The sequence below is a fragment of the Schistocerca gregaria genome, chromosome 3, assembly GCF_023897955.1.
Source record: "Schistocerca gregaria isolate iqSchGreg1 chromosome 3, iqSchGreg1.2, whole genome shotgun sequence".
Taxonomy (NCBI): domain Eukaryota; kingdom Metazoa; phylum Arthropoda; class Insecta; order Orthoptera; family Acrididae; genus Schistocerca; species Schistocerca gregaria.
In genome coordinates, this window is record NC_064922.1 from 533222586 (window position 1) to 533366764 (window position 144179).

Consider the following 144179-nt stretch of genomic DNA (forward strand, 5'->3'; position numbering starts at 1 on the left):
AAATATCTCTATCTTAGTTTGTTTATGTTAACCAATAGGGGCAGATTTCTCGTCAATGAATATTGTTTTCCAATAAAGTTAGAACGTTCAGAGTTCTCCCACAACTTCAAAGGTATAGGACCAAGCGTTCTCTATACATACTGAGATATTTACGCTACTGGCCATTAAAATTGCTACACCACGAAGATGACGTGCTACAGAGGCGAAATTTAACCGACAGGAAGAAGATGCTGTGATATGCAAATGATTTGCTTTTCAGAGCAATCACACAAGGTTGGCGACACCTACAACGTGCTGACATGAGGAAAGTTTCCTACCGATTTCTAATACACAAACAGCAGTTGCCTGGTGAAACGTTGTTGTGATACCTTGTGTAAGGAAGAGGAATGCGTACCATCACGTTTCCAACTATGATAAAGGTCGGATTGTTGCCTATAGTGATTGCGGTTTATCGTATCGTGACATTGCTGCTCCCGTTGGTCGAGATCCAATGATTGTTAGAAGAAAATGGAATCGGTGGGTTCAGGAGGGTAATGCGGAACCCCGTGCTGGATCCCAACGGCCTCGTATCACTAGCAGTCGACATGACAGGCATCTTATCCGCGTGGCTGTAACGTATCGTGCAGCCACGTCTCGATCCCTGAGTCAACATATGGGGACGTTTGCAAGACAACAACCATCTGCACGAACAGTTCGACGACGTTTGCAGCAGCATGGACTATCATTTCGGATATCATGGCTCCGGTTACCCTTGACGGTGCATCACAGACAGGAGCGCCTGCAATGGTGTACTCAACGGCGAACCTGGGTGCACGAATGGCAAAACATTTTTTCGGGTGAATCCAGGTTCTGTTTACAGCATCATGATGGTCGAATCCGTGTTTGGCGACATCGCGGTGAACGCACATTGGAAGCGTGTATTCGTCATCGCCATACTGGCGTATTACCCGGCGTGATGGTATGGAGTGCCATTGGTTACACGTCTCTGTCACCTCTTGACCGCATTGACGGCACTTTGAACAGTGGACGTTACATTTCAGGTGTATTACGACCCGTGGCTCTATCCTTTATTCGATCCCTGCGAACCCTACATTTCAGCAGGATAATGCACGACCGCATGTTGCAGGCCCTGTACGGGCCTTTCTGCATACAGAAAATGTTCGACTGCTGCCCTGGCCCGCACATTCTCCAGATCTCTCACCAATTGAAAACGTCTGGTCAATGGTTGCCGAGAAACTGGCTCGTCACAATACGCCAGTCACTACTGTTGATGAACTTTGGTATCGTGTTGAAGCTGCATGAGCAGCTGTACCTGTACACGGCATTCAAGCTCTGTTTGACTCTATGCCCAGGCGTATCAAGGCCGTTATTACGCCCACAGGTGGTTGTTCTGGGAACTGATTTCTGTGGATCTATGCACCCAAACTGCGTGAAAATGTAATCACATGTCAGTTCTAGTATAATATATTTGTCCAATGAATACCAGTTTGTCATCTGCATTTCTTCTTGGCGTATCAATTTTAATGGTCAGTAGTGTATGTTTGGTTTTCTGTGCTTCTGTTGGGATATGGCCGGCTGTTTGTTCCAGCTGAAGAAAGTGAGTTCTCACTTCATTCCTGGTTGCAAGACGTTTTCACCAGCCGTTTGCTACAGAAGATGCTGTCTACATTTGTGTACAATCGAAGGTCTTACTGTGACACCTCTGCAAGACAATAGTCTCTGTCCAGTGGTCAGGGACCCCTTCGGCCTTTCCAAGAACTTGACTCTGGGGTGCCACTCTTTGATTGTTTCAGCCAGTGAGTGTTTCTGCCCATCGCCTTGTGGTGCTTTCAACATTCCCCGCTGCTTCATGACACGCAAATGCGAATTAAAAGTAAGAGAACAGCGAGACTGCATTAGTTACCAGCTTAAAATCACTAGAACTGTACTATTTCAATTTTATCTCTGCAAGTAAAGTATTCCGATTAAATGAGGTTTTATTACTGATCTGCATATATGGCGAGACTGTTTAAGAAAAACTGCTCCATTACAGGTCGTAGCATCGACTTCTACAGGATGTTCCTGTAACGATGAAGTAAATTTCAGAAGTGGATAAAGGCGGGATGGTTCATCTGAAAGTGCATGGTCGATTTCCTGCGCTGTCCTCGAAACATTCCGGGCTCGAGCTCCATCCCTGATGAGCTCGATACTATGACACATTAAACCCTAATCCTCCTTCCTTCCTCCTGCTCAACAGTGAGTATATCAGATATTGGATAAAAAGAGTGAAATATTATCCATTTATCATAGTTTTCTTGACGTTTTGGAAGTAATGGGAATCGCCAAGATAAAGTTTCTTTGGTTTTATTTCGTACGTTCCGAAGCCATTTCAGTTTTTACAGCTGGAATGTTCATCGCTGAAGTAACGCCATTTATTTTTTTCCATGAATTATTATGGCTCTAGTTACATCCTGGCACACTGGGGAAAATCTATAAAAAGTAATTGTGTGCTACTTAAAAGGATAAAATACATAAAATCGGAGAAACCAAGTAACAGCAGCTCACCCTGTAGAGCGAAATATTTATACTTTCTGTAGATACACAGTATGAATTAAGAAGGTAATTAATTATCCATGTTACGTACACAGAGTGGCGCAGAGGAGAACCATGTGTTTTAAATCTCTAGTATGCAGCGAGATATTGACATTGAGCGACCGTTGGCAAACAGCTCTGACAATCACGTTTCAGCCACTACGGAGCCTTGGAGCGTAGATTATCGTGTGTTTGCGGTGGAGCAGTTCTTTAGATTCGATGATTCTCTGGTCACGGTTCAAAGTTCCTTCCGCCGAAAGTTTAATGTCGGACGACGATTTGCAGTACCACATTAGAACACTATACTTTGACGGGTTGCAACGTTTAGAAGTACTGGTTCTGTGATGAAAAAGAAATCACCTGGTCTTCCACGTTCAGTTCCAACTCCGGAAATCGTAGCCAGAGTGAGAACGGCAGCTCTTGTTGTCCGAAATGATCCGCCAGACAACAGGCTGTGTGGCTGGGTATGAAAAATCTTACGCTTAATAGAACCTTACATGCTGATTTCAAATTTCACCCGTACAAAATAATGATTGTCGAGCAGTTAAGTGAAACAGATTTTCTGCAGCGCAGAGAATTTTGGGCCGTAATGGACGCTATTCATGCGGAAGATGCAGATGTTCCAGTGTTCATGGGTGATGAAGCCCACTTTCGTCAGGATGGTTACGTAAATAAAGAGAACTGGCGGTAATGGTGTCAGAGAACCCACATGAATACAGCAAAAACGTCTTCATAGCGTACAAGTATCAATATGGAGCGGTATCTCCGACGCAGGGATTGTTGGAGCTTGTTTTTGTTGTTGTCTTCAGTCCTGAGACTGGTTTGATGCAGCTCTCCATGCCATTCTATCCTGTGCATCCTGCTTCATCTCCCAGTACTTACTGCAACCTACATCCTTCTGAATCTGCTTAATGTATTCATCTCTTTTACCCTTCACGCTGCCCTTCAATACTAAATTTGTGATCCCTTGATGCCTCAGAACATATTCTACCAACCGGTCCCTTCTCCATTTCAAGTTGCGCCTTTTCAAGTTGCGCCTTTTCAAGTTGCGCCTTTTCAAGTTGCGCCTTTTCAAGTTGCGCCTTTTCAAGTTGCGCCTTTTCAAGTTGCGCCTTTTCAAGTTGCGCCTTTTCAAGTTGCGCCTTTTCAAGTTGCGCCTTTTCAAGTTGCGCCTTTTCAAGTTGCGCCTTTTCAAGTTGCGCCTTTTCAAGTTGCGCCTTTTCAAGTTGCGCCTTTTCAAGTTGCGCCTTTTCAAGTTGCGCCTTTTCAAGTTGCGCCTTTTCAAGTTTCGCCTTTTCAAGTTGTGCCTTTTCAAGTTGTGCCTTTTCAAGTTGTGCCTTTTCAAGTTGTGCCTTTTCAAGTTGTGCCTTTTCAAGTTGTGCCTTTTCAAGTTGTGCCTCAAACTCCTCTTGGAGGTTGGACCTTACTTTTTTGAATATGGAGTCACAATATTTACAGTGATATCAGTGCAACACGTCGATGTGTTAAACAACCTTCTTCTACATCTACATTTATACTCCGCAAGCCACCCAACGGTGTGTGGCGGAGGGCACTTTACGTGCCACTGTCATTACCTCCCTTTTCTGTTCCAGTCGCGTATGGTTCGCGGGATGAACGACTGTCTGAAAGCCTCCGTGCATGCTGTAATCTCTCTAATCTTAAATTCGTGATCTCCTCGGGAGGTATAAGTAGGGGGAAGCAATATATTCGACACCTCATCCAGAAACGCACCCTCTCGAAACCTGGCGAGCAAGGTACACCGCGATGCAGAGCGCCTCTCTTGCAGAGTCTGCCACTTGAGTTTGTTAAACATCTCTGTAACTCTACCACGGTTACCAAATAACCCTGTGACGAAACACGCCGCTCTTCTTTGAATCTTCTCTATATCCTCTGTCAACCCGATCTGGTACGGATCCCACACTGATGAGCAATACTCAAGTATAGGTCGAACGAGTGTTTTGTAAGCCACCTCCTTTGTTGATGAACTACATTTTCTAAGGACTGTCCCAATGAATCTCAACCTGGTACCCGCCTTACCAACAATTAATCTTATATGATCATTCCACTTCAAATCGTTCTGCACGCATACTCCCAGATATTTTACAGAAGTAACTGCTACCAGTGTTTGTTCCGCTATCATATAATCATACAATAAAGGATCCTTCTTTCTATGTATTCGCAATACATTGCATTTGTCTATGTTAAGGGTCAGTTGCCACTCCCTACACCAAGTGCCTATCCGCTGCTGATCTTCCTGCATTTCGCTACAATCTTCTAATGCTGCAACTTCTCTGTATACAACAGCATCATCCGCGAAAAGCTGCATAGAACTTCCGACACTATCTACTAGGTCATTTATATATATATTTGTCTGAGAGGTTTTGGCTGGTTTAAACTTGGAGTGAAGCTCTCTTTGTTTTCGCAGTAGTTTCCTAACTTTGTTGTTGTACCACGTTGGGTTTTTCCCGTCCCTCAGAGTTTTACTCTTCACGTACCTGTCTAAAACGCATTTTACGATTGCCTTGAACTTTTTCCATAAACACTCAACATTGTTAGTGTCGGAACAGAAATTTTCGTTTTGATCTGTTAGGTAGTCAAAAATCTGCCTTCTATTACTCTTGCTGAACAGATAAACCTTCCTCCCTTTTTTTATATTCCTATTAACTTCCATATTCAGGGATGCTGCAATTGCCTTATGATCACTGATTCCCTGTTCTGCACATACAGAGTCGAAAAGTTCGGGTCTGTTTGTTATCACTAGGTCCAAGATATTATCTCCACGAGTCGGCTCTCTGTTTAATTGCTCGAGGTAATTTTCGGATAGTGCACTCAGTAGAATGTCACTCGATGCTCTGTCCCTACCACCCATCCTAAACATCTGAGTGTCCCACTCTATATCTGGTAAATTGGAATCTCCACCGAAGACTATAACATGATGAGAAAATTTATTTGAATTGTATTCCAAATTTTCTCTCAGTTGTTGTGTCATTAATGCTGCTGAGTCGGGAGGTCGGTAAAAGGAGCCAATTATTAACCTAGCTCGGGTGTTGAGTGTAACCTCCACCCGTAATAGTTCACAGGAACTATCCACTTCTACTTCACTACAGGATAAATTACTACTAACAGTGACGAACACTCCACCACCGGTTGCATGCAATCTATCCTTTCTAAACACCGTCTGTACTTTTGCAAAAATTTCGGCAGAATTTATCTCTGGCTTCAGCCAGCTTTCTGTACCTATAATGATTTCAGCTTCGGTGCTTTCTATCAGCGCTTCAAGTTTCGGTACTTTACCAACGCAGCTTCGACAGTTTACAATTACAATACCGATTGCTGCATGATCCCCGCATGTCCTGACTTTGCCACGCACCCGTTGAGGCTGTTGGCCTTTCTGTACTTGCCCAAGGCCATCTAACCTAAAAAACCGCCAAGCCCACGCCACACAACCCCTGCTACCCGTGTAACTGCTTGTTGCGTATAGTGGACTCCTGACCTATCCAGCGGATCCCGAAAACCCACCGCCCTATGGCGCAAGTCGAGGAATCTGCAGCCCACACGGTCGCAGAACCGTCTCTTCCTCTGATTCAGACCCTCCACTCGGCTCTGTACCAAAGGTCCGCAGACAGTCCTGTCGACAATGCTGCAAGATGGTGAGCTCTGCTTTCATCCCGCTAGCGAGGCTGGCAGTCTTCACCAAATCAGATAGCCGCCGGAAGCCAGAGAGTATTTCCTCTGATCCATAGCGTTCTTCGTCCAGAACTTGAAAGGCGTCGAGTAAACATAAGAGAAATGTGGTTCCAGTGCCATGGTACCACAGCTCACACAGCTAGAGCATCATTGGAAGTTGTTCAGCAAATGTTTCTGGGACATATCATTTCACGATACGGAGAGGTTCGTTAGCCCCAAAGCTCACCCGACCGATCGATCGATCGGTGGCTTCTTTTTGTGGTGCTACTCGAAATGGAGATTGTTCATGAAAAAGCCCAGCACGATGAGCTCAAGATTTATTCACCACGAAACTGAAACTGTGCCAAATGAAATGTTGCAGACAGCCATGTGTAAGTTTCAGAAGAGGATTCAAACTTTTTTCCGACAACAAGGACATCATCTCAACGATATTATTTACCGAACCTAATTAAGGTATACCGATTTCAAAATTGCAATAAGTCATTACTGCATGCAAGATTTTTTAAAAAAATGGGGAAACGTCTAGTAGAAAGTACACGTAGAATTACATTTATTCACAGCTTGAGTTACAAATATTTCAAATGGCTCTAAGCACTATGGGACTTAACATCTGAGGTCATCTGTCCCCTAGAACATAGAACTACTTAAACCTAACTACCCTAAGGACATCACACACATCCATGCCCGAGGCAGGATTCGAACCGGCGACCGTAGCGGTCGCGTGACTCCAGACTGAAGCGCCTAGAACCGCACGGCCACACCGGCCAGCAATTATGGATTCCGCCTGTTGTTCTTCATACGTGGTTCACATGTCATACCAGAAAACGGCAAGCTGACTTTCGCACGAGCAATGCCTTCTAAAATCGTAGTCATTTGTGGACAGAAGCTTTTCCCTCTAAAGGGAATTTGTTATATTCGAACTGAGATTATGTTCAATGATTCTGCAACAAACCTATATTGACGATATTGGTCTAATTTTGTAGGTCCGTTCTTTTACCCTTCTTATATACAGGAGTCATCGGCACTTTCTTCCAGTCGTTTGGGACTTCGTGCTGGGTGAGAGATTCGCGATAAGTGTAAACTACGTCGGGGGCCAATCCTGTAGAGTACTCTATGTAAAACCGAACTGTGATTCCAACATAGCATCGACTTCTTTGCTTTCTAGTCTTTCAGTTGTTTTTCTACACCAGCGATGCTTATTACTATGTCCTGCATAAGGGAGTATGTGCGATAGTCTAACGACGGAATGTTTATACGATTCTCCTGCGTAAACGATTTCTTAAATCCGAAGTTTAAAATTTCAGCTTTACTTTTTCTTGTTTTTGAGTATACACCAGAGCTGCAGTCATTTAAGCGTGGCTACAGATGTACCCTGTAAGGAAAAATTGGTTCGACAAAGTATTCTGAAGATAGCCAAGTAGTGTACTGAACTATACGATCGTGTACTGGGTGAATACTAGATAGTTATTTGCGAGTATGGAATGTAGTCTAAGATTGAAGGATACATGAAAGTTCAAGTTTTATTAAAATCTCGTAGCATGACTAGTACTACGACTCAACTTTCGACAAGGAATAGAATAAATTAATATCAGCATCTCCATTCTTTATGCTTAATGAGTTCCAATAAACCGATTATCAGATATTACTAATGATGAGTAAGTCCATCATCAGCGAAAATTGGATAATTACCAGTGAAATTCTCAACGAAGAAGTACGTCATACACTGTACTACGATATTTGTTAACTCGAACATAACTTTTCAGCCCGTTGTTGGCAGTCACAGACGTACTTTCCTCATTCTTCGAACAGCTGCGTATTATTTGACACGCTGCCGTACGTCTGTCATCAGTACCCAGCAATTCCGATGTGAAATAATTAATGAACAGAAATACAAATTCGGCTCCTCCTGCCGGAGGTTAGAGTCCTCCCCCGGGCATGGGTGTATGTATTGTTCTTAGCTTAAGTTAGTGTAAGCAGTGTGTAAGTCTAGGGACCGATGAGCTTAGCAGTTTGGTCCCTTAGGAATTCACACACATTTGAACATTTGAAATACACAATTAACGGCCGATATATGTATTATGTGTAAAATTCCGTGGCCCTTACAAGCTGCAAATGATCCTGTGATTTGCACATTGACTGTAAATTGATGCAAGAGGATGTAATGGAACTGGTCAGTACATCACTTTTCTCGTCGTATACTACAGAATATGGTGCATTGTAGTTCCTAACACGATCCAATGAGATCAGACTTATGACTCTGCATTTGCTATAACTTTGATGTTATTACCAAAATAATATGATGTATGTACAGAAATTAATGATGAAGCTAACATATAAGAAACAATTATTTCGGTACTTTTGATGTGCTTCATTTATGTTCACATTTGATCGTAAATATTTAAGATAAGCATTCTAATCATACCTTTTGCTTTTATAATTATTCCAAACGATAAAATTAATAGAACAATGGTGTTGTCCATGAAATATTGAACTACTGTGTCTCTTTGGTTACAAATATCAGTTATATTGACTGTACATACATATCTGTTGTACTAAAATTGTCATATTTCTGTAACTGTCAACAACCGTGTGTGTGACGTTTCGGCGTCGAGTAGTGGCGCTCGGGAATCTGTTGAAGGCAGTTTTAAAGTTGTCATGGACTTGGACTCGTTGTTTGTTAGTCGGCTGTTGTAGCAGATTGTGTGAAGGACTGTGTTAAGTTGAAAGTATAACACGGCAGTATAAGTGTTTTGAAAAGATGTACAATTACGCATCGAATTATTATTTACTACCGTATGGAATCGAAAAAACCTGGAGACCTCTTTGAAGCTTTTTAATAAAGGGAATCATCGACTTAGATTAGTGCGCCACGAACGTAAATGAGAAGGATTTACAGGGTTGATCGACAAACAACCTAAGCCGACAAAATTTCATTAAAAATCACAAAAGACAATTTAATAACTTTTTCCTTCTCATGATCATCCTTTACATAGCTGAAAACAGTTTTTGATTCCGACGAAATCCCAGTAAACGCTAAGTTCGGAAGAATAGTCATCTAATTTTCGAAGATTATTTTTAACTGTTGAGGAGAGTAGATGGGTCAGAAGGAGCAGCTCCAGCTTTGACTCTTGCGCAGCCGCAGCACTGATGTTGAGGCCTGATGTGCTCTCACACCTGACATACAAGGGGATTGTTCGACCATGTAGTTGCACATCCGGAGGTTACAGACTTGCGACAAAAATGGGGAAACGTCTAGTAGAAAGTACACGTAGAATTACATTTATTCACAGCTTGAGTTACAAATATTTCAAATGGCTCTAAGCACTATGGGACTTAACATCTGAGGTCATCTGTCCCCTAGAGCTTAGAACTACTTAAACCTAAGTAACCTAAGGACATCACACACATCCATGCCGGAGGCAGGATTCGAACCTGCGACCGTGGCAGCAGCGCGGTTCCGGACTGAAGCGCCTAGAACCGCCGAACTGATAACTGAAATGAATAATAATGACAATGGGCTCTTGTAACCTGCTCACACTCTCTAATAATCAGATGACTCGTGTAACAAACATTATTTAATTTTCGAAAAAGACATGTTCTGAACAATTTTAAGCTAACAGAATGGTAAGTGTACTCTTACTACCATACCACCGAAATAAGTTGCGTTAGTAATTATGTAAATTACGTAATATGGCCTTGTGTTAATTTATTTAGAATACTTACTGATGTTATTAATTTTAACTGAAGTTAAGCATAATTTTTGTTGCCCATGTTTGAGCATCATGATGTTGAGTGAAAAATATGAGTATAGGTTCGAAAATGTTCAAATGTGTGTGAATTCCTAAAGGACAAAACTGCTGAGCTCATCGGTCCCTAGCCGGCCGGAGTGGCCGTGCGGTTCTAGGCGCTACAGTCTGGAACCGAGCGACTGCTACCGTCGCAGGTTCGAATCCTGCCTCTGGCATGGATGTGTGTGATGTCCTTAGGTTAGTTAGGTTTAATTAGTTCTAAGTTCTAGGCGACTGATGGCTTCAGAAGTTAAGTAGCATAGTGCTCACAGCCATTTGAATCATCATCGGTCCCTAGACTTACACACTACCTAAACTAACTGAAACTAACTTATGCTAAGAACAACACACACCCATGCCCGAGGGAGGACTCGAACCTCCGGCGGGAGGGCCGCGCAATCCGTGACACGGCACCTCCAACCCCGCGGCCACTCGGCACGGCTGACTATAGGTAATAATTGTTGAAAATTGTGTAGGCAGTTACGGCCAGCGCATGAGTGAGAGCTCTGCTGAAAATGAGATACGTTATAAGACATTTGTAAATTATAGTGACACTGAACACCTGACGATAATTCTAAATCAAAAGACATTAAATAGTGACACTAGCTTCTTAATGACTGAGAAACGTTATTTCATTAAAACATTTACTATCTTTAAGTTTTACTGATTATATCCATTTAATAAACAAAGCTCATTACCAGAACGTGATAAATGAACACTGAGTACGTCACAATTAGCAGTGATGGAAACAGGTAACGCCGAAGACAAAGTCAAAAAGCACACAGTATGCAGGTATAAACATAAAATTATATAGCACTGTTGAATTATGTACTACAATTTTGTCTACTGTTGGCAGAGATGACTTGGGATAGTTATTAACACTGAATATATTTGAAGTTACAAAAATATCTAATGTTCATTTGCTGATTCTAAAACTCTGGCAAATCTTTCCGATTTCTAAATATTTTGAATTGTACAATCGTACTTTGAGGTGGAGTTGTTGTAGGTGTGCCTTGATGCTTTGACGGCAACAGTCATTAAGCAAAAAGGGTTCTTGTTCTTCTTACGAAACAAATGAAATACATGTGTCCACACAGCACCCTCCTTCAATGCACTCTTCAAACCCCACACAAACAACAGCCGTACTGTGGCCGTACTACTGCTCGTCGCCTAACATTTTATTACCAAGAAGTTCACGAAGTTTTATGCATCTACATGGATACTCTGCAAATCACAATTAACTGCCTGGCAGAGGGACCATCGTACAACCTTCACAATAGCTCCACAACAACCCGTTTACTCCGCAGTTACTCATGTCCGGCCTCACTCTCTTCTCAACTTTTAACACTGCTTGTGCGCTCTTGCCTACACGTAGTAGAAGTATCTTTGGATGAGTATTCAGATGCGCAGAATTGATTTTGTGCTGTCAAAATACTTTGCCACCGTGATCACGAGATCTCGGGATGGCGTAGGTTTGTCCTGAAAGGGGCCTCCTAATTATGAAAGTCACTATATCGATAGTACAGTCGGATTCCCTTCGTAGGTGGTGTGTATTTGGTATAGTCGTTTTGCAGTTACTATATCAATGTACTTGATACATGGAGTAAAGTGGGTTCTTAACTTTGAAAAGCAAAATGAACGTTCATCACGTTCGCGTGGCTTTATTCTGTCCGTCACATCACGTCACGTCAGTTAGCTTAGTCTAGTACTGAACGGCGAAAGTGAGGTTAATAATCACCATCCGAAATATAAAAAGACATAATACACTATTGGAATTGGGGAACTAACAACAGCGACGATTATTAACGGTCAAAACAAACTTCGTAACCTATGTTCTTGATCATTTTTCTTCGTTAAAGTTTTGGTAAGCGAAACGACATTCCAAAACATTGGCATTTATTCACTAGGGAAACTATAGACATTCACATACAAAACATTAGCTGTACAGGAATAAATGGAGCCTGTTTACCTTATATTTCTTTTATAGAACTGATAACGTCATAAACATTGTGTTTTCCTCCTTTACAGCTGATCTTTTCACTTAAAAGGTTATTTAATGGAAACTGCATCGTTATATTATGTTCGTATTTGTATAAATTGCGGGACTTAGTTCTGTTCTGTTACTGTGAAATGTAAACAATTTTTCGCTTTCAGAGATGTGACCTCGCTTCTCTAAGAACTCTGAATGGAAAAAATATTAGTGTCGTCTTGGAACATTTACAATTTGCCACGAAAACAAAACATAATAACAAAATGAGTATTAAGCAAACACTACCATAACATTAGTGACAGCGGAAAAAATAGGTTAACTTACGTTGCTAGCAGACGGCGATACAGTCGAAACTTCCATTCCGAGAAACCTCAACGTGCCGTGCTGTGCGAATCCCGTCATTGAAAAAGTATTGTGAAATATTTTGACGTGACGTGAATTAACGTGGTTTGATGTGATGTGAGGTGACAGCGAATGTGCGTTGGCCTTAAACAAACAACGTGATAATGCCAGCTTAATGTTGACAACATTCACAGAACGCAATGCTCACTCCAGAGATATTTTTACTCTATGTCGCGTACCACCGGTATTAGTGCTTTGCCGGTGTTATCTTTGTTTAGAGATTGTTATTATACATAGAAAAAACAACGTAGGTAAAAATAAGAGGAGATGACACTAGATACTTACGCCACTGTGCTTACGCTGCACGTTGTTTTGAAGCACAGGAAAGCCTGGCAGTACCTTATACAATATCACAAGTGTCACTGAAGCCACGAGTTTAGGATATTACTACGGTAGCGAGCGCTAAGGACGTGTAAACAACTATTTATTTACTGATAAAACAGTTGTAAGGACCGGCAAATAAACTGATACAACTACGTTATTGACGTAATGGACGATACATCTGTCGTGTTTGGCTGAACTGTTGGTACAGAAAACTGCAGATACAAAGAAAGAAACATATCTCAATGCCAGCATTGCTAGAAACATCTTATGTATTTTTGCTTTTGTACTTTATGTAAGTCTAAATAATTAATTCAAGTTTGTCTTATTGGAAGACCGGCAGTATTTAAATACAGTGTATACATAAAGTACAGGAACACTTTATATTATATTTTGCACAAGGGACCAAACATTGTACAGATATCATATATATGTCATTTTGAAGAGAAACCCTGGATGTTTTTTCATGTATACCGCCAAAGCGTAGTTTGGTAATTTTCCGATAGTTTGCGCTAGTCGTAAATATGGTGAGTTCAGGTGCGGAGCGAGCTGTTTCATAAAATGGCCTCCCCGATCACCAGATCTCACTCCGTGTGACTTTTTTCTGTGTGGACATATTAAAGATCTGGTGTATGTTCCGCCTCCACCACGCGATGTAGCAGAGCTCCGGGAGAGACTGTGGGAAGCGACTGCCACAGTCAACGATGCCATACTGGGACGGGTATGGCAAGAATTAGATTACCGTATTGGCGTCTACCGGGTCAGTCATGGTTCGCATATCAAATGTTTGTAAAGAAAACTTTCGGAGTTTCTCTTCAAAATGCGATATGATGACATCTGTACAATGTTTAGTTCTTGTGCAATAAATAATTGAAAGTGTTCCCAGACTTTATGTACACTCTTCAGTTTATGTATATTTTAAGGGTTTAAAAATTTAGTATAAAAAGACGTTGGTTAATGAAGTGCTTGCAATCGCTTTTGATGAACTCCGGTTTTTCTTCGAATAACACTTACTCGTTATGAAAGTGCTCCTGTAAGTAGAATGTGCTATTTGTTCTTCTTACGGAAACTTCTATCTGCTTTAAACGTGTATACATGTACCTTGATGCTCGTCTTATAATTCTATTCTACACTGTGTGTGCTAAACTCAGCTAGTATGCAAATAATTGCCCAACTGCAGAAATTCTTTAAACCACCTTTTTCACCACTTCGTTTCAGAAAATCGTGTTAGTACCACACACGAACTTCCTTGCACCGCCGTCTTACCTCACCAACCGTCCGGCTTCAGTAAAAGTTACCTATTTGCCAGTCTAGTAATGTGTCTGCGTTTTGAAGCCGGCGACGCCGTGTTAGATGCCACAAAGCATTAGCAGACTATATTGTTCATGTAGAGAATGCTTAAGATAGGTGTTTATTTTTATTTTCTGCCGTGTGCACGCAGAAGTTGTTTTAAATAGTAAAAATTACAATGCTTGCGCTTTAATGTCTTCATTATAACAATAAATCTGATGTAAGCATTCCCCTTGTATCCATCCAGAAATCGTACTGGGGTTCGTCTATACGTGAAACACAAGCCAAATTATCTCGACTACAGTCAAATAAGATAAGGAGACGTTTTAAGCTCTGCTCCACGCGAACATAAATTGAGCGATAGTAAAGGAAAACATGTTTACCGGTGCATTTAATTTTGGCAGCACTGTTCAGCAAGGAGGAGGAGGACGAGGTCATTAGAGACGGAGCACAAGCTGGGACTAGGAAAGGATGGGGAAGGAAATAGGATGTGTCCTTTAAAAGGAATCATCCCTGCATTTGCTTAAAGTGATTTAGGAAAATAACAGAAAACTTAAACCAAGATGGCCGGACGTGTGTTTGAACCGTTGTCCTTCTGAATGCGAGACCAATGTGCTAACCACTGCGCCATGTCGCTCGATCTGTCAAGCGAACTGATCCAACTAACATGCACTGACGTGACCAGCTACCACTAAGAGGTAAAAAGAGAAGAGCATAGAAACCATATAGCTTCAAAAGTCAATTAGTTTTGAAAACGAATGAAATAATATTCAGCAAAACTCCATCAATACCGCACGATTCTTATGGGACCAGACAGAAAATATACAATACAGTCGTTCTTAGTTAACACAGTATTGTAACTAAAAACAAAAGTGATGAAACTTCCTCACTTAAACACAGGGTAATTTTCCTTAGCACGTTATGTGAGACACAGAAAGGTATTGGAGGGATTTCACCTTGCAATTAAATGTTGAAGCCGCTGAAGGTATCACGTACAGTCAGTCATCTTATAATATCTGAACTCCTTCAATACACAAATCCAAGAAATACATTTCAGTACTGGAACTGTCATCAACTACATTGTTCAACTACAGAATACATGAAGATATCCAAGCAACACATTTTCTCAACTTCTTTTGATGAACCATTCTGTATCGCACCTAGAGATACTGTTCTTTTCAGAGATCAGCTCCGAACTGCTGAAGTGAACTAGTTCTTCTTCTTCATGACTCACCACTCACTCACAAAGTAAGTAAAAAGAAGCAACATTGCCCTTTTAATTCAGGTCACTAAACCTGTATTTTTATCGGATTTGGTACCATTTCGAAAGAACATACACACATCAAAAAAGTTTTACATCACCTCAGTGCCGAGAGTTCTGGAACCCGTACAGAAAATTGGAACAGAGATCGACTTAAACATCATTCCCGCCCTTTTTATTTCTCAAGTAAACCACACATTGCATCTTGTACCACCATACAGTTAAACCTTCAGAGGTGGTAGTCCAGATTGCTGTACATACCGATACCTCTAATACCCAGTAACATGCTCTCTTGCATCAATGCATGCCTGTATTTGACGTTGCATACTGTCAACAATTGCGTCAAGGCACTGTTGCTCCGAATTGTCCCACTCCTCAACGGCGATTCGGCGTAGACCCCTCAGAGTGGTTGGTGGGACACGTCGGCCGTAAACAGCCCTTTTCAATCTATCCCAGGCATGTTCGATAGGGTTCATATTTGGAGAACATGCTGGCCACTCTAGTCCAGGTATGTCATTATCCTGAAGGAAGTCATTCACAAGATGTGCACGATAGGGGTGCGAATGGTCGTCCATGAAGACGAAGATGAATGCCTCATCAATATGGTGTCAATATGGTTGCACTATAGGTCGGAGGATGGCAGTCACGTATCTTACAGCCGTTGTGGCGCCTTCCATGACCACCAGATCCGTATGTCTGCCCCACATAATGCCACCCCAAAACAGCAGGGAACCTCCACCTTGCTGCACTCGCTGTACAGTGTGTCTAAGGCGTTCAGCCTGGCCAGGTTGCCGCCATACACGTCTTCGACGATTGTCTGGAGGAAGGGATATGCGACACTCATCGGTGAAGAGAACGTGATGCCTGTCCTGAGCGGTCCATTCGGTATGTTGTCGGGACCATCTGTACCGCGCTGCATGGTATCATGGTTGCAAAGATGAACCTCGCCTTGGACGTTGGGAGTGAAGCTGCGCATCATGCAGCCCGCAGTGCACAGTTTGAGTCATAACATGACGTCCTGTGGCTGCACGAAAAGCATTATTCAACATGGTGGCGTTGCTGCCAAGATTCCTCCTAGCCATAATCCGTAGGTAGCGGTCATCCACTGCAGTAGTAGACCTTGGGCGCTCTGAGCGAGGGATGTCATCGACAGCTCCCGTCTCTCTATATATCCTCCACGTTCGTTCGAACAACATCGCTTTGGTTCACTCCAAGATGCCTGAACACTTGCCTTGTTGAGTGCCCCTTCTGGCACCAAGTAACAATGCGGACGCGATCGAACGGTGGTATTAACCGTCTGGGCATGGTTGAACGATAGACGAGTCGTGTACCTCCTCCTGGTGGAATGACCGGAACCAATCGGCTGTCGGATCCCCTCCGTCTAATAGGCGCTCCTCATGCACGGTTGTTTACATCTCTAGGCAGGTTTAGTGACATCTCTGAACAGTCTAAGGGACTGTGTCTGCGATTCAGTTTCCACAGTCAACGTCTATCTTAAGAAGGTCTGGGAACCGGTGTGTTGTAAAACTTTTTTGATGTGTGTATAGAGAGGCGTAATAATTTTGTGTTACATTCCTAGAACATTTGAGATATAAGAGTTTTAAATATTGTCTGCTGTAAAAATAATAAATATTACAACTAAACCCTAAATATTTTATGAAGTGGAAAAATTATGAGAATGAAGACTGATTCTTGTTATATTTTGATCATTTAATTGGAAAAAATACAATATTAGAAGTATTATGCAATCGTCATTTACAGTCAGTATCACCAAAAAGGAAAAATTAATCAGGATTGTCATTTACGAATAAAATCTGAGACATTTTAGCCTATGTGAGTCTGTTTCTCTTGTCAGTACATATTTGTCCTACTTTAGAAAATATTCGTTCACAGGGCACTGATGTTGCTGAGATACGTAACACTTTTAGAACCAATTTATACAGCGTTGGAAAAACAGTTTTCTTGCTTAAGGGATGACTGTTTCAAGCCAAATATCTCTCCGCTAAATATTTATCCAAGTCGACAGTGTCCGCATTATCCAGGCCGTGACTTAGTTGAAGCTGATCAATAGTTTCATCAAACTCCCCCAAGTTGAAGAAGTCTCGTGTATTACAAGTGGTAACTGACTGTGAAATGAGCTGTGTTTTTTCTTGTTGAACAACCCATGCTTTCATTTCTGCAGTAGCCTTAATGTGGTAATCCTCAAATGGTTTGTCCGCTGAAAATCCTCGCCTTTTCAATCAGGCGTCCACCATTATTGCCTGACCGACCAATTCTTTCCTGAAGGTAACACCAAACCACTCTGATAATCATTTAAGGAAATTATAAACCAATGACTCTATTTCTTGAAGACATTCTTTATATTTGTCTCTAAAAGATTTCAGGAGCCGTTTCATTAATCTTGACAAGATTTTCATTTTTGAATGTGAGACCGTTTTCTCTGAGGACACCCCTTTAATTACGTCATCGAAAACTTTCAGTAACCGTAAAGGCTATTGAATTATCTCCTAGTCTGTATCTTTTAAGTTTAAAGTAATCTGTTTTCCATGTACAACAGCGAGGCAAGAAAATACGGGATCTTTATTTAAGGTAAATCTTTGCACCATTTCGTAAGTAGTGCTGCATCTGAGTAGAACACCTTAGTAGAGTTTCATTTGGTCATTTTTTTAATTCTCTTGCAGTTCATAAAATTTGGTTAAAGCAAACGGCCTCTCCTTAAGAAAACAATTATTTTGACCTCGTCAACAGTTTTCTGTACGACTTCTGAATTGCGTGTTGCAGAGTGAGATTTAAAGAATGTGCTAAGCTCGGATTATGTGGAAGTTTGATAAACATGGGAGTAAATTTCGAATTTGACGCATTGTCTGCTACTATGGAGCTGATTTTAAAGTCTATATTGTATTTGACAATAACAGACTTTACCCAGTTTGAAATGTTTCTGTCTTCGAATTGTGAGCACTGCGAAAGGTATGACTTTAGTTCATTCTTCTCATCTATGAAATGTACAGTGACAGCGTAGAAACTAATGTTATTTACACTAGTCCACGCATCAGATGTAAGGGAGACTGCCTTTGTGGTGGCCAAATCATTGTTAATTTTTCGAATACCTCACGATACAGACTATAAATCAGAGTGGTTGAAAACATTTTGCGACTTGGTAAATTAAAATTTGAGCAAATCATTATATATGGTATTGACTGCAAATCATTTTTATAAGCTGTACACCTAATGCTATATTTTTATATTTAATGTGAGCGATTTTGTAATATAGAAACATTTACTTATTAGTTGCTGTAAATAAAAAACAGCTGTGGGTGAGGGCATCACAAAAGGAAATAAATCAGGACTTGGTCCAGAACCTGACTCCACAGATAGGTTGTATTCAGCTTGAGACTCAATTTTCCTTTCTGTGAGGATACCTTCACTCGAATTGTAAGCAGACTTCAGTGAGAACGGTTCACGAGAAATGATTTCTCGAATTTCTGCATCGACTGATGGCGATCTTGATCGTCTCCAAGACCCACATAGTTCCGGAGTACTTAGGATACTTCGATTTTAGATGTCCCTCCCTCCAGGTCTGAAGATGAGCCAGAAGCCATGGAAATCATCTGCTGACAGTAGTGGAATTTTATAGTTTCTCCCATTTGGTAAAATGGTACTGTGCATCGCTCGTAATTCTAGTCAAAGGCAAATTGGCTGACATTTTGTTGTGCAGCACTGAATAGTACGCTGGAAAAATTAAAATATTTACTGTTAACATAGACATTTTAAATTATGAAAACTTAAAGTGAAAATAAATATACATGCAGCACATTCTATAAGCATACGTTATAGGTTAGAATGTGGAACGATATGATATACGAAACCTAGACCCACAATCGTGAAGTTTGTATCATACACGAAAAGGTCTGAAACATAGTGATTAGTGAAATTCGAAGACAAGTCTGACAATACGTGAGCGTTTCACTGCTGAAGGACAAAAATTTTGAATAATGTGATATCCGAATTTTGGATACATAGCCTGTGAACAAGAGATGACAGGATAATGGTGCGGAAGCCTCGAAAAAAATCGTGCAAATGAGCTCTAAATTTTGTGGTTATAAGCTACGAACTTGCCTACTCATGCAGCCACATGTTCTACCAGTGTGTCTGTATTGTTACTTTTGAACATAGGTGGTCATCACTTTCAACTCATTTCGTCGAACTCCGCCATGTATTTCATAATATAAACATCCACGTCTTTCTTCTAAAGAACGTCGACACCTGGCGCTAGCTAAGATTGCTCTCCAGTTCCATAAATATACATTCAGTTGCCCCTAGACACCATAGAAGCAACAGATGAGGAGGTGGAGTAGCAGTACACAAACGCTTTGACGTATTACCACCGGTGATATTAACATCCAATAGTAATCAAGAAAAACAAGCAAAGAAATTCGTTCCTGGAATCAGTTAATAACATCATATTCATGACTTACTCTCTAAAATATCCAAGGAATAAACTGACAACATACAGATGATACGTGTATCAGTGTACCTGAACTTGCATCGGAGGAGCAAGAGATAATTTGGGAGACGACTTACATTCCATTACTGGACTTGATGGACAAGCTCCATGGATTTACTATCACACTAATTCGATTACACAATAAATAACCTCGCCCAAAGAGCCGAAAACTGCATCTTGGCTAACAGTTTATGAATCTCTGAGACGCTGCACATAGAACTTAACAAACGACCTCCTACTATTGAAAATAAAATTTATTACAAGCAGAAAGCAATCTGAGAGCAACGATAACTGAGGCATGCCCATATAGTATTCTAAAACATGAAGACCAGATGCTCTATAGAAAAGCTTGTGTGATCTAGGGAAGAATAGGCGAAGTAGAAGCTGCAGCTGATCCCTTCGTTCTGACCAATGAACTAGACCAGTGCTTGACTTTAGCGACAGCACTCACTGAACCGTAAACAAAACATAGGCTTACTGATTATTTCACGGAGGTAAGTGACGGTCGACGCGAAAAATTTTGTCCTGAGGTGACAACGCCGTCGAAAAATCCGTCATATCAGCATTTACTAAACTGGACGGCTTCTCAGTCCGAATTCTCAAGCTTATTCTTGACCCCTAGTGCTGACAATAACTATTGCTCCCTAGGCCCTGTAGCTCCTGCCTGGACAACACGGCAGAAACACTCAACAGAATAAAAGCATTAGAGGTCCTATTGCTAAAAAGAGTAGCTGGGCACATTCTTGATAATATTGCTACTCAGTGGGCATAAGATGTTTAGGAAGACTGAGGAAAATCAACAATTTCAACCAAGAGGACGTAATAGCTAAATGCCTAATTCATGCAGAGTGAAGAAGATGATTCATAAAATTAAAATATTATGATACTTTTAAGTATCAGTGATTTTAATAAGTTTTGTAATTACATACAAAACTCTGGTCCAATGTAAGAGAGGTCCTGAAAGCATTAATCTCTCCAGGTTAAACGAATAGTTAAAAAACTAAACATAACATACAGGTTATCCCAGGACGAATGGTCAATATCTGGGCATGACAGGCACGATTATTTATTCAGTACATTTCCATTGTTTACAGAGTACCACAGTAGTAAAGACGATGTCGAGACGAGTAATTTAATGTAGGACACGTGGGCTATCAAGTCGGAAAACTACCTCAAAGTGGATTACAAAACTTACCCACACCCCAAAGCATGTGCGTCACGTGACATTTTCATTATTTCTCGCTCTCTTCACACATACTATAATTCCCAGACAAAAAAATAAATATGACCTTTTTATAGGAAATTTAATGTAGCTTAATTTTGTACTGCAACACGTTTTCGTTACCGGCTGCCAACTACGCATTATACAACAAAAAAGTGTTTGGCATGGGGTGTCTTTGCAGAAGACTAATGGAAGATTTTCGTTATGCTTACTACAGCCATTAGAGACGTATTCTGAAATCAGATTAGCTACCATTCATTTTTTCTGAATTACTCACTTGTTTGAAGGATCTGGCTCTTTGAACCAATTTAGGAGCGGACTGCCCATCTACTCGTATAATCATCGTGCCAGTGTTTGGCAGTTATGTATGACAAAGCTTCTTGCTGTAGTTCCAGTGCATCTGGCAGCTTAAATGTTTTCCTACTTCTCATGACAATTTCCTTCATCTGGCTATGCATCAGTCCTATCTTGTTCATATTGCAATGGTAAGATGGCAGTTCCAAAATTACAGCATTCATGTGATGTGTTCAATACTGAGGAGATATTTGTTTTCAACAGGTCTACGATAGCAAGGACGTACGTTTGGAGGCTTGTGTGCCTTAGCGATACAGATGGCCGTACCATTGGTGCAACCACAATTGAGGGGTATCTGTTGAGAGGTCAGACAAACGATTCGTTCGCGAAGAGGGGCAGCAGCCTTTTCAGTAGTTGCAGGGGCAACAGTCTGGATGATTGACTGATCAAGCCTTGTAACACTAACCAAAACAGCCTTGCTGTGCTGGTACTCGAACAGCTGAAAGCAAGGGGAAATTACAGCCGTAATTTTTCCCGAAGGCATGCAGCGTTACTGTATGCCCCATTTGGATCTCTAGGCGGGAACTACTCCAGAGGAGCGTGGAATGTCAGATCCCTTAATCAGGCAGCTAGGTTAGAAAATTTAAAAAGGGAAAAGGATAGGTTAAAGTTTGATATGGTGAGAATTAGTGAAGTTCGGTGACAGGAAAAACAAGACTTTTTGTCAGGTGAATACAGGGTTATAAATACAAAATCAAATAGGAGTAATGCAGGAGTAGATTTACTAATGAATAAAAAAATTGGAGTGCGGGTAAGCTACTACAAACAGCATAGTGAACGCATTATTGAGGCCAAGATAGACACGAAGCCCATGCCTACTACAGTAGTACAAGTTTGTATGCCAACTAACTCTAGAGATGATGAAGAAATTGATGAAATGTATCATGAGATAAAAGAAATTATTCAGGTAGTGAAGGGAGACGAAAATTTAATATCATGGGTGATTGGAATTCGAGAGTAGGAAAAGGGAGAGAAGGAAACATAGTAGGTGAATATGGATTGGAGGTAAGAAATGAAAGAGGAAGCTGTCTGGTAGGATTTTGCACAGAGCATCACTCAATCATAGCTAACACTTGGTTCAAGAATGATAAAAGAAGGTTGAATAAATGGAAGAATCCTGGAGATACTAGAAGGTATCAGATAGATTATATAATGGTACGACAGAGATTTAAGGAACCAGGTTTTAAATTGTAAGACATTTCCAGGGGCAGATGTGGACTCTGACCACAATCTATTGGTAATGAACTGTAGATTAAAACTGAAGAAACTGCAAAAACGTGGGAATTTAAAGAGATGGGACCTGGATAAACTGACTAAACCAGAGGTTGTATAGAGTTTCAGGGAGAGCATAAGGGAACAACTGACAGGAATGGGGGAAAGAAATACAGTAGAAGAAGCATGGGTAGCTCTGAGGGATAAAGTAGTGAAGGCAGCAGAGGATCAAGTAGGTAAAAAGACGAGGACTAGTAGAAATCCTTGGGTAACAGAAGAAATATTGAATTTAATTGATGAAAGGAGAAAATAAAAAAGTGCAGTAAATGAAGCAGCACAAAGGGATACAAACGTTCAAAAATGAGATCGACAGGAAGTTCAAAATGGCTAAGCAGGGAGAGCTAGAGGACAAATGTAAGGATGTAGAAGCTTATCTCACTAGGTGTAAGACAGATACTGGCTACCGGAAAATTAAAGAGACCTTTGGAGAAAAGAGAGCCTCTTGTATGAATATCAAGAGCTCAGATGGAAACCCAATTCTAACCAAAGAAGGTAAAGGAGAAAGGTGGAACGAGTATATAGAGGGTCTATACAGGGGCGATGTTCTTGAGGACAATATTATGGAAATGGAAGAGTATGTAGATGAAGATGAAATTGGAGATACGATACTGCGTGAAGAGTTTGACAGAGCACTGAAAGACCTGAGTCGAAACAAGGCCCCCGGAGTAGACAACATTCCATTGGAACTACTGACGGCCTTGGGAGAGCCAGTCCTGACAAAACTCTACCATCTGCTGAGCAAGACATGAGACAGGTGAAATACTCTCAGGCTTCAAGAAGAATGTAATAATTCCAATCTCAAAGAAAGCCGGTGCTGACATATGTGAAAATTACCGAACTATCAGTTTCATAAGTCACAGCTGCAAAATACTAACGCGAATTCTTTACAGACGTATGGGAAAACTGGTAGAAGCCGACCTCGGGGAAGATCAATTTGGATTCCGTAGAAATGTTGGAAAACGTGAGGCAATACTGACCTTACGACTTATCTTAAAAGCTAGATTAAGAAAAGGCAAACCTAAATTTCTATTGTTTGTTGACTTAGAGAAAGCTTTTGACAATGTTGACTGGAATATTCTCTTTCAAATTGTAAAGGTTGCAGGGGTAAAATACAGGGAGCGAAAGGCTATTAACCATTTGTACAGAAACCAGATGGCAGTTATAAGAGTCGAGGGGCATGAAAGGGAAGCAGTGGTTGGGAAGGGAGTGAGACAGGGTTGTAGCCTCTCCCCGATGTTATTCAATCTGTATATTGAGCAAGCAGTAGAGGAAACAGAAGAAAAATTCAGAGTAGTCATTAAAATCCATGCAGAGGAAATAAAAACTTTGAGTTTCGCCGATGACATTGTAATTCTCTCAGAGACAGCAAAGGACATGGAAGGGCACTTGAACGGAATGAACAGTATCCTGAAAGGAGGATGTAAGATGAACGTCAACAACAGCAAAACGAGGATAATGAAATGTTGTCGAATTAAGTCGGGTGATGCTGAGGGAATTAGATTAGGAAATGAGACACTTAAAGTAGTAAAGGAGTTTTGCTATTTTGGGAGCAAAATAACTGATGCTGGTCGAAGTAGAGAGGATATAAAATGTAGTCTGTCAATGGCAAGGAAAGCGTTTCTGAAAAAGAGAAATTTTTAACACTGAGTATAGATTTGAGTGTCAGGAAGTCGTTTCTGAAGGTTTTTGCATGGAGTGTAGCTATGTATGGAAGTGAAACATGGACGATAAATAGTTTGGACCAGAAGAGAAGAGAAGCTTTCGAAATGTGGTGCTAGAGAAGAATGCTGAAGATTAGATGGGTAGATCACATAACTAATGATGAAGTATTGAATGGAATTGTGGAGAAGAGGGGACCGGTTGGTAGGACATGTTCTGAGGCATCAAGGGATCACCAGTTTACCATTGGAGGGTAGTGTGGTGGGTAAAAATCGTAGAGGGAGACCAAGAGATGAATACACTAAGCAGATTCAGAAGGATGTAGTTTGCAGTAAGTACTGGGAGATGAAGAAGCTTGCACAGAATAGAGTAGCATGGAGAGCTGCATCAAACCAGTTTCAGGACTGAAGACCACAACAACATGGTTTCTTAATTTAAATAACTTTTACTAACAATCTACATAGATAAAAACCAGTTGCTGCAATATCACCTGAGGATGGATTGACTGATTTGGATGACGTTTTTTCCTCGTTATGGTTAGGACCAGGTTTATATGAAAGGAAATTTTTGGAAAATCTGCCGAAAGAGTTGGAAATTAACGTCAATTGGTGCATATATGAAGCACCATCGATTAAGAACAGCTCGACAGATTTGGTTGATTTTTGAGTTTTTCGTGTTCATAACGGTCAGGACAAGGTTTGTATGAAAGAAAATTTATTGAAAATCCGTCGGAAATGGCCGAAATTAAAATCAGTTGTGTAAGGGCGTCACCGGGGAACAGCTCGACCGACTTTGTTCGTGTGTGTGTGTGTGTATGTCTTGTGTGTGTGTGTGTGTGTGTGTGTGTGTGGATGGTAATGGTATTTTTGGTATGAGAAAGAAACTAAAAAGGAATCTGCGTTCAGTTTGGCAGTTCTGCTGTCACATATTTCTATAACAAAAGCAATGTTCAGCAGTACATAGTACATATATGATATGTAAATATATATGTAGTATATGAAGGGGATACTTTGCAACATAAAATTTTATTCAATTACGTAATACATACAAATAATAAAAATTATTAACAGATGTTTTATTACATTTCGTTTCATCAATCCATGGACTGTACCAGATTACCATTATATAACGTTACCGATTCAGCTATGCATCCCATTTCAAAGAGATGCCTTAACTGTTGTAAATACAGTTAGTCATTTCCACACTTCTTATTAACAGCATAACACTCTAAGAGCATAACAATACAGAGTCTTCGAATACACGCTCTGTCTGAAATAAACATTTCGCAGCTGAAGTATGATTAAGAACCCGGTGATGGTTGTCAGTACATTGGAAATCTTACAGTATCGTTTTCTGTAGTTTAGTAATAATATATCTAACACACAAGTAGGGCTTGCTTCCAAGAGTGTAATACCCCCAGGTTACGTGTGGTGTGGCTGAGGACCAATCATCGCGTTTCTGTTTGTTTGCATCGAGTTCGTATGATGAACAAAGTATAGTAAGAGAGTCAGAAAGGCATTTTCAAACTTCTTTTGTTAAATGCATATCTGATTTAGTGATACCACGCATTTGCTCTCATAAATGTAGCTTTTTTGTTTATAGTTTTCAAAATACCAAAATGAAAAGTTGTGATGTGAAAAGGGTGCTTTCATAAACCACTTCAATCCTCTTTTCTTATTTCTGTGTTGATTTCTGATGATACTAGAGCTCCAGTAACAATGCTTCTTTGCTTAATGCTACTGATTCTTACTTGTTTCATTTTTGACTTTCAAATCATATGCACAACATGTTTAATGTTCGCGTTCGCAAAAACCATACTTACGTTTTATTTTTCAGACTGTAAATATGTGCAACTAGGCAAAGCATGCTATCGTGAGTAGTGGATGTCAACAAAGTGTAGCCAGCCGTAGTGGCCGAGCGGTTCTAGAAGCTGCAGTCAGGAACCGCGAGACCGCTATGGTCGCATGTTCGAATCCTGCCTCGGGCATGGGTGTGTGTGATGTCCTTAGTTTAGTTAGGTTTAACTAGTTCTCAGTTCTAGGGGCTAATAACCTCAGAAATTGAGTCTCGTAGTGCTCAGAGCCATTTTTTTTCAACAAAGTGTAAGATTCTGGAAATGTCGAAGGAACTGAACTGTGTGGAGCTATACTTCCATGCACAACGAAGTTCTTTTTTATTAGACTCTCATTGCGTCAGTGTCACTGTAGTTTACAGATATTCTCGTTTTGAAATGTTACATTTGATGTTTCATTCATTGTGTAGCCAATAATAGCAAAAAACTATAAATTCATTTTTGAAAGCATGTTCCATTAATTTGCAGTTCAGTAAATATTACGAGCAGGATTGTTCTGATGGTGTTAACGAGCATTTAGATTAGTATCTCCAATGTTAGTTAGTGCAAAAGAGCGCATTGTGAGTAAAGGAATGGTCAAAATAGCATAGACCCTGTAAAATGGATATTTTGCTTCAGCAAGAATGAACTCATTCGTTTAGTATTGATTGTCTAACGTCTGTAACAAGTACATGTTTTTAAATGGATGTTTCATATATATAGTACATGAAATATTTAATTAATAGCATGTAGTTTCACACTCGTTTTTCACTCTAGAATATTGTGTCTTTTTTAACAGTAGCCTAATAGCTCTATTTCCCAATATATTTCTTTCCAGGACTTCTCTGTGTCAGGTTTTCAGGAGTAACGGTTTTATTTTATTTTTGAAGTTCATTTTAAGGTTTTCAGGGTACATAACCAAGCACTAAGCTTTGCGATAAACCAATAATAATACTAGGATGCCATGTAACTACTGCTTTGATTTATTTATTTACCCATCATTCATGAGACCACATTTGGTATGATGTACTTGTTAGACACAAACATGAAGATAAGTTTGCATGTTTGTATATCAACATTTTAAATTTAATTCATAATTCCACCTTGTAGAGTGTGAAAGTATTATAATGTGGCAAAGTTTGTCTTTTCTAAAAACTATCAAGGTACTCGAAAATCTGAGCTACAGCTTTGGTGCACTTCAGAGAAACGATCAATATCTCGCGGTGCTGAGGGAGATCAGGATACATTTTCTACTGTTAGGTTGTTTAGTAATAAAGTAAGGACCGATATAAAACTGCTCCAAAATGTGCATCTAAACTAGACTGCAAAATTAAGTTTTCTCAGTAAGTTGAGCAGAAACACTCATGTGTTACTGTTTCAAAGTTTGTACAAAAAGTTTTTCTCGTAGTGAAATGAAGGCTACAGGAATGTCAGAAAATGAAGGTGATCAATTCAGTCATGAGTAGAATACAAGTACAAGGGAAAGAAAAATTTTGGGGCGTATTTCTGATTCTTGGAAAATGTTAGGGGACGTGATTCACTTAGAGGTGACTATTCTAATTTCTTACGATTGAGGTGTTTTCATAATGTTCCATTTAGTGAAAGGAATAGGTTAATGAAGGAACTGAATCATACGGCTGTCTATGATACAGAAAACTCACTTGACAGTACTTGTCAGTGTAAATCCTGTGATACGAAGAAGACCAAAAAAAGTCCAATTGAATTTGTGTATCATGGTTTTCCTATGTCTGTATGGTGCGGGTTAATAGAGGGGAAAAATACAGGGCGTTCAGGTAGGTCAACCAGCACTTGTGGTCTTAGATGGCATCACCAAAAGACGTCTCATTACTCTCAAACAGGCATTAGCCACTATGGGGGAAGCACATGTGGAGACCAGAGGAAAACATAACGCTAAACGAAACAAACTTAAAGGAAGAATAGTCTCTGAAGTGCATAGACATCACAAACACTGAGAGACTGCAAATCTCATTGTAGCATTTGTGATAGCAAACGGTTGTATTCACCAGAAGAACTCAATATTCGAAAGTTAAACCTGTTATATTACGAGAAAAATTCTCCAAACGCCGTGTCATAGGAACAACATCGACTGATTTTTATGACTAACTACAGCATAAGTTTTGGGTAACACAGAGCTGGTACATGCCCAGTGTGTGACAAATTTAGAGCCGACTGTTCTAAACTTGATTTAGAGGTAACAAACAAGAAAGATGGAACTCGGATACAAACGTTGGCAAAGCAGAAACAGCATCTAACGAGTTAAAATGAACTACATAAGAGGAAAGCAGACGTGTTTTACTAGATTAAACGCTCAAAAAGTTTGAAGTCCAGAAAATATGTGTTTAAGGAAGCAGTCAGTATGGATTATCGGAAAAATGTTCCGCTCCCTAATATTTCAACCAAGGAAGCACATTATCAGATGCAGCTATCGTTTTATTCATACAGTGTCCATTTCCTTGCTCCTGTGTCGTCTGCACTTTGAAACGTCCCCTTAGAAAAATTATTACACGACTGTGCTTAAACTGACACACAATATTTTTAGCGCAACGCAATCTGACTTCCAAAAATCCCTACGAAAGAGTGGCCCTGACTAACATTAACCTATACGTTTCACAAATCACTTACCTCACAAAAATCTTCGTTACTCAAGCTACTGCAATACAGCGAGCGCCACTACTGCCAGCTAAATAAAAGATTCAAACTACTGAAGGCACTAACTACTGATAGGCATAGTTACCAAATGAAAGATTTTAATAGAGAACAAACAATGTATTTACCTTAATAGTCACAATTCATGACACCAATTCTTACAAATTTCAAAACTCCGCCATCTCTCTCCCCACGTCCACCACCGCTGGCGGCTCACCTCCAACTGCGCAACGCTACGCGCTGTTAGCATCCAGCTGCCGCTGCCCAACACTACAATGGCAAGTATTACAACAATGCCAACCAGCCACAGACTGCACACGGCACAGCCAGTGATTTTCATACAGAGCGCTACGTGGAGGCGGCGTTACCAATAAAAAAACGTAAACAGCCTACTTACAGCTTCATGCATATGACGAAACACTCTCCAATAATGGACGATAAGAACGAGTAGTACACCCATAAACGATGCAAACTGGCATTTTTGATCCAATAACTTTCAGAACTCGAACTTGTCATCTGCATATAATGTTTTGGGGCAACTAAGATGGCGGACGTCGGCTTCAAATTTTTGACATCATGACAACTACCCTCATTTTTACCTCTGTGGTAAAAACCCGTCTTTACAACGTCTCAACTACATTTCTTTACAACGGAATTTTTAAATGTTTGCATTAGAGTTGCTTTACAATATTTCAAATAATTGCTACGGACAGTAAGATGTCAAGTTACATGAATTTATAATCTTAAATTACTATCAAAATCAAGAAAAATAAGGTGAAGTACCTTGTTGAATAACAATCTAAAATGTGGTAATAATAAAGATTTATGTTTAATAGTGTACACGCTCTGCACCTAGACTCAGTGAGTTACAGAGCTCCAATTGTGGAAATCAGTCAGTGAGTCGCAGACTTTGATTGAGAAGAAGTTTACTACAGTTTTCGCTGCGGGTGCTCTCGTGTGCCAGCCGATTAGTCGGTACAGGTTCATTTGTTTGTTTCATGAGTAGCAGTTGAAAAAGGCATCATGGACTTAATGCGCTACCCACAACGGCGAGAGTAACACCATTAGGGAGACAGAAATACACTTGAGGGTCGTTTTCCAGACTCAGTCTGACCAGCGTGGGTGATCGATTGCTAATCCCCAGAGTGTGCGCGCTAGTTGCGTATAAAACGCGCGTCTCTAGAGCCGACATCGTGTGCTGCACCAGTAAACCGAATTAGTCCCGGTACAGAACACAGCTTTCAAAACAGCGCATATCCGCTGCGGAGTGAAAGATTCTTTGTGGTAAATGTATTGAAGAATTTACCACGTCTTTTGGTATAGGGCTGTAAAAGTAACGACTAAATTTTGTTCCACACACAGGAAGTTCAAAACATATTCCATATTTTGAGGCGTGGTAGTGTGGACCAAAACAAGAAAAAATACCAGTAAACGTGGTCTCTGCTGTGCGTATCTTAAGAGCTGTGGGAACTTGTACACCTCCGCTACTGTGAAACACATCTCTACTGCAAGCCCCGTGCTATTACAGGAGATTCCCTTGTTATCCGCTTTCTATTACATGCTACATGCGTTTTGAGCCATCGTGAAAAGATGCGCTCAATGTATCGTTCATTTGTACTATGTTTACTATTAGCTGTTTCAGATATGATGTAACATGTATTTTGTCACAAACATCCGCTACACGTTGAAAAGCCGAATATAAGAAGTTTAAAATTGTAGGCACCCTACTAAATCTTTATAAATATGTGGTACGAAAGAAGTGAAACATTGAGGTAATTTCGTGAGTGTGAAAAATTTCAATTTATTTGCCTTGTCACAAAATTTGAGGAATACCACACACCTTTTGCTGTAGTTCACTTCTAAAGTTGCAAAGTTTCGTTGGTTGATTGGTTGATTCTGCCTGACGAGATTTAGCGATTTAGGAAAATCACGGAAAACCGAAACCAGGTAACCGGTTTGAACCATCGTCCTCCTGAATTCGAGTCCAGTGAGCTAGCCTCTGCGCCACCTCGCTTGGTGCAAAGTTTAATTGGGACTGTTTTCTCCAAGACACAACGCTTAAGAAACGAACGCTCTATTTTATATGCTGATGAAAAGCACAGAAATGTTTCCATCGAAAAGATGTTATAAACGCTTAATCAGTATAAGAATACTTTTCCGGACACTTAAAACAGTTCTTCCTTCTTCCGTCTATCTCTTCTCTACAGCAGTTCAGCATCGAACGTTTTCTTGCCTGGCCGTATAAAACCACACCTGACGTATTCAATTTCGGAAGAAAAGCTTCCTTCTTTAGAGAATATTTCAATTCAGAAAGAACTTACTGGGCAGTTAATAAAAACTCAGCCATTCTTTGAAGACAGCACCGATAAGTATGCATACTTAAAGGACCGAAGGATTGATTTGGTATAAAAATTCAATTATTAAGATAAGCTCTTGTGACACTGGGTATATGTTTCTTTCCTGCTAGATCTTCGCCTAACTTACCAACCACGAGCCACCATTGGTTCATAGCAAAGCAAGTTTCTATCTGACGTCTTAGGGAACTGCGCACTCTCTTTAAAACTCTAGGTTTATGGTGAATGTGGTTCATGACTCGTTCCTTTTGTGTCTGTACATCAGTAATGGGGCCTTGGACACAAAGATTTGAAGTGTCCTGACAACCACAAATCCAAGGGATTAGGATCGGGGAACAAGGTGGACAGCTTTCTCGTCCTACCTGACCAAACCACTGTCCGCTACACGTCAGTGTTAGGTGTTCTCGGACGTTTCGGAGGAAATGGTTCTCCACCATGCATGAATCAAATTCCCAGCGGCTGTTGCAATAGTACCTCCTCTAGCAGGACATTAAATTCGTTCGATATTAACTGAAAATACTTGTATTAGTGAACCTGTTTAATACTCGTAGTATGTAAGTTCCAAGTAGTTTATAAATTACTTACAAATCGGCACTGATGCCTTGCTTCTTCAGCTGTGTGTGACCTTGCGCCAGACCATGTTGATTATGAAAACTGACAATCCTATCTCACGTGAAACCAGTTTCGCGTGTAAACAGCATCTTTGTTGTGAGAAATGGATTTTTATCACATCTTGACGCTGTATTCTGGCAGGCTGACCCTTTGTCCGAAGGGTTTGGACAAGCTGTTCATTATACGCATATAGGGAATGATCATACAGGGTTACTCAGTCCAGAGTATGACTAAATCCGTTACATGCTGACGTCCTACGTATACTAGTTCCATGATCTTCTTCCACTCATTGCAATAATGGCGCGAATTTGGCGACTATTTGCCGTTGTTGGACCTACGGTACCAGCGGCTGCTACTTGCTGGCAAAGACGACTGAATAATAATTGTGCGTTCTGGATATTTTCAGCGTACGGAACACTGGTTCGATGAGTGCTTCAATTTGACAGATCATAACAGAAAATAATGTTTACATTTCCCACTTGGAATAATAGAGTCTCATTATACTGGTAAGTGTAAAGATAAGACTCTACTGTAAAACCATATCATAAATTTATCAAACTAGTTCCGTACGCGTTGCACTTAACCAGAACTGCACTTATGGTTTACAGCAACACTACTAGATGTTTACTGTGAGCTGTATCGATGGACAACAACAGGGTCGTTCGTAGTAGCAAAGAGCTTGTAGTAGAAGAAATATGTTTCACTGTAGGGATGATAGAACAGTGCTCATAACTATTGAGATTAGCGTTTTACAGCTCACGTTTACTGGACATTTTGTGTAGTTATGGTCCATTCTACCATCCCTCAAAAGATGGTATACATTTTAGTAATACCTTGTATGTTCAGCATTGTCGCGTCATACGGGATGAGAGGTGGAAGGGTACATGCTTTGAGGGGTGGTAGTATTTGTGATTCTGAACAAAAGAACTTCATATGGACAGTGCATTATTCCGAATAGTTTCAGAGACGGAACAGATATACACTGTTGTTTATTTTCCGTATTATTCAAACATTGCCATAGTTTACAACGTACCAAAGTAATGTGGACGGAGTTGAGACGAACAGTTTAATACAAGAAATTTGCGGTCCATTAAGTAGCAAAACTACGTCAGATTGGCCAACAACAACTACCTAGGTTACAACGCATGAGCGTTGAGCAAGATTTTCAATATTCTCGCGCTCTTTTCGAGCAAACAATTACTACCAGAGAAAAAATTACTGGCAACTTTTTTGTGGGAAATTTAACGTAATTTAATTTTGTACTGCGACACGTTTCGGTAGAGGGTGTGGTTTTCGAATAATGCAAGAAAAACTTACAAAAGTGATGTTCTATCTCGGAAACCATTTAAAATGGATTATATGTCCATATGAAGTTCTTTGGGTAAACTAGTGCTACCACCCCTCAGAGCATGTACCTCTCCTCCTGACACAGCTTGTATGCCCGTTAGGAAGTTTTAGTTACTCGCTACTTTGTTACGCTACTGTATGCCATTACGTACAAAGGTTTATGTAATAATTGAGGATCATTGTCGACACAATTCACATTTAACTTTATTTCTTGGCTTTTCTCTAAAAAAGAATGACATCGTTCTCTACATGATTATTGCACTACACGAGAAAATATACTACATTATCGGTAATATGACTATGAATAGTATTACGAGTCGTTGTGGAGCAGAACTGAAGTCTCTGTTCATTTTTGACCACAATTTAATTTTGCTGTCGAACTGAACATTTTGTAAGCATAAGCCGGCCGGAGTGGCCGAGCGGTTCTAGGCCTTACAGTCTGGAACCGCGCAGCAGCTACGGTCGCAGGTTCGAATTCTGCCTCGGGCTTGGATGTGTGTGATGTCCTTACGTTAGTTAGGTTTAAGTAGTTCTAAGTTCTAGGGGACTGATGAGACTGATGACCTCAGATGTTAAGTTCCATAGTGCTCAGAGCCATTTGAACCATTGGAATTTTTTGTAGGCATAATCAAAGGCTAATGGTCAGCAGCCGTTGTATGGTATTTCAAGAAGTTAAATGAAAATTTTCCCAAATTGGGCTCGATCGGAAGTGCAAGATCTAGCCACTAATCCACTTTCCAATGATCCCTCCGACCCGCAAAAACAGCATCTGTTTAAGAATATGGCTCATGGTAAAGGTAATCAGGAGTCTCTCTCTCTCTTCTGAAGTTCATTGTTGAGCAAATACAATATGCTATTCCCTCACCTAATGCTATAGTAAAGAACATTATTAACGTTCACAATCCAGACAGTTACAATTCCTTTTCCGTAATACTGCAAAAGAGAAGATTACTCTTCCATAGCTCATACAATGGCTACAATCTAGAGAGCTTTCTTTTTCTTTTCTTCCTATACTCACGGCATAAAACAAAGGGCGCGGATGTCTGAACTCCTAACACATTGTACGCTCGTAATCTTGATGTACAATTTGCGCATACTCGAAGATTTATTAGAAAGATATATTTCACCGATACCTTCGCGGAAGAATGATCCTGTTGATTCCTCTAGCATTCAATATAGTTCTGACAGTTCCATTTTGCTACATGTATGAGACAGCTTTACTTACCGTCTAATTCGTCAACGATTTGCATATCTATCATTCTCTGATCTTTGCCAGTGCCAGATCTCTTCGCTGATGGCAGAGAGTAAGAATTAATAATAGGTGCTTCATCGGGCTTTTCTTTAGTTTTAATTTGTAAGCACATCACATTAGTCCAGGCGCCCGGCAATTTCTGTTAACTTGCAGCTTGAATATCTGCAGCCGCGTCGTCTACGTCATTCTGCGTTTTCGTGCCGTTATCTCTGTTTCGAAACTGCGGAGTCACAATTCCCGCAGCTCCTTATCTTTTCTTTCTACTTCTTCACGTGGGTTTTACCTGCAAAATCTAATCGCAATATCTTTCTGTAATGTAATCTGCACCGAATATGATTCCAACAGTCAGAAACGAATAGCAAAATCTGAATCATCATAATCTTTTTTTCCAAAATTAAGTATGTCAACAGAACTTCTTCTCTTGATGGCTTTCCTCGTTTATCAAAAAAAAGTAAATAAATAAACAAATAAATAAAAGAAAAGAAAAAAGAAAAAAACAGTTGCAATTCCAAGCCACTTACTACAAATATAGGCATATTTACTCAATCATTGAGCTCTTGAAATAATCTGTTATTGCACTCGCTTCCGTGCCAGGATCGAATGAGATATTAACACCCCCAATGCCCAACGTAATTTCGTAGAGCCTCATGATTCTAAAATATTAACATCATACTTAAACATAATAATTAATCTCAATTTTTTTGAAAACTCTGTAGATTCAAAATGGTTCAAATGGCTCTGAGCACTATGGAACTTAACATCTGAGGTCATCAGTCCCCTAGAACTTGGAACTACTTAAACCTAACTAACCTAAGGACATCACATACATCCATGCCAGAGGCAGGATTCGAACCTGCAACCGTAGCGGTCGCGTGGTTCCAGACTGAAGTGCCTAGAACCTCTCGGGCACACCGGCCGGCTGCAACTGTGAAGGAGCCCCTAACAATATATAATACTGTCTCAACAATATATAATACTGGTTCCTGACGTTGCATTTTTTTTTATTGTGGGTAACCATTTATTGCATTTTCTGTGCCATGCAACGAATATTCTCTAGGTGGATGTGAGGTGAGTCGCTGCTGAGTCCAGGAAGTTCACGACGCAGCAGCGAATAAAGTCAGACATATCACTTTCTTCATCGACTGGCTCGTATCTGTACCAAGGTAATGATACTGTAATTGCTCTTCTAGCGTAAATAGTGGGTACAGATCTTTGGTTATTCTTTATAGTACCACTAGGATTGGGCTCAAATTAAATCTGTAGTGCAAAGCAGCAGAAAAGGTAGTTGGAAGTACTGATTCCAAAAAGAATTTTTGTGTGAGGGATAAATTGCGTTATAATCTGATGGATGACATTATGTTCTTGCCTCAAATTGTTTGCGTTTTATGGTAAAACCCCGTGCCCAATATAAGGCGAAGAAGGAGAATTTTGTTAATTTTCTTTTGGTTGAGAAGGTAGTAGAACCACAAGTATCTAATCTACCAAGTACCGATCTCTTAACCGGAATTCTGCAGCAACTGTGAATTTTACCTGAAAAAAAAACAGAGATGTCTATTACGCAGGGAGAGATGCCCACTAGGCAAGGTCCGACTGCAATGAGCTCGAGAAGAAGGAAGCCAGTGTGCAGGAAATGCCAAAGGAGATAACAGAATTGCACAAAGTTCAAGAGCTAAGCAAGAAATAGCATGCCGGAAAGAGTTAAAATGTGAACAAAGAGTTAAGTGATGTCTGGGTGAGCGGTGCAGATATGCTAACATGAACTACAGAAAAACGAAAGGGCACAGACCTCGAGCCCCAGATAATGCAATTACAATCCTAATGTGTATCAGCCAGTTCAAAATATTTCACCTTCTGCATATGATGCACTGCTGACGACAACACTATACACAACGATGTTGACAGGAGAGAACCTGCTTAAGCACTGACAGTTTCAAATATACTTGCCGGATAAGAAGACGGTAAATAAGTTATGTAGCCAGATACGTACCTGATGATGACTCCCTATGGGCAACTGAATGACTGATACTAGCAAAACCTTTGAAGATTGAGAAGGCGTTTCTTGCTAGAAACTGCTCCCGTTGTGTGTAGGAAAGACTTCTGAAGGAAGTTTTCAGCTTGCAGCCCTCCTGTTTTCGAAATGCGAGCTTGCGCTGACATTTCGGAAAAAACCTTAATACGGCATGCTACTGGGATGAACCCAATTCTCATAGGGGTATTTTAAGAATATTGAAGGCAGAATTGCATGTCGAAATTAGAGAAAAACCTATCCACTTGACGGAAACCAGTCTGAAAGGATTTAAATTTTTGTTGGATTCTGTAGACTTAATTCAAGAAGGCATTAAGTCATGACCAGCACACAGAGGTTATTATTCTCTATTACTCACTACGGCCGAGCACAAGCAATGGTGACTGTAAAGGACAACCACACAAGCTGGTTAGTCATCCCCAACAGAATAACCAGCTGAATGGATATCAATACACCAAAGAAAATGGTAATGGGAATATTTACAACACAAATCGAAACAGCCAAAAATGACATGAAAGGATATGCAGCCCTCGGTATGAGTCCAATAATAATATGTATTGGAATAACATTTCGATTTAAATGCAAGCAAATCCTGCTTGGAGTTCATTACCACCAGTGATAACCAGTCACTGACTGTCATCTGACTGAACAACACCCAATAAACCAACTCCGACCACATCAAGCTCCAGAGTATCGGTCTTGAGACGGGGTCGGGGCTGTGATAGACATGTAAAATTCCATAGCATAATAATGGATCCGACATGAGGGACAAACTCTCCTCTGATATGAATCAATGTAACCAGGAATACTCGTCAGTACCACCATCTGCATTTAGGGCCAGTATTGAGGATATTCCGGTAAGTATTGTTCTAGATACAGTAGCATCTGTTAGTATGATTCCAAGCAGTTTTTTCAGCAAAGTATCTGCACAAACCAAGTCGTCTGTCTTTCCTGTACACAGCTGCAGGGTTATAGGAGAGGCCAGCACACAATACCGAAATGTTAGAATACAGGCACGAATGTCAGCGAAACCAAAAAACGTAGTGCTGCCACGCACATTTCTATTACTTTAAGGTTCGATTGTCAAATGTATCTGTGATAAAGACACGAAGGTTCACCTCTCTACCGGCAATGTTTGCTTTCAGCTCGAAGATGCGAAAGCTCAGTTTGGGCTGTCATGAAATGATGGTAGCCACGGACGGTACTGCCAGGGTTTTCGAATGAATTTCATTGTAAAGGATCATTGCAGTACAAGACACATCTGGGCAAATCGATTCAAGTATTTCTAGTCAGGCCCAAGTACAACAGAAAGTAGAAGAGCTGCGGAACCTTACCAGTAAGTTAAGACAGCAATTATTCAATCTCTTGAATCAATATACAGAGGTATTTGAAGGAAAATCTGCAATTATCTGAAGATATTCATATCACCTTAATGTACCTCCTCATAAAACCTTTTGCCAAAGATTCTATCCTATCCCATGGCGGCAACGGAAAGTAGCAGATGAAGAAATCAGGAGGATGTTTCGAGAACATAATAACATAATATCACTATTGACAAACGACACGGATTGATTCTATAAAATCGTTAGAAGGGATAGTGAATCACATGTATAATTTTTCAACACAGTTCACTCCAGCAGAGCTAATGGTTCGCAGGAAGAAAAGGAATGAATGAGCGGACAAGGTCCCACATGTTCCTGATGACAAATCTGTAGGAAGATAAGGTTCGGAAAGCTTTGATCAGTTTAACAGCAAATCATTCAGGAGAAAGCATAATTAAGACAACAAATTGTTAAAAATCAAAAGGTATCAGATGGGTGAGAAAGTGTTCTTAAAAAGCAGCCCAACATTCATTACAGTTGGACAAAAGGAAGAAAAACTGGCAACTTTTGTCTACTGGACCCTTTGTTAATCCAAGGATCCCAAATCTTGGTACATATTTATTAGGGTGCCGAGATATTTATCGTATTAAAAGACTTTGTTTTCATCAAGATTTTAGGTAATATCATTCTTGGTAGGATTAGTGTGCATTATTTTAGGAACATGGTACAGTTTGATTGTTACAGCTGAATGTTTTAGCTGGTGTAATGCATGATGTTTCGTGTTTATATCTAAGACATATGTTTGGCTTTGTGATTATGCGATATGCATTTTTTTATAATTGTCTATAGAAGTTAAATATTACCTTGTTAAGTATCCACGAGCTCATGAGTTCTTACTGAATTTTAATTAGCCATGCTATGAGAATGCTCATGGTCCTGTTTGATAGTGATAAAATTTGCTTACAAATGAAGCAGCTTATTACAACATAATGTAAGAGGAAGTTCTATATCTATACTAATTTAACAATTCTCACCTGAGATTACTATTCCATCGTCATATAAACGAGATTAATAAACACAGTAAGTCACTCTAAGGTGGAGCGTGTTTGTACTAATATAATTATTGATTTAGAAGTCAGTCCAGCTTGCGTTTAAAGCTGCACCAAAGTTTGTATAAGTGGGCCTTGTCATGGACGTCTGTCTGATGTGTTCTACACTCTTCAGACCCTCTTACTTGGTTTATGAATGTTGGTCTTAGGTATAGTTCTTAATATATTTTCCATTAAAGTAGAGGGAACTAATTGTTCCACGTATTAGATCTCTGAGATGAATTCGTGAGAATTCGAGGGTGGTAGTGTTCCGTTGTTGTTGTTGTCTTCACGTATGGAACATTTAATTCATGAATTCAATTAGAGACAGATTGACCTAAACATGTAGAGCAAAGAGCTCTAAATTAAAATGTTATTGAATTTTGTGTGGTAAAATGTGGATAGAATCACGAGCATGTGCGACTGCAGCGCGTCTGGTATGCATGAGTTGCATCGGGTGACAGCTGATCGTCCAGGCATGCAACTGTACAATCGTTGCGCCTTTTCCGAGTTAATAAGCTTTGAAGTTATCCAGCCAGGTCGTTGCGCTCGCAAATTCAAGCGGTCCGCCACATACAAATACTTTCAGTTGTTCTCATAGCTTCTGGCTCGTGTTCGATCCTTACTACCGTCTCATGTCCAATTTTGTATCGCTCTCTTGTTCGGTTTCAGGAAACCAAACGAAGAATACGTTAGGCGACATTGTCTCTGGTGAGCCGCTTGCATTTGCTCGAAAAATGGGCTAATGCCTAGCTTCAGTGTTGATTAAGTCGGAAACTGCGCAAAGTGTCGTCTTTTTTCTTAACAATTATTTGTCAGCATAGCCTACCCTGCAACACTCTTACTGTCTTGTCAGACTCTTTCTGACCACCCTGTATACTAGGAAAAGGGAATGTTATTCACGATGTGCTTTCACGATTATCCAGAAATCAAGCAGAAATAAATACACAATAACCAATGATTAAAGGAATTTACTTGCACCACGTGACGGTTGTAGCAAGTGTCATACAAATACGAAGTTACTGAGGAGCATTAAGATCGAATAGGATGCACATATGATCTCCAAGGATATAAAAGACAAAGGCAAGTTTGGTGATCACTTAAGAGTGAAGAGATGCATCTATTACAAAGGACGTTCAAAAAGTTTTGCACCGTAGTTTCTAATTTTTTTTTTATTTTTGAAGGAGCAGAATGAATTTTTTTCTGAACATACTTGGAACATTTAGCTATACATTGAGCCTACTCAATGTAATCTCCATCAGCTTTGACGCATCTGGAGCAACTTTCTTTCCATAACGAAAATGCTCTTTGGTAAAATTCTGGGAATTGACTTTCACACCATCGCTTGACACGGGAAATAAGGTCTTTCTCGCTATCAAATGTTTTACCGCGCCGGTAGGTCTTCAGATGGCCAATGAGGTAAAATCAGAAGGAGCCAAGTCCGTACTGTAAGGTGAATGAGGAACAATTTTCTAACCCATGTTCCTGATTTTCTCTTGCGTCATGAAGGTTATATGGGGTTTGGCATTGTAATGGTGTAGTCCGATGAGCTGGCCCTGACGCTGAGGTTTGTGGGTCTTGATGGCACGTCGCAGATTGTCCAATGACAGACAGTAATGGTCCCGGTTAATTGTGGTGCCAGGTTCCAAAAAGTCAATGATAATGACACCACACTGATCTCTGAAGAAGAAGAAGGCCATCACCTTTCAGCCTGATGTTCGTGGAAGTCTTGGTTTCTCCTTCCGAGGGTAACCCGGATGACGCCACTCCATGGACTGGGTTTTGCTCTCAGGTTCGGACAAAAACAGCCATGTTTCATCCTGGGTAATGAGGCCGTCAAAACATTGTTTCCACTCTTCAGGAAAGGTCTTCATGAGACCTTCGCACACATTCTTCCTCATCGTTTTCACTTCTCTTGTCAATAATATAGGCACCCAATGTACAGAGATTTTTCTGTACCCTAGCGACTGTATCAGTGATACCACGCTACCCAATAGCAAACGAGTCATTTCAGCAAGCTGTCGTGCCGTCACACATCTGTCATTTTGGATGATTTGATAAATGGTCTCCTTATTCACATCACTAACTGCCGTCGATAGCCTACAGCATCGTGGATTGTCCAGCAGAGAGAAATCACCTTCTTTAAACCTCTGTAACCACCGCTGGATACAGCTGCGACCCACTGCGTCTTCCTCATAAACAGGGAGCAGCCTCCTGTGAATCGATGTGGTAAAGTCATCGTCGGTCTTGGAGAGGAACTCCATCACCGACCGTTGTCGCAACCTGGCATCTACTTCACGGTCCATTGTGGCTCACCTGTGAATAAAAGAAAATGCTTTTGTACATCAACTTCTAACTAATTATTCCAAGTATGTTCACAAAAAATTTCATTCTCCTCCTGCAAAAATAAAAACATTAGAGACGACTGTGCAAAACTTTTTTAACTCCCTTCGTACTTTAAGCATCACGATATGTACATCTTGAAAATGGTACATACCTACTATTGCAGTAGAGAATGTGATTAAATACAAACGCGGTAGATAAGCTCATTTTGAACCCAAAAAATGTGAAATTGCGAGAACACGCGACTTTTAATAAAATGGTTTTTAGGGTATGTGCAGTGCAGAAAATGTGCTGTCTCTGTCAGAAAATAGAATTCGCAACTACACCCAGGAGGTATTCACGTCTCATAAGACACCTGATAGACCAGGACAGTAAATAGCAATGGATTTTTTTCGAGTCGCTGCCGAAAGCCGAAGGAAACTTTTCACAAGCGCTCGTATTCTAAAAGGTGTTCTCAGAATTCAAGTAGTATCCTTTCCGAAAAGCTACCAGTAATAAAATGATACAGAAATTAACATAGTATTATTTTGTGCTTACTATTTAGCCGAACGGTATCTTCACAGACAATGCCTGACAGTGCCGATTTTTTAAATGGAAGACTTTTTAGAAGAACGTAACATCAAACTAATTAATTCCAGCTTATCGTCCTGGATGCAACCCAACGGGCGTTTAATTCGTGAAATTGTGCGACTTTGTAAAGCACACTGTGGGCTAAAACCGTAGACACTTGGGATGATAATTCACCTGATTTCAAAAACGTAATTAACAAGCAGTGCCATTTTAGCACTGGTTTTCCACCATATACTGCGCTATTTGGAAGCAAAAGAAACAGTATTTTTACGCAACACCTTCAGTTTCCATCAGTAATTGAGCTCTTAGAAATGAACTACATAAAATAGCATTTGGTACTATGAAATGGAAAGGATAGGAACTCCAACGCATCCTCGAACGATAAATTAGTGTAACCTTTTACGTGTGCAACCGCAAATTTTATCGTCGTTAAGTAGCACTGAGTTGTCAACGGACAAGGAAGAAATGTGAAAATTTCGGCATCGTTACGTCTTCCCGCTTGCGGCTAGAGGAGAAGAGTATATTAGAAATGCTGAAGACTATCGAGCGTGTCATGTGAAGAACAATAAACCTATTACACTCATTATTTATTTCACTTGTTCAAGAACTTTCTACATGGCTGTAGTGTAAGTTATGTTTGTTTTTATGTGCGTACGTTGGTTCTGGTAGCTCAAGTGAGCTTAAGTATAGAACCATGCTTTTACATGTGGAGTGCACATAAGGTGTAAAGATTAGAGACCCCTTGCAAAGGGAGTACAGTAATCTCTGCCTAAGCGTAGTGTACAAGTGCTTTGTTTACATGTTACTAATGTTGTCGAAATTGCTCTGGCTGGCACCACATTATGCATGAGTGCAGTGGTTCAGCCATCAGCGTATCCTGCATTGAACTTATCCCACTTAATCTGTCGCCAGTGCGCACTTGTTAGGGCTCCTAAGTTGCTACCACGAAGAGCAGGTTACCCCAGCCCGTGTTCAGAAATACGTGCAGTAGCAAAAGTCTCTGGAACATAGAGCTTAATAAAGAACTCGTCCATCGCTACATCCTAGACATATGGAGGTATCGTAAAAAAAACGCAACTTGGAATAACGAACGAATGAATTCCCAGGAAAACTTTCTTAGCGAATGTGCGTGTCCTTTAAACGTTGAATAAAAATGTTCTTTTCCAACAGTATATGAAAGTTTGGAAATCTCAATTGTATGGAACTAGGCCTACAATCATGAAACTAAGTGTGGAACTTCAGTGTAAGCAACTTAATAATTTATGGAACTTTAAAGCTGATGAACGTACTTCCATTCTCAATCTTACTGTTTGCATTTTAACATATTTACTGTAACCTTGAAATGCATAAAGTAAACAGCTTCTCACACATGTGAAATTTAAAAAAGGATATTTGCCTAACGGAATAGCTGCCCTACCCTAGACCAGTAATAAAATGCTTTTTTAATTGTGTATTTTGCAATGTTTTTGAGGTTCGGGGGGGGGGGGGGCAACCAGTTTCTGCCATTGTGGATAGAACGTGCAGGAAGCGTATTCAGGTGGAGTAAATCATAAAGTTACATGCATTGCGTGGACATGTAGTCCAGTCATCGAAGCAATGACTATTTGGTTAAGGGATCCAACTACATGGAGATTCTCAAGTGTACTCCTTTGTAGTGGAAGGTGGCGTTGAGCACAAAGAACAGAAATCATAAAATCAAAAGAAGGTTACAAATATTGCAACGAATGGCACGTAAGAAGCGTTTATGACTTCAGAGAAAAAGAATGAAGCAAGAACATCTGCCTGTATACGCACGCATGGTGAAATCTATGACTGATCGTTACCAACGATTAAGTGTACGGCATGTGATCAGTATTTAGTCACAAACAAACGGCATCACAAAGAGATTAGAAATCGAATTCAGCTCCTCAGATTTATTACCATGTAAGTATGGTACGCTTGCCCAAGGTGGGCTTACACTAATCCATAATGCAGCCACACATTGTTGCCGTGCAAAATTTGTATGAAACACAAAGTACGAAGCAAAGCGAGGGGGGATTGCACGGAGTGCGAATTGACGTTACATCTACAACAAGCTTCCAAAACTATTAAATTTTAGAGTTGTACGTATTTTTCTGTTAGAATTTCTTTCAAAGAGTGCATTTCTTCTTATAGTTACATGTTTTGTAGACAGCTACGCTTAGGCGTCGTGTTATTATATTCGTTCCGAAGAAGTCACACTTGAAGACATCCACGAAGATTGTAATGTGTTAAAATATTCATTTAAAATATTCATTATCAGTAAAACATGATATTTGTAGTTTGAAGTATTTAGTAGTTCTGTGTTCAGGCTGAGTGGGTCGCAATGGTAAAAGTAAAGTATCAGGCAAAAAATGACATTCCTGCTCATACGACGCGTTTCGTTTAGCCCCCGAAAACCTCAAACCACACACACACACACACACACACACACACACACACACACACACACACACGACGCGTTTCTGAATTAATCCATCACTACAAAAAATATCTGACACAAAAATATTTTATAAAGCATAGTAATGGATGGTTACAGCATTCCACTTTGATATCATCTGGCAGAAACTACAATGCACCTACCCAGGAGCGATCACTGTCAACCTTCCCTCTCCTTCATTAACAAAATAGAATATGAAAATATGAAACCTCCTTGAGCCTAATAGCTATTACGATATTGCAGTGACCGTGTTATTCCGAATTACGATGTTATGTTCCTTCGGATATGCCCGAGGGGCTGCGGCGACCACAGCCGTCATGAAATACATGAAATGTATTCGCGGTTGCTGATATGTACAACCATCAGTTGTATAAAGGAGAGATGGCAATGAAAATTTGTAGTGGACTGGGACTCGAACACGGATCTCGCCCTTATTGCGAAAGGTCGCCTTACAATTTGGCTATCCGACCACGACTCGCATCCAAATCCATACATCCATATGTCATCAAGCATATGCCTACAACCTGAATGACGGCTCTAGTTGCCGCAGTGCCTGTTCATTCGGACATGTGTACATGACGGAAGGAATACTGAATCGTAATTCGAAATAACATAGACAATGCAGTATCGTATTTAGCCACCGACACCGGCCAAGTGACTTTCAAGTAAAATGTCTCCCCTGTACAGGAATATACATAATGGATGAACGAGTGCACGTGGTAGACTCATGTTTGACGGTATGTGGAAGTCTGGGTCCGGCCGCGAGTCGTGCTCGGATAACCAAATGGTAAGACGACTACTTGCGATATGCGGGATATCCGGGTTCGAATCCCAGTCCGGCACAAATTTTCACCGTTGCCATTCCATTATACAGCTGGCGGTTGTCTATATTCGCAACTCTGAATACATTTCGTGTTATATATACTAAATTTCAAAAAAAAAAAATAGATACAGCCCAAGAACATCATCAAAACAAATGAAAGGACAAAATTACCTTCAAACTCAGGAATACACGCGAACATAGAGCGAACAATTTTTAATTTGCAAAACTTTGTTACAGTATTTTACATCAAATAAATAGCTGTTACCAGAAACACTGTTAACTCAAAAACTGTTACAAACGGGCTCCCTCAGGCCCTACATTATACCAACAGCAGCCGCCTTCAGTATCATGAACAGTGAGTACAGGCTGGTATAGGAAGCTTGCACGAGAGCGATTCAAATGAAAACCTTAGAAGTGCTACAATATTTTTAATTGTAAGAGTGAACAAAAAACTTGTACGTCATTTTTCGTCTCCCTGACGTTAGATGCAACGTATTCCACTGTTTCAGAAGGGCACAGATAGCAAGTCGTGCGCCTCGGTTTTCATCTCTTCACCACTTCTGAATGCCTGCCTCCCTTTGCTTCTTTGAGTGCCCCAAACAGATGACAGCATTTAGGGGCAAGGTCTGGTGAATCAACATCTACATAAGGAGGATCTGCCAGACATTCCGGTTTAATTTCCTGAACAGTTTCAACCGTCTTACGGACTGTAGGCAGTTAAGCATTGTCATGCTGAGGCAATCCTCCTGAACTCCTCATCATTTACTCCGAAGTTCATTTGTCAGCAATTAATCGCTCCCCTGTCCAAGTACTGCTCCAAAATTACTTCATATGTATTCCAGGAGGGAATGAGCATCACTTCCAACAGGCAGCTGAGTGCAATTTTTTTGGATTCTTCGATGAGCTGTGACCTTTTCGTTTCTGCTTGGATGCTTCAGTTACACGATAAATCAGTCTAATCTAAAAACCGTAAATTCAACTTAATACCTCAGTATTACAATTACGAACAACTTAAATTGGAAGGAACACATATAAAATGTTATGGGGAAGACCAACCAAATATTGCGTTTTACTGGCAGATCACTTAGAAAATATAACAGACCTACTAAGAAGACTGCCTACACTACGCTTGTCTGTCCTCTTTTAGATTACTGCTGCGCCGTGTGGGATCCTTACCAGACAGGTCTGACGGAGTTCATCGAAAAAATTCAAAGAAAGGCAACACGTTTTGTATTATCGCGAAGTATGGGAGAGAATGTCACAGAAATCATACAGGATTTGGGCTTGAAACCATCAAAAGAAAGGCGTTTTTCATTGCGACGGAATCTTCTCACGAAATTCTAGTCACCAACTTTCTCCTCCGAATGCGAAAATATTTTGTTTACACCAACCTACATAGGGAGGAACGATCACTACGAAAAAATAAGGGAAATCAGAGCTCATACGGAAAGATATACGTGTATATACTTTCCTCGCCCTGTACGAATAAAAATTGTTCAAATGGCTCTGAGCACTATGGGACTTAACAGCCGAGGTCATCAGTCCCCTAGAACTTAGAACTACTTAAACCTAACTAACCTAAGGACATCATACACATCCATGTCCGAGGCAGGATTCGAAGCTGCGACAGTAGCGGTCGCGCGGTTCCAGACTGAAGCGCCTAGAACCGCTCGGCCACCGCGGCCGGCGCGCTATACAAGACCGGAATAATAGAGAATTGTGAAGGTGGTTCGAGGAACCCTCTTCCAGGCACTTAAATGTGATTTGCAGAGTATCCATGTAGATGTAGATGTAGAGTACACCCAAGTCTCATTGTCCGCAACAATTTTTCCCAGAAATGAATAACCTTCGACGTTCACACGATGCAAAAGTTCTTCGCGGGGATCGACCGAACGGTCCTTCAGTTTGGCGTGATACCCATCTCGCAGACGCCTTATTGAAGTGCAGTACATTGTAAATAATATTCTGCCTTAAACCAATACTAATCCTCAGACTTATAGCTATTTTGTTCAGAGTTAAGCGTATTGTCCTTTAAAACCTCCTCCACTAACGCAGTGTTCTCGTCGTTCACTACATGGCGAGCCTGCTCTGGTCTTGTGGCATCCTCCACAGAAGTTACACCGATTTTAATCTTCGTACACTACTCGTACACTTGCTGAAACGACAAACACGAATCATTGTACCGAGTTGTCGTTCTGCTACGATTTTCAAATGTTTTGACACCTTCACTACACAAAATCGAATCACAGATCGCTGCTCAAATGCGGTGCATGTTGACAAAGGGGGGGCCATTTTTTTTATGAACGCTGCTGCTTTCTCCTGGGTTGTAGCATCACTCTGTCACCTGTAGGCCACTTTCTGAACATCAGGGAACACTACTGCCACCTACCAACTCCACATCGCTTTTCGAAATTTTATGGGACTTTCAAAGTTTCCATCTTAGTCACTCTCGTACAACAAAAAAAAAACGAACATACGTGTAGCAACAAATATAATGCTTTCACAAGCCCGCAACATGCTCCGACCTCCGGATAGTAACACAGTGCCAATAACTATAATATGTGCCGGCCGCTGTGACCGTGCGGTTCTAGGCGCTTCAGTCCGGAACCGCGCGACCGCTACGGTCGCAGGCTCGAATCCTGCCTCGGGCATGGATGTGTGTGACGTCCTTAGGTTGGTTAGGTTTAAGTAGTTCTGAATTCTAGGGGACTGATGACCTCAGATGTTAAGTCCCATAGTGCTCAGAGCAATTTGAACCATAAAATATGTTCATAAATAAGAAAAATTTAAAACAGAACTTTAAATGAAATGTATACAGCGTCAATTAATGGCACCGCGTCATTCCTCAGTAGTTTCTTTACATGAAACTGCAACACACAGCCTGGAAATAACTGTTCAATAGCAAACAATTACTGAACGGTTGCTGTGATAAGCTAATGGACCAATGACTGCAAATTTAAGGTTATTAAACACTATTTTATTTTCGATAAAAGTGACCCTGTAAGATAACTCAATAAAATGGAATCACACCAAAGCTTTAAAAGGAGCTTTACATACATATGAAAACTAAACTCCTTTTTGAAAAGGAACCATCACATTGACATACCACATTAACACAAGGCTAATGAAGCTCAGTGCTGTTGGGGGCAGGGAAAAACACACTAAACAATTAAAACTTCGGAAAATAACGATGTTTTACAGACATGTAGATGCTAATCCATATCATTCAGACGCAATGCTTAATTCCATCAGCTCACAACGTCTTCTCACCACCTGAAGGCGCTTAGCATTGATCGTATTCCACATTCAGCGAACCACCAAATACTGCATCTCAGAAAGGCCACAAAGGCCAAATCGACCCCCTGTATTGAGGAACTTCCTCCATGTCGACAGGCGTCTTCTCATGCGAGCCCTTACACGCCACAATGTCCCTCGGCTTCCGTTGCTGCGTACTACAAGTTTTAACGCATACTTCGGCACCACACCACCTCACGCCTGCCGTAAACTCTGCCTCGACGAAAAACTGCAAACCACTCGGTGGTAAACCGCCACATTCACTTGCCAGTGCACAAGTGTCTCCACCGACCCTTTCCGCCTTTACGATACGGTGCTGCCCCCTTGTATCCTCTAGGCGACCAATACATCGCTGTCCGATAGCCACACTCTGCAGTCGACTACGGAACGTCTCACATGGACGCAGATACGGTATTTCAGGTTGTATGTGAAATAAACATTCGCAGACTACTAACACACTTGTTCAGAGTGCAGACCAAATCTGCCGAATTGTGTCTGTAGTCCGTGAATGTTTCATTCACATAAAACCTGAGACGCCTTGTCTACGTGAAGCAATTGCACCTGGATAGGTGTATTATAGTTTGTGCCATTTTATTCCAATCTAAGTGGAATGCTATAGCCATCCATTACTATGTTTTATAAAACCATTTTGTGCATGATTTTTTGTAGTTATCTGATGATGGATGAATTCCTGACTGCTTCATATGAGCAATAAACTCATTCCTTGCCTGATGTTTGACTGTTACCATTGCGACCCAGCCAACCTGAATGGAGAAGTAATGCTGACATCAAAATATAAATACCATTTTTACTCATAAACAGTATTTTAACACAAGTTATAATCTTCGTAGGTGTCTTCAGATGTGACTTCTTCGGAAGAAATGTAACAACACGACGGCTAATGATCGATGTCATAAATAAATGCTGTTACAAAAAGAAACGCTCCCGTTGAACGAATTTCTAATCTAAAGTACCAAATACTCGAAAACTTAGTACAGGAATCAGTAACAACCCTAAAATTCAACCGGGTGCAGCCGTTCCGACAGACGTAAAGCGGCTCGATCTCATAAAGTTAGATGTAAGAAAAGCAGATGGCGCATGGAGAGTGCCTGGAAGAATTCTAAGGTTATGCAATTCTTTGAAGTGTTGACTGTGGCAGGGGGCAGGAACTGTAATGTATTCTTCGGGTAGGAACAAATGAAAAAATAGCAAGATCAGTTGCAATACTCGTATTATAAGGCCTAGACTCGACTTTTCTAAAAATGCCTTTTTTCAGAAGAATCAATCATTAACTCTGTTTACATGATGTGGAAGTACGTTACATATGTAGCCATAAGGCACAAATGAAGATCAAATTGACCGCCATAATAATAAAATTACAAAATTAAAAAGTGCTTCATAAATGCGACTAACGAACTGAGGCCAGTTTTAAAGACGTCGAAAACTAGGTCAGGGAGTATTCAGTAAACCTTGCACTACTGCCACTGATCTCGTTCCTTTTTCTCCTGTTCTTACATGAAATATAAGTCATCCAGAAAAGAAATGGCTTGCGAAACACTTGTTCGGAAAATCGTTAAGTATTGCTCTCGGACACTTACCGTAAACATTTAATAGGAGAGGTAGAGTGGTCCCAAACACGAGAGGCACGTTTCGTCATAGGTTCACTGAGTAAGTGAGGGAGCAATATGGAAATACTCAGCAAATTCCAATACCTGACAATACAAAAAAGTCATTGTGTATTTCAGAGAGGATCACTATTAAAATTTCGAGAGCATACATTCCAAACTGAGTCAAGCAACATACTGTTTTCCTTCTCGTACATTTCGCGAAATAACCACGAAGACAAAATGAGAGGGACTTGGACATTCGCTCTTCTCGAGCACCATTAGCAAATAGGACGAAAAAGGGCGTGAAATGACAATGGTACCGGAATTATTATCCACCGCACACTGTAAGGTAGTTTGAAGAGTATAGATGTACTTGCTCCATTTTCATCGTGCTGTGTGTTCTAGACTTCACCAAAATTCTTCAGATTCGACGTCCAACATTTTAAATAACGGCTCTTGTGATTACATCTTGACTTACGGAGAGCAGTGTGGAGGCTTTTTTGATTATTTCGTCACTGTTAGCAAATATTATGTCCATCAGAGAATTTTTGTCCCATATGTTATGTAGAACAGTAGCGCAAGAGGTAACAGGATACATTAAGGCTACTAAAAGCATCAGAGATTTCATTGGGCAGAGGTGGAGAAGAAATTCTCGTGCCTTCGCAGAGCTAGCGACAGCCGCTGTTGCAAAAGGTCAGGTGAGGCCAGCGCTCATTGTCACATTTCTTACTATTCCTAAGGGGTCTATGGTCGCATCCCTTTTATCTTCATGTTTTAATGACAACTGTAACAAGACACATTGTTTCCATTTTATTGGTATTGTAACTGATGGTTGCTACTACGTGTTCTAGATCATCTTCGCAGTACGGTATAATCAGGAGTACGTGCCGGCCGGGGTGGCCGAGCGGTTCTAGGCGCTACAGTCTGGAACCGCGAGACTGCTACGGTTGCAGGTTCGAATCCTGCCTTGGGCATGGATGTGTGTGATGTCCTTAGGTTAGTTAGGTTTAAGTGGTTCCAAGTTCTAGGGGACTGATGACCTCTGAAGTTAAGTCCCATAGTGCTCAGAGCCATTTGAACCAGGAGTACGTATGATAAAAACAGTTACACTTACAGTTGCAATTATGAGTTCTGACAGGCTACGAACTAGAGTGGCACAAAATATCTCGTCAATTCAAAGAGCAAATTCATATAATTTGGGAAAATAGTCCCACAAAGGAACTATCTGGACACCAGGTGCATCTTAAACTGAACGACCATCCAAAAGACAATCAGTTGCACCCTCTTTGATATATCTATATGCTATACATTTCCAACAGTTATATCGCATGTTCAAATTCTAAATAGCCTTTCGGTCCACCGAGCGAGGTGGCGCAGTGGTTAGCACACTGGACTCACATTCGGGAGGACCACGGTTCAATCCTGTCTCCGGCCATCCTGATTTAGGTTTTCCGTGATTTCCCTAAATCGTTTCAGGCAAATGCCGGGATGGTTCCTTTGAAAGGGCACGGCCGATTTCCTTCCCAATCTTTCCCTAACCCGAGCTTGCGCTCCGTCTCTAATGACCTCATTGCCGACGGGACGTTAAACACTAACCACCACCACCACCACCTTTCGGTCCCTGCATTTTACCCCTGCTATCTTTAGAATTTGAATGAGATAATTCCAGTAAACATTTTTAAAAGCTCCCTATAAGTGTACAAGTGCTACAGATGTAGGTTTGCCTTTGTTTAGCCTGTCTTCTAAGAGAAGTCGTAAGGTCAGTATTGTCTCGCATGTACCTACATTTCCCCGGGGTCAAAACTGTTCTTCCCCGTGGTTGGTTTCTAGCAATTATTCCATTCTTCTGCAAAGAATTCGTGTTAGCAGCTGCAGGCAGGGCTTATTATACTGTCAATTCGGTGATAATCACATCTATCAGCACCTGCTATCTTTCGAATTGGAATTATTATATTGTTCTTGAAGTCTGAGGATATTTATCCTGTCTCATACGTTTTGCACTCCAGATAGTGAGTTTTGTCATGCCTGGCTCTTCCAAGGATCTACGTAGTTCTGACGTCTGTTCGCGGGAACTTGTTTCGATTTATCTCTTTTAGTGCACTGTCAAACTCTTCACGCAGTATCATATCTCCCATTTCATCTTCATCTACGTCTTCTTCCATTTTCATAATATTACACACAAGTGCATCTTCCTTGTATAGACCCTCTATAACTACATCTATCTTTCAGCTTTCTCTTGTTTGCTTAGTACTAGTTCCCCATCTGAGCTCTTAACATCTTGTACAAAATCCAAACGGCAGTTATAAGAGTCTAGGTGCATGGAAATTGAGAAAGGAGCGAGTCAAGCTTGTAGCCTATGCCCAGTGTTATTCATCTGTGCATTGAGCAAGCATTAAAGGAAACCGAAGGGAAATTTGTGTTAGGGATTAAAGTCCACGGGCAAGAAATAAAAACTTTGAGCTTTGCCGATGACATTGTAATTCTATCAGTGACAGCAGAGGAATTTTAATAACAGTTAAACAGAACAGTCGCTATCTCGAATGGAGGACATAAGATAAACACCAACGAAAGCAAAACAAGGATAACTGAATGTAATCGAATTAAATCTAGTGGTGCTGAGAGTATTAGATGAGGAAACGGAAACACTTAGAGTAGTAGCTGAGTTTTGCTATTTTTCAGCAAAAAACACTCATAATAGACGAAATAGATACGATATGAAATATAGACTGGAAATAGCAAGAAATCTTTTCTGGAAAAGAGATATCTGTAGAAGTCTAATTTAGCTTTAAGTCTTAAGAAGTATTTTCTGAAAGTATTTGTATGGATTGTAGCCACGAATAGAAGCGAAACAGAGGATAAAAGTTTACACAAGACGAGAATTGAAGATTTGAAATTTGGTGCTACAGAAGAATGCTGAAGATTAGATGGACGAATCATGTGACTAAAGAGGAGGTACTGAATAGAGCTGGCGAGAAAAGAAGTTTGTGGCACAAAATGACGAGAAGAAGAAATAAGATGGTAAGGCACATTCTGTGACTTCGAGGGATCACCAATCTATTGCTGAAGGGAAGTTTAGGGAATAAAAGTTATAGAGGAAGACCAAGAGATGAACACAATATCCAGATTTAGAAGGATGTAGGTTGAAATAGTTATTCGGAGATAAAGAGGCTTGCACACGATAGAGTATCATCGGGAGCTTCATCAAACCAGTCTTCGTACTTAAGACAGTAACAATAACATCGTATGTTAGATTTAATAGATAATTTTTGGAAAGATAAGACAAGTACGAAAAAATTAATGAAACAACTACAATCTGCAATAAAAAACACATAAGTCTTGTGTGTCATTCCCAAACATTGCGGAGAATCAAACACATTCGCAATTGGTGAGCCAGATGACATGCATTGATTTTCATTGCATTTTAAACTTAAAAATATACAACATAGACGGTGCAAAAGAAGGACTTCTAAAAAGATTTTTGTAATTTTATTTATTTACGGTACGTAGTTCAGAAGCAAACTTTTACTGACCCAAAGTGGTTCGATGTAACCCCGAAAATTTTTTGAGGAAATCGAATTTGATGTTTTCTAGTCGTCTTCGATATCCTGAAGCAAGATCGATTTTTCTCGATAGACTGCGTGCCTGCCGCACAGGGGTTTTAGGTTCCATTCCCGATTGATTCAAATGTTTAAACGGGTGTCCCTGCCTTGCTAGCAGTTCCTTGAAGTTTAACATAAATAAAGTTGGAAAAAAAATTATTAGCGCTGGAGACTGATAATGGCTGGTTCGAGTTTTGTTTCGGTAATTTCGTTTTTCTCCGTCCAGTTCGAATGCCAACGTCTTATAAATATCTGTTCCGTTGGACATGAACAGACACCTATTTTTCTTTTTTTTGGGGGGGGGGGGGGGGAGGTGTGTCCCGTCCTTGCAAACTTTTTCATCTCACGGTAGCACTTGCAGTCTACATCCTCAACTACTTGCTAGATGTACTTGCCGGATGTTTTCCAATCTCTGTCTTCCTCTACAGTTTTTACGCTCTACAGCTCCCTCTAGTAGCATGGAAGCTATTCCCTAGTATCTTAACACATGTCCTACCGTCATGGCCGTCTTTCTTGCAGTGTTTTCAAAGATTCCTTTCCTCTCCGAATCTGCGATGAACCTCCTCATTTCTTACGTTATCAATCCACCTAATTTTCAACATTCGTCTGTAGTATCACGCCTCAAATACTTCGATCCTCTTTTGTTCCCGTTTTCCTAAAGTCTATATTCTCTACGATATAATGCTGTGCTCCAAACGTATATTCTCAGAAATTTCTTCCTCAAATTGAGGGCTGTGTTTGATATCAGTAAAATTCTCTGGCAGTGAATACCCTTTTTGCCAGTGCCAGTCTGCTTTTTACGTCCTTCATTCTCCGCCCATGCTACGTAAGTAGCAGATTTCCTTAAGTTCATCTTCTTCGTTTGTGTTGTACTCATCATCTCATCATTTCGGGAAGTGCCGAGTAAGGAAATGGAAAGATTGGGATCTTGTATTGGCGCTGATGACTACGATGTTGAGTGCCCCACAAACCAACATCATCATCATCTACTTCGTGATCATCAATGCTGATGTTAAGTTTCTCGCTGTTCTCATTTCTCCTACTTCACATTACTTTCGTCTTTCTTCGATTTGCTCTCAGTCTATATTCTGTACTCATTGGGCTGTTCATTCCATTGAACAGCTCCAGAAATTCTTCTTCACTTTGACTGGGGATAGGATTGTAATCAGCGAATCTTATCATTGATATCCTTTCATCCTAAATTTTAATCCCATTTTTCAACCTTTCTTTTATTTCCGGCATTGCTTCTTCGATGTATAGACTGAACAGTAGTTGGGAAAGACTACATCCCTGTCTTACACCCTTCTCAATCCGAGCATTTCGTTCTTCGTCTTCCTTTCTTATTATTTCCTTTTGGATCTTGTACATATGTTGTATTACCCATCTTTCCCTACAGATTACTAATATTTTTCTCAGAATTTCGTTTTATATTGTCAAATGCTTTCTCTATGTCGACAAACACTATGAACATGTATTGATTTTTCTCCATTCTTACTTCCATTATCCACCGCATCGCAAGAACTCCCTCTTGTTTCCTTTACCTTTCCTAAAGCCAAATTGGCCCTCAACTAGCGACCCCCAGTTTTCTTTTCCCATCTTCTGTATATAATATTCTCAGCAACTTGGACCAACAAGCTTTCAAACTAATTGTGCGGTAATTCCCGCACTTGTCGGCTTTTGCTACCTTCGAAATTGTGTGGATGATGTTTTTCCGAATGTTTGGTGGTACATCACAAGTCTCATACTTTCTACACACCAACGTGAATAATGCCACTTCCCAAATGATTTTAGAAATTCAGGTAGAATGTTATCTATCGCTTCTGCATTATTTGATCTTAAGTCGTACAAAGCTCTTTTAAATTCCGATTCTAATACTGGACCCCCTTTCCCATCCACGTCGACTCCTGTTTGCTCTTCTATCACGTCATCAGGAAAGTCCTCCACGTCGTAGAGGCCTTTAATGCACTCCTTCCACCTATCCGCTCTCTGCAATTTTAATGTTACCGCCCTTGTTTTTAATTTCATCGACGATTGGTTTGACTTTATATATATACTGTGTCATTCTTCCCGACAACCATTTCTTTTCAGATTTCTCCACTTTGTCATGCATTCATTTCGCCTTACCTTCCCTGCACTTGCTATTTATTTCATTCTTAAGTAATTTATATTTATGTATTCCTGAATTTCCATGACCATTTTTTACTTACTTCTTTCATCGATTAACTTAAGTATTTCTTCTGTTACCAATGGTTCCTTTGCAGTTACCTCCCTTGAACTGACGGCTTTCTCTCGAGCTTCTGTGATCACCCTTCTTAGAGATGTCCATTCAACTAAACTGCCTACTAAGCTATTCCTCATCGCAGTATCTATAGCCTCAGAGAACTTCAAGCGTGTCTCTTTATTCCTTAGTACTTCCGTATCCCCTTTCTTTGCCCGCTGACTCTCTTTGATTAGTCTTAAACCTCAGTTCATACTTCATCATTTCTAATTGTGATCTGAGTCTATATCTGTTCCTGGGTATGCCTTACAATGCATTATCTGATTTCAGTATCTCTGCCTGACCAAGATGTAATGTAACTGTTATCTTGCCTTATCTCCCGGCCTTTTCCAAGTACACCTCCTCCTCTTCTGATACTAGAATCAAGTATTCGCTATTACTAACTGGTATTTAATGCAGAACTCAATTATTATCTCACGTCTGCCCACGACCAATCCCACATTCCACCGTAACCCTTTCCCCTACTCCTTCCCCTACAACCGCATTCGAATCCCCCATGACTGTTAGATTTTCCCACATACATGTAGTAATGCATGGACGGTTCACAGTAATTTCAGTGCGGATGCGCTCTACGTCCGTACTCTTGCGGGAGCCAGCCAAAAGCTGCGCGCAAAGTAGGTTAATAGACAGTGGACGAAACTAGCGTATGACAACTTTAAAATTTGGATCGGATGTTCCGGATGGCCAAAGTAAAATGTTGTTGACACACAAAAAAATGAAAAAGAAAACGAGGAAAAAGGCGCTTAGCCGACTGCTCGAGAAAAGTGGGTAATTTGGTTTCGAGTCCCGGTCTAGCACTAATTTTCACTTTTCATCGTTGAATTTATTTCAGTGCCCAATTCCTGTTTGCATGAATAATGCACGTCATCTTCTTTACAGTTACATATCAGACACAAAAATTTAGTTTTAATTTCAGCTGTACATCTTAATCATTGATCTTTTATAAGAGATTGTTTGCTTTTAAAATAATTCCATATTAAATTCTTTTTCATCTTTATGTATTTTAGGATTTATGGAAATGTTCATGGATCACACACCTCTGTTTAAAATTTTGGCACGGTAGTGTCTCGAACCTATGCCCCACACTTGGTAGACGAGCATTCCACACTACAGCCACACGACATGACGGGAAAAATTGACCTTTCTTAGAGTATTAAAGACAGTAGGAAAATGTCAGTTCTTCTCGAGAATTTGCATCGAACTGCTTCTAGCGATTTATGTTTGAGTTCTGAGCTTCGTGTGCCACAAACATTTAAAAATACAAAACTCCGACTGCCATGTTACAAAACCCTATTGTTATAAAACAATGCACCGGCCGGAGTGGCCGTGCGTTTCGGCGCTACAGTCTGGAGCCGAGCGACCGCTACGGTCGCAGGTTCGAATCCTGCATCGGGCATGGATGTGTTTGATGTCCTTAGGTTAGTTAGGTTTAATTAGTTCTACGTTCTAGGTGACTTATGACCTCAGAAGTATTGAGCTACTTAATATATTAATAGCTTTAACAATAAAACAATTACATATATTGATGAGCTAAAAGATTCTGACCACTGTCCATCGTGAGATTGAATGTCACCTTATGGCACTGTTGACGCATGATGCGATAAGGAAAGCATTTAAACGAAGCCCAAAGTGAATGTGGACTCCTTCTAGTGAAGATAAGAGTCGGAAATGCGGAAATACATTAACGTAAGAGACTCTGGCAAACGCTCTATTACTATTGCTCGGCGCCTGGGAACGAGTATCTCAAAGACGAAGCTGGGTAGCTGCTGGCATACTACTCTCGTGAGTGCGTATGGAGAGTGGTTGAAGGACGGTGAAAACACGAGTAGGCGATAAGCTGTTCTACGCCAACGCCTCACGACATAATCTCGAGGGCGGACGCTTGTCCACTCTCTAAAGGCTGCGATCTGGGGCAACTCTTACGACAGATTACAATGCTGGTGTGGGCACAATTATTTCGGAGCCCACTGGTCAGTGTACATTGTAGAATATGGGGCTACATAGCAAACAGACGAAACGTGTTCCCGTGTCGACGCAACGACATCGCTTGCTACGATCGCAGTGGACCGTAGAACAATGGAAATGTGTCACCTGGGAGGATGAATCACGTTTGTTGTTACACCACGTCTGTGGTCGTGTTAGGAAGCACCGTCATCCACGCGAACGACTGCTAGCAGCATGCATCGTGCTACGAACGCAGTCCAGCGGAGACGGTATTACGCTACAGGAGGGTTAAGTTCCCCTGGGCTTCCGCGAGGCCTGTGATAGCAGCCTGTGATGGCATCTGCGGCCTAGGTGAACTTTGTTCGGGATCATCTGCATTCCCTCATGCTTGAGATCTTCCCCGACTGTGATGGCATCTTGTAGAAGACAGTGAACTGACGTTTATGTCTTGATTACCAAATTCGACTGACTTGAAGACGATGGAAAACATCTAGCTACTAGCTGGTACCAGCTCCGCGTCTACAACCCACCGGCTGTAATTTATGGGAATTCCGTGGCCTGTGCGTACACATCTAGTGACATTTTTATTTTATTTACTTATTAATTCATACTTTTAGTCATCAGACTTCCCACTCCTTTGACACTACCGGCCACGAATTCCTTTCTTCTGCCAAACTGTTCATCTCAGAATAAAATTTGCACCCTGAGTCCTCAAATATTCGTTGAATGTATCTTGATCTGTCTTCCACTCCAGTTGTTTCCCTCCCTAGCTCCCTCTCTTCTAAGGAGGCTATTTTCTGATGGCTTAACACGTGTCCCTTCTCGTCGTCAGTGTTTTCCTCACTTTTCCTTCTTCGCCGATTCTGCGTATGACCTCATTCCTTACATTATCAATCTACCAAATTTTCAAAATTCTTCTGTAGCACCACATCTCAGATCTTTCGATTCTCGTCTGTTCCAGTTTTCCGACAGTCCATGACTCATTGCCTACAATCCTGTGCTCAAAACGTGTATTCTCAAGGAATCTTCCTCAAATTAACACCTATGTTTGGTACCAGTGGAGTCCTTCTGACCCTGAATGCTCTCTCTGGCCGCGCTGGTCTGCTTTTTATGTCGTCCTTACCTTGTCCATCGAGCGTTATTTTGCATGCATTACAAAAGAATTTCTTAACTTTGTCCAGTGTATTTGTATTTAGAATTAACAAAAAAATTTTAAGCCTCATTATAATATTCAAATCGATAATTTTTGGTTTCACATTAACGAACAATTAGAGAACTGTAGACAGAACATTTTTGTTAGACATGAAAGGAAATTAATAAACTTCAATGCCTTCTATCTGTAAAATCATGTAATCTAGCTAATTTTGTAAAAAAAAAAGTTATCGCATATTTTATGACAGGGTTTTAAATAAGACTGCCATTAATTTTACGAAAGCCGAGATGTCGCTACTAGAGTAAGGTTTAAAGTATGTTGCCATGCCTCAGCTATCCAATCAAAATGTAATGGAAAAATTTCTTGTTGATTTTAAATCAGACCTAGACATTTTAAAAATGGACAGTTCCCGTCAGACTAGAGTAGCACGTGTTGTTTGTAATATTGTCAGCAAAAACCTAACCAATTTTCGTAATATCGTTAATTCTGATAAAAAACGAATAAAAACCATAAATACCAGGCTTGTAGAAAAGGACGCTTTGGTAACGAAGGCTCATAAGGGTAACACCATTGTCACTGCTAGCAAACAATAATATGTTGCAAAAACTCTGCAGTTCTTTCAGGAAAACGATATTTCCGAGCTACACAAGGACCCCACGCCAGCTTTTCAGAAAGAAGTCGGAACCGCTATTAACGGCGCCAAAGCTCTTCTTAAACCTTTCCATAAAAAGCAGCTAATCAATATGAATCCGCAACCACCTAAGTTACGAGCTCCGTTTAAACTCCATATTAAAGACCATCCGATCCGCCCTATTTCCAATAATATGAACAGTGCTTATCAGGACTTGATAAATTTTGTCAAAATATATTGAAAAAATCGTTCGTTTTCGGTAGCAATTATTCTGTTTCCAGTAGTCGAAATTTAGTTAGTAAAATTAAAGACGTTCACTGTGATAGAGTGAAAGGTGGCTGCACTGAGTCACAGCGCCAGAGATTGCGCCAAAGAGTATTATTCAGCCGCCTCCACTGGCAGTGCTTGTTGAGAAGTTGCGGAGAGTAGTCGTAGTTCTGAGGTAGGCGTGATCTGTGCCTGTTGAGACGTCGATAGAGTACTAGTTGTTCTGTTGGGTAAGACACCATATGTTATTCGATTGGGGATGTTGTAATGATCAGAGTGTATTTTTCGTCAATATATATGAAGGTAACGAATTTTTTTATTTTTATTTATTTCAAACATCCTAACTCACAGGTTCAGTCAACAAAGCATCTGGCCTGTGTTCATGTATTAGAGTGTAATTCTGGTTTCCATGTGCAATCATAGGTTTTCTTTTTTTTAATTATTTCATTGCAAATGGCGTTTAAAGCATCTTATCGTATTGAGAAACAACCGTGCCAGATGTGTATGTTGAATCACACTTCCACACACAGAACAGTTACACTTATACTTTGTTGTTTCGTAGCTTTTATAGTTGCTGGAGACTTAATTAATTAATTGTATTAACGGGAATTTCCTTTCATTCTTTGTTGTTATTCTGTGCAGTCAGATTGCGTACTAATATTATTCAGGGCCAACCGGTTACGAGACAGCGTAATTGGACAAACAGCGATTAAAATTAAAATTATTTGCATTCTATTTAATTAAGCCCCCACGCAAGAGATAGGAATTTAATTTCCTTTGACGTTATAATTCTTTACACAAATGTGCCGGTACTTGAAGCCTTAAACATGCTAGAAAATAATTTATGTTCTTTCAAAAAAGATTTATCTGATTAACAAATCACGGACTTCATGAATTTACTTCGTATGGCAGTAAAATACAATTATTTTGAATTTAATGGAAAACTGTAACAGTAATTAGATGGCCTTGCTATGGGGAGCCCCTGTAGGCATTATTTCATACGCTAGATACGTCGATGCCATTTTGATCATATACAAAGGGCCTAATGACGGTATTGATAAACTTTTTAATATGTTCAGTGAGTTTCATGAAAATATTTCTTTCACCTGTGAACGCGCAAATGAGTTCCGGCAATTGAATTTTCTAGATCTCACTCTTACGATAGTAGACAACAAAGTTAGCTTCAATATCTTCCGCAAAGAAACCAGTCATGATTAAATTATTCCAATCACGTCAATACACCAGCATTCTCATAAGATGGCCTTTTCTCATTCAGCTATTCATAGAGCCACCTCCACACCCCCTTTCTTCTGAAAATCTCAATTCTGAAATCAATCTGATTAAAACTGTGGCTGCCAATAATGACTATGATACTTCTATAGTAGATAGTATTTTTAGTAGGAAAACCAATAAGAGAGTCACCAACCTAGGCCTTTCTAACAACAAACCATTTCTCGGTCCAATTTCTTACAGGATACAGCTTTTACTTTAAAATAAATATAACTGTAGAGTAACCTTCTCCACAAATAATTGTTTAAAAAGTAACATTATACATAACTTGAAACCTATGCATAATTCTGGTGTCTATAAAATTATTTGCGGCAACTGTCACGCCTATTACATACGACAAACAGGCCGAGCTATTTCGACAAGATTTAACGAACATCTTCTCGGCAAAAAGGACACCAATATTCACAATTCAACTTTCACTTACGATTTGTTAATCACAGGACATAATCATAAAGACGTAAAAGACGTCCAGATCTTGCACTCGGAGAAAAAAGGCTTTATGCTTAACATCTTAGAGCTAGAGATTTGTAAACACCTTTCTCTGAAGGACAGTTGCAATTACGTAATCAAAGCTTTTTTCAAGGTATAAAGCCGCTATATAAATAAGTGGTTTGAATGGCGATACTCTCCTCAATATAGACTCTTAAAGATTGTTTTCCTTTCCAGTTTTACATTTTTATGTACATTTGAACTATATTTCATTTATAAAATAAGACAGTTACGGTATGTTGTAATTTTCATGCACTAATTCCCCCATGAACCATGGACCTTGCGTTGGTGGGGAGGCTTGCGTGCCTCAGCGATACAGATGGCCGTACCGTAGGTGCAACCACAACGGAGGGGTATCTGTTGAGAGGCCAGACAAACATGTGGTACCTGAAGAGGGGCAGCAGCCTTTTCAGTAGTTGCAGGGGCAACAGTCTGGATGATTGACTGATCTGGACTTGCAACATTAACCAAAACGGCCTTGCTGTGCTGGTACTGCGAACGGCTGAAAGCAAGGGGAAACTACAGCCGTAATTTTTCCCGAGAACATGCAGCTTTACTGTATGATTAAATGATGATGGCGTCCTCTTGGGTAAAATATTCCGGAGGTAAAATACTCCCCCATTCGGATCTCCGGGCGGGGACTACGCAGGAAGACGTCGTTATCAGGAGAAAGAAAACTGGCGTTCTACGGATCGGAGCGTGGAATGTCAGATCCCTTAATTGGGCAGGTAGGTTAGAAAATTTAAAAAGGGAAATGGATAGGTTAAAGTTAGATATAGTGGGAATTAGTGAAGTTCGGTGGCAGGAGGAATAAGACTTTTGGTCAGGTGAATACAGGGTTATAAATACAAAATCAAATAGGGGTAATGCAGGAGTAGGTTTAATAATGAATAAAAAAGTAGAACTGCGGGTAAGCTACTACAAACAGCATAGTGAACGCATTATTGTGGCCAAGATAGACACAAAGCCCATGCCTACTACAGTCGTACAAGTTTATATGCCAACTAGCTCTGCAGATGACGAAGAAATTGATGAAATGTATGATGAGATAAAAGAAATTATTCAGGTAGTGAAGGGAGACGGAAATTTAATAGTCATGGATGACTGGAATTCGACAGTAGGAAAAAGGAGAGAAGGAAACATAGTAGGTGATTATGGGTTGGGGCTAAGAAATGAAAGAGGAAGCCACCTGGTAGAATTTTGCACAGAGCATAACTTAATCATAGCTAACACTTGCTTCAAGAATCATAAAAGAAGGTTGTATACCTGGAAGAATCCTGGAGATACTAAAAGGTATCAGACAGATTATATAATGGTAAGACAGAGATTTAGGAATCAGGTTTCAAATTGTAAGACATTTCCAGGGGCAGATGTGGACACTGACCACAATCTATTGGTTATGACCTGTAGGTTAAAACTGAAGAAACTGCAAAAAGGTGGGAATTTAAGGACATGGGATATGGATAAGCTGAAAGAACCAGAGGTTGTAGAGAGTTTCAAGGAGAGAATAAGGGAACAATTTACAGGAATGGGGGAAAGAAACACAGTTGAAGAAGAATGGGTAGCTCTGAGGGATGAAGTAGTGTAGGCAGCAGAGGATAAAGTAGGTAAAAAGACGAGGGCTGCTAGAAATCCTTGGGTAACAGAAGAAATATTGAATTTAATTGATGAAAGGAGAAAATATAAAAATGCAGTAAATGAAGCAGGCAAAAAGGAATACAAACGTCTCAAAAATGAGATCGACAGGAAGTGCAAAATGGCTAAGCAGAGATGGCTAGAGGACAAATGTAAGGATGTAGAAGCTTATCTCACTAGGGGTAAGATAGATACTGCCTACAGAGAAACACGTGTATGAATATCAAGAGTTCAGATGGTAACCCAGTTCTAAGCAAAGAAGGGAAGGCAGAAAGGTGGAAGGAGTATATAGAAGGTTTATACAAGGGCGATGTACTTGAGGACAGTATTATGGAAATGGAAGAGGATGTAGATGAAGACGAAATGGGAGATAAGATACTGTGTGAAGAGTTTCAAAGAGCACTGAAAGACCTGAGTCGAAACAAGGCGCCCGGAGTAGACAACATTCCATTAGAACTACTGACGGCCTTGGGAGAGCCAGTCATGACAAAACTCTACCAGCTGGTAAGCAAGATGTATGAGACAGGCGAAATACCCTCAGACTTCAAGAAGAATATAATAATTCCAATCCCAAAGAAAGCAGGTGCTGACAGATGTGAAAGTTACCGAACTATCAGTTTAATAAGTCACAGCTGCAAAATACTAACGCGAATTCTTTACAGACGAATGGAAAAACTGGTAGATGCGGACCTCGGGGAGGATCAGTTTGGATTCCGTAGAAATGTTGGAACACGTGAGGCAATACTGACCTTACGAGTTATCTTAGAAGAAAGATTAAGAAAAGGCAAACCTACGTTTCTAGCATTTGTAGACTTAGAGAAAGCTTTTGACAATGTTGACTGGAATACTCTTTTTCAAATTCTAAAGGTGGCAGGGGTAAAATACAGGGAGCGAAAGGCTATTTATAATTTGTACAGAAACCAGATGGCAGTAATAAGAGTCGAGGGGCATGAAAGGGAAGCAGTGGTTGGGAAAGGAGTGAGACAGGGTTGTAGCCTCTCCCCGATGTTATTCAATCTGTATATTGAGCAAGCAGTAAAGGAATCAAAAGAAAAATTTGGAGTAGGTATTAAAAGTCATGGAGAAGAAGTAAAAACTTTGAGGTTTGCCGATGACATTGTAATTCTGTTAGAGACGGCAAAGGACTTGGAAGAGCAGTTGAACGGAATGGACAGTGTCTTGAAAGGAGGATATAAGATGAACATCAACAAAAGCAAAACGAGGATAATGGAATGTAGTCAAATTAAATCGGGTGATGTTGAGGGAATTAGATTAGGAAATGAGACACTTAAAGTAGTAAAGGAGTTTTGCTATTTAGGAAGTAAAATAACTGATGATGTTCGAAGTAGAGAGGATATAAAATGTAGACTGGCAATGGCCAGGAAAGCGTTTCTCAAGAAGAGAAATTTGTTAACATCGAATATAGATTTATGTATCAGGAAGTTGTTTCTGAAAGTATTTGTTTGGAGTGTAGCCATGTATGGAAGTGAAACATGGACGATAACTAGTTTGGACAAGAAGAGAATAGAAGCCTTCGAAATGTGGTGCTACAGAAGAATGCTGAAGATAAGGTGGATAGATCACGTAACTAATGAGGAGGTATTGAGTAGGATTGGGGAGAAGAGAAGTTTGTGGCACAACTTGACTAGAAGAAGGGATCGGTTAGTAGGACATGTTTTGAGGCATCAAGGGATCACAAATTTAGCATTGGAGGGGAGCGTGGAGAGTAAAAATCGTAGAGGGAGACCAAGAGACGAATATACTAAGCAGATTCAGAAGGATGTAGTTTGCAGTAGGTACTGGGAGATGAAGAAGCTTGCACAGGATAGAGTAGCACGGAGAGCTGCATCAAACCAGTCTCAGGACTGAAGACAACAACAACAACAAATTCCTGTTGTTGCCTGTAATGTTAAATTGTCTATACAGTGCCTCATTTTCTTTTGTCTGTATTTCTATCACTTCTTGCTAGATGGCGCTAACCTGCTTTCGTGTCCAACTCGTGGCTGCGTTGGCCTGTTAGCCGTCTAGTGTGACGGTAGCGGCGGTTTGAAATGGTTCAAATGGGTCTAAGCACTATGGGACTTAACATCTGAGGTCATCAGTCCCCTAGACTTAGAACTACTTAAACCTAACTAACCTAAGGGGTTCACACACATCCATGCCCGAGGCAGGATTCGAACCTGCGACCGTAGCAGCAGCGCGGTTCCGGAATGAAACCCCTAGAACCCATGGGCCACAGCAGCCGGCTAGCGGCGGTTTGATGCAGTTGTTTGGCTCTAAGCAACCTCGTAACTGCCATTGTATTTCGATGGAACGTTTTATTCCAAATTGACGAACATGTCATATTTTACAGCTTAACTTTTATTCTTGATATTATTTCAGTTCCACAAGAGCATATTTGCTCAGATGTTTTTCACCTATGATGTGATTACATGTAAGTAAACTGTTTGAACAATATATCGAAGTACTCCTATTAATTATATTGTATTTTTGAGCAATGTCATTATATTTTCTAGGTAATCCTATGTAATTTTTATTCTGATGAAGACTGCCTTAGAGCTGTCGAAACCATGGTCAATTTGACAACAGTTTTATGCACCCGAGGTAGCTATGCGTACATTCTGTAATTAAACAAATATAGTACTTCATCGAAGGCTTCCTTGCCGTTTTTCAACTGAGGGTATTAGTGAGCAACGACGGTGGAGGAAGCAAACAAAAAATCTGAGTGGATATGTAATTTACTTGCCTCTCTGGAAAGGAATTTTGCTGCTCCCAAGTTTTGGCTGGTACTACCTGCTATCTACGATATATAAGAAGGACTTCAAGATAGAGCCTTCTGTGGCTGATGAACTCTGCGATCTGTATTTGTGACTGAGGGACGGAGAGCGTATTCACCGCCCTAAGCTACTATTTCATTACGTTGAATCTCTATTTTTGAAACAACGAGAGGTCACATAAAAGCATCTTACCCTAAATTTATCACAAATTTTGTGATATCTCATTCGTCCAGAAAATCCGATGGTCTAGCGTGGCCCATCCGTGATTGTGAGGGCGAGAACGTGTTAATAATATTACGAGACTTATTAATGGTTTGCCTGTTATAAGTTATAATCTGTTCATATAAGTTGAACCATTGTGTACACAATTATAAGCTCCGCTATTGGTCATCGCCAGCAATGCTCAAGTATTTGCAAGTAGGCTTTAACCAGTAGACTTTAATTTATATAAAATATTTGGTTGTTATTTTATCGAGAATGAAACCCTCACTTACGCTAAAACATAGGAAGTCTTAAGTTTATTTTCTAATTGACGTCTTAAACGTTAGGCCCATGTACACTGCCCAACAGAACTGAAGGGTTACTTTTTCGAAAACCCGTAATTCCCACCCGTTGTGACAGCTTAAGTTTGAAATTTGTCTCAAAGGTGCGTACAGCCTTCCTCTGTAATGGTGAAAAAGTATGGCGTCCTTGGGCGTCATCCTCGGAATCGACGACGCTTCGAATAGCAAGCAGCCGGTCGACACATGCGAGAAAAAGGTCACAGGTGAGAAGTTCGTGTGACGTGTAAAGTGGGTTGATGGCTGATTTCACCACAGTTCGACCCAACGTCACCGCGGCCGTGTCACACCACGGTACATTCGTTACGTCCCTTCTAATCGAAATTTCACACCTGCTTCAGAGGCCGGTTAGAAACGCAACACGTAGCGTTGAAACCATGCACTTTCTTATGTGTGGCGGAGGAAAACATCCCAGATGCACTGCCTCTCAGAATCGACACTAAAATGCCTGAAGGGGTCGCATAAAGGACCTCGATGAAACCACCTTTTCCCTGAGTCGTAGATTCCCACACACTCCTCGATCGAAAATGACATTCGCCAGTGCGAAGAACAATAAGATGACGTTCTTGACAGTCTTTGACACTGCTGATACCCTCTGACGTTTCACCCTTTCTGTAAGGGCACTGTGGTTCTATACCCCATTAAACTTCATCTGATGTCTTTCAGCGTAGCGCGACCTCAAATTTTTCTCTCTTGGACTACGGGAGTTATTAGAGAGACCATTCAACACCATTCGACCAAATTTTAACCTGAACCAAAGGAGCGAAGGGTGCTTATGCTTTTTCATTCCTCGTATTTAACGTCCTCTTGTGGCGAGATCACTGGGCGGGAGGGGATTCTAAAACACCCCTGTTCGGTCAAACCCTCGGTGCAACGCACTCACCTTCGCTGAGCCCATTAAAAATGAACCTGTAAACAAGAATAGCAGGTGCCTACAGCCAGGCTAGGCTGCTTCTCGTTCGCCGCTACATTGCTGCTATTACACAAGATAGCTCGCCATCCAGGATAACACTGGAGAGTGTCGAACAAGTTGCCGGTCTTCAAGCCCCTACAACTGCGTCACAGGTACCGTCTGTACAGGTACATTTTTAAAGATCTCAGTAAATGTGGAAGGGAGCCGTCGAAGGGTGACGCTTTGCCAGTTTGTTCAAGTATGTGTCAGTGTTGCACCTCCCGTAACCTCACATGCACAGGGACACACGTAACATGAGTGCTCAAAAAGCGTAAGTACACTTAGCAGTTTCTGATGATAGGAGAATAAAAAATGTAGTCGCGCGGCGCTCTAAACGTTCTATGGGGACGCAACCCCACAATTTCATCAGAGGAGGGTGTCAGCTGCATCAGTAGTTATGCAGACCATCACACTGCGAACTCTCGTTTCCGATCGTTAAATGTGTGGAAACCAACGCCTCAGGGAGAGGGGTGGTTTCATTGGTGGCCTTTATGACCCCCCCCCCCTCCCCCGAGGCCGTTTCATTCCTACTCTGAGCGGCGGTGAGTGGGAACTTTTTCCTCGACCTCTCATAATAAATGTGTTTCGCTCTTCTGACCCCCAGCACAGAGCCGTCAAAAGAAGGTGTGAAACGTGGTAAGATTAGGAGTGACGATCTGCCGATATGGTGACACGCCCGCGCTGGCACTGGGCACAATTGTGGTGAATTTGGTGCCAATGCGACATTATTAACCCACCTTACAAGTCACATAAACTTCTGAACTGTGGCCTTTGTTTCGCATGTGTTAACACCCACTGAGGTTGTCGCAGGGAGCCACGCTTTTGCGTTGTTACAGAAGAAGGTTTTACGCACCTTTGAGCCAAATTTCAAACTTAAAGTTTTGCAATGGGTGGTAATTACGTTTTTTTAAAAGAGTGATCCCTTAATTCTGTTGCACAGTGTGTTTCTCTACACGATTATTTTTAAATAATGATTCATTTTAGTTAAACCTACTTTCAAAATTATGAAATTTTCTAAATCAACTAAAAATTGCAAAAAGATAGGTTTAAATGGCGGGGGGGGGGAGGGAGGGAATGGAGTGAGAGGAGGTTAGTAGACAGGATCTGGGAGGTCTGCCAGGAGTTGCAGGGTCACTTCTGCACGGTTCTGGGGCAAGCGCCACGCCAGGCAGGACTCGCGCCCGGCCACGGACGCCTGCTGGCTGTAGCGCCGGACCCTCGTCTGAGGCGGCGTTTCCGATAACACGCGCCGGCGGGCAAACAGCTGAGGGCTGAGGGGGTTGCCGGCAAACGCGTGCCGCGCGGCGCCGAACCGCGGCCCGTCCTAATTGGCTGCTGCCCGGCCCCGCGTCGCTCGGAGTGCCATTTCACAGGGGCCGCACCTAACGAGCTTTCCGGTGCAGGATGCCCCCAACACTCGCCGCACCAACTCCGCCACTATTGTCTTCCGTGTCGCGACTGCCAAGTTCGCTCACCGGCGTTAATTACACCCTCGTGCTGCATCTTCAACTCAAAGACACCAATTATATCGACAAGTTCCAGGAATCCTCCTGCTTTCAAATATGCCGTCAAGTCGCGACAAAGGTCTTCGAAACCTTACTATTGTGATGACATTTATTGTTTGAGAAGTCTGCAACAACATTTAGGTAACGTCTTTATTAACAACTTCAAAATCTCGACTATCAGATGAAAGTCAAGAGGCGGACTCTGAGGTCACATTTACATTTCAGTAAAGCATCTTGTAATAAACTCAATATACGGCCACTAAAAAACGAAAATCTAGAGGTATAACTTCCGCATAAATTTAAGAAATTTGCTCACAGTGCCTGGATTACAGTGCCACAAATGGGAGAAATACCCTGAAGATCTCAAGTCTGTGATATCATTTATACACTGAAGGGCCAAAGAAACTGGTGTAAACAGGCAGAATATGGAACTGCGGTCGGCAACGCCTATATAAGACAAGTGTCTCGCGCAGTTGTTAGAACGGCTACTGCTGCTACAGCGGCAGGTTATCAAGATTCACGTGAGTTTGACTGTGGCGTTATAGTCGGCGCACGAGCATCTCTGAGGTAATACTACAATTTTACGGGTGTACCGTGAATATCAGGAATCCGGTAAAACATCAAATCTACGACATCGCTGCGGCTGGAAAAAGACCCTGCAAGAACGAGATCAATGACGACGGAAGAGAAACGTTCAACGTGACAGAAGTGCAGCCCCTCCGCAAATTGATGCAGATTTCAATGTTTGGCCATCGCCAAGTTTTAGCGTGCGTACTATTCAACGAAACATCATCGGTTTGGGGTTTCGGAGCCGAAGGTACACTCCTGTATCCTTGATGACTGCACGACAGAAAGCTTTACGCCACGCCTGGGCTCATCAACGCCGATTTTGGATGTTGATGACTGCAAACATGTTGCCTGGTCGGACGAGTGTCTTTTCAAGTTGTATCTAACGGATGTACGTGTACGGACATGGAGACAACCTCATGAATCCATGGTCCCTGCATATCAGCAGAAGACCGTTCAAGTTGCTGGAGGCTCTGTAAAGGTGTGGGGCGTGGGAAGTTGGAGTAATATGAGACCCCCTGGTAAGTCTAGACACGACTCTGACAGGTGACACGTACGTGGCCATCCTGTCTCATCACCTGCATCCACCCATGTCCATTGTACATTCCGAAGGACTTTGGCAATACCATCAGAACAATGCGACACCCCACACTCCAGAATTGGTACAGAGTGACTGCAGGATCTTTTTTCTGAGTTTGAAAGCTTACTTTGGCCACCAAACTCCCCAGACGTGAACATTACTGAGCATATCTGGGGTGCCTTGCAACACGCTCTTCAGAAGGGGATTTCACCCACCTCGTACTCAAACGGATTTATGAGCAGCCCTGCAGGATTCATGTTGTCAGTTCCCTCCAACACTACTTCACGCATTAATCGAGTTCGTGCCACGCGTGTTACGGCAATTCTGCCTGCTCGCGGGGACCCTACACCATATTAGGCAGGTGTGCCTTTTTCTTTGACTCTTCGGTGTATTTCACCGCTCGGAGTGGCCGCGCGGTTAGAGGCACCATGTCACGAATTGCGCGACCCCTCCCAACGGAGTTTCGAATCCTCCCTTGGGTATGGGGGTAAGTTAATTTAAGTAGTGTGTAAGTCTAGGGACCGATGACCTTAGCACTTTGGTCCCTAGGAATTCACACACATTGCCTTATAACAGTTAAATAACATTCATTCGCGCCAGTACATTAGTCGCGTACTCACAGTTCTCAGTACACCACCAAACCTTTGCTACTCCAAGTACTCACGCCATTATGATTTTAAAACTCCTGATTTGTCCTTCTAAATAATCACCCCGAAACAGTAATCAACACAGATATGAGTAAATACTGTTTAGTCTGTATGTGATTATCTGAAACACGCAATAGGCAAAACATTAGCAATAAAGTAAGTACCGCAGATGTTCTTGGCAGAAACCACAATCAACTTTCATTCGATCCTCAACGTGACCTAACATGCTGTAACCTCCCCACAAAATAACAAGTGTAACCTCCCCACAAAATAAAATATTATTAATAATATTCTCATTTTATATAACCTCAAAACAGAATAATTCCTAAATCTCTCAACAGTCAAAAATATAATCATGTCGTTCACATTCAGTATAACCTAACAACAGGAAAATTGCGTAACGTATCAATAATAAAATGTGACTAATCTCTCAATAAAAAAATGTGGGTCACTTATAACCTTTCAATAATTGACAGTAAATTTAACCTGGTAAATTTTGGACGTCAGCAATGCTGCGTCATGGCCCTGATACATCAGTCTGAATAAATTGAAAAATCTTACCTTAATTAGATCGCCGGATAACGCGTATATATCTGCTCCTATAAGAAATTTTCCTGGCGCAGCTAAGTGCAATGCTGGCCGATAGATTTGTCTTATATCCAAGGAAAGAACTGATTTTTCTTTTCAATAATCGGGATGACCAAGGATTGGAGAAATTAATGAATTCTTTAAATTGACATGAATGTCAAAAGTTACTTTTTATGAGAAAGAGCCGGCCGCGGTGGTCTCGCGGTTCTAGGCGCGCAGTCCGGAACCGTGCGACTGCTACGGTCGCAGGTTCGAATCCTGCCTCGGGCATGGATGTGTGTGATGTCTTTAGGTTAGTTAGGTTTAAGTAGTTCTAAGTTCTAGGGGACTAATGACCACAGCAGTTGAGTCCCATAGTGCTCAGAGCCATTTGAACCATTTTTTATGAGAAAGATTATTATTAATACATTTTTTTTAAAACATTTACATGGGACTTGATGTAACAATACTACATATGCGCGAGGCTGCTTTAACCTTACCCTACAACGCTCAGGCTCCGCCATCGCTGCACACGACCGGCCTAGACAACACGGTACACCAGACACGACTGCTCGCTAGCAACAACTTACTCCTACACAAGTTCCTACTGCAGTCAATATTGCTCTTTGGTCTCAGATTCTCTTCTACCTTACATATCGCAGGCAGCGCGTGAGCAATACATCGAAATTACATCAGCTCGAGTGCGCTAGCAACAAATTCTTTAATTATAGACCTCTTACAAGGCAACCTATGACTTTTAGTCAATAATAAACAGAAAAACATTCTCCAAATCAAAAATAAAATTACATTTGAGCTTAACTACATCACCTGTGAGGTCGCGAATCATTGTCAAGGTCACAGTACGGCATACGACAACCATCTTTTACAAATCTCTGTTGGTCCATCATGGACACGGACGTCACCTGATTATGTAATTGTCAATGTAAATGACAATCTCCAACCGCCGTGTAAATTAAGATGTTATTTCATTTTATTTTGAAGGCTACCAGTTTCATAATTTCACTACGCCACCTTCAGGCTCCATATGCATCTCTCCAAAGTAAAGAACCCGTCTCGATTGCAAATAGAAACCGGATGTTGACCTAGGTTTCGGCGCGGATAACTACGCCTTCTTTGGAACACACTAAAACTACAAACTGCCTGAAGAGGCATGGTCCAACATTAATACAGAACGCCCAAAAGTGCAAAAGACTCACATAAAATGTAAAAGAAACGGTACGTGTGTACCAAGTCAATAGCTGTACTTAGCTCAAACGTCAGAAGCGTGCTTCCTCACCCCAGCCAACGTTCGGTGGGCCGCGGGCGCTCAGGTAAGAAAATGTCAGTGTCATATAGTGCCACAAATCCCTGGATGTCTTGAATTTCATTAGTGCTTCATTCGAACACTTGATAGCAACTCCAAGTCTTCAAATGAAATACTAGTGAAACTATTGAATTAACTACATCCAGTGATTTATGGCACTATATTACATTTTAGTATATTTGGAGAGATGTATATTGGGTCTGAGAATGGCATAGGGAAATGCTGAAACTGGTAGTCTTCAAAATAAAGTAAAATAACATCTTAAGTTAAATGGCTGTGGAAGTTTTTCATTGACATTGACAATTAACTTTTATAAGGGTTTACAAGTTGGCGGTAGCTAAAATTTCCTATCACACAATAGATTCCTAGTGATCCAAGAATACAACAGTCAATTTGATAAAACTGATCTCCATTTCATATGAGGCGAACTCAGCCGGCACCGACTATGTGTAATACAGGGTGTTACAAAAAGGTACGGCCAAATTTTCAGGAAACATTCCTCACACACAAACAAAGAAAAGATGTTATGTGGACATGTGTCCGGAAACGCTTAATTTCCATGTTAGAGCTCATTTTAGTTTCGTCTGTATGTACTGTACTTCCTCGATTCACCGCCAGTTGGCCCAATTGAAGGAAGGTAATGTTGGCTTCGGTGCTTGTGTTGACATGCGACTCATTGCTCTACAGTACTAGCATCAAGCACATCAGTACGTAGCGTCAACAGGCTAGTATTCATCACGAACGTGGTTTTTCAGTCAATGCAATGCTTACAAATGCGGAGTTGGCAGATGCCCATTTGATGTATGGATTAGCACGAGGAAATAGCCGTGGTACGTTTGTATCGAGACAGATTTCCAGAACGAAGCTGTCCCGACAGGAAGACGTTCGAAGCAATTGATCGGCGTCTTAGGGAGCCAAGAACATTCCAGCCTATGACTCGCGACTGGGGACGACCTAGAACTACGAGGGCACCTGCAATGGACGAGGCAATTCTTCGTGCACTTGACGATAACCCTAATGTCAGCGTCAGAGAAATTTCTGCTGTACAAGGAAACGTTGACCGCGTCACTGTATGGAGAGTGCTACGGCAGAACCAGTTGCTTCCGTACCATGTACAGCGTGTGCAGGCACTAACAGCAGCTGATTGGCCTCCACGGGTACACTTCTGCAAATGGTTCATCCAACAATGTGTCAATCCTAATTTCAGTGCAAATGTTCTCTTTACGGATGAGGCTTCATTCCATCGTGATCAAATTGTAAATTTTCACAATCAACATGTGTGGGCTGACAAGAATCCGCACGCAATTGTGCAATCACGTCATCAACACAGATTTTCTGTGAACGTTTGGGCAGGCATTGTTGGTGATATCTTGATTGGGTCCCATGTTCTTCCATCTACGCTCAATGGAAGACGTTATCATGATTTCATACGGGATACTCTAGCTGTGCTGCTAGAACATGTGCCTTTACAAGTACGACACAATATGTGGTTCATGCACGATGGAGCTCCTGCACATTTCAGTCGAAGTGTTCGTACGCTTCTCAACAACAGATTCGGTGACCGACGGATTGGTAGAGGCAGACCAAGTCCATGGCCTCCACGCTCTCCTGACCTCAACCCTCTTGACTTTCATTTATGGGGGCATTTGAAAGCTCTTGTCTGCGCAACCCCGGTACCAAATGTAGAGACTCTTGGTGCTCATATTGTGGACGGCTGTGATACAATACGCCATTCTCCAGGGCTGCAGCAGCGCATCAGGGATTCCATGCGACGGAGGGTGGATGCATGTATCCTTGCTAACGGAGGACATTTTGAATATTTCCTGTAACAAATTGTTTGAAGTCACGCTGGTACATTCTGTAGCTGTGTGTTTCCATTCCATGATTAATGTGATTTGAAGAGAAGTAATAAAATGAGCTCTAACATGGAAAGTAAGCGTTTCCGGACACATGTCCACCTAACATATTTTATTTCTTTGTGTGTGAGGAATCTTTCCTGTAAGTCTGAACGTACCTTTTTGTAACACCCTGTATATTGGCGGCTAATGCAGCAGATGATTGCAGTCTGTCGTCAGGTCGAGACACATGGCGTTAAGAACGCTTACCTTCGGTGTGGTGGAAGATGATGTTTCCTTCTTGATGGCGCAACAAGGAAGATGTCTGCAAGATTCCCGCAGTTTGACAAGTTAAATTCCCGACAACGGTTTTTCTGGTGCTTAGAACAGCCAATTTTTGTGTCAAACGTCTAGTAGTGTGTGTCGTTCACAGCAGTGCAAAGGCGGATCATGTTACTATCGTGTCAGGTACATCGACACTGAGAGATAAGTGATTGGAGGGATGTAGTCCTCACACAAGCGTCACGTGACGCTTTCCAGCATTATTTTCATCAGGTCTTAGTTTCTGCGGAAACTGACAATTGGCACAATGTGGAAAAATATAGGCTTGATTCCGCTGAAGTCGTCCTGATGTGAGCAGCTATCGTGCAGACGGGGCACGTATCTCAAGCGCTTTTTCCATTAGGCACAGTTCTGTAGCGAGCGGAGAAAATCAGGAGAGTAATACAATGGGTGAATTAGAAGGGTAAGAAGAGAAGAATAAGATGAAGGAGAAAAAGACTACAAATGAAGGATTGGAGACAACTAAAATAGAAGGATGGATATGTGCGAAAGAAAATTATGAGGGGATTCGGATTGGAAAATCCTAAACAACAGTTCCACAAGGCCTACGTCGTACGGAGACACTTGTTGCTTCTCTTCGACTTATCATTTGGAGGCAGTCTAGTAATGCCAAGCAGCAAATTTGAAAAGAGTGTATCCTGAGTTTACTGTTTCTTTTTTTATCTTCGCATTTTTCGTCAGTGAGAAAATGAAGAACGAGTCGCGAAACTGTTGTGACTTTTGACTGTATGTTGTTCCGTTCTTTTCACTTCATTGGGAAGCTGTGATGATCTGAGTAGCGACTGGAATTAAATAAGCAAAACAGAGAGTCGTCATTAGGGCGACGATAGGGGTCAACAGGGAGAGGAACTGGACTTGCGAATTTTATCACGGGCATGTCATCCTATTCACTCCGCTAGTGAACAGACACCACTGTCTATGGGCGTAGAGAGCATGCAGATCTTCATTTTGATTGTTGTAGTTATAGTGATAAAAAACGATGACGTATTGAAACCATATACGCAACATTGCACAAATGAGCCTTTCCTATTCGTCTACGATACTGCTCGTATGTAGAGGACATATGCTTCATATGTTTCCTATCCACTGCATGAACTAGCCAGGGAATTTTCCATATCTGAGTCTTATGGAGAGAATTTGGTACGTATCGGAAGGCGAAATGAATCGCGTCCGCCTTCACCCACGTTTCTTCCAGCACTTTTCACCGCCTCAGATGGTTCCTTTTGCTCTCCCCGTTCTGACAAGAAAAAAAAATGGTTCAAATGGCTCTGAGCACTATGGGACTTAACATCTGAGGTCCTCAGTCCCCTAGAACGTAGAACTACTTAAACCTAACTAACCTAAGTTCATCACACACATCCATGCCCGAGGCAGGATTCGAACCTGAGACCGTAGCGGTCGCGCGGTTCCAGACCGAAGTACCTAGAAGCGCTCGGCCACACCGGTCGGCGTTCTGACAAGACCACTGCTCTAAAAGACAGTTAAGGTATTCACTGTAGCAGTTTCATATTGCTATGATATAACCCTGATGTATGGATTGCAAACACCGTGAACAGTCTCCACTTGTAAACTACACTGAAGAGCTAAAGAAATTGGTATAACTGCCTGTCGTGTAGGGCCTCCGCTAGCACGCAGAAGTGCCGCAACACGACGTGGAATAGAGTAGAGTAATGTCTGACGTAGTGCTGGAGGGAACTGACACCATAAATCCTGCACGGTTGTCCATAAATCCGTAAGAGTACGAGGAGGTGAAGATCTCTTCTGAACAGCACGTTGTAAGGCATCCCAGATATGCCCAATAATTTTCATATCTTGGAAGTTTGGTGGCCAATGGAAGTGTTGCTCGAGCCACTCTGTAAGAATTCTGGACGTATGGAATGTCGCATTGTTCTGCTGCAATTGCCCAAGTCCCTCAGAATGCACAATGGACACGAATGAAAGCAGGTGATCAGATAGGATGCTTACGTACGTGTCACCCCGACAGAGTCATATCTAGACATATCATGGGTCCCATATCACTCCAGCTGCACACGCCCCACACCATTACAGAGTCTTCACCAGATTTAACAGCACCCTGCTGACATGTAGAGTCCATGGATTCATGAGGTTGTCTCCATACTCGTGCACGTCCAACCGCTCTATACAATTTGAAACGAAACTCATCCGACCAGGCAACATGTTTCCAGTTGTAGTGTAACGACGTACGTTTTGTGTAAATAATTTTCTTTTGACATATGACCATGTGCAGACTTCGTCACCCACTTCAGTTACAAAACACTTCAGAATTACTTAAACTTTTTTTATAAGTGGTCGCTGAATGGTTCTTGAACGAAACTGTAATTAAAACATCATCATTTGAGTCGTATGTGCAGAATTACGTCACTCAGTCCTATTTGTTTGCACAAACTTTTTCCAATTTAGATGTCGTTTGTTTCTTCTCAGAAATTATATTAATGCAAATTATCTGCTTTAACAAATGTTAGAACCACATTGGATAAAGTCTCAAGACTCAAACTTGCGATTAACGTTGTCAAAAATTAATAATCTTGTCAAATAAATTAGTAATACCTCGTCCTTAATATAATTCGTCATAAATAAATTCTCGGAACACGTATTTAAACTTTTGTAGTATACACTAGTTTATTATCTTCCTATATACTACATATAGACGTGAGCCTGAGCCTTGACAAGATAGGACTGAACATTTACAACATGATTAAACTTTCTATGACGTCATTGTTGTAGAAACATTACAAATTGTTATTTTTTCAGTTTTTAGAAGCACGACACAACAACTCGGTTTCAGGATCTTCTGTTGCTGTTTGGCTGTCGACCAGCCACGTATAGTGGCCTGCAATTTTCTCTCTGGTCCGGCAGCGAAGATGCTGTCTCCGTTCGTTGCGCCGCCCTCTCCGTACATGAAACATAAAAATAAATACAAAACTTAAGATAATTCACAACAATTATAAATATTACAAAATACCTAAACAAAACACTAAACTAAACTTACATTCACCTGAAAACTGGGCTGACACTGGTGGATGGGAGACGCTTAAATTTCACGTCTCACTACATAGTCACCAACAGTCCAATGTCGGGCCCAGGCAATGTGTAATGCTTTGTTTCGTACAGAAAGCCCTTATCGAGGATGTTTCGTTGAATATTTCGCACGCTGACACTTGTTGATGACCCATCATAGAAAACTGCAGCAGTTTGCGAAGTGCTGTACTTCTCTCACCGTGAACGATTCTCTTCCGTCGCCATTGGTCTCGTTGTCGCAGGATCTTTTTCCGGTCGCAGCGATGTCGGAGATTTGATGTTTTACCGGATTCCTGATATTCACGCTACCATCGTGAAATGATGCTACGGGAAAGCCCTCACTTCATCAGTACCTTGGAGATGCTGTGTCCCATCGCTGGTGCGACGACTATAACGCCACTTTCGAACTCACTTCAGTCTTGATAACCTGCCATTGTAGCAGCAGTACCCGATCGAAAAACTGCATCAGGCACTTGTTGTCTTATATAAACGTTGCCGACCGCAGCGCAGTACCCTGTCTGTTTACATATCTCTGTATTTGAGTACGCATGCTTATACAAGTTTCTTTGGCCCTTCAGTATAGTATCTTTCACCGCCAGGCACTCTCAGGTAAGCAAAGCCTTAGGATACTAATTGAAAAGTATATGACTCGAAAAAACGTACAACCTCAAACACCTCAATTTACACATAAATAATCGGGCAGCGTGTTATGAAATTTAAAAATTGTGCATATATAGTGGCCTCCTGGCAAGACATCTAGTAACATTATTTCGAACGTTAAAACTATGAAAATATCCTGTAACATGGCAAACCAGACAATCCTATAAGAGCGCTGTTGCACCAGTGAAAACTTCGCTGAAGTCAACTATGCTTAGAGTAGGGAAACCCAATTCATCAGCAAAGTGGAGCATGCAATTTATACGTGGTCTGCTCCTCATATTATGGTCTTACTACACCCTGCTCATTTTTGAAACGTAATTCTCCTACTACGCACAGTTTTAGAAAGTTTATGATCATATTACATTCTCTGCCAAGCCAAGCGAACAATGGACATATGAGTATCACCAAGACAGAAGACCGTACTAATTAATGTTATTATTAATTAAAAACGTCATAAGTGAAGAATGAGGTACCAGCGGTATAGGGCAGAGTCCTTGGCTACTAATCAAAACGTCATAATATGCCGGTTAGACCACAGCCTCTGCATACATTTTGAATAACGATCGTCATCAATGGCAGCCAAAGACTCGGACAGATGAAGTAGCCTAGTTCTGCCATCGTCTTTGTCAAGAGAGCGTAGAAGCGGACACAGGTTCAGAGCATTCTCTTGCCCTTGGGGTGTATAACTAGCCTACGAAAGAGGAAAAATCAGCAGTTACCAAAGGCCGTTGGGTCCAATGTGTATGCACATAACATGTGACCTGTCACTGAAAAGTTTCATGACGATCTTTCCATTGGCAAGAGATTCCACATAAGTCCTCCACTCGGATCTCCGGGGTTAGACTGCCAAGAAGAAAGTGATCACGAGAAGAAACTAGAATAACCAACGAAGGGCAAACATTCTATGAGTCGGGCCATGGTCGTAAGTTTGAAAGCAGTAGGAAAGCTAAAAAATCTGAAAAGAAAAAAGCAAAACCCCAGTCTTGATATAGCGGATGCCTGTGTAGTGAAATGGAAAGAAGGAAAGGATTTCTATTCAGGTGAACATTGGCTAATACCAACAGCAGCTGAAAATTATATAACGGGAATGGGATTCATTATGAATAGGAAAGTAGGGTAGAGAGTGGGCTACTGTGAACGTTTCAGTGATGGGCTTGTTTTTATCGGATTCTTTATGAAACCAACGCTGAAAACGATAGTGTTCAACACAAGCAGATTATGAAGACTCACAGAAAGTAAATGAGGTTATTGAGCGGGTAATTCAGGATGTAATTGGAGATGAAAATTTACTAAAAGTGGAGGAATGGAACACAGATGTAAGAGGAAGAAATAGAAGTAAGGGTCACGGGATAATGTGGTCTAGGCAGGAGAAATGAGAGAGTAAAGGATTAATTGAGTTCTTCCATAAATTTCAGAAGGTAATAGCGAATGCACTATTCAATAATCACAAGAGGAGAAGATATACTGGGAAAAGAGCAGCTGATGGGAAGATTCCACTCGGAATACATCATGGTCGGACAGAGATTCCGAAATCACGTGCTGGATAGTAAGGCGTACCCAGGAGCAGATATACACCCAGATCATAATTTAGTAACGATAACTTTTAGACTCAAGTTTTAGAGGAACTTATGGAACAATCGGTGTGGAAGGAAGTTGATACTCAAGTACTGAGAAACGATAAGACGTGTTTGAAGTTCAGTAAGGATGTGGACACTTCGATAAAGAATAGCAGTTGAAGAGAAGTGGGCATCTCTAGAAAGGGCGATTGCGGATGTTGGACAGAGAAACATAGGTTCAAGGAAGATATCTCCAAATAAACAAAGAGTAACAGAAGAAATGTATCAACTGGTCGACAAAGTAGGAAGTACAAAAGTTTTCAGTGAAAGACAGGAGTAGAGAATCATTTAGAAACGAAATAGTCAGGAAGCGCAGAGGAGAGCTGGCGAAATGGTTGCAGGGAAAATGTGAAGAACTCGATAGGGTAATGTTCGTCGGGATGAGTCAGGATACACAAAAATCAGAACAAAATTCGGTGAAATTAAAAGCAAGTGTTGTAATATTATGGTTGCAGTGGAAATTCCACTGTTAAACGCAGATTGGGGCCGCGCGGGGTAGTCGTGCGGGGTAGCCACGCGGTCTAAGGCCGCCTTGTCACGGTTCGCGCGGCTCCCCCCGTCGAAGGTTCGAGTCCTCCAAAAAATGGTTCAAATGGCTCTGAGCACTATGGGACTTAACATATGTGTCATCAGTCCCCTAGAACTTAGAACTACTTAAACCTAACTAACCTAAGGACATCACACACATCCATGCCCGAGGCAGGATTCGAACCTGCGACCGTAGCAGTCGTGCAGTTCCGGACTGAGCGCCTAGAACCGCTAGACCACCGCAGCCGGCTCGAGTCCTCCCTCGGGTATGGGTGAGTGTGTTGTCCTTAGCGTAAGTCAGTTTAATTTACATTAAGAAGTGTGTAGGCCTAGGGACCGATGACCTCAGCTGTTTGGTCCTATAGGAATTTACGACACACACTTAAACACAGAGGAGGGAGCAGGTAGGTGGAAAGAATACACTGAAGGCCTCTATGAAGGGGAGGGCTTGTGTGATGACGAGATAGAAAAAGAAACTGGAGTCGATATGGAAGAGGGAAGAGATCCAGCATTCGAGTCAATATTCAAAAGAGCTCTGGAAGACTTGAGATCAGACAAAGTAGAACGGTAGATATCATCCCACTGGGATTTCTAAAAGCGTTGGGTGAAGTGGCAACGAAACCACTATTCAAGTTCGTGTGTAGGATCAGTGAGACTGAAGACATAACATCATACTGCCAGAAAAGTATAATCCACGTAATTCGGAAGACAGCAAGGGCAGACTGGTGCGAAACCATCGTATAATCAGCTTCGCATCTCATGCATCCAAGCTGCTGACAAGCAAATACACAGAAGATTGGAAAACAAAATTGAAATCTATTAGGTGATGCTCAGTTTGGTTTTAGGAAAGGTAAAGACATCAGAGGGGCACTTCTGACTTTCGTCTTCACAATGGAAGCAAGACAGTAATCGAGTTACTCCCGAAGGATTTATCGTTCCAGAAAATGCGTTCTACAATGTGAAATATTGCAAGAAGTTCTAAATTAAGAGAAAAACAGGAGTAAGATACAGGGAAAGACCGGTTATGTGCACTACTAGCAAACCGGTATTTCTTTGTAATTGATAAATATGTATGGGAATCGGATGTTCTTCCTAGTGTCCTTCTCCACCATCTCTGTGTCCATCTCATTTTCTCCCTCTCTTTGCCTATTCCTCCTGGACCTTTCTCTGTCCGTTTCCTCCTTTCCCTTTTCTTTGTTACTTTCTCCGCCCCCGCCCCCCCATCTCTGTCCACCTCCTCTCTAACCTTGTTTACTGGTGTTGTAAAGGAAATCTTGATTGGTAATTGAAGTCGTTTAACATGAATGGTTAAATCGACTGGGATTGTTAGTGCACAAGGTACGAGGAAGACGTCTCCAGGTGCTCGATCGGTGAGGATAGTAACTTCAATGACAACATTTTGCATTGTTGTAATATACGAAGAGGTATGAATAAAAATTTTAAGACTATTAAAATACGCAGTAATATTCTAATTATAAACAGACAAACCTTTCCTGTTTTCAGTTTAAACCAACTGTGAGGAATAAAAACAGCACATTGTTGCGTATACAAGTTATTTTTGAAATTATACATGAAGTAGAAAGAATCTATAAAGGAGAAACAATATGCTAATGGTTTAAATGCCTGTATCTTATTGTGATACTTGACTGCGAGAGAGAAAACTAAACCATACATTTCCTCAGCACGGCATTCTTTTCTCGTGGTTGGCTTTAACACAAAGCCTGTACGGCGTTGTTTCAAAAAAATTAGATACAGCCTATGTTTGTTATGGTATCGGTAAAAATTTCAAGTTAATTGATTAATAACTTATTGCGATTTTTGATAAGAACCTTAAACTACGAGTTGTCTTCATTGAGACGTATAGATTACGTGTACATATTGATATACATTATATATTGAAAAATATGTAGCCTATGTTTGTCCGTACTTATACTAGAGAACATGAAAAAATTTGAAGTAAACCTGTCAAGAACTTTCCGAGAATTTTGTTGGAAACCTTTCCCATGTATATATTTATGTACTAAAAAGAATATGTAGCCAGTGACCACCCAAAAGATTATTAGAATATCGTATAAAAGTGTAAACTAAATGGCCGGCCGTTGTGGCTGTGCGGTTCTAGGCGCTTCAGTCGGGAACCGCGTGACTGCTACAGTCGCAGGTTCGAATCCTGCCTCGGGCATGGATGTGTGTGACGTCCTTAGGTTAGTTAGGTTTAAGTAGTTCTAAGTTCTAGGGGACTGATGACCTCAGATGTTAAGTCTCATAGTGCTCAGAGCCATTTGAACCATTTTGTAAATTAAATCGATCAAGAACTTTTCGAGATTTTTGGTAACAGCGTTAACTATGACTTGCCTTCATATGTAGTACTGTGCAAGAGCGAAGAGGGAGCAACAAGACTGGAAAACTAAGAACGAAATTCTCGGATTAAAAATCGTGAGAGGCAGGAATTCAGTCATTTGCCCATACTGTGCATTCAAGACATTTTAGAAGCTGTGACAAAAGTAAAAGAAAAGTTGAAGAGCGAGATCAAAATTCAGACTGAAAGGATATCAGTGACACGATTGGTTGATGACACTGCTATCCTCAGTGAAAGTGAAGAAGAGTTACGGGATCTAATGAGTGAAATGTACAGTCTTATGAGTAAAGAATATGGATTGAGAGTAAACTGGAGAAGGGCAAAAGTAACGAGAAATAGCGGAATTAGGTTAGGGATTATCTTAACATCAAAATCAATGGACAAGTAGAAATTCTGCTAGGTTGGGAACAAAATAACCTATTATGTACGAAGCAGGCAAAGAGGGCAGACCTGGCCAAGAGAGGTCTTCAAGTTTGAAACACAGGCCTAGCTTCAGGAAGTAATTCCTGAGAATGAATGTTTGGAGCACAGCATTGTATACTAGCGAACCATGGACTGTGGGAAAACCGGAACAGAAGAGAATCGAGGCGTATGAGACGTGGTGCTAAAGAAGGATGTTGAAATCAGGTGGGCTGATACGATAAGGAATGAAGAGATTCCTCTCTGAATTGGCGAAGAAAGGAACGTATGGAAAACACTAACAGAAGAAGAAACAGGATGACATTAATGCGTTAATACAGAGAACACAGAGATTGGTACACATCCAGAGGGTGCAAGTGTCACACTGAAATGAAGACGTTGTCGCAGGAGTGGGACGCATCAAACCAGTCAGAAGACTGATGGGAAAAAAACGTACAATTGTAAAATCCCGTATGCCCCAACACATTCATCTGACATTTGTGAGTCTTACAGTTGGGCATCATATACAGTGAGTTCTCTTTTGTTGCTCTCACCACTGCGTATTGGTGTAGGTAGCAATAAGTATCGTAACAGACCTGCTGACGGAAGTTGGAAGGTATAGTATTTGTCGTAGTGAGAAGGACATAGCAGGTAATGGGGCACTCCTATCTGCAGTATAACACCATTCACGACCTTCTGGGTAATTAACCACAGTTTACGACGGAACAAAGTTCCGCAAAGTGTGTCAAACAGACTGCAGTCAACTGAATTAGATGCGCAAGAGCGCAGTAACTCTATCCCTAGAGGTTTGTGAGTGTCTTAATATGGGGACACCTAGGCTATGTTCGTAAATTATTCAGAATGATTTCCTCGTCAATTCAATTATTTAAAATGAAGTAGTTTTCCACTTGATTTAATAGATACTACTTATTGGTGCCACTTGTAGGTGATTTTAAGAGAGCACAATACTTCAGCACAGAAATTTATTTTATTGACCTGGTTAATTTGTAAAACGAGACCTTACTACTACAAGGATTGTGTTTATTTCGAGTAATTCCTTGTTTGCAGAGGTTCCAAATACATAGGGAGATTTTAATATACGTCACAGGTGCTTTGCGCTTGTGGTATACACTAATATTCGGATTAGACAGATCATATGTATCTACTTGGATCTCAGGTTCGTTCCATTTACATTACTTCCGTTTATTCTTTGCCGCTGTTCATTTGTAATGCATTCAATGGTTAAACGAGCACTCTATTTCAAACGGTACGCATTTCAAATAGCAAGCATTGTCGAACATCTGCGTGTAGGATTCACGTAATGGGAAAGGTAAATAGCGCCGCAAGCAGAAAGAGTCTCGACAAACACACAGGCTATGCAAATGTGAAGAATAAACCAGGTGTTTATTTCAAAATGCGGCCCACGTTACACTGGAAACCCTAACGCTTTCCTGACTTCAGGCAGTGCGGGCAGGTGAATGCTGCAAGACACTGAATATTAGTCAGAGTTTGACGGCGCTTTGAGAGACTGAAACGACCCGTTTGAACAATTGTACATGACTGTGCTTAAACTGACACACAATATTTTTTAGCCCAACGTAATCTGACTTTCAATAATCCCTACAAGAGAATGGCCCGGACTAAATTAACCTATACGTTTCACAAATCACTTACCTCACAAAAATCTTCGTTACTCAAACTACTGCAATGCAGCGAGCGCCAATACTGCCAGCTAAATAAAAGATTCAAACTACTGACGTCACTAACTACTGCTAGGCATAGTTAGCAAAGGAAAAATTTTGATAGAGAACAAACAATGTATTTGCCTTAATAGTGTTCAAAAGTCATATTATAATAGCAGTTCATGACATCCATTCTTACAGATGTGCTGTATCTGATGGACACACGTCCAGATCATCCGCTCTCAAAAAATCCGCCATCTCACTTCCCCACATCCACCACAGGTGGCGGCTCACCTTCAACTGCGCAATGCTACGCGCTATTCACATCCAACTGCCCAACACTACAATAGCAAATTCCAACAATGCCACCCAGCAACAGACTGCACACAGCACAGCCACTGATTTTCATACAGAGCGCTACGTGGCGGTGGCGTTACCAATATAAGAACCTAAACAGCCTACTTACAAGACTTGCGACCAAACAGAGAACAATCGATAATTAACATTCACGTGGAATTTCAGTTAACTTCTTCTTTCAATCAAGTTGTGCCGCAAATTAATGTTCTCTCCAGCTCGATTCAGTACGTCTTCACAGTTATTCCATGTACGTTATACCTCGATCAGAATAATAAAGTGACTGACAGTTGAGTATGGGGGGAGGGGGGATGTTGTCAGTTGGCCGTTTCATGCAAGGGCAATATGGCTGCGGTAGCAGCAACTGTGCAGTTCCTTACTGAGTACAACATACGTTCCTGTTAATTTGGAGTGTAGTTCAAATGGTTCAGATGGCTCTAAGCACTATGGGACTTAACATCTGAGGTCATCAGTCCCCTAGACTTAGAACTAACCTAAGGACATCACACACATCCATGCCTGAGGCAGGATTCGAACATGCGACCGTAGCAGCTGCGTGGTTCCGGACTGAAGCGCCTAGAACCGCTTGGCCACAACGACCGGCACTTGGAGTGTAAATCTGGTTTTGTAGCATCACAACAGTATTATCAATCTCCTTAGCAATTTCACCGTTAACTTCTGAACAATAATTATGTTATAGACTGCAATTATTGCCTTCAGCTTACCAGCAGTCAGCAGCTGAGGGGGCAGAGCGCTCTGAGAACTTTCACAGAACCAAAGGTGTCACCAATTGGTGCTCTGATTGGTTGTTGTTATGGCACCTGCCCTACAACAACTAGCTGTCAGTCACTTTGTTACTCTTGTCGAAATGTAATCTTCGGTATGCTTCTGTAGCACTGCATTTCAAAAGCATTTCTCTTCTTGTATCATATATTTATCGTCTATGTTTAACTTCGGCACAAGACTACATACCTGATAAACACTACAGGAAAGAGTTACTCGTATTTAAAGTTACGTACAGTCGGTGCCAGAATAAGTGTAGAGGACCAGTGAGCGTACGGTAACAGGAAAATCAGACTCCATGAAACTGATAACATCAGCATTAGCATCCGGACTATTGCACCAAGGCAATAACATCATCATTTCACTACTCTTTTAAGGCCACCCACATCTAGACAGCCGCACACGGAGATGTCACTAGCCTTGACGAAGGATGTCAGAGAAAATCACGAAAACTATAAGTGTCGAGATATTTATAAGAGAACTAAATCTATGGGTCAAACCGCAAGGCGTTCGAAATGCACTCGAAGTGCGGAATAGAAGTTCATAGTAAGTTGTTGTGATGGCATTGTATCACAATCCACATAAACCATGAACAGTATTCGCCATCTGTAAAGAACTAGCTAGCGTTTCAGTCTGATAGTTGTTCAGATATATCCTAAGTAAACACTGGACTATATTATAATCTCCACATTAACCCTAGCTTCAATCTTTTTTTTTTCATTACAGTTACAACCCCATATTTTTATTCAACACTTTAAGCGTTCTTGCTGACGAACAATTACATTATGTAAATCGGAAATGTGTTATGCAGGAGACAAATACTCAGATATTGGATCGACAGTGATGGATTATCACAAATATTTTTACGACTGCATATTGACAATAGCGGACATGCTGGAACTGTAGCTCATTTACACAAATCTGTTATTTTCTGCGGCAGTAGAGCACTAAGCTAACACATAGAAAGGGACGTCATGCTAATATGACCTGATTAGAAGCACTTAATAGGTAACTTGTTAACTCTGCTTGACACTTTGTGTGTGATGTTCTTAGGATAGTTAGGTTTAAGTAGTTCTTAGGGGACTGATGACCTCAGCTGTTGAGTCCCATAGTGGTCAGAGCCATTTGAACCATTTGACACATTGTGTATTGTGGGCTATTTTTGGTACATCTTTACCAGCAACAAAGATCTCTGGATATCTATAGCTATTTTTTGAAGTCCCATACTTTCTGTCTTGCAAACAATGTTGCTACCTAGATTTTGTCCTTATTCTTAACACTAGCCAGCCATTGTAATCACAAGTAGCGATGAATTGGAGTACTGGGTGAAAATGTCGGAATTATGACAGTTTACTGGATTAACGGGTCATAAAAAATCTATACAGGGTGTTACAAAAAGGTACTGCTAAACTTTCAGGAAATATTCCTCACACACAAAGAAAGAAAATATGTTATGTGGACATGTGTCCGGAAACGCTTACTTTCCATGTTAGAGCTCATTTTATTACTTCTCTTCAAATCACATTAATCATGGAATGGAATCACACACCAACAGAACGTACCAGTGTGACTTCAAACACTTTGTTACAGGAAATGTTCAACATGTACTCCGTTAGCGAGGATACATGCATCCACCCTCCGTCGCATGGAATCCCTGATGCGCTGCTGCAGCCCTGGAGAATGGCGTATTGTATCACAGCCGTCCACAATACGAGCACCAAGAGTCTCTACATTTGGTACCGGGGTTGCGTAGACAAGAGCTTTCAAATGCCCCCATAAATGAAAGTCAAGAGGGTTGAGGTCAGGAGAGCGTGGAGGCCATGGAATTGGTACGCCTCTACCAATCCATCGGTCACCGAATCTGTTGTTAAGAAGCGTACGAACACTTCGACTGAAATGTGCAGGAGCTCCATCGTGCATGAACCACATATTATGTCGTACTTGTAAAGGCATATGTTCTAGAAGCACAGGTAGAGTATCCCGTATGAAATCATGATAACGTGCTCCATTGACCGTAGGTGGAAGAACACGGGGCCAATAAAATGAGCTCTAACATGGAAATTAAGCGTTTTCAGACACATTCCACGTAACATCTTTTCTTTATTTGTGTGAGAGGAATGTTTCCTGAAAGTTTGGCCGTACCTTTTTGTAACACCCTGTATATAATTCTCCATTCACATCTGTATCTGTTTGAAACAAACTATGGTACATTGCATCTAAATTTGGCGGACTAGATGCTGTATACGTAGTCCTATGTATAGAAGTAGCAATTCACCAGGCAAATGAGTATCAGTTAAAGAATACCTTACAGGCAGCTGCTGTGCGGTGTTTAACAGTGTACTGCAGTTTGTCTAATGAGTTAATAAGTCCATACGTATGGTTAATATGTTATGTTTACGAAAAAAAAAGAAACCAGAAATCGAGGAAATTAAAGCCAAGGAAATAAAACTTAAGAAAATGGCTTAGATAATTGCCATAAAGGAAAAACATAAAGTCACATCTGGATATGCTTAAAAATGATGGTTACATTGCACCAAATGTGACAGATTAGATGTCGCACCTCTAGCAACTACTGTTCATAAAGTTTAAACGCGTCGGAATAATAGCTTCCAACAGTAGTTCGTTTGCAGAAACATTGTTAAATTTCTACAAGGATATATGATTTTGGAAGTGGAAGTAGACTATGGCTCTGAGCACTATGGGACTTTTAAACATCTGAGTTCATCAGTCGCCTAGAACTTAGAACTATTTACACCTAAGGACATCACACATATCCATGCCCGAGGCAGGATTCGAACCTGCGACAGTAGCGGTCGCACGGTTCCAAACTGAAGCGGGAGGCCTCTTTGTATACAGTAACATGCCAGTCTTTTAATATATCATCTGACGTATTCACTTCATCTAGAAAGTGTATTTTTCGAAGCTCCATTCTCTACCCTCGCAGGCGCGAACATGTCCGATGCGTGTTTAGCACGAAAGCAGATGGTCAAGTACACCCAGTACTGCATACGCTGCACTCTCAGAAGAGCGGACGATTTGGCGTTATTCCAGTTTCCACGTAAACATGTATTCACGCTGGTGACAGGCTGGTAGCTTCCAAACCGCGAAATACCAACGCACAACATGCTGTTTGCAGAACACAGCCTGCCAGCAGTGCACGTAGGCATCATTTCGGGATCTGGAATCATGGCACAACTTTTCCATTACTGTGAGGGCAGCGTGCGCAGTTTCATCCAGAACTGGAACTGGGAAAAGTTGGCCATCTGCATTCATTCTAAACAGGCATCGCACGTCCTCGGGCCTGCCAGCGTAGAGCATGGAGGCTTCAGAAACGAGTGCGCTTTCCAGATGAGGTGTTCTCATACAATCACGTGTTAAATGACTGGCACTTTACCATATAGACAGGAGGGCCCCATTGTAAAATGGCAACAGGCTGTTGTGGATCACTTCCAGTGTCGAATACCCATGCATAACTTTAACAATCACTTCCAAATAAATTACAATTAAAAGCTGTTATTTCATCAACTTTAAACTCTCCAAATTGTTGACATGTTGCTGGGTGTACAACATCTAGTCTGCCACAGTTAGGTGCAATGTAACCACTCTTTTTAAACAGATCCCGATGTGACAGTTTAATTCTTCCTTTATAGCACTTGTCTACGCCACACACTCAAGTTTTCGTTTCTTGACTTTGAGGCCTTCCATTACAAATTTTCTCTTTTCATGTAATTAGTATCTATACAGGCTTCGCACTGCCGCTTCACTACACGGTCGGAGCTGACACTTAACGGGGCGAAGATGGCAGGGTAATAGCAAGGGAACGGAACCATTTCATTCACCATGCTAGTCGATCTAGCGGAAGCAGAGAATCCGAAACCACACAGAGATAAGCACGGGAAGAACCCAGTGCACGTCTAAAGCCTAAGCACGGTGAACAGCATATTACATGATACGCTAGGTTAGGTCTGTGGTAGATGAACTGCAAGTAAACAGTAGCCCACCCTGCCTACTGCCACCCACAGGTAAACACCATCTTCTTTCTCTATCTGAGAGTCGTACTCCTCCTCTTCAGAAAGGCACTTCTGAATGATTTCTACGTGTTCTATTTCGTAAATAATCATTGTCCTTAACATACCTCTTCTACCCAGAGTAAAACGTGCAGTCCCAACTCCTACTTAACATCTGCAACCTATGCTTGCTTTAATCACAAATAAATGTCTGAGTGATGCTAAATGTTATTATTTTCACACAAAGAAAGATATTGACTTCTCAACGATCATCAAATCGTGAGTTAAAACCTTAGTTTCTTTTTAAATGTAATAGTGAATTTACTCATGGCACTTTTGTTGCCTATGACTGTGAAACGTCCCCCTAGAAAAATTAATGAATTACTGTGTTGATAAACCTCTACGTTATTTGATTTTCAAACAGCTGAGCAAAACTGATCGTACTCAGACATTACTTTCTTTACTTATTCTGATCAACACTAAACTGACACACAATATTTTTAGCGCAACGCAATCTGACTTTCAAAAATCTCTTCAAAAGAATGGCCCAGACTAACAATAACCTATACCTATCATAAATCACTTTCCTCACAAAAATCTTCATTACTCGAACAACTGCAATACAGCGAGCGCCACTACTGCCATCTAAATAACTGAAGGCACTAACTACTGATAGGCATAGTTAGCAAATGAAAGATTTTGATAGAGAACAAACAATGTATTTACCTTAATAGTGTTCAAAAGTCATTATATACAGGGTGATTCAAAAAGAATACCACAACTTTAGGAATTTAAAACTCTGCAACGACAAAAGGCAGAGCTAAGCACTATCTGTCGGCGAATTAAGGGAGCTATAAAGTTTCATTTAGTTGTACATTTGTTCGCTTGAGGCTCTGTTGACTAGGCGTCAGCGTCAGTTGATGCTAAGATGGCGACCGCTCAACAGAAAGTTTTTTGTGTTATTGAGTACGGCAGAAGTGAATCGACGACAGTTGTTCAGCGTGCATTTCGAACGAAGTATGGTATTAAACTTCCTGATAGGTGGTGTATTAAACGTTGGTATAAACAGTTTACAGAGAATGGGTGTTTGTGCAAAGGGAAAAGTTCTGGACGGCCGAGAACGAGTGATGAAAATGTAGCACGCATCCAGCAAGCATTTGTTCGCAGCCCAGGAAAATCGACTCGCAGAGCTAGCAGAGAGCTGCAAATTCCACAATCAACTGTATGGAGAGTCCCACGAAAAAGGTTAGTTATGAAACCTTATCGTCTGAAATTGGTTCAAGCACTGTCTGCAGCTGATAAAATTAAAAGAATCGATTTCTGTGATTTTATCCTTGCTCAAATGGAAACAGATGAATCTTTCGTTTCAAAGATTGTGTTTAGTGATGAAGCAACTTTCCACACTAACGGGAAAGTCAACTGTCACAATGTCTGTATATGAGGCATTGAGAATCGGCGGGAAACAACTCAGTATGAACGTGACTCGCCTAAGGTGAACGTTTTCTGTGCCATTTCAGCCAATAAAGTTTTTGGTCCCTTTTTCTTCGAAGGTTCTACTGTAACTGGACTACAGTATCTGGAGATATTAGAGAATTGGCTGTTCCCTCAGCTCGAACAAGAAGCACAACAATTCATATTTCAGCAGGATGGAGCGCCACCACATTGGCACTTATCTGTCCGTAACTACCTGAACGTCAACTACCCGAGGCGATGGATCGGCCGCCAGGCAGCCCATGACAGAGCACTTCATCACTGGCCTCCAAGAAGCCCTGATCTTACCCCCTGCGATTTTTTCTTATGGGGGTATGTTAAGGATATGGTGTTTCGGCCACCTCTCCCAGCCACCATTGATAATTTGAAACGAGAAATAACAGCAGCTATCCAAACTGTTACGCCAGATATGTTACAGAGAGTGTGGAACAAGTTGGAGTATCGGGTTGATATCGCTCGAGTGTCTGGAGGGGGCCGTATTGAACATCTCTGAACTTATTTTTGAGTGAAAAAAACCTTTTTAAACATTCTTTGTAATGATGTATAACAGATGGTTATATTATGTTTCTTTCATTAAATACACATTTTTAAAGTTGTGATATTCTTTTTGAATCACCTTACACAAACTTATGTTTTTTTAAATGGACCTCCCATATTTTTTTCTACACCAATCCATAGCATGACAAAGCACATACACAATGGCGTTGATCGCATCGCAATATTCCCATTACATCCCGAGATATTGAGACGCGAAGTTGACGCTTGAAACACCCGACATGCGCTGCTAGCGCACGTCCTGAGGCTCAGGCGTGAACCCCATGCTGCCCGTAATCGCCATGTGATTGACATTCGTAATCGCACTTCCATACTTATCAAAAGGTCCGAAACGAATAATACGGTCTGCTGCCATCCTGCATTAACGTCGTACATTCCAGCAGGTATTTATCCCATAGGCTAGGGGTGATGCGGTTCTGTAACATATCTGTGTACCGCAACGTTAATCACGAAGTTAACTTCGCTTATCGTTAATCCGTTACTAAAGAGGTAATGCCGTTCAACGTTAAAACTTTACTTTACTGTAGATCTAGCGCAAGTGACAGTTAATCATTCACTCGTAATAATAAAATTCATGCTGATGGTTTTAGTGAAACGAGCAAGTGGACTAAACGTTTTACCGTTGTTTAGGTAAAAATGTTTTGATTTGGGAAGTTCAGGTAGGACATAGAAGATGAATGCAAACATGTTTAAACAATTAGTTTTATTAACACATAATTATCATGTTATGTTTATCTAATGCGTTAAATGACAAATTGTTGCAAACAAATGTTTCTTAGCATCACTGGGTAAAATGGCCCTTTGTAGAAACTTCCACTGTGATACAACCACTACATACTAAACATAGCATCTCATGCTCAAAGTGATGCCCATTGGCTTGCATACGTAGGGTCACTCTGCGAATGAAGGATGCCCTACTTCGTGCTACTGTGCAAGCATCAATAATGCGTTGCTTTATGTCCTCTGGTGTCCAAGAGAACAGGAAGATTGTGTCGTATAAATCTGTAGTATTGTCTGCCATTTTGGATGACATTTATAAAGAAAGGTCCGATAGTGGTATCTCCAATAATCCCACACCAAACATTAACTTTCCACGGACGTTGATGCTCTACCTGAAGGAGCCATTTTGGATTGTCTGCGGACCGATAATGCATATTCCTCATATTGAGAATTCCTTTGTTGGAGAATGATACCTCATCGGTAAAAAGAACATCTGCAAAAGAATTTGGATTAATCAGAAGTTTTTGCTAAGCCCACCGACAAAATGTTACCCTAATGCGGTAGTCATTTCCATGAAGATCCTGCTGTAAATGAACATGGTAAGGATGAAATTTATGATGTTTAAGAATACGCTGTGCACTTAATTTCGACACACCAACTTCACGTTCAATTTGACGTGTGCTGATTTGAGGATTCACAGCTATGGTAGCGAGCACAGCAACTTCAGCACGTTCATCTGTGCATGTTCTAGGACGATGTCGAGGTCTTGGATTTAAGCTTCCCGTTTCACGTAAACGAGATGTCAGACGACCAAACACCCGGCGCGAAGGCGATGGCTTGTCAGGGAATCGTCTTCTGTACAGTCGTTCTGCCTGAACAGCATTTCGTACACCTACAACAGAGTACAGTAGAGGTATGTAGAGTAGGATAGAAAACAGACCTATTAACTTCATAATCATAATGTTCGCTAACAGTACTATCAACAAACAAGCAATCTCATAACGTATTTCCCGTCAACGCAAATTCTCCATAGATCAGCAGCATTTCTACCATATCTTCATGTACTACCTCCGTGCTGTCACTAGATTACTCTGATGCACGACTATACTGGCAAGCGGTGTACTGCACGCCAAAGCAACAACAAATGGGATGCTCGGAGGGTGGTGGAGTACGGGAGTTTGCATGGGTCGCAAATCATAAACAAGGCGAAGTGGTAACTGTGGCAGTAGTGGGAACTACGTTGGACACTTGACTAGGTAGAGCCAGGCCCTGCCCGACAGGCACAATGGGTCATATAACGCATTAGATAAACCTTATTTTGGGTGTGCAGGATAAATAAGACAACCTGACGGGTGTACACCGATCGGTACTGGTTCATATTGTGTACGTAGATACGTAAAACGTGCAAGAGGGAAACCAGTATGTGCTTATAGGAGTTGATGGCAGCAGACCGTATTAGTCGTTTCAGACCTCTTGATAAGTATGGAAGTGTGGTTACGCATGTCAATCACATCACGATTACGGGCAGCATGGGGTTCACGCCTGAGCTTCAGGACGTGGGCTACCAGCGCATGTCGGGTGTTTCAAGCGTCAACTTCGCGTCTCTATATCTCGGGATGTAATGGGAATATAGCGATGCAATCAACGCCATTGTGTATGTGCTTTGTCGTGCTATAGATTGCTGAAGGAACAATATAGGAGATCCATTTAAAAAAACATAAGTTTGACTTAAAAAACACATATGCTTTCGTTTTAGAATGTTTCCAAATATGTACATTCATGGGCCCTAGCCATACATTGATACCGGTGAAAGTCGTTTTCCAATAGCTGTTCTTGTTCCAGATATATTTTGGGTGGACAAGATAGCTGGTACACCCTATATATATATATATAATCAGTTCCTGACATCCAGTCTTACAAATTTACTGTCTCTGATGGACACACGTTCAGATTGTCCGCTCTCAAAACTCTGCCATCTCTCTGCCCACATCCACCACTGCTGGCGGTTCACCTCCAACTGCGCAACGCTACGCGCTGTTCACATCCAACTGCCCAACACTACAATAGCGACTATTTCAACAATGCCAACCAGCCACAGACTGCACACAGCACAGTCAGTGATTTTCATACAGGGCGCTACGTGGTGTTACCAACATAAAAACCTAAATAGCCTACTTACAACTGTTGTCACTTTCAGAACTCAAATTCATGATAGGATTAAGGAATTTAATAATATTGACTGTTAAATTGCTGGTGTAAGCTTGTACCACCACAATAAAATAAAAACAGTGAATAGTTGAGCAGCATAAATGATAATGGCTTATTTAAGTTTACAGAATGTTGGCAAGGTTTTATTAATCCTTTTGTAACTACAACTAGCTGACCGATACTGACAAACACGTATCGAAAAAGAAATTGTGTTAATTGGCAATGCATGCATGCATGAAAGTTATACAAAATCCTCCTGCGAACTAATCACTTTTACAACGCAATCCGCCTTTGTTTATATGAATCCACTGTGAGGCCCGACTCTATTCAAATGGAATCAGCCACGACCAACTGTATCACAAACTATGGTCCACCGGAGATTAAGGAGTTGTGAATGTCATTTTACAACCCTAAGATGGTGCAGCAGTACTTCTGCCTTTCGACTTGATAACGCTGGCAGCAGAAAAGGACGCGCTGTGGGCGAGGAGCGTTCGCTGCGGCAACTGTAATGTTCTGATGCATCCATGAAAATATGGAAACTACGTGGTCAGGTGTTCTAATTATCAAAACGCAGGAAACGTCCCTATCAGAACCCCAAAGTCCCGGCAGATTTCAGTGTGTGGTGCACTTTGTTCACTGGTCTGGCCAAATCAATTTGACTCACAGACACGACGGTGTATGTTAGAATTGTCGAACGTCAGATGGCCGACTCTGGACGAATAAGTTCACCCTCACGACACATAATATGTCCAAAATGATATGCCGTTCCACTGTCAGTACTGTTGGTTCAAATGGTTCTAAGCAATACGGGACTTAACATCTGAGGTCATCAGTCCCCTAGACATAGTACTACTTAAACCTAACCTAAGGACATCACACACATCCATGCCCGAGGCAGGATTCGAACCTGCGACTGTAGCAGCTGCACGGTTCTGGATTGAAGCGCCTAGTACCGCTCAGCCACAGCGCCAGGCTCAGTGCTGTTGGAAACTACTATTGGTTCTTAGTCTGTCACAAGATACAGAATACAAGTCTCACTCACAAGAGAAAAAACTTGAAGTTCACCACCACGGGAGGACCAGAAGACAAAGAAGACAAAGAATCACAACCTCGTTCCACTAAGCCTCAGTATGGGAGCCGAATTAACAAAAACGAAATTGCCCCTGCATTGCAAAAACCGATTGAAGTATCCTCTACTAATTCAATCTCCACTCTTCGCCATTCTGTTGGCCAGGTAGCCAATCCAGACACAGCATAAGAGTTCCCATTCTGGGGAGCAAGCCTCCAATTGTCATATCTTGAGAGGTGCCAATTAGCGCCTCCAAATCCCTCTTGCCTGAACAGAGGAGATTTTAGACTAGGGAGGCGTGGTTCCAACAGTAAGAATGGCCACGTTATTGCAAGAAACATCTACCTAGATGGAACCACAATCCCTCATTTATGGAGAGATCTAATATTGCTGGGCTGATCATTTCCAGTTTCTGAAAGAAAGCAGCTAAGCTTCCCAGACAGTTGCGCCCATGAAATATAAATTTTTGCTGCTCGCTGGAAGAACCCAGGACTCTCTGGCCTCAGTGGGGTTACAGTCTTAACTTCACTAAACACATGCACTAGGAATTCAGTATGTATCGTGCCAGCTTCTGAGGTGAGAATGCACAGGGTTTTATAACCTCCCCACCTAGCACAAAAGCTCAGTTTACAACAGTATCTCTTAAATGGCTTTCTCCAACCACTTTCTTCCAACTGGCCACATTCGCGATAAACTGCCGTCTGGTCAAGGTAAAATGTCATACAAACCAGGGCCCTCCCTGTCCAACCCTAAGTGGAAGGAGGCCACAAGTCTTTCCGCAGGTACGAGATCCACTGAGTGCTGGTTCCCAGAATCACCCACACAGCCTGTTGGCTTCACTCAGCATTTATGGCCCCCCAATCCATCTACCTCCCTGCTCTCCGCCACGTCCACTATGAACCATCGAGTACAGTCCTCTACACGTCACACGTGCAGTTATGTGAACATTGTGCCCACAATTTCCTCATATAAAAAAGTCATAAATCACACATACCAAATGTAGTACTGTGGAGCACCGATAACATGACCTAAAATGTGAATGTTGATCTGACCGACATCGTTGCTATAGTGAGAGACTGGTATGCCACCTCTCACCTACTCCTATAAATGTAAAGCTAAGCCTCCTCCTTTCAAGCCTGAATTATCAGTTTCCATTGGCCCTTTCGACAAACAGCTGTAATCAAACAATTACTTAAGCCCTGCATTCTCCGCTGAAGATACAATTCGTTCCATGACCACATTTCTGCAAAACATTTATCATCTTAAGCGACAACAAATGCTATAACAAATCACAGATGCAGACTGCCTCCTATCTCTCCCAATGAGACAGACACATACTCCCAGAAGCAACCCAAGTCTACTTTCTCAATGTAAATTATCTCGTGTAACAACCTACACAGCACCCCTGTCCTCCTGAACTCACCCCCTCCCCTCCCACCTACCCACAGCTAGAGCCTATTCCTTTATTCCAACTATCGCAAAAACAGACATCTCGAGTTCACACTCTGATTCAAGCTCACCATTGACATCCCACTTCCTTCTCCCATCAAGCATTTCAAGTTAAGCCAATGTGTTTCACCCAGTGCTGTAATCGAGCCACGGAAGACCTGATACATCGTCGAACTAACGGTGTTCCAATTCCAACACTGCCAGCATCATTACAACATCTCTGTCACTATGAGAGACATCGATTGCCGCTTCATGACCATTCGATTCAGATGATGAAATTTGCAAATTTTTAATATCCTTCAAATTTTTATCTTCAATTTAAACATAATCACAATCAGTTCTTCTACGGCTGAGGGACACATATTTATTTGTTGTCATACCACCCCGTTTCGTTGAAATAACGATAGCGAAAAAATCCAATAAAACGATAATTATTGTTTAGGTATTTTCTTATTTTTTCTTAGTTGATCTCGTGCCTTTCATTCTTTGCCCAAGCTCTTTCTGTAAAACTGATGCAGCAACAAATCATGGGCATCCAAAGAAATTTTTCCAGGGGGAAGGGAGGCTAGATTCTTAAATGCCGTGTTTGATATACACTCCTGGAAATGGAAAAAAGAACACATTGACGCCGGTGTGTCAGACCCACCATACTTGCTCCGGACACTGCGAGAGGGCTGTACAAGCAATGATCACACGCACAGCACAGCGGACACACCAGGAACCGCGGTGTTGGCCGTCGAATGGCGCTAGCTGCGCAGCATTTGTGCACCGCCGCCGTCAGTGTCAGCCAGTTTGCCGTAGCATACGGAACTCCATCGCAGTCTTTAACACTGGTAGCATGCCGCGACAGCGTGGACGTGAACCGTATGTGCAGTTGACGGACTTTGAGCGAGGGCGTATAGTGGGCATGCGGGAGGCCGGGTGGACGTACCGCCGAATTGCTCAACACGTGGGGCGTGAGGTCTCCACAGTACATCGATGTTGTCGCCAGTGGTCGGCGGAAGGTGCACGTGCCCGTCGACCTGGGACCGGACCGCAGCGACGCACGGATGCACGCCAAGACCGTAGGATCCTACGCAGTGCCGTAGGGGACCGCACCGTCACTTCCCAGCAAATTAGGGACACTGTTGCTCCTGGGGTATCGGCGAGGACCATTCGCAACCGTCTCCATGAAGCTGGGCTACGGTCCCGCACACCGTTAGGCCGTCTTCCGCTCACGCCCCAACATCGTGCAGCCCACCTCCAGTGGTGTCGCGACAGGCGTGAATAGAGGGACGAATGGAGACTTGTCGTCTTCAGCGGTGAGAGTCGCTTCTGCCTTGGTGCCAATGATGGTCGTATGCGTGTTTGGCGCCGTGCAGGTGAGCGCCACAATCAGGACTGCATACGACCGAGGCACACAGGGCCAACACCCGGCATCATGGTGTGGGGAGCGATCTCCTACACTGGCCGTACACCTCTGGTGATCGTGGAGGGGACACTGAATAGTGCACGGTACATCCAAACCGTCATCGAACCCATCGTTCTACCATTCCTAGACCGGCAAGGGAACTTGCTGTTCCAACAGGACAATGCACGTCCGCATGTATCCCGTGCCACCCAACGTACTCTAGAAGGTGTAAGTCAGCTACCCTGGCCAGCAAGATCTCCGGATCTGTCCCCCATTGAGCATGTTTGGGACTGGATGAAGCGTCGTCTCACGCGGTCTGCACGTCCAGCACGAACGCTGGTCCAACTGAGGCGCCAGGTGGAAATGGCATGGCAAGCCGTTCCACAGGACTACATCCAGCATCTCTACGATCGTCTCCATGGGAGAATAGCAGCCTGCATTGCTGCGAAAGATGGATTTACACTGTACTAGTGCCGACATTGTGCATGCTCTGTTGCCTGTGTCTATGTGCCTGTGGTTCTGTCAGTGTGATCATGTGATGTATCTGACCCCAGGAATGTGTCAATAAAGTTTCCCCTTCCTGGGACAATGAATTCACGGTGTTCTTATTTCAATTTCCAGGAGTGTAAATGAGTAGGTCAGTTTTGAGACATGTCATGCCATCATAACTGAATTTTATAGATCATATTAGAAACCTATTGTACCCCAGAGAATTGATGATTATCCACTCAATATATGAATAAAGACTGCGTGCTCCTGATTCTGGGGAGGGTTGGTGTACAAATGCTCGAGAGGTGGTTCACAATCTTACTCTTATTTACTGTCATTGACTACCTTAGATGGAACTCTTGCTGACATATATAAATTACGATCATAGACTGTCAAAATACGGACAGTATTTACGAGTTGTAGTCTGACATAGCCCACTGTTCTACAACAATACCACTCAAGAATGAAATTCAAGTTTGGGAAAGCTAAGCACTAAAGCGCTTTCGTCTCTCAGCATGTGTAATGCTGCTGTTGCTGCATCTGGGTTGGAGGTTACTAATAAAGATTTTGGTAAGTCTTATTATTATTATTGTTCGTATAAGGTCTTGAGTTCTCCATGCTCGTAGCAAACACAGAGCAGAGGGTACTGTTTGTGTTTTGATCTGGTTTAAGGGGCATGGATGTGCATCCCTCCTGAAAGAAAGAAATTCGTGAAGTGTACAGTGGTCTTACTATGAGTTTCAAGTACAATTTAAGTATTAAAGAACTGTGTATCATATGTTGAATGAAGATAAGTAGTTTTCTAAACAAGCAGAGATTTATTTTAATAATTGTACGTGATCTCTACATGAATGAGAGTGGTACATAATTCTCTGCGGGGATGTAGGACAGTCTGTATTCATACACTGACAAGTATGGCAACTTGGTTCCTGGAGTGATCTCGTACACATCCGAAAAGGAAAGCTTCTTTCCGACATTCATTTATGCATCTTGCTACTGTGCAGGCCCCTTACAGCCGGCTTGCACATGCGCTCCATTTAACTACCATGACCTATATTATCCGTGGAAGGTCACATGCCCGGTTTGCACGAGCACTGTATCGCCTACAGTGGTCCCAAAGCGAGCTGCGCGCTCGTTTAAGAGGGAAACTCATCTTTTAGCGGGAGAGCTTACATGAAACACATTCTTCACAGCTGTCAGTTTCTCTCACTAGAACCGACGCTGAGTCGGCAAACAAGGTCACTTCTAGTAAAAAACCACGATAAAACTGATGGAAATATAAAAATTTACTGTCAGCCGCATGTGGTGTTACAGGACTGAGAGGGTATGCCTCTGACATCTGCAAGAAATAATGACAATACACTAATAATGAATGAAGTTCGTCATGGTCTATCAAAAATTCGACGATTATGAAAAGCCGAAAACCACGAAGGAAACTATATCACAATGACTGTCGATATTTTACTACCATTTCCACACGGAATTTTTTCTTGCCCTTTACAAACCCGCTTAAAGAAGATAAAAAAATAACTTTAATCATCATTGTCACATCAGTGATTTGAATCGACTACATTAAAAATCCATACATTACGTGACGAGGGCTGTCCCACAAGGACACAGCGACACTAGACCCTTTGAACTACTCTCTCTTTACTCTAATGGCGGTTTTGGCAGACAGAGCACAGCGTGAGATAAGAACAACTGTAAAGTGTTAAGTTGAACCACTTTCATTATGCCGAAAATTAATTTCAGTAGTTCAATGCCATGAGATCGAGAATATTTCATCAAGTTCAGAAGACAATATCAAGTGAATATTGTGGAGTAATTGAGTATACAGGACTGGAATTGCCTAACATTTCACGCATTGTTTACAGTTCTCAGCTACAATAACAAGCATCCACAGCCGATCTGTTTCTTTAGTATACCCGAACGTTTCGCACTGCCGTATGAGAAAATCGTTATTTTGCACTCATATTTTGTCTTTCCATTTATAGGAAATATTCAGTGTTGTACTCAAATTGGTTAAACAATGCTACATACTTTTGATCTGGGAAAGCAGACGTAATGTTTGTAATTGAATCAGTTATATGGAAAGTAACTGATTAGGGAACAATATGAATAACAGTTGCTATCATACAAAATACTGTGAGAGATCACGTCGTACCACTAAAATAAATCTCTGCTTATTTTGAAACTGTAAGGCTTCTCTTCATATGACATGTAGAGTACATTTCTTAAGTGCTTAAATGTTGCTTGATACACATAGTTTCGCCTGTTCCTGTTAGGCTTCTTCAGTGGTCTAAAATACAAATAAAATAATTTTGACCTGAGATTTATAGTGACTCTTTTTAGTTGGTTTAGATCTAGTTATTTTTATTTGCAATTTTATGTTTGTATTTTTTACTTACATTCGTTTTAGTGTCCTGTTCATATGGCCATTAGTTGTTTTATATCTGCTAAACTCACATGGCATAGATTTTTTCCAGTAAATATTTACATGAACATAGCTTACACTGTAGAAAGCTGCAGATTCTTGCACTACTCCTGGTCACCTCCTTCACATCTGACTGCGGGATTATGGGAACTCACTGGAGGATCATGGGAGAGTCGTGTTGTGTTGAGATGGAGGAACGATAGGTCGCGGGTCACTGTGTGTGTGTGTGTGTGTGTGTGTGTTTGTGTGTGTGTGTGTGAATCTTCTTATTCATTTATTTATTTGTTTAGTATCAAAATGGATCAGGATGTTTATTCCAGCATCCACTGTGACCAAATGTTGTCCTTCCTTCTACATCTTCTTCATGACTTCGAAGTGGACACTCCTTTCTTCCTAAATAACAACAGCAGTATTCACAAGGCAACATGCACACGTTCCGATTTCACGAATGCACACGCCAGCTATGGCACTTCGACTGGCCCGATAAGTCAATCGCTTTTCAACCTACGGACAATGTCTAGGACTATTTGAAACAGCGAGTGAGATGTGGAAATCACGATCACAGCACTTTTGCTAGTTCTACAGAATCTGATCATCGATGAGTGGTTTCATCTAGATATGATGCACATGATGAAACTAGTGTACTCTCTCTGCGTGTACTGGCCCTTATCAAGCCTAGAGGCAGTGTTCGGTGGTTTCGATGTGATGTCTCCTGCTTCTGACTAATTTTTTGTCCAGTGAACTTTTTACTGTGGAAGGCATCAAAGACACTCAGTTGTCGAGCCAGGGTGGTGTATTACTTACGGTGCAAAACGAGCAGAAAAGCATTCAGGCCCCGAGTCGATCCTGTCTGCATCTACACAGAAAGTTCCGCCACTGTCCTTTCAGTTATGGCAGGCCAGCCGTTGTGGCCGAGCGGATCTAGGCTCTTCAGTCCGGAACCGCGCTGCTGCTGCGATCGCAGGTTCGAATCCTGCCTCGGGCATGGATGTGTGTGATGTCCTTAGGTTAGTTAGGTTTGAATAGTTTAAAGTCTAAGGGACTGATGACCTCAGATGTTAAGTCCCATACTGCTTAGAGCCATTTGAACCATCTGAGTTATGGACACCACCAAACAAAGATTTCCCTGTTCACTTACAAGGTACCGTATTTTATGGTCATGACAGTGTATCCCACTTACGTGAAAGTTTTCGCTATATCTGGAGTACTGACAATTCATCTTATTGGTAGAGAAAAAATAGTTCTTAATAATTGTAATACATTCTAATACAGGAGAAAAAAGAAAAGAAGACGACGCACCTCAAAGGAATCATCCGAATGGGACTAAATCAGTAGGTGTGAATTACATGCACTCTGAAACAAATGATTACCATTTCAGAAAAACTGGGATATTTCTTCAAGTGAATTAACTCACTTATTGAGCAAGTCAGTAACGGGATGGTCCACCTCTGGCACTTATTCGGCTTGGAATCCATTGATAGAGTTGTCAGATGTCCTTCTGAGGGATATAGTGGCAAATTCTGTCCAAATGGTGCTTTAGACCGTCAAAACTCTGAGCTGGTTGTGGGCCCTGCAACTAATGTTCAAAACGTTAACTGGGGAGAGATCCGACGATCTTGCTGGCCAAGGTAGGTTTCAGCAAGCAAGAAGACAAGCAGAAGGAACTCTATCCGTGTGTGAGCGGGCATTATCTAGCTGAAACGTAAGCCCAGGATAGCATGCCATGAAGAGCAACAAAATGTGGCATTGAATGTCGTCGACACGCCGAGTGCTGTCAGAGTGCCACGGATTATCGTAGGCCATCAGTCCCGGTTGTCGTACCGAACGGCGGGCGATCTCGCAACACAAAGGTTGACATGCCACCACCGTCTGGGCCTCTCTAGACACGTCTTCGCAGTTCATCGGGGCTTAATTCAAAGCGGGACTCATCACTCAAGACAATTCTACTCCTGTCAATAATATTCCAGGTAGAATCTATTTTCATTCCATCCCGAAAATTCCTTCGTGGTGAGACCTTTTTTCTGTATTAGAATGTAGACAGAAGAACCAAAGAAACTGGAACACCTGCCTAATACCGTTTGCGCCCCGCTATCTTGCAGAAGCGCCGCAACACGACGTGGCATGGACCCGACTAATGTCTGAAGAGGTACTGGTGGGAATTAACACCATGAGTACTGCAGAGCTGTCCATAAATCCGTAAGAGTACGAGGGGATGGACACCTCTTCTGAACAGCACTTTGCAAGACATTCCAGATATGCTCCATAGTGTTCTGGGAAGTTTGGTGACCATCCGAATTGTTTATGTCCCGCTGGAATTGCCAAAGTCTATCGCAATGTACAATGACCATGAATGGATGCAGGTGATCAGACCAGATGCCTACGTGAGTGTTACTTGTCATTGTCTAATCTACACGTATCAGTGGTCCCATATCACTCCAACTGCACACACCCCACACCATTACAGAGCCTCCAACAGCTTCAACAGTCCCCTGCTCACATGCAGGATCCATGTTTTGGTGAGATTGTGTCCAAGCCCTCACACGTCCATCCACTCGGCACAATTTGAAACGACACTCGTCCCACCAGGCAACATGTTTCCAGTCATCAACAGTCCAATGTCGCTGTTGATGGGCGCAGACAAGGCCTGGAGCTTTGCGTCGTGTAGTCATCAAGGGTAGACTGGCACTCGGCTCCAAAAGCCCGTACCGATGATGTTTCGTTGAATGATTCGCACGCTGGCACTTTTTGATGGTCCAGCATTGAAATCTGCAGCAATTTGCGGAAGGGCTGCACTTCTGTCACGTTGAACGATTCTCTTCAGTCGTCGTCGGCCGATTCTTGCAGGGTCTTTTTTCGGCCGCAGCGTTGTCAGAGATTTAATGTTTTATCGGATTCCTGATATTCACGGTACATCCGTGAAATGGTCACAAGGGAAAATCCCCACTTCATCACTCCCTCGGAGATAATGTGTCCTATTGCTCGTGCGCCGACTATAACACCACGTTCAAACTCACTTAAATCGTGATAACCTGCCATTGCAGCAGCAGTAACCGATGTAACAACTGCGCCAGACAGTTGTTGTCTTATATAGGCGTTGCTGACCGTAGCGCCGTATTCTGCCGAAAGGCTGGTATTCCGCGTGGCATTTGCAGCTGTGCCGTACATTCTAGCTGTTACATTTTTGTATTAGGGGTACGGTGATGATATCCCTTTCAGTGTAACAGAATTTTCGAAACTAAATGATACCGTTACCAACTTTCTAGATCATTGTTTAACTTGTAGAAACTAGCAAGCAGCAAAATAGCACTTCGCACAAAATGCTGATAAATGCGCATCTCTTGTATCAGCGACATACAGCAAACTCTATGTGTAAAACTGGAAAACTCGAACTGCTGCGTTACTTATCATCTGGACCTTTCATAACTCAATACATTAACCGAAGAATGACAGTTTCAGTTTATATGTGCACTGTTCCATGTTTCGACCACATTGCTTTCTCGTATAACAACTGCCATAATTCCCTGAAATAAACAATCCTTATATAAGTACCCGACCTGAAAGAGAGGAATTAATTAACTCCAGCTTCCGCCTGGCATACTGTAAACAACAGCAGTTGCGTAACAGTACTCATATGAAGCAAACAACCACATTAAAGCCCCTGACCGTGCGACTGGGAACACATTTTAGGAGTAAATAAACAAGTAAATAGCGCAGTTTTTTGATGAAAGACCGTCGCTGTTTAACTTTCCTAACATTATAAAAACAGGCTATCGCTGATAAACGAGGACACATCACCGTCATTTCCCGTCAATTTTTTTCAATACTACGTATTCGACGAGTATAACACGAGCTGATGAAAGCCAGATAATTAAGTCTAGACTGCTATTCGGGTTAAAAGATATCCTAGTGAAATTGATAAAAGGCCCAAGAAGTATTAATGAACCGAACCTGTATCCAGACTCTAATCCTGATCCATTGGCCGGCCGGAGAGGCAGAGCGGCTCTAGGCTCTACAGTTTGGAACCACGAGACCACTACGGTCGCAGGTTCGAATCCTGCCTGGGGCATGGACGTGTGTGAAGTCCTTAGATTAGTTAGGATTAAGTAGTTCTAAATTCTAGGGGACTGATGACCTCATCAGTTAAGTCCCATAGTGCTCAGAGCCATTTGAACCTTATCCGTCGAACACTTGTTGAATCGCAAAGATTCTGTCAACTCGGGACTATTACAGATGGCATTCTCTTTCCAGTCACCAATGTTGCAAATTCGCGAGTAATTTGGAATATACTTGACTGTCGGATGCTCCAGTTAATCTTAATATCAAATCCCACTATTTGCTTAATGGTACAGGAACATGCCTGTTCCGAAACAGAAGCTTATGTTTCCAGTTGTTATTTATAAAAGTGCTCTAACACTCTATACTCATAGTGGCTGAGAGAAGTAGGGCCTGAGATAGCACTCTCCGAAATTATGCTGCTTTCCTGTTGCTATACTTTACACTCCACAAGACTCAGTGACCCCTCCGTCTACAGTAACCCATTGACCTACTAATATAGCCAATAGCTTATCATGAAAAACCCTTCCAAAGTCAAGGTAATAATTATAGGACAAATCACCCTCAGATTTCGTCCTGTGACTTTTACCTATCCTGTTAACTAGCACACGATTTATCTCAGAATAAAGCAAGATAACTATCATGGAACCCCCACTTACTAACCGTCCAACAAGACGTCCATAATAAGCTGTAACAACTAAAACTAAGAACTATTTGGGCATGAGTATTATATCTTTGAACTATCCCGTAAACCTTTAAATTCTTGATCCATCGTATCATCCCCTAAGCTAATGTAGGCACGATATATTCTAAAACATAGTTCTATCACTTACTTCTAACGCTAGCGCGTCGTGCACTGCACCTTGCCGTCCTCATAATTTGATCTTTCCTTGCAGGAATCCATTTCACCCACCTCATCAAAGCCCTACCACTCTCCACTTACTTCAAAAACGTCCTTATACGAGTATCTTTTCTACCTGCAAACTCCAGCCTGCCGAAGTGGCCGAGCGGTTCTAGGCGCTAAAGTCTGGAGCCGCACGACCGCTACGGTCGCAGGTTAGAATCCTGCCTCGGCAATGGATGTGTGTGACGTCCTTAGGTTAGTTAGGTTTAAGTAGTTCTAAGTTCTAGGGGACTGATGACCTCAGCAGTTAAGTCCCATACTGCTCAGAGCCATTTGAACCATTTTTTTTTTTTTTTTTTTTTTTTTTTTGCAAACTCCAACAACTATTATTTGAGATCTAGTTTCGAGTTGTGGAATACTGTCGTATCTGTCCCTATACATTCCACCAACCTCAGTGCCAACCTCATAGAATTTTACCGATTATGTCCCAGACAATGAAATCCACCCCGATATTTATCTAGACTATCAGTTTTAGCTCTTATCTCCCTATGTTCATCATTGATAGCCGGGTCAAACATTAGTCTCTAACCCATTTCTGTGTCCTATCATTTATGACCCCTCTCTCCCTACATCTTCTTAATTGCAGTGCTCCGATTGCGTGTACTTCAAACACATTTTGCTGAAGAGCAATGGTCTCTCTGAGGCTACCCCTGTAATTTGGTGTGAAATGGAAGACATAACAATAAATAAAACGCAATAAACAGGGTTTCTCCTCACAATTATTTCTCTACTATGATTTTCGCTGTATTCCTTATACAGAAAATCTACACATTGTATCAACATCCTACGGTTCAGAGCAATTGTGGTGTCTGTGTATCTCAAAAATTGTATTCCATAACCGTGAGAAAAAAGACTGAATAACCAACGAAATGATTACGTTCTACAAGTCGGGGCATGGAAAGTCAGACGTTTGAACGTGGTAGGGTAGGTACGAAATCTGAAAATGGAAATGCTAAGTCTCAGTCTAGATATAGTATCAGTCAATGAAGTTAAATGGAAAGAAGACAAGCATTTCTGCTCAGATGAGTACAGGTTAATATCAGCAGCGACATGAAATGGTATAACGGGAGTAGGACTCGTTATGAATAGGAATGAAGGACAAAGAGTGAGTTACTGTGAAGAGTTCAATGATGGCGTGATTCTCATCAGGACCGACAGCAAACCAACATCGACAACTATAGTTCATGTATACATGCCGACTTCGCAAGCCGGAGATGAAGAGATAGAGATAGCATATGAGGAGAACGAACGCGTAATTCAGTACGCAAAGGTAGATGAAAATCTAATAGTCATGGAGGATTGAAAAGCTGTTGTATGGGAATGAGCAGACAAAGGGCTACAGTAGAATACGTGCTTGGTACTAGGAACGAGAGAGGAGAAAGATTAATTGACGTCTGAAATAAAGTTCGGCTGGTTTTAGCGAATACTCTGTTCAAGAATTACAAGAGGAAGAGGTATACTTGGAAAAGGCCAGGAGATACTGGAAGATTTCAGTCAGATTTCATCATTCTGAGGCAGAGATTCTTAAATCACCTATTGGATTGCAAGGGGAACCCAGGAACGGATACAAACTCAGATCACGATTTTGTGGTAATGAAGAGCATGCTTAATTGTCTGATGTTAATGTATTATATACCAAAATGTTCAGGAAAGCCCAAAGTACATTATGTAGTAGAAAACAGAAAATGCCAAAATTCAACGAATTTCATGTACAATGTTCCCTTAAAATTTGAATGTAACTAATTCAGAATCTAGAACCAATGACGTTTAACTGAAATTCAGGTCACTGTAGCACATTAACTGTGTTGTAAGATGATCTGAGAAACAGTTCAGAGCACATTAACATATTGTTCAAATTGTTTACTAAGTGTAGTGACTTTCAATAGTTATACAGAAGTAAATTATATTTTATGTATTGTTGTTGTTGTTGTTGTTGTCTTCAGTCCTGAGACTGGTTTGATGCAGCTCTCCATGCTACTCTATCCTGTGCAAGCTTCTTCATCTCCCAGTACCTACTGCAACCTACATCCTTCCGAATCTGCTTAGTGTACTCATCTCTCGGTCTCCCTCTACGACTTTTACCCTCCACACTGCCCTCCAATGCTAAATTTGTGATCCCTTGATGCCTCAAAACATGTCCTACCAACCGATCCCTTCTTCTAGTCAAGTTGTGCCACAAACTTCTCTTCTCCCCAATCCTATTCAATACCTCCTCATTAGTTACGTGATCTATCCACCTTTTATGTATTAGAAAATCGTTTGACGTCAGCTGTACAAAGTGTAGGTATACACTAAGGTGATAAAAGTGCTGGGATACGTCCTGATATCGTGTGGAATCTCTTTTTGCCCGATGTAGTGTAACAGCTCGACCTGGCATGAACTCAACAAGTCGTTTTAAGTCCCCTGCAGAAATACTTATCCATGCTGCCTCTATAGCCGTACATAATTGTGAAAGTGTTGCCTCTGCAGGGTTTTGTGCACGAACTGACTTCTAGATTGTGTCCCATAAATGTTCGATGGTAAAAATTTTGGGTGATCTGGGGCCAAATCATTCGCTCGAATTGTCCAAAATGATCTTCAAACCTTAAAAATTCCACCGTTGTTTGGGTCATTTTCAGTCAAATGGCTCCACCACCAGCCAGCACAGTGCCTTGTTGAAAACTTGGGCCTGTGGCGCTGTGGAGGCTGCGCCACACTCGAACCCTACCATCAGCTCTTACCAACTGAAATCGTGGCTCATGTGAGCAAACCAAGTTTTCCTAGTTGTCGTCTAGGGTTCTAGCGATATGGTCACGGGCGCAGGAGAACCGCTGCAGGCGATGTCGCGCTTTTGGCAAAGTCATTCGCGTCGGGCGTCCGCTCCATAGCTCACTAACGCCAGATTTTGCGACAATGTCTTGACGGTCACGTTCGTTGTACGTTCCATATTGATTTCTGCTGTTATTCCATGTAATGTTGCTCGTCCGTCAGCACTGGCAACTCCATGCAAACGCCGCTGCTCTCGACCGTTAAATGAAGGCCGTCGGTCACTGCGTTGCTCAAGGTGAGAGGTAATGCCTAAGATTTGATACTTTCGGCACACTCTTTATACTGTGAACGTCGGGGTATTGCATTCTTTAAAGATTGACGAAAAGGAATGTCCCATGTCTCTCGCTCCGAGCACCAATCTGCGTTCAAAGTCTGTTAATTCGGGTCGTGCGACCATAATCACGTCGGAACCTTTTCACATGAATCACCTGAGAACAAATGAAAGCTCCGCCAGTGCAATGTGCTTTTATACCTAGTGTACACGATACTAACGCCATCTATCGTTATCCCATAACTTTTTTCATCTCAGTGTACAGTCTATTAGTGAAACAGGAAAATTTGTGCTGGACCGGGAATCGAAAAAAAAAAGGTCAGATCCACAGAAACTACACTCATGTTAGAAACGCAGCACAAGCATATGAAAGTGAAATCACAAAAAAGACAGCCCAGCTAAAATGTATTAGATGTTAAGAGCTGAGGACATTCCGACCTCTCCTTGGAGGAGTGTATCATGTCGCAACTACTGTAACTCATGAGGACTTCCTGCAGAAACTATATGATATGAACTTTAGCGGACGCATCTCTAAGGAAGTTTATATGGGATTTAGCATAGTGTTCAAACAAAGACCCAAAACCTGTCTGGGGAAAATATGTGAAGCCAGGTCACAAGGAATGCTGAGATGAAGTCACAGTTCAATGCATGCCATGCAAACATAGAAGTAGCATATGTGATAATGCAGGGGAAACTGATTTCCATGCCTACAGGCAGTTACACGAAAGGGAAATAGAGCGCATCGAAAATGACTGTACAACTGCGAGAATTATCGCACATTCAACTTAGCAGCTCATGTGTCCAAGGTACTGACAAGAATAATATACAGAAGAATGGAAAAGAAAATTGAGGATCTGTTACATGATGATCAGTTTGGCTTTAGGAAAGCACCAGAGATGCAATTATAACATTGCGGTTGATAATGGAAGCAAGACTAAAGAAAAATTGAGACACATTCATAGGATTTGTCTACCTGAAAAAAGTGTCGACAGTGTGAAATGGTGCAAGTTGTTCAAAATTCTGAGAAAAATAGGGTAAGTTATAGGAAGAGGTGTATACTATACAATATGTACAAGATGCAAGAGGGAATAATAAGAGTTGACGATCAAGAACGAAGCACTCGGATTAAAAAGGGTGTAAGAGAAGGATGTAGTGTTTCCCCCTTTCTGTTCAGTATGTACATCGAAGAAGCAATGGTGGAACTAAAAGAAAGGTTCAGGAGTGGAATAAAAATTCATGGCAAAACAGCATCAATGATACGATTTGTTGATGACATTGCTGCCCTGAGTGAAAGCGAAGAAGAATAACATGATCTGATCAATTAAATGAACAGTTTAATGAGTACAGAATACGGATTGAGAGTAAACTGAAGAAAGACGAAAGTAATGAGAAGTAGCAGAAATGAAATCAGCGAGAAACGTATCAGAATTAATGGTCACAAGGTCACTAGGGAACAAAATAACCAATGACGGTTGGAGCAAGGAGGACATCAGAAGCAGAGTGGCACTGGCAGAAAGGGCATTCCTGACCGAGAGAAGTCTACTAATATCAAACATAGGCCTTAGTTTGAGGAAGAAATTTCTGAGAATGTACATTTGAAGCACATAATTTGAAACATGGACTGTAGAAAGACTGGAACAGAAGAGAATCGAAGCATTTGAGATGTGGTGCTGCAGACAAATGTTGAAAATTAGGTGGACTGTTAAGTTAAGGGATGAGGAGGATCGGTGCAGAATTGGTGAGGATAGGAGTATGTGGAAATACTGACAAGAAGAAGGGACAGGATGATTGTACATCTGTAAAGACATCAGGAAATAACTGCCATGATACTAGAGGTAACTATAAAGGGCAAGAGCTGTAGAGGAAGACAGAGATTGGAATACATCCAGAAAATGAGTGAGGACAAAAATGGTTCAAATGGCTCTGAGCACTATGGGACTTAACATCTATGGTCATCAGTCCCCTAGAACTTAGAACTACTTAAACTTAACTAACCTAAGGACAGCACACAACACTCAGCCATCACGAGGCAGAGAAAATCCCTGACCCCGCCGGGAATCGAACCCGGGAACCCGGGCGTGGAAAGCGAGAACGCTACTGCACGACCACGAGATGCGGGCGAGTGGGGACACAGGATCCATTTGTTACTCTGAGATAAAGAGGTTGATATAGGACAGGAATTCATGGTGGGTAGCACAATCCAGTTAGAATACTGATGACTCAAAGAAAAAAAGAAGGTGATGGGGTGAGTGCCAGGGATCTTGGGGTCAGGGTGAGAGAGGAAGAAGGTGTGCGTGGCAGTGGGTTTGGATCTGGTAATAGGGGTTGTATTCATGGGGAGAGGGGGGTGGTCAGAAGTTCTGGTGGAGGGGGCAGGAGTGGGGTGAACACTAGGTCGTTTAGGCGGTTTTTTGGTGAGGGTTGCCTGGAGACTGGTTAGGGATTGGTTGAGGTGGGAGGTGATGAGTCAGGCACTTCTTGTGGTGCAGAGGTGCCAACATGAGGTGGTGTCAATGAATCACCTGAGTTGGCTACTGCCTGTGACCCAGATGGGTGAAGGAGATGCTTGGGTTCAAATGGTTCAAATGACTCTGAGCACTATGGGACCTAACTTCTGAGGTCTTCAGTCCCCTAGAACTTAGAACTACTTAAACCTAACTAACCTAAGGACATCACACACATCCATGCCCGAGGCAGGATTAGAACCTGCGATCGCAGTGGTCGCACCGTTCCAGACTGTAGCGCCTAGAACTGCTCGGCCACTCCGGCCGGCATGCTTGGGTTGTTGGGCGACTGGCGAGGGATCCGAACTCTTGAGCACGAGAGACAGGAGTTGGAATGGTAGTGGGAGTGTGGGCAGGAGTGGGAAGGGAGTGGGAGCAGGACCGGGCCAGTATATGTGGTGATGCACTATGGGAATATGGGGAAAGAGATGGGAGGAAACAGTAGTGAGGGGAGGCTGGAGGTGAGGAGAGGGGCTGGAGGAGGACTCTGTGAAATGATGGTGGGAACAGGGGAAGGGGAGGTGCAGATAATGGTAGTAGTTGGCGTGTCGGTGTTTAATTGGAGATGAGCCTACTGGGATGAACGGGTATCGCAGCGGTAGAAAACGAAAACGAGGAGCAGGGAGACGACTCACTACACGAAGACGAAGACGAAGACGAAGAAACACCAGGGAGACGGCGATGGCGACGGCGACGGCGACACGACAGCCGCGGCGGCGGCGGCGGCGGGCGGCAGACAGGCGGCGGCGGCAGCGAGACGGCGCAGAGGAGGGCCACTGACAGCTTCCGACGCAAACATTTACTGAGAGTAGGCCACTCGAGGTATTTTTCCGTGTACAAGGAGCGATTCCAGCCCTCTGGATGCAGAAAACAAATCAGAGAAGCTAATACGTTATTAGCACAAGGCCAACTCAGCGTCACGAACAGAAGTACATACTAATTACAAGTTCGTATAATATGCTTAGAGCCGAGCTGGGTAGCTGTGCGGTCTGAGGAGCCTTGTCACGGTCCGCGCGGCTCTCTCCGCCGGAGGTTCGAGTCCTCCCTTGGGCATGGGTGTGTGTGTTGTCCTTAGTGTAAGTTCTTCGTTGATCCATTATGGATCGTGGGACGACGGCTGGCATGAACTGCTTGATGCAGTAATTTACCAACAGCCGTATGCATTGTAGAAATTTATTTTATTTTATGATGCATCAATGTAATGCCGAAACTTGTAGCACATAGAAGTTCATAAAATAAAATAAATTTATAAAGTACATACGGTTATTGGTAAATTATTGCATGAATAAGTTAGTGTAAGTTAGTTTAAGTTAGATTCAGTAGTGTGTAAGCTTAGGGACTGATGACCTCAGTAATTTGGTCCATAAGACCTTACCACAAATTTCCTATATGCTTACAAAAACCCACACAAGTGAGCAATACAAGGAAACCGTACACTGCCGTCAGACATGTTTGCAGAGGATGTTATTTGGAGATATCGTATTCAAGACTGAAGATAGCAGAGTCGATGACTGTACTATTACAACTTGGCACCAGATGGCGTTGATATCCAAGATCGACACAAACCAAGATATAGCTTTTACATAAAACAGCGTAAATATACCTACCCCAATACATGTTCTTTTTCTTTTCTTTTTACCATAAGAGTCATATCGTCAATGAAAAAGTAAAGCCTTGAACACTATAGGAGTCAAAACCTGTCAGGGGACATCTACAAAGCTTGTACAGCACACTAGGCAACTAGGTACAATGCTCAAATAGCCCATCGAGAGAGAGAGCAATGTAGAGGCCACCATTATAAAGGAAGATATTACAATTTTGGAATTACAATTATCCAGACAAAGCAAGCATTCTCCAACCTACTGAGACCACAGATGGGTCATGTCAAAAACAAATCTTGTCACAAAATTCTAGTTTTTGCAACCGTCTCAGGGTGGATTGAGGTTATGCACACAATGTTTCCTCTTCAAACAACACGTATTTGAGTAATGTTATGTAGTGACATATTGTATTTGAATCATGTTATGTACTTGCAATTTGTACTTTTCATTTGAATAAGGTTATGTATTTGCAAATTGCACTTTTTATTCCCTGTTCCTTCTCTTTCCCCTTCCCTTCCCCCTTCCACTCACCACAGTAATATTCTTTAATCGCCCTGTAATACTTGCAAACATATTCAAGAAGTTCCAGTGTAATGTTCCATTTTGAAAGAGTAAAATGCACAAAAAAAGTCATTTCTGTTATAATGTAATTTTAATGACATTATATTAGATAGAAAAAGTTAGTCAGACTGTGCCATGAAGTGACTGACATTTCCTCTCTCTCCCTTGCGTCTTTGTTCTTCTCCATCCCTTCATGCTACCGTTCTTTCTACTTCCTCAGTTACCCAACCCGCCCCAATCCTTGCCTATTTTCCGACACACCTCCCCCACAAAGTAAATCAACAAGTGTCTCATGCCCCCTACCCTGCCCTCGGTACCACCCCACAGCCCCCCTCCCCACTTCTTCCTATCCATCCGCAGCCCAGCAAGTTACAGTTGGAAAAATTAGTTCAAAATGGTTCAAATGGCTGTGAGCACTATGGGACTTAAAATCTGAGGTCATCAGCCCCCTAGAACTTAGAACTACTTAAACGTAACTAACCTAAGGACATCACACACATCCATGCCCGATGCTGGGTTAGAACCTGCGTCCGTAGCGGTCGCACAGTTCCAGACTGAAGCGCCTAGAACCGCTCGTCCACACCGGCCGGCGAAAAATTAGTATTTTGTGATAGTTTTTGTTTTTTACATGACCCATCTGTGCTCACAATATGTTGAAGTTTCTTTGCTTTGTTTGGAAAATTGTAATTAAAAAGTTGTAATGTGTTCCTCTGTAACGGGGGCATTTACATTGCACTCTCTGTCGATGAAATATTTGGACATTGTACCTAGTTCCCAAGTGTGCTGAACGATCATTGTTAATGTAGCATAAAAGGTTTTGACTCATAATTTATATATTATTTTATTTGTTCTTGACGATATCACGCTTATTGCAAAACAAAAAAGAAAAAAAATCGGATGTATTGTGGTAGGAATATTTGCGACGTTTCGTGTATTATAAAAGCTATGTATTGGTTTGTCTCGATATTTGACATCAACGCCTTCAGGGGCCAAGTTGAAATAATAGGCTTCGAATCTGCTGCCTCCATTTACGCTTTATGGCAATTGCACATAAGACTGTACGTTTTTCTGGTATTGCTCACTTGTAAGAATTTTTATAGTACATTATAAGATTATATGTACTTTTGCATAGTATATACTTCCTTTCCTGATGCCTTACATTGTCCTTGTAATAATTATATTTCAGCTTTTCTAATTTGTCGTGGAGTAGCAACTGGCCATCACAGGAACATCCCCGTTCAGGTACAATCCTTACCCAATAATCCCACCAAACATCTTATCCTTAGTCTCTTCTTCAAAACCATGACTGTAATGCGTGTTGCCATCTACATCTGCCCTAATAATCACCTCCCCTATGATTTCCTCATCCACATGCACTGTACCTTTTCAACATTTACGTTGCCATTGAAGTCAATATACACAGTAGCTGCCCTGCAAAACTCCGGGTGTGGCGTCAGTTTACAGACTCCCTCCCACATGACATTGTCCCCATCCACAGCACATCTGCCTTGAGATCGACAATGTCCCAAATATCGTCGTAGCATCTACCAATCTCCTTGGACGCCTCACTACGGAAGTCCTTGATGCAATTGAAAGTGACCACCTGCTTGTCCTCCTTACTATATCTTACATACTACCCCATCTCCATGCACCCTGTCCCAATCTCTGTCCAGAAGTGGTCCATGACTACTCCTGCGCCAGTTGGACTGCTACTGATAATCCATAGATACCCAGACTGGAAGCCACCCCCTACCCTTCCAGTAAACTGATATCATCACACATTACACAGCCTTCCTACAGCAGACCTTGTCGGCTGTTATCTCCACTCATATCCCTACTAAGACCATGTATCCTCATTGTACTGCTCTACTACCACACGCTGTCCTCCTTCTCCATGAGTCCTGTCATTTGTATAGCTCCTTCCTCTGGACTGATGACTGGGATACACCCACATGCTGTTGGCAAGTACATCGACACATCAGAAGTTTATTCAATGCCAAAAAAACGCCTGCATTTGTGTCAGACATGCACCAGATTCAATGCTACACTCCCAGTTAACCCTTCCAAGTGCTGGAAAGCATTCTACCGACTTACTGGCACTCATTCCCTCCCTCACTACCTGCTGCTTCACAACAACCTTCCCTTACCTGACGACCTGGGCAAAGCCATTCGCTTTGCATTATATCTTTTCGACATTTCCTCTATGCCTGACGCTTTTCTCTTTGACTACTCCCAAATCCCTTCTGCCCATGGATGCACAGTTATCACAGTCCCACCTCTAGCTCACAGCTTCCAGTACTTGAACAGTATGCGAGAAACAGAACTAAATGCCCCAGTCACAGCATATGACATAAAACACATTCTGCACAGAAAACGCAACACATTCCCTGGTCACTAGACATTACCAAAAGCCATCTCAACCAATACCTTATCTCCCTTCTCATTACTCTTGCAACCCTGTATAACACTATCCTCTCCACTGACTACTATCCCGACCTACAGAAACCCTCCAGAAACCTGCTTTCTGCTTTTCCTCAAATCTAAAAAAAAAAACAAAAAAAACAGTGATACATCCTTTTACCGCCCCATCTGCCTCGTCTCAGTGTTTAGCAAGGTCTTTGAATCCATCCTCTCCCGTCGCATCCACTACCATCTACACCAACATCATCTGCTTCCTTTTACTCTGTGTGGCTTGTGTCCCTCCTACTCTGCTGATGATCAACTCCTGAAACTCACCCACCTCCATTCAAATGCTCAAAAACCGTAAATCCACTCTCTTTGTCTTTCCCTAGGGAAAATATGTAAATGTATATAGCATTCTGGTCTCCTGTTCCAACTCCAGACTTATGAACTTTCCATCAACTATGTCCTCCTTATTGTATACTTCCTCTCCAGTCGTCCATCCTGTGTCACTGTTAAAAACACCACTTTCCGTACCTTCCCCTCCCCCCCCCCCAACCTGCCTACATGGGGCGAGGGAGAATAAAATAACCTTTCACCTGCTTCCCTTCCATATCCTCCCTGAAAGAAATTTCAACTGTCTTCCTCATCCAGACTATGAACTCTGTCCAGATATATAGCCATCCTACCAACTCTAAACCCATGCTACTCTATCCACCCCCTCCCCCAGGGCTCACTCCTCCTTCCCTCCTCTTACCACACCTCACCCTTTTACACTTCACTGCCTCACACTCCACCCCCTTTTAGTCTCCAATCCACAGCCCCCAATATCAGTTGCCCTTCTCTACTTGTCCCAAATAGCCACCCCCATCTTTGTCGCCACCACTCCCCAGTTTGTCAACTTCATCACTGTCACTTCCCTATCTCTCTCCATATTTCCCCCCCCCCCCCCCCCCTTACCCCCCTCCTTCTTTTCACCGTCCCAGGGCAGGTCCTTCTCCAGTTATAGTTAAAGTGCACATTGCTACGTTTTTAACGGTCTATGTCTCTTCTGTCGTGTTCAGTATTTCTCCAATGTTTTTTCCATTGTTTTCATTTTCAAGGTTTCTCAAGGTTTTTTGACTATGCTGTCTGTCCACATTTCATCATTGTTTTTAAAACGATTCACGAATACAAAATTTTATTCTTCATATTTCTCCTATTCATGTCAGTTTTTCACTTATTTTTAAATTCATACTAGTTGTGTCTCCTTGTTCTTCTGTTTTTGGCATCTATGTTAGTATTACGTACTACTGGCTGAAGGGCAAGTTATCTGTACCGCTGCCAGCCCTTCCTCCCCACACCACACGCCTACATGGGGCGAGCGAGAATAAAACAACAACAGAGAAAAAAATGGTCTTTTGTGTAAATTTTACCATAGTCATAAATAAAATTGTTTGCAGTCAAGAAATTTCCAAGGAATTACTACGTGCCAAGAGATGAGAATAGCGCAATTAATACACCTACAAACGACGGATTTTTCATCGCTGTAAACGTGTGACATGACACAGCAAGGATATTGTAACATCACTGATTATGTAGAATATACGTGTGTGCAAGGAAGCATTGATTGCCACCTGACAAGGCAGCTAAAATGCAACATGTTCCAGTGGGCGATTTTCCAGACCAGACTTTGGCTACGAGTGGAGGAGTTTCAAAAGGACGTTTTCTACCAACTTAGCGGGGAACGTAACAAAACAATAAAAAAAATACCACACAGAGGAAGATGCCACAGGGCACATCAGTGACACCCACATTTATTCATCTCACGATACCGAAAACAAGGAACAGATAGACATCTAAACAAAACCATATAACACCTATAAACAGTTCACTTGCTCAAAGCAAATGAAGACCGCGTGCAAATCCTGTAAGGTTTATGTGTGGCGACTGTACACGCACCACAGATACACGTGGAAGTAGCCTCGAAGAAAACACATGGTTGCCAAATAACCTCGCGGTAGGCAAACGATATTCCAATAATACAGATACCGAAAGCTCAATGCTAAATGCAAACAATCTACGTAATAATACACTTACAAATGCTTCATCCACAGACAATTCTAGTGTACACTAACTGCAAAGGAAGACAAATGTCGAGATGTATGTCTGGAAACCGACAGAAAACACAAATATGATTATGTTGACCTTGAGAGTAATTTATGCAGACGTAAGTTAGAAAGTTCGGAAATTTTCCAGACTGTTCTGCGTCTGGGGATACGCCTCAATCACCTCGGAAGGGGGGAAAACATGTTTCCCGGTTACCGAACAGGCAGAACAATACCTACTAAACGACCATCGGGAGATCTTCAGTCTCTTACGGCAAACATGCACACGAAGAGGTGAGGCTTTAAAGACAGAGCAAGTTTATAAGCCTTTCGTGAGGGAGCACGCGCGAGTTCATTTCAGCCGTAAAGAGACAACACCTCTGTGCTATGCCTTCACTAGATACCACCCCTCCCCCTCCCCCCGGTGCGAAGATCTTACAACTAAACTGCAGTATGGGCACATTGGTTGGAGCGGAACTGGGTAGACTTCTGAATGAAGATTAGGCAGATATAATCTATCTCCAAGAACTGCATATGAATGGCGGAAATTTCAACGCCTTTCCAAACATCTCATAACGATTACTGGGACCCAAAATGCGAGGCTGCGATTGTAATAGCGAATATAAATTACACATTCATAAAAATAGCTTCGTTCTAAACATGTAGTCACAGACGAAGTTACAAATGGACGGGAATCTTGGATTAAGACATCCATATATGCATTGTATTTCTGTGCCATAGTGTCTTTTAATGACCAAACAAGAGATATAGCACAATTTCCTACGGACAATATAATACTCATACTTAGTGACAACAATGGACGGTCGACGCTACTGCTTGCTGAGAGCAGACAATTCGTAGCTGACACAATAAATGAATGCAGCCTCTTTGTTCTAAACGAAGCAGGACAAACACTTACGTACTGCAGCAGCGCAGGAGGAACCAGCAATATTGTCATGCCACTAGCAAATGTGAAGTCCAAATATACTCCAAGAAATGGGAATCACTAGAAAATGCCGCACACAATCACCGTAATGACGTACTCATCCGCACTGACATATACGCAAATAGAAACACACAAGCTACAAATCAACAAAAACATCAACTTCCTCTAACAAGGCCGACTTGCAAAAATTAGGGGATATGGTGGCAGAATTTTCCCTCCACATGGTCAGTGGTAACGTAGACTATAAGGCACACATTCTGACGGACCTGCTTCAAAAAGCAAACAGTAAAGTACGCCAAAGAGTAGCCGTGCATAGAAACATAAACTCCCCTGGTACACTGAGTTAACAAAACTAAGACGCTAGAGACAAAAACAAATATTACCAAAAAGCAAAAACAGCACAAGAGAGCGAAGTAAAACTGGAACTATACCGCGATGTAAAGCAAATAATATGAACGAACCATAGAAGACCACACAGGATCACTGGAACGATTTTACCAATCTTTAACAAAACATGACTCTTAACTCTTTGGCGCACGGAGTGCACTGTTACAAGGATCTGTAGATGTTCAGAAGAGTACTTACAGAACAAGCTTCTCCCTCATGACGAAAAGACGAATGATTATCAACATCACATAGACTTACGAACAAACCTGTATGACACCCATACAAATGACACCGTTACTGTCCTCAATTAAAGATTAAGAAGACTCCCGGTCCATATGGCAACACACAGATACTGAAAAATGCCGTTGCACAGATTACCCCTTTCTTAGAAGAGTTACTGAATGAGTCACTGCCGCAAGGTAGGGTACCAGCCACGTGAAAAAATGCGAAATCAGTATCATCAAAAAATCAGAGGATCGAGACCCAACAGACCCAAAGACTTACAGAGCCATTTACCTCTTGAACACTTTGCCTAAGGTATTGGAGAGGCTCTGGTGTAATACACTACAGTCACACAGGACGCTCTTCATCCTTAGTCAACATCAGACGGACGTAAACCCAAAAGCTCAGCAGACCACGCAGTTAACCGCGTTCTGAAAATAATGCAGGACACAGAAGGCATAGACAGTCGGCACCTTCAACAAACTCTGTTGACCTGCATTGTTCCCAAGGCTGCGAGAGATGCAGACACTAATAATCCTATACAATAGCTTACTCGACTACTGCAAAGACAGGATAGCGGGAACGCAAAGGGTTATCAAGAAAATAACCGTAACGGTGCCCAGGAAGCTCAATCTGCGAACCCTTTTTTGGGGATATTCCTGCAGAACCTCTCCTCAATAATCTGGACGATGTTGGTAGGGTTAGCATACCGTAGCCTTCGCTAATGACTTGCTACTGTTAACAACTGCAAACTGGAGAGCGTAACTCGAAAGCAAGGGGACACAACTTCTTGCAAAAATCAGTGACTAGAGCAGCTCACAATTTCGGCAAATAAGACTGATCAAAGGGGCACCTAAGAGAATCCCCATGATTAGACTGAATAACACTGGCATACAGAGAAAAATAACGGATACATTCCAGTAATTAGTCTTGTTCAATGTATTCCGGTCTCGTATCCCATTTGTCGTTTGCAATAAACATGTAACGAAGGGAAGGCGATATAGGCAATATAGTACATATAACAATGCGTCCTGTCACAGTCGCCAATTTAACTTTTTTTTTTTTTTGCTTATTCGTAACTGGATAGAGACCATATTGTACAAATTCTCAGCCCTTGAGAATGGCATTTTCGTTAAAGGTACGTTCATGTATTTTTAACCGTATTTCTTCTCTCTGTGTTTTCACTAAAATCAGACTTCATTATCAAACAGCACCCGAAAACGACGGTGGATCGAGCGGGACGACATTTATTTAGAAGTACGGTACCTTTTGGCATGTCAAGTCATCCAACAATCTTACAATGACTAAAGACACAAAATAAAACATAAAACATAAAACATAAAACATAAAACATAAAACATAAAACATGCATAGGTTAATAATCACAATATGTTCTGAAATAAAAACACAATGATAAGTTCGACACTTACGTTATACAATTATGAGTGCCGTTTGGTTGCAACTCGTGAATAAAATAATGTACTCTAGTATTAATGGCAGTGTGCCTCATACGTCCGATTTGGACAAGAACTAGAAAACAAACGATCAAAAATCTTCAAATGTTTCCAGCATACAATATTTATACAGCCTTGGACTATATCTATGGCTTAAATTATTTCTTTTTTTTTTATTAGTTACAATTGCCCCCCCCCCCCCCACCCATGAACCATGGACCTTGCCGTTGGTGGGGAGGCTTGCGTGCCTCAGCGATACAGATAGCCGTACCGTAGGTGCAACCACAACGGAGGGGTATCTGTTGAGAGGCCAGACAAACGTGTGGTTCCTGAAGAGGGGCAGCAGCCTTTTCAGTAGTTGCAGGGGCAACAGTCTGGATGATTGACTGATCTGGCCTTGTAACAATAACCAAAACGGCCTTGCTGTACTGGTACTGCGAACGGCTGAAAGCAAGGGGAAACTACGGCCGTAATCTTTCCCGAGGGCATGCAGCTTTACTGTATGATTAAATGATGATGGCGTCCTCTTGGGTAAAATATTCCGGAGGTAAAATAGTCCCCCATTCGGATCTCTGGGCGGGGACTACTCAAGAGGATGTCGTTATCAGGAGAAAGAAAACTGGCGTTCTAGGGATTGGAGCGTGGAATGTCAGATCCCTTAATCGGGCAGGTAGGTTAGAAAATTTAAAAAGGGAAATGGATAGGTTAAAGTTAGATATAGTGGGAATTAGTGAAGTGCGGTGGCAGGAGGAACAAGACTTTTGGTCAAGTGACTACAGGGTTATAAACACAAAATCAAATAGGGGTAATGCAGGAGTAGGTTTAATAATGAATAGGAAAATAGGAATGCGGGTAAGCTACTACAAACAGCATAGTGAACGCATTATTGTGGCCACGATAGATACGAAGCCCACACCTACTACAGTAGTACAAGTTTATATGCCAACTAGCTCTGCAGATGACGAAGAAATTGAAGAAATGTATGATCAAATAAAAGAAATTATTCAGATAGTGAAGGGTGACGAAAATTTAATAGTCATGGGTGACTGTAATTCGGTAGTAGGAAAAGGGAGAGAAGGAAACTTAGTAGATGAATATGGACTGGGGCAAAGAAATGAAAGAGGAAGCCGTCTGGTGGAATTTTGCACAGAGCACAACTTAATCATAGCTAACACTTGGTTCAAGAACCATAAAAGAAGGCTGTATACATGGAAGAAGCCTGGAGATATTGACAGGTTTCAGATAGATTATATGACGGCAAGACAGAGATTTAGGAACCAGGTTTTAAATTGTAAGACATTTCCAGGGTCAGATGTGGACTCTGACCACAATCTATTGGTTATGACCTGTAGATTAAAACTAAAGAGACTGCAAAAAGGTGTGAATTTAAGGAGATGGGACCTGGATAAACTAAAAGAACCAGAGGTTGTAGAGAGTTTCAGGGAGAGCATAAGAGATCAATTGACAGGAATGGGGGAAAGAAATACGGTAGAAGAATAATGGGTAGCTTTGAGGGATGAAGTAGTGAAGGCAGCAGAGGATCAAGTAGGTAAAAAGATGAAGGCTGGTAGAAATCCTTGGGTAACAGAAGATATATTGAATTTATTTGATGAAAGGAGAAAATATAAAAATGCAGTAAATGAAGCAGGCAAAAAGGAATACAGACGTCTCAAAAATGAGATCGACAGGAAGTGCAAAATGGCTAAGCAGGGATGGCTAGAGGACAAATGTAAGGATGTAGAAGCTTATCTCACTAGGGGTAAGATAGATACTGCCTACAGGAAAATTAAAGGGACCTTTGGAGAGAAGAGAACCACGTGTATGAATATCAAGAGCTCAGATGGCAATTCAGTTCTAAGCAAAGAAGGGAAGGCAGAAAGGTAGAAGGAGTATATAGAAGGTTTATACAAGGGCGATGTACTTGAGGACAATATTATGGAAATGGAAGAGGATGTAGATGAAGATGAAATGGGAGATACGATACTGCGTGAAGAGTTTGACAGAGCACTGAAAGACCTGAGTCGAAACAAGGCCCCCGGAGTTGACAACATTCCATTGGAACTACTGACGGCCTTGGGAGAGCCAGTCCTGACAAAACTCTACCATCTGGTGAGCAAGATGTATGAGACAGGCGAAATATCCTCAGACTTCAAGAAGAATATAATAATTCCAATCCCAAAGAAAGCAGGTGCTGACAGATTTGAAAATTACCGAACTATCAGTATAATAAGTCACAGCTGCAAAATACTAACGCGAATTCTTTACAGACGGGTGGAAAAACTAGTAGAAGCCGACCTCGGGGGAAGATCAGTTTGGATTCCGTAGGAATATTGGAACACGAGTGGCAATACTGACCCTACGACTTATCTTAGAAGCTAGATTGAGGAAAGGCAAACCTACTTTTCTAGCATTTGTAGACTTATAGAAAGCTTTTGACAATGGTGATTGGAATACTCTCTTTCAAATTCTGAAGGTAGCAGAGGTAAAATACAGGGAGCGAAATGCTATTTACAATTTGTACAGAAACCAGATGGCAGTTATAAGAGTCGAGGGACATGAAAGGGAAGCAGTGGTTGGGAAGGGAGTGAGACAGGGTTGCAGTCTCTCCCCGATGTTATTCAATCTGTATATTGAGCAAGCAGTGAAGGAAACAAAAGAAAAATTCGGAATAGGTATTAAAATCCATGAAGAAGAAATAAAAATGTTGAGGTTCGCCGATGACATTGTAATTCTGTCATAGACAGCAAAGGACCTGGTCGAGCAGATGAACGGAATGGACAGTGTTTTGAAAGGACGGTATAAGATGAACATCAAAAGAAGCAAAACGAAGATAATGGAATGTAGTCGAGTTAAGTGAGGTGATGCTGAGGGAATTAGATTAGGAAATGAGACACTTAAAGTAGTAAAGGAGTTTTGCTATTTGGGGAGCAAAGTAACTGATGAATGGTCGAAGTATAGAGGATATAAAATGTAGACTGGCAATGGGAAGGGAGCGTGTCTGAAGAAGAGAAATTTGTTAACATCGAGTATAGATTTAAATGTCAGGACGTCGTATCTGAAACTATTTGTATGGAGTGTAGCCATGTATGGAAGTGAAACATGGATGATAAATAGTCTGGACAAGAAGAGAATAGAAGCTTTCGAAATGTGGTGCTACAGAAGAATGTTGAAGATTAGATGGATAGATCACGTAACTAACGAGGAGGTATTGAATAGGATTAGGGAGAAGAGAAGTTTGTGGCACAACTTGACTAGAAGAAGGGATCGGTTGGTAGGACATGTCCTGAGGCATCAAGGGATCACCAATTTAGTATTAGAGGGCAGTGTGGAGGGTAAAAATCGTAGAGGGAGACCAAGAGATGAATACGCTAAGCAGATTCAGAAGGATGTAGGTTGCATTAGGTACTGGGAGATGAAGAAGCTTGCACAGTATAGAGTAGCATGGAGAGCTGCATCAAACCAGTCTCAGGACTGAAGACCACAACAACAACAACAATTCTTGTAATAAAAGCTCAGCATGCAAATGTGCCTTTAAAACTTGCAACTGAAAGAGCAACAATTCTAATGCACAAATTCACCACGCTAAACTCGACTCCATACAGACTACAGGTGCAAGCACTGCGAATGTATCTTACAGTCCTCTTGGAGTCTATTATGTGCTTCGCAGAAAGCGCCTGAGCACGTCGACTGTCACACACGATCCACAATGCCATTGTGAGCCATTGAGAAAGAGATATATTGCTAAGAATGTCAGGGACATTTGGCATCACGTCCGTGGAAGCCCTATGCGCTGTCCTTGCAACACACCCTACAGACATTACCATTAGACACAGATCAGCAAACTACCTCAATAGGGAACAACTGGAGAAGGTATGTGAGATAACAGAGGAGCATATTACAGAGAAAGGTCTATTAAATCTTAAGAAGGTCGAGACATTGGAAAAACAATGGGAAACATCTGATAAGAGCCGTCGGGTCTTTACCTTCTTCCCCAATATCAGGAAGCTGTTGAGACTCGGACACGTTGAGCCAAGTTGTGGTATGGTACACTTTTTGGTCGGGGCACGACCCTTATGCTACACATATGCATGGATTTGGCCTTAGCCAAAGAGATACATAAAAATGGATCCCCGGAACACATAACACTAAAATGCGGCACACACACACACTTAAGACCGACGACAGAAACCTAAGGCACAGGTATATGTAGCATGCTTAGCCGCATCAGTGATGAAATATCATGAGTGCTGCAGAAGACATACAAGTAACAACGACCATGTACAAGATGATGAGCAGACACAAAGGGTACGCAACAACACGAAACTGGAGACAACAGAGATTCAAACACTATGATTCATGGGACAGCATAGATTGAAACATGGAAACAGACAAGCACATAGATACGGATGATGACATGAACACACCAGTATCGCCAGAGACAGATACATATATTGCATAGCAGCGTATCACACGACTGCAACTATACTGCAATTAATATATACAAGGAATTTTAGAAATAAGTTAGTAATAACAAATAAAAGAACTAACTTTCCAGTTTGTACAAAGTAAAACAAGTAATTCTTTATACTTTGGATCATTATTTTAGAACATGTAATGGTGTAATATGTAAACTGTACTGTAAAACATGCGAACTCTTGTAAGATTGTACATAAAGGTACACACGCGGTGTAAGACTGCACTAGACAAACACAAGCGTACAACATAGATAAGACGGCGCTAGAGGTCACCCTTCCTAAGCTCTTCTCCCGTTCTCCTTTCCCAAAATATGCTTTATGTATCATATCTTTCAAGTTAAGAACGCATTTATGTAAAAAGGAGAAAAGTAGCCGGACACTGTGGCCGTGTGGTTCTAGGCGCTTTAGTCTGGAACCGCGCAACCGCTACGGTAGCAGGTTCGAATCATGCCCCGGGCATGGATGTGAGTGATGTCCTTAGGTTAGTTAGGTTTACGTAGTTCTTAGATCTAGGGGACTGATGACCTCAGATGTTAAGTCTCATAGTGCTCAGAGCCATTTGAACAATTTGCAGAAAAATAACAGCACTGAGAGCAGCTGTAGAAAAAGACGAAGAGTCTTTCTCCGGACGTTGTTAATAGTTTTTAGTATCAAACGACCCACCATAGCTACCAAGGCCGTGGGGCACTCCGTAATGTTAATAAATAAATAACTCGAACCCTGACTTCCCGCTTATCGCGAGATATGGCGTTAATCAGCTCAACTATCCACACACTCTACCTGGAGCGATGTGAAGATGATGGCACACGGAGGCTTTCATTGCTTAGAATAGTTTACGTCTTTACTCAAGTGTTTGTTAGTATAGCTATTTCAGCATATCTCTGACCCTCCCACGGGTCAAAAAGTCTGTGTCGATTAGTGCTGCCCATCCCTGTACAACTTCGGTATCCTCTGTTAGTCCTATTTGGTATGGGTCCCACACACTTGAGCAATAGTATAGGATGAGTCGCATTAGTCATGACAGGATACAGGAGGCGTCTAGTAATGTCCACGTAGTCAACAGTGCCTTCGATCACCACCAAAGGTTTCATGGAAGCCCAGAGGAACGTCCCGAAGATCGTCGTACTGGTCCCACGAGCCACAGCATATCTGGCCACGACCGTTGCGTGGTGTATGAGAAAACGTAACTCGTCCGATCAGGCGACACCTTTCCATTGATCCACGGTCCACCTACGATCATCCCGTGCTCGCTGCAGCAGTAGTTTGTGTAGCGGCAGTGTACTCCGTCGGTGAGATCTCCGCCTACCGACTTTACAGAGCTGGCAAGACTCTGACACCCACAGTCTGTGATGGAGCATGGAACTCCAACACCTTGTTGCTCTCTTCATGATTTCACCGTCCTTCATGCACTTTCCATACATGCTCATGAAGTAGCACGCGAACAGTCGACCAGCTTCGACGTTTCAAAGATACTCGCACCAGGTCCAGTGAACTCAGTACTACCTGGATGTAGATTCATAGTGTATGGATCTCGGGCGTGTCTGCAGATTCTTGTCATCTGCATAGTCCGCCATGAATTAGTTAGGAAACAATAAATAAATAAATCCTACGGTGTGTACATGACAATGAATTCGTTCCTAATTTCTGGCTTAAATTTTATGTCAGTATCCGATGTAATAGGCTGATGTAGCAGTGTTCTCGTGTCATTTGGTGGCCCCTACGTTGTAATTAGGCATGTAACGAAACATAAGCATCTTTTTCCGGGACGCTCAGACAGCAGCAGTTCGGCATCCAGATAGTATAGTGATCACTGGCTAGGCCATAACGATCTGTCATTTGAGAATGTCGCTAATGCCAAAGACGTATTCAATTTCCTCAATTCTCTCTGTTCCCCTTCGTACAGTGGCATGAACCCACAACGTCCCAAAGTGGCCTTCAGTCTCCCGAGGTACAGCTGCCATGAAGTTTTGGTTCGTCACTGCCGTTCTTTGTGTTTAAAACTTTATGTGAAGTAGAACCTCAGCTATAATCTGTTATGAAGTGTTTATTGTTAGCAAGTAAATAACAAGTCACATAAAGTTTGCAAGAGGTCCACGAATAAGGATTTTATTGCTAGCGCACTCGAGCAGATGTAACTTCGATGGATTGCTCAAGCGCTGCCTGCGATATGTAAGCTACAATAGAGTCGAATACCAGAGGGCAGTGTCGGCAGCAGTAGTAGTAGTAGCTCGCAGTCGGGCGGTTGGGTCAGGTCGCTCTTACAGAGCAGTTGTCAAGTAGTATAGCTCACAGGGAGTACTTGTCTTGTATGGAGTTGCGGGGGCTGGTGATGGAGAGTGATGGCGGTGCCTGAGCGATGTAGTATTAGATAAATCAAAAATTACTGTTTATAGCTGTGCGCTTATGTAATGTGTAACAACTGGTTTTGTACTATTGTTATATCAAGTCCCACATAAATGTTTTTAAAAATCTTTTAATAATAATCTTTCCTATAAAAATAACTTTTGACAATTATTCATCTGAATTTAAAGATTTTACTAATTTCTCCTATCCATGGTCACCCCGATTATCGTAAAGAAAACTCAGTTGTTTCTTTTTATACATGACAAATCTAGCCGCCAGCATTGCACTGAGCTGGAGAGAAAAATTTCTTATAGGAACAGATATATACGCGTTATCCGGCGACTTCATTGCGGTAAGAATTTTCAGTTTCTTCAGAATGATTTTTCAGGGCCATGACGCAGCATTGCTGACGTCTAGATTTTCCGGTTTAGATTCTCAGTCAGTTAATTATTGAAAGATTATATATGTGTCTCATTATTATTGCGAGGTTACAGAATTTTAACTGTTGCGAGGTTACAAGTCTTAATGTCATTTTCATCTTCAGTTTATTCTTAAGATTTGTTTTATTGTATTTAACAGAAGTTTTAAGTAGGAGTGTTTAAAAGTTTAATTCATCAAAGAATTACTATATTTTCTTACGTATTATACCCGTCAAGAAACCTATAGTCTACCACAATCTCTAAACAAAAATTGTGAAGATTATAATGACCTCTGCTGCTGTGCCGTGCTCGATATAAACCACAACCAGCTACGGCACCAATAGCAAAATATAATGTAGGTCTCTGTTCCGAATATATTCTGAATTGGGTGCATTTAACAATTTCAAATTTTTTTACTTAATAGCACTTAATTTTTTTTTTTTTTTTTTTTTTTTTTTCTAAACAGCCTTGCCTTTTCTCTCCCAATGTCTGTGCCCACAAATACATCTGTTTCCTTAAAATCGCGTGTTCTAAATCACAGTTTATTTTTGTATCAGTGCGAGTTATTGTGAATTCGTCAAATGGAAGCCTCAAATACGGTAAATTTCATTGTACAAGTGGATGCTTAAAATGAAAAAGATTAAAAATTAATCAGAATACACAGAGATGCTGTGTATAGATGAATATGACTTGCATTAATTTTTTTAACTGTTGAATAACTGTAGAACGTCCTATAAAATTACTAGAATGCAGCAGTGCCGCTTCCTCTAAATCTCCTCTGCTGATATTTCGTCTGAAAGCGTTCTGCCACCTTCTGAGTCGTAAGACAGAGTGTACTGCCCTCCTACACAGCTAACAAACACGTCTTTCTCACACAGGCCATCACAGCAGTAACTCGGGGCAAAGATAATGCGCTACTGCTTTGCCGTCTATAACACCTTGTTAGGTATTCTAGTTAACAAACATTAGCCAAATGACAACAGAGTTTCCATGCTGTTGTCTTTTAAGTGCCGGATACCACATTTATCCAGTTAAAAATGTCTGTCGCAAAAGTGTTCTCAGACAAGATATCAGTAGAGATCACTTATAGAATGCGGTTCCGGCCCGAAATTTTATATAACAAGCAGTACGCTAAGAAGACCTGAAAATTCACAACTGCAGAACGTTTCTATGACAATACCAGGTACATTGCACTTCCAAAATGATGGAGCACAGAAGCTAGTGAGGCAGACTAATTTTCCAGATAACTGTAAACAGAAATGTGCAGTAGAAAGGATATGAGAGATGAACTGCTAGGTCAAGTAGTAAAGGCACTGTCAGCATCGTACAAGAACGTAGAGATTCACTAATACAAACAACGCAATGTATTTTACTGAAATGCTGAAGTGCATTATTGTGAATAACTTTAGGCTGACTACAGCCTTCTCTAAATTAACTTGTAATCTCACACGTAAAATTAATACCATTTCATTTACTGACGTTCATCTTGCAGACAATCCGCAACAGAACACTCGCCGCTTGTCTCATCTGACCGCTTCTATCACCTCCCGATGTTTGTCCACTCCTCCGCAGACATCCTACATAAGCCAAATCAATAACTAAATTCCTACGTTTACTCACGCATACTGACCAGGTTTTCCGAAACATTCAGTGTTTCTGCAGCACTGGCAAATTAATAAGGAATCCATTAGGGATCTGGTAATTAACTGCTCCCGGTGCGAAGCCAGACGTCGAAGAGAAGTTGGATGGCGCTTCTCCGTACCTCGGGCAGCGCGGCATAATTACAGGAAAGCTGGGAGCGCCGTTGCCCGGGCAACAGCGGGAGCGCGCCAGACAAAGGCGGAGGGCGTGGCCGCTGCAGGTGCTCCGCGTTGCTAGGACACCGTCGCTCCGCCTGCTTCCGCCCCCTCCCCTCCACCCTGCCGCCTTTCGTTACAGTATTGCTACACGCCATACCCGTGTGTCGAAATGCAAATGAAATACGGCACCTCTTCTCAAATTTGCCGTTCCTACATACTCTCATTTCAACGAAGATGGAATGCGAGAAAATGTTAGTGGCTAGGTACAAATCTCGTAGGGCGTCCCAAAGGAATTAATTTTGGTTCAACTACTACTCGTCATATATATGTAAATAACCTTCCACTTGACATCAAAGAGGCAGTACTTTTTAAGACGTTACCAGCGTTACAAATATTCCAGTTACAGAGAGGGAGACAGAATAGACAGAGAAAGAACAACAGAAAATACACTAACGAGAAAAAAATCGCAACATCAAGAACGAGCTGTGCGAGATAAACGAAAACTGGTAGACATTCAAAATGGTTCAAATGGCTCTGAGCACTATGGGACTTAACATCTATGGTCGTCAGTACCCTATAACTTAGAACTACTTAAACCTAACTAACCTAAGGATGACACACAACACCCAGCCATCACGAGGCAGAGAAAATCCCTGACCCCGCCGGGAATCGAACCCGGGATTTGGTAGACGTGTTTCTACTTCTGACACATGATGTATCGTGAAATTTCGCTCTAGTAGCGCCACTCTGACGATGTTGTTGTTGTGGTGGTCTTCAGTCCTGAGACTGGTTTGATGCAGCTCTCCATGCTACTCTATCCTGTGCAAGCTTCTTCACCTCCAAGTACCTGCTACAGCCTACATCTATCTGTATCTGCTTAGTGTATTCATCTCTTGGTCTCCCTCTACGATTTTTACCCTCCACGGTGCCCTCCAATACTAAACTGGAGATCCCTCGATGTCTCAGAACATGTCCTACCAACCGATCCCTTCTTCTATTCAAGTTGTGCCACGAGCTCCTCTTCTCCCCAATTCTATTCAATACCTCCTCATTAGTTATGTGATCTACCCATCTAATCTTCAGCATTCTTCTGTAGCACCACATTTCGAAAGCTTCTAGTCTCATCTTGTCCAAACTATTTATCGTCCATGTTTCACTTCCATACATAGCTACACTCCATACAAATACTTTCAGAAACAACTTCTTGACACTTAAATCTATACTCGATGTTGACAAATTTCTCTTCTTCCGAAACGCTTTGCTTGCCATTGCCATTCTATATTTTATATCCTCTCTACTTCGACCATCATCAGTTATTTTGCTCCCCAAATAGCAAAACTCCTTTACTGCTTTAAGTATCTCATTTCCGAATCTAATTCCCTCAGCATACCCGACTTAATTCGACTACATTCCATTATCCTCGTTTTGCTTTTGCTGATGCTCATCTTACACGCTCTGACGATGCAAATCAGTTTTGCTTTAAATACAGGCTGAACGGTCGTGAGAGTTACTTATCTTTGAGAGTGGACGTAGTGAGTTGACGTTAGTTAACAATGTCTTTAAGGCGACATAGGCGCCATTATCAGCACCTCATTGAGTTTGAAAGAGATCGTGTATTACGGCTACGAGAAGCTGGATGTTCCTTCTGCGATACTGCAGAAAGACTTGGCAGGAGTCTAACAACTATCCACGGCTGGTCACGAGAATGTACGGTAGCAAGAAAATCAGACCCGGGACGACCACGTGGCGCTATCCAGAGCAAAGACCTTCGTGTTCGGCATCGTAACTGCATCTGCAGCAGCAATTTGAGCGTGCAGCAGTTGGCACCACAGTGACATAATGAAGTGTTACAAATCGGTTACTACAAGCGCAGCTCCAAGCCAGATGCTCAATATAGTGCATTCCACTGACTCCAAACCACCGCCATTTGTGACTTCAGTGGTGTCAAGTGAAAGCTCACTGGAGGCCATTTTGGAGGTGTGTAGTGTTTTATGATGGCGGTGTGTCGGTTAGAAGGAGGCCAGTTGAGGATCTGCAGCCAACCTGTCTGGGTGCTATACACACTGGACCTACACCTGGAGCTATGGTCTGAGGTCCTGTTTCGTATGGCATCAGGAGCACTGTCGCGATTACCCCACATAAAAAAAATGGTTCAAATGGCTCTGAGCACTATGGGACTTAACATCTGTGGTCATCAGTCCCCTAGAACTTAGAACTACTTAAACCTAACTAACCTAAGGACATCACACACATCCATGCCCGAGGCAGGATTCGAACCTGCGACCGTAGCAGTCCCGCGGTTCCGGACTGCGCGTCCAGAACCACTAGACCACCGCGGCCGGCTTACCCCACATACTCCAACTGCAAATGTGCACGTCGATACCGCGATTCGACCTGTTGTTCTGCCATTGATGAACAGCGTTCCAGGGGATATTTTCCAAAAGGATAACACTCGGCCGGCCGCTGTGACCGAGCAGTTCTATGCGCTTTAGTCCGGAACCGCGCTGCTGCTACGGAAGCAGGTCTAAATCCTGCCTCCGGCATGGATGTGTGTGATGTCCTTAGCTTAGTTAGGTTGTTCTAAGTCTAAGGGATTATGTTGAGCCCAACCTACATAGGTAGGAATGATTATCAAAATAAAATAAGAGAAATCAGAGCTCGAACAGAAAGGTTTAGGTGTTCATTTTTCCCGCGCGCTGTTCGGGAGTGGGATGGTAGAGACATAGTATGATTTTGGTTCGATGAACCCTCTGCCAAGCACTTCAATGTGAATTGAAGAGTAGTCAAGTAGATGTAGATGTTGATGTAGATGACCCCAGATGTTAAGTCCCGTAGTGCTTAGAGCCACTTGAACCATTTGAAAACACTTGCCGCATACTACTGTTGCAACCTGGGATGCTCGATCACGAGATATGTCACCAATTGAGCTCATCGTGTGACAACTTCAGCGTCGGCCACAAACAGCACAAACTGTCTCTGTATTGACCGACCAAGTGTAACAGTCATGGAATGGCAGCACACACACAATGACATCCGGCAGCTGTACAACACAATGAATGCTCGTTTTCATGCTTGCATTCAACATTCTAGAGGTTGCACCGCTTATTAATTTACCAACATTTCATACTTGCAATGGCTTATCTCGTGTGTAGATTAATCTGTGATCTGTGATCTTGCAACGTTAATCTCTTAAATATGTTACCTAACAAAAGTATTTCCGAAATTTCATTACTCCACATTAATCATTTTTTGGTGTTGGGTTGTTTGGGGGAGGAGACCAAACAGCGAGGTCATCGGACTCATCGGATTAGGGAAGGTTGAGGAAGGGAGTTGGCCGTGCGCTTTCAAAGGAACCATCCCGGCATTTTTCCTGGAGCGATTTAGGGAAATCACGGAAAACCTAAATCAGGATGGCCGGACGCTAATTTGAATCGTCGTCCTGCCGAATGCGAGACCAGTGTGCTAACCACTGCGCCACCTCACTCAGATTTTGCTGTTGCGATTTTTTTTCTGTCGGTGTATAGATCTCTGTGGAAAGAAAAAAAAGAGGATTAAGCAAGTTTTCTACACCCCGAATTTCCAAAGTAAGCATCTGAATGGCACAAGAAAGAACAGTTAATGAAAGAGGTTCATAAAGGTAGCGTAAAACCAGATGCCGTTTGATGCAACCATCTCAGCAAAACGACAAAGACAGAATTTGCTGTGCCAGCCGCCACACACCTATGAGCCAAAACGTTATTGCCTCTGTCCCTCGCATTACTGAATGGCATCTGGTGACGTGATTTGCAAATAAAGCGGTAAAGTGTATAAGTGAGACAGACACGAATGTGAAGTCATTCTAGCAGCTATAGGTGCCGCAAATGGTGTAATCCACTGAAGTAGGCATCTGTGACAAAGCGCAGATTGATATGGCCCGACACCTGGGAGTGAACTTCTTAAACGACGAAGCTAGTGAGATGTTCATGTGATACTGTCGTAAGCATCTATGGAAAGTTGTTGAAGGACTGTGAAACAATGAATAAGTGGCAACGTATTGGAAACCCACACCTCGTCACAGAAAGTGGTGGTCGGAAGCTTCCCTACTCTGCAAATCAGGATAGGCGGCGGTCTGCGGCTACTTTGACTACAAAGTGCAATGTTGGTGCATGCACAAGGGTTTCAGACCGAACAGTTCGGCACACATGATTGAACATGTGCCTCCACTCCAGACGACCCCTACGTTTTCTCATGCTGACCGAAAGACAAAGACATCGTCAACTACAGCGTCAATGGGCACGGGAACATCGAGACTGGAGCGTGGATCAATGGAAGAATGTCGCCTGGTCGCGTGAATCGAGTTTCCAGTTAGAATAATTCGTAGGTCGTGTGCGAGTACGCCGTCATCCAGGCAAACGGCTGATCAACAAATGCACTGCGGCCACGGACACAGCCTGGTGAATCCAATGCGGGACGTTCCCCTGGACGTTCGAGAAAAGTACGGCAGTGATCGAAGGCGCTGTAAGAGCTGAGGACTATGTGAATATTACTGTGGACCTCCAGTATGCTTGGTGTCTTACGCGAAAGTGATAACAGCAGGATAACAATCCATGTCACAAAACCATAGTTATGCTACAGAGATTTGGAGAGCGTGATAATGAAACCATGTTGATGTCTTGACCACCGTATTCGCTTGATCTGATCCGGGTGGAACACACCTGGAACGCTACCAGGAGTCATCTCGGCCCCCATAAACCTCTGGCCGTAGTTTACGGCAGCTGCAACTGCGTAATCCTTGCGTAGACATCTAGTACTGCATACTTCCTGAAACCTACAAAGTACTTGTGAATTCATGGCGCGAAAAATTTCTATTCTCTTGAGTCCCAAAGCACGACCAAGAAGATACTAAGCAGGTGGTCGTAATGACTTGGTTCACCACTGTATGTCCTCAAATAGGAAAACTTATTTTAGTATATCTTTGCACCACGAAAATATTGACATCGACACTGACGAGTACATGGCAAGAATCAAGTTTGAAGACTTCCTTTTCTTGTGCAGCAAAACCATTTTATTTATTTAGAAGCAAACCTACAAACAAATTTCCCTTGATTGCTCTAGAGGACAGGTGCTGACAACGAAACAATGATAGTTAATTATTTACACGGTACCTTGTAGTTAGCAATACATCGAAAACTAAAATACGAAGGTTGCCCAGAACGTAATGCGCCACATTTTTTTCTCACCCGAAAACAATGCTACGAATGCGAAACGTTACGTACGTATTATCCGAAGTCTCCTGAGTGAGCGCACCAAGTTTCCGTAACTTCCGACAGATACCGTAGCTGCAGGACAGTTTCAAAATGGTATCTGTAGATGATGTACGTTACAAGCAACGTGCCATCATTGAGTTTCACACTACAGAGAAAGAAGCTGTGGGGAATAATTACAAACGCTTGTGCAAAGTCTATGGAGCATCTGCTGTCGACAGAAGTACAGTTAATCGCTGAGCACGGAGGGTGAGGTCATCAGAAGGCGTTTCAGCGGAGCTCCACGATTTGCAGCAGTCGGGGAGGCCATCCACAGCTGTCACACCTCACAGCCCCTACCTAGCCCCCTCGGACTTCCACTTGTTTGGGCTATTAAAGGATGCCATTAACGTAAAACATTTTGAGGATGAAGAGGAGGTTATTCACACAGTGAATAACCAGTACAAGGATTGGTACCGACAGGGCACACACTTCCTTGTTTCGCGCTGAAGGAAGGCCGTGAAACGGGATGGAGATTACGTAGAAAAATAGGGTGTGTAGATAGAATACCATTCTTTCGTGTGTGCAATTCTCATTATGTTCGGTGAAGAATTGTTCAAGAAAAAATGTGGTGCATTACTTTCCGGGCAACCCTCTTATTTTGGATTTATTACTGAATAAGTTAGCAGAGTTTTGTAGAGTTAACAAATGCGCAGTGTTGTGTATTTACTTTATTTTTTGTATGTGTATATTATGAAATGATTCCACATTTTGCGAATCCGAATTGACGTCAGCTGCTTATGACACATGAAAAACTGTACCAGACCGGGCTTTGAACCTGAGTTGCCGCTTATCACGTGAGGTTGCCTTTACAACGTCGGCTATCGGAGCACGCCTCGACGACCGATCCAAATATCCATATGCCACGAAATACACAGTCCTTCTGATCGCACATTTCGTGATTCCCGCACAGGAAGAGAGAAATATTTTCGTTTTAGCCCATCGAGGTATGAATACATCATTGGTAGTTAAAACGTCTGTATTTAAATAGTGTCGTACACAATGACGATAAAATATTTGTCTCTCCCTGTGAGGAAACCACGAAATGTGTGAGCATAGGACTTGTGAATTCTGTGACACATGGAAGTTTGGGTCGGTCCTGGAGGCGTGCTCAGGTAGCCAAAGTGGTTAAGGCGAATGCTCGCGGTAAGTGGTAATCCCGGATTCGAATGCAGGTTTAGCACAAATTTTCATGCGTCACAAACAGCTGACGTGAATACGGATACGCAAAATGCGAACCTATTGGGTAGTAGCTGATAAATAATAGACAAAACTTTAAATTTGACTGAGTACGTAGCTGCTGTGTGCAAGAAGGCATCAGCGTCTCTCCATGTCGTACAAAAACATAAAAAACTATTCACTCTTGACCGGCAAAAGACACTTGTATAGACACCTATACTTCTAGTTATTGATCACAGCGATTCTATCGTGCTAGCTGTTTCTCGGGAAAGCTCGTGGCAGCTTGAACTGGTATTGAGTGCCTTTGTTTGATTTATCTGTGATGTTCGTCTCTTTGACCACATTTCACCATCACATACGCAGCTTCCTGGCTGCGTGCAAACAAGCCCTGAAATTTCCTTACCCTCTGTCTTCTCTGCTGCCTTATAAACGCACATTTTCCCTTGCATTTATCCTCGACGTTACGCTCTTGTCTGGAAAACATGACAGAAATACCCATTCTCATCAGAGCAAAATCCCTTCCATCCCACACCATCGTTCAGTCACTTTCTCAGAGTCCTTCTCCGTAACAAGAACCCGTCCCTGGAATAACCTCCCCCGTTATGTTAGAGACTGAATAACATCTCCAGCGTCAGAAGATGTACCTACTGAAGTAACGCCATTGCCCCTGTACGCACTCATAATCCCTTCACATCTTCCATTCCAACCAGACCTTCCTTATTTTCCAGTAGTCTTAGATGGTGCAGTCTCCTTAAGTCTCCCTTCTCCACAACTCGTTGTATCAGAAAACATCTGTTTTTTACACCTGTAAAGTCATTTTATATCCGCCAATATTATTACTGTAATTATTATCAGTATAATTATTGTAATTATTATTACTATTATTATCATTATGAGTTGTAGCAGCAGCAGCAATTGTAGAACTACTACCAGTATTAATTAGTTCATAGACAACATTTTTTCGCTCACGTTGATCTATACATACTCAAACCATTTTAATACTGTTTGTCAGATTAAAATGATGTAAAAAAGACACTCTATGTGTGAAACCTTGGTCCGATTCAGAGAGGACCTGGTGACCCTAAAGAGATCAGACTGAGTAAATAAATGAATAAAATGAGATAAAATAAATAACATTTACCACAGCTGTAACAGTCAGAACAGTATCTTTTCCTTCAGACATTGTAATCTCTAAACTCAGACACTGTATAAACACGGACATTGTAATCACCACGAATTTCATGTGGGTGTTGTGAAATGAAGATTATTAGTGAGAGGACATTATTAAGGAAATAAAAAGAAGTAACAGTACTGTGTTCATACTCAGTCATCGTGTAAACGTCATTTGAAGGAATTAGTCGTTTTACAATATGGCTATTCACTGAAGAAATTCGTCATAAATTATCCATTACGAGTTCAGAACAATAGTTATATCCCCAGCTACAACAGTAGAAGTTAAAATGACATTAATTATTCATTACTGAAGCTTTCGGTGGCTAGAGAGGAAATGAATATGTAACAGCAAAAATCTTTGTACTTACGCCCAATAAAATAACATTTTTGGCAGGTACCAAAACGTGTCTAAAATCGCTCCCTTTGGACAACTCCTTCTTTTTCATATACGAATTTTTATTTAAAAACTGTTGGCAGATGTAACTAGAAAAACTAAACTAAAGTTTATCACTTGCTACTGGAGTTGACTAACGTGTTGATTCTTATTATATTTAAGACATTGTGCCATTTACACACTTCTATATGGTCAGCATGTAGCAATACAAACAAACAAGCCACGTATATGCAGTCTGAAACTGATTGGTTCCCCATCATTTCGATAAAACTCATGCAAATGATATACGGAACAGGTAACTTAACTAACTTATGAAACTCGGTTTTCAGAAAAATGAGGCCAGGGGCTAAGTTTCCCTACTGCTATTAAATGAATATTTTCGGGTGGAATGTATGTTAATTTTTGGACGAAATCCAGATTTAGACCAATATATCGTCCAACAGTTTGTCCAGTGGATGCATTCCGTCCTTAAGTGCAATTATGGAAGCACTACAATATAGTCTACTCATCGACAGCCACCCTAATCTCTTTATTGGAATTCAGTTATTGCCCAGCTACAAATGTCTTTCTATGTAGGACTACGTGGAAGGTGTTAATCAGGTAAATTTCAACTTCTGTCTCTCATTTACGTTAACTGTCTAATAGCCAGAAGCTCAGCAATTTGCAGTTGCTATATATATTTTCTTTTTATCGATCACATTCGCAGATTTGTCAGCACTGTCACTATTGGACTCAATATTTTCTATAAACATTTGGTGACCTATAGCAGTTTAAAGAAATTAAAATTTTTATAGAGCATCACAACACATATAATAAGATATTCTATTGCCTTTTCTCTACCACAATCACCTCATCATCTCATCACAGACATCGTCTTGTATGTAAAGCCGCGCGGGGCAGTCACGCGGTCAGGGGCGCCTCGCCACGGTTCGTGCGGCTGCCCCCCCCCCCCTCCCCCCTCCCCGTCGGAGGTTCGAGTCCTCCCTCGGGCACGGGTATATGTGTTATCTTTAGCGTAAATTAGATTAAGTAGTGTGTGAGCCTAGGGACCGATGACCTCAGCAGTTTGATCCCATACGAACGTAACACAAATTTCCGTATGTAAAACAAAAGCTCCGTAGCTAAGCAGGTTCTAGTCAGGAATTGATTTGGTAAAGAGTAGTCGTGGCTGAGCAACAATATGTAGACTTCATTTAGTGCTGCTTAATCTACTGAGTGGATCATTATTAACTAATAAATATTCAGTTAGTACTTTCCATCAATGATTGAATTTTCTCATGATGAGAATTAAACTGACTTTAAACCCGTAGTTTACATTTAAAATGTACTTAAAGCTGCAGTGAAACAACCAATCGCATTATACGTGATCACTTTTTCTGTAATGGACCGCGACTAGCTAAGTATCCGCGGCTGCATCTAATTTTAATCTTAGAATTATTTCTGCTTTTCACAGTACATCCTCTGGAATACGTATATCGATGTCGAGCTCACGTTTCCTAACAACACGACGCTACATGCAAACCGAGAAATTTTCCTCTGGCGTTCTTACGGTACAGCTCTGCAGCATGAACTCTCTCTCTAACGGCGCTCTTCTTCAACTTTGCCGTGGTAAATGTTGAGCGCGGCACACGTTGTGGCTTATAACGAAAGACCGATAATAACACGTCTTGCTTCAGTGAAAGTCTAACTCTCAAACTATTTATAAATTTAGAAAAAAATTGGAAATTTGTGGTAAGATCTGTGGGACCAAACTGAGGAGGTCATCAGTCCCTAGGCTTACACGCTACTTAATCTACCTTACACTAAAGATAACACACACATCCGTTCTGCATCATAATCCACTCCAAGTACTATGACAGTTTGGGGGGAGGTGAGAAAATTTGGATTACATGGTCGAGCGGCTGCTGAGAACCCACGCATCACACCGGTAAATGCCAAACGAAGCCACGCTTGGTGTAACGAGCGTAAACATTGCACGATTGAACCGTGGAAAAAAGTTGTGTGGGCTGACTATTCACGGTACACAATGTGGAGATCCGATGGTTGGGTGTGGGTATGGAGAATGCCCGGTGAACGTCATCTGCCAGCGTGTGTACCGCCAACAGCAAAATTCGGAGGCGGTGGTGTTATCGTGTGGCCCCGTTTTCCATGGCACTATCACAGCACAGTCCACCATTGATGTTTTAAACACCTTCTTGCTTCCCACTGTTGAAGAGCAATTCGGGGATGGCGATTGCATCTTGCCGGCCGGAGTGGCCGAGCGGTTCTAGGCGCTACAGTCTGGAACCGTGCGATCGCTACGATCGCAGGTTGCAATCCTGCCTATGGCATGGATGTGTGTGATGTCCTTAGGTTAGTTAGGTTTAAGTAGAACTAAGTTCTAAGGGATTAATGACCACAACAGTTAAGTCCCATAGTGCTCAGAGCCATTTGATTGCATCTTTCAACACGATCGAGCACCTATTCATAATGCACGGCCTGTGGCAGAGTTATTACGAGACAATAACATCCCTGTAATGGACTGGCCTGCACAGAGTCCTGCCCTAAATCCTATAGAACACCTTTGAGATGTTGTGGAACGCCGACTTCGTGCCAGGCCTCACCGACCGACATGTATACATCTGCTCAGTGCAGCACTGCGTGAAGAATGGGCTACCCTTCCCCAAGATACCTTCCAGCACCTGACTGAACGTATGCGTGCGAGAGTGGAAGCTGTCAAGGGTGGGTCAACACCATTTTGAATTGTAGCATTACCCATGGAGAGCGCTACGAATTTGTAAGTCATTTTAAGCAGGTGTCCGGATACTTTTGATCACATAGTGTATGTCAGGATACTTTCAACCGCATGACGTAGCACTACTTCCTTTGTTAGTCTGAATATGTGAACACTCCAAAAGATACCATGTAATGACTGGTATGAAAAACTGAAATGTCGTGTTACGAGGGCCTCCCGTCAGGTAGACCGTTCGGCTGGTGCAAGTCTTTCGATTTGACGCCACTTCGGCAACTTGCGCGTCGAAATGACTGGTAAAAGTCGTAAAAGAGACTGGGATCGAATCTGAGAGCTTTGGATTTGTAGTCTGACACTTTACCACCGAGCCATCGATATGAATCTCAATCTGTTACTGAGAAATGCGACAAGGACAAGAATTGTGAAAAAGACGTCTTGTTAATAATTCTTAAACAAAGTTGCAAAGAACGTCGGGGTCGCCACGCTGCAAGGTGTTCTGGGGCAGGTAGTACTAGGGTAACTGATGTGAATGCGGTGGATGCGCGGCATACACAGCTTTTTGTGATGGCTCCCAAACCCAAGGTCCTCGGCGGAACATTCGGGGCAGCCACCACAAATTGTAGAAAGCGTGGGTAGTTACCAGGATGTAGCTATGTCTGTTGGCCAAAAAATAATTAATTGCGCCAGTTAGAATGAAGAGATAACTTATCTTTATTTCTGAGGAAACGTGCACCAGCAATACAAGTCCAAGTAATATCCAAGAGTAATCCGTGTACTGAGCCTAGTCGAATACAATAGCAAATATCACACTGCAATGGCTCCGCTATAAATTCCACGAAAGGCTAGCAACGGACAATCGACAATAGACTGTCCGTCTCGGAGCCAGCGCTCCTCATGTGCAGAAGGCAGAGGACGCTGCGGAGCCGAGCTCAGTCAAGGCGCGACCTCTTCCGTCGGCGGTAACGCCCTGAGACGCCGGCGGCCTCGACAGGAACTGTGGCCAGCGATGTCACGGTCAGGGAGCGCGTGCGCGAGTTGGTTGGTTGGTTGGGTCCGTGGATACAACACAGCTAGTCTTTGTTTTTTGAGGAAGCAAGACAAATGCGACACTGTTGAGCCGTGTACTGTCTCATGTCGATAGCGGTCTTCCTTCTATCATATCTTTCACTTTGTTTCTTAGTAATGAGTATTGCACGGTCCTAGCGCGATGCCTTTGCCTGCTCGCTTAAGGAGCGTGGCCGGCCAGCCTCGCTCTCAGTGTGCGTTCGTCGTTGACGTCTTGGAGTCTTGACGCTGCAGCTCGTAGGGTAGACGGCTGCAGCCGAGCCCCTGTGGTGCGCCACGCATTTCACACCAGACTGTTGGACAAGGTGCACTCAATGTACCGCAACTGAGGACGCAAGTTGTTGTCCGAAGAATGAGTCTAGTAACAGACCCAACCCAGTTGCATCTAAAGAGCTAGCTGCTGGTGACTTCTTCCACTGAACTACCAGCGGCTCACCGAAAAGACGTTTCGGCTGTTTCGTATACCATAGCCAATGAACAGTGTGTCCTCATATGACGAGCATTATCTGAATTTATTCGTGTTGCCAAGCTACATTGTCCTGTTCAACTGCGCTGCGGTTGTGTATCCTCGATAAATTTGTAAAGTAACCTATCACTGTCATAGTTCAGCCTATGCGAGGTGTTCAGATCGTTGCTGCCGTGCGCTACGGTTCCTGGGCCGAAGAGAGCTCGTGAAAAAGTACTGTGCTGTGGCCGCGCCGAAAAGCAAATCGTCGGACGTTGTTTTAACAGTGACCCCAAATCTTCGTATTCGGGAAGGAAGCTACGTGGAAGAAACCTGCTGCCGTGAAGGGGGTCCCCTTCGCGGAGCTCACTGTGTCTGCCGACCAGGCCAAGAAGTTCCAATAAGAGGATTCGCGGGCTGTTCTCCATTTTATTTCAACTGCAGAGGCTGGAAGCGCTACTCGACAAGATGACGAACTGCACGAAGCACGATGTGATGTACGAGTCTGTGTATTCGGACTCGGTGATGTGTGTGTGCAGGCAGCGAACAATGCCGGCCAAAGGCCGCTCAAGAGCGCTGTGGCCGCCAAT